The sequence below is a fragment of the Physella acuta genome, unplaced genomic scaffold (genome assembly GCF_028476545.2).
Source record: "Physella acuta isolate Inbredline_101_S28 unplaced genomic scaffold, ASM2847654v3 ptg001169l, whole genome shotgun sequence".
NCBI classification, from domain to species: domain Eukaryota; kingdom Metazoa; phylum Mollusca; class Gastropoda; family Physidae; genus Physella; species Physella acuta.
Window position 1 is genome coordinate 91,576 of NW_026732686.1, and position 144,179 is coordinate 235,754.

At 37.6% G+C, this 144,179-nt stretch overlaps 8 protein-coding genes across 12 annotated transcripts in view; 2 read left to right on the forward strand and 6 right to left on the reverse strand.

The window, feature by feature from the left end:
* Positions 1–3,826, reverse strand: part of LOC131956677 (macrophage mannose receptor 1-like) — a 21,983-nt gene extending 18,157 nt beyond the window's left edge. The window contains exon 1 of the mRNA XM_059321221.1: positions 3,692–3,826. Within this exon, the coding sequence (XP_059177204.1) occupies positions 3,692–3,749 (58 nt within the window). The 5' untranslated portion in view covers positions 3,750–3,826. The remainder of the gene's footprint in view (positions 1–3,691) is intronic.
* A 12,084-nt stretch (positions 3,827–15,910) lies between these two features.
* On the reverse strand, positions 15,911–24,279 carry LOC131956678 (uncharacterized). Its single transcript, XM_059321222.1, has 5 exons — positions 24,134–24,279; positions 22,220–22,322; positions 21,681–21,805; positions 16,132–16,232; positions 15,911–15,941 (listed from the first exon to the last, which is right to left on the reverse strand). Exons 1-5 carry the CDS (start codon positions 24,272–24,274, stop codon positions 15,911–15,913), a joined length of 501 nt encoding a protein of 166 aa, XP_059177205.1. The 5' UTR covers positions 24,275–24,279.
* Positions 24,280–32,199: 7,920 nt separating this feature from the next.
* Positions 32,200–41,024, forward strand: LOC131956687 (uncharacterized). The gene is made up of 5 exons (XM_059321237.1): positions 32,200–32,279; positions 36,241–36,343; positions 37,148–37,269; positions 39,283–39,374; positions 40,928–41,024. Exons 2-5 carry the CDS (start codon positions 36,328–36,330, stop codon positions 40,953–40,955), a joined length of 258 nt encoding a protein of 85 aa, XP_059177220.1. The 5' UTR covers positions 32,200–32,279; positions 36,241–36,327; the 3' UTR covers positions 40,956–41,024.
* Positions 41,025–44,022: 2,998 nt separating this feature from the next.
* LOC131956682 (uncharacterized) lies at positions 44,023–54,819 on the reverse strand. Of its 2 annotated transcripts, none has more exons than XM_059321229.1 (6): positions 54,605–54,819; positions 53,568–53,705; positions 51,937–52,039; positions 51,396–51,520; positions 44,821–44,912; positions 44,023–44,068 (listed from the first exon to the last, which is right to left on the reverse strand). In XM_059321229.1, exons 2-6 carry the CDS (start codon positions 53,703–53,705, stop codon positions 44,038–44,040), a joined length of 489 nt encoding a protein of 162 aa, XP_059177212.1. In that variant the 5' UTR covers positions 54,605–54,819; the 3' UTR covers positions 44,023–44,037. The 2 variants fall into 2 exon arrangements, with proteins under 2 accessions (XP_059177212.1, XP_059177211.1); XM_059321228.1 differs by lacking the exons at positions 44,023–44,068; positions 44,821–44,912 and adding exons at positions 49,253–49,398; positions 49,799–49,890 and having other exon boundaries at positions 54,605–54,807.
* Positions 54,820–60,346: 5,527 nt separating this feature from the next.
* Positions 60,347–65,976, reverse strand: LOC131956680 (uncharacterized). 2 transcript variants are annotated; one of them, XM_059321224.1, is made up of 7 exons: positions 65,911–65,943; positions 65,538–65,581; positions 64,893–65,043; positions 63,970–64,072; positions 62,926–63,047; positions 61,875–61,966; positions 60,347–60,477 (listed from the first exon to the last, which is right to left on the reverse strand). In XM_059321224.1, the coding sequence occupies exons 3-7, from the start codon at positions 65,031–65,033 to the stop codon at positions 60,450–60,452; spliced, it is 486 nt and encodes a 161-aa protein (XP_059177207.1). In that variant the 5' UTR covers positions 65,034–65,043; positions 65,538–65,581; positions 65,911–65,943; the 3' UTR covers positions 60,347–60,449. The 2 variants fall into 2 exon arrangements, with proteins under 2 accessions (XP_059177207.1, XP_059177208.1); XM_059321225.1 differs by lacking the exons at positions 65,538–65,581; positions 65,911–65,943 and adding an exon at positions 65,951–65,976.
* A 7,241-nt stretch (positions 65,977–73,217) lies between these two features.
* On the reverse strand, positions 73,218–79,660 carry LOC131956679 (uncharacterized). Its single transcript, XM_059321223.1, has 4 exons — positions 79,528–79,660; positions 78,925–79,075; positions 76,058–76,160; positions 73,218–73,375 (listed from the first exon to the last, which is right to left on the reverse strand). The coding sequence occupies exons 2-4, from the start codon at positions 79,063–79,065 to the stop codon at positions 73,218–73,220; spliced, it is 402 nt and encodes a 133-aa protein (XP_059177206.1). The 5' UTR covers positions 79,066–79,075; positions 79,528–79,660.
* A 9,013-nt stretch (positions 79,661–88,673) lies between these two features.
* On the reverse strand, positions 88,674–105,886 carry LOC131956684 (phosphatidylinositol N-acetylglucosaminyltransferase subunit A-like). The gene is made up of 12 exons (XM_059321233.1): positions 105,807–105,886; positions 98,305–98,461; positions 97,516–97,638; positions 96,487–96,662; positions 95,807–95,922; positions 95,362–95,469; positions 93,220–93,326; positions 92,346–92,428; positions 91,969–92,054; positions 90,475–90,658; positions 89,037–89,136; positions 88,674–88,833 (listed from the first exon to the last, which is right to left on the reverse strand). Exons 1-12 carry the CDS (start codon positions 105,839–105,841, stop codon positions 88,717–88,719), a joined length of 1,392 nt encoding a protein of 463 aa, XP_059177216.1. The 5' UTR covers positions 105,842–105,886; the 3' UTR covers positions 88,674–88,716.
* Positions 105,887–120,939: 15,053 nt separating this feature from the next.
* Positions 120,940–144,179, forward strand: part of LOC131956685 (alkaline phosphatase, tissue-nonspecific isozyme) — a 28,024-nt gene continuing 4,784 nt past the window's right edge. The window contains exons 1-7 of one of the 3 annotated variants that reach the window (XM_059321236.1): positions 120,940–121,111; positions 137,611–137,682; positions 139,923–140,143; positions 141,002–141,182; positions 141,941–142,019; positions 143,144–143,240; positions 143,804–143,899. In XM_059321236.1, the coding sequence (XP_059177219.1) occupies positions 137,616–137,682; positions 139,923–140,143; positions 141,002–141,182; positions 141,941–142,019; positions 143,144–143,240; positions 143,804–143,899 (741 nt within the window). In that variant the 5' untranslated portion in view covers positions 120,940–121,111; positions 137,611–137,615. Of the gene's footprint in view, positions 121,112–124,997; positions 125,129–133,301; positions 133,437–137,610; positions 137,683–139,922; positions 140,144–141,001; positions 141,183–141,940; positions 142,020–143,143; positions 143,241–143,803; positions 143,900–144,179 lie in introns of those variants that run through there. The other 2 variants (XM_059321234.1, XM_059321235.1) reach the window with 2 other exon arrangements.

Genomic DNA, 144,179 nt, shown 5'->3' on the forward strand with positions numbered 1-144,179 from the left:
TAACTTATATGTTTGTACATACAATATACAGTAGACTGTCCTTATAGAGAATGGGATTATAATTTATATTAGCCGGTCTAAATAATAAATCTCGATTGATGTGTTCTTAATCACAGTTGACAATCATTTGCAATCGTCTCTCTCTCCCTCTCTCTCTCTCTCTCTCTCTCTCTCTCTCTCTCTCTCTATATATATATATATATATATATATATATATATATATATATATATATATATATATATATACATATTTATATATATATATATATATATATATATATATATATATATATATATATATATATATATATATATATATATATATATATAAACTGCTGGTTTTTGTAAAATAATATGTGTCTAGGAGCATACTTTAAGTCATATCTTGTTGTAGTGATCAGTGTTAGACATTTAACCAGAATCGGAAAATCCAGATGCGTATAAATAATTTAGTGGAAACTCCCTCATGGTGGTATTTGTGGCACTTTGTTCTATCGTGCATGCAAAAAAAAAAAGCTTTACGGCTAGCCATTGTTCTTATACAATCTGTGCTGCCTTAGTAAGTGGGGGCGGCGTGGTCGGACGAAAGGTAGTAGGCCAAACAACTGCCAACCTGAAATTCTGTAGTTCGAAACCAGGTTTGTGTTTATAGATTGACTGAGTCCACCTAGCACCTGACTCACGTTTGGGAAAGTGCAGGCAGCTTGGCATAGTGCTGACCATATTATTTTCTTACATGCTGAGGTATATGAAACTGACGAACTTGACTTTGTTTACTTTTAACTTTTTACAAAATAAAGGCAACATTCCACGTTTCTGTGTTCTTTTATAAAGTGGTTTTTAAATAATTTTTTTTCTTGACTTAGCGGGATTCTATTTATTTAGTAATAAGGTTAAAAAAAATAACTTTAAAATATTTTATAAATTTTCCAGCAAATTGAAATAAAAGCCTACCGACACGATGTACATTTTTTCCCACAAATATTTTGACTGAATGTTATTCCTAGTAAAACACGATTAGTAATACTGTTTCGAAACATCTGTGCTCCAGCCCATCGTTCCTACATAGTAGTCACCAAGGTTCGTTTTTTTTTTATTGCTTTACATTTTCACCAAACAAAATGGAGTTCAGGCTACCATGGCCCTAATTGTTGGAAAGGGGCTACAATCAGATGGGTCTTTCTACCTACATCATCTCATCTATACTACTGCCCTGATAATACGATATTTGGGATATAAGCTAGATATACCCTTATCATCACCTATATTCTAGTGAGCTTATTGTATATCATATGGTCTATAAGCTAGACAAGCTCATCACATCTATTCTAGTTAGCTTATTGTATATCATATGGTCTATAAACTACACAAGCTCATCACCTATATTCTAGTTAGCTTATTGTATATCATATGGTCTATAAACTACACAAGCTCATCACCTATATTCTAGTTAGCTTATTGTATATCATATGGTCTGTAAACTAGACAAGCTCATCACATCTATCCTAGCGAGCTGATTGTATATCATATGGTCTATTAACTAGACCAGCTTATCGTTGAGATCTTCACTTTTGTACCACAATATCGTGGACAATTTGTGTTTGTCGCAACGGTTTTGTTTACCTTTCAATGTGCTTTGTCTTGACTGCTTGAGTAGATCGATGTATGTTAGGTGAGCTTTGTTCTAACCTACCTCGTCATTATTAAATCATTTCCTTTGTTTCACCCAAATAGTCATAAGTTAGTGTGAGGGTGAAGACGAGGAAGAACCACCAGTTGTAAGGGTGGGGTTTTCATTGTTACATGAATGTGTCTATTTGTATACCGTAATGTATACTGTAATACACATATAGTCAGGGGGATCGAACCGTGTTAACGTTTTCTTAAAAATGGTAGCCTGGCACAGTTTGGAATCAACACAAGTCTAATTCAAGATATACTATAATCAGAGGCGTAGCGAGGGGGGTGGGGCAGGGGGTGCGGACCGCACCGGGTGACACCATTTAGGGGGGTGACACCAAGGCAAAAACAGCAAATTACATAAAGAAAAACTTGAGGGGGGGTGGGGGTGCAAATCGAAAGTTTGAGGGGGGATGCAAATCGAAAATTTGAAAGTTTGTCCGCGGGAAGGGGGGGGGGAAAGGGGTGACACCATTAAGTGCCGCACCGGGTGACACCCGACCTCGCTACGCCACTGACTATAATGGTTTTTTATTTAACACAAATCAATCTCCTACTCCTACCCTAACTACTTCTTAAGTTCTACTGTCTACTACCTCTATCTAACTGCTCCCTAACTCTACATATCTCTGTCCGTTCTCTACTGCTACCTATCACCGTCTGCTGACCCACGCCTCACTGGTCATCTGACCGTCTCACGTGACCTGTCAGCTCCTGTATTTCTATTGGTCTAACTAAGCTATACTCTGTTTCTGCTAACTTCTACTAGACCTATCTTAAGTAAACTTGCGTCATCACGGTTAGTTCTACAAAGTATGTGGGATATAGTTAAGATTGTAACATTCAAATGGTCGGATCGGTAAAGCTCATGGCTACGAACGGAAAAAGTTCCAAGTTCGACCCCCGGGCAGATGAGACGATGTCTGGGGGACAGCAACCCATCTAGGAGAGACAACTCCAAAACCAAAAAACTACCGACTTGGATATTGTTTTAGGTTGGACAAAGGTTATGGAAGCAAATCCAGAAAGAAAAGCTGGTCGAAATTGAAGTCATCAGGACTTATATTGCGCAAAACAGGTTGACATGTAATACTTAATTGAGTTGGTGGAAAATCCCGACCAACATTACAATTTAGCACGAAGTAGAAAAAAAAAATGGTTTAAAATTAAACAAATTTTATAAAAATGTAATAAGATAAATAGTCTAGATAATTTTATATAAGCCTTTGGTATTATCATTATAAATAGAGTTTTCTAATGAAATGGTAAGTAAAACTTTGTTATTTCTATATTTTATTAAATTAAATTAATATATTTCGTAATTTTTGTTAAACAGGTACAGCCTTTAAGCGCACACCAGACCCTCACCCTTTCCCAGTCAGTAAAAAAGCTGGATTGAGTGAATCTATAAATAGAGTAAGAGCAGAGGACTGAATCGCAAAGCAGCATAACTACAGAAGCACAGTACCACTACATCAATACCACACTACATATCAACCGCACTGCAACAACACCAACACACCAACTATATCACATGACAATACTGTTGTAAATCCCAGTGTCGGATTTACGTATTAGCTAGACAAGCAATAGACCCCCGCTTTCCCTCCCCCACCCCTAAATTTAATTTTTAAACATTTATGCATATATATATATATATATATATATATATATATATATATATATATATATATATATATATATATATATATATATATATATATATATATATATATATATATATATATATATATATATATATATATATATATATATATATATATATCGACTCTGATGAAGGCTGTTTTTTTTCCTTACTAAAACACCCATTTTAAAGTAAACTTCTTTTAAAAAAGAATAAATATTTAGCACTGACATAATTTTAATTACTCAACACTACATTACAACACTAAGTTACACAGCATTTTACGAAAATCCAATATCACCATATTACAACACTACAGCAACATAACACTCCGTCAACACTACATTACAACACTGCAACACTTACCTAGGATACAGTCTAGCGCAGACAGTACACCGATGACAAGAAAAACCGTTAAATCCATCTTCCTAGGTGTCTAGAACCAGTGCCCAGATGACTGGACACACAGACACACTTGCATGAGACACCTGACCAATGTGTCGGACACAGCAGATTATCACGTGACGCAACGAAATCTGATAAAAAAAATATCAAACAATTCTGAAATGAGGTTTTTAAAAACCGTTTAAATTAACAATCACTACATGTTTAATAAAAGGACCCCATATTTTTATTTTAAGAATTACTTAATAATACATAAGAATACATTTAAAAATTATCTCCGAAAGAATCATTTTCAAAAGCTGTACACTGAATAAGCTGAAAATCTTACTGTTTTCAAAACTGTATTATAATCATAATACTATACCTTCAAAAAATATCTTCACCAAAATCCCATACTATTTCTACCACGATTTAGTATTATTAGATTATTCATAGTAATACAACACCCACATTTCACTTTATCTGATCTAAACAAAATCATTACGTTTCAAACAGAATTATAATTTTTCGCATTAATGAACAAAAACACAACACAACCACGTCAGAAAACCATCACCGCACCGCTCGCTATATCCCGCTGTTTACTGAAACTTTATGACGAGGTTCTATTTTTATCTCCGCGTGAAGCGGCCCTTAATTTACTGCCAGCGTTTGATCCCCCGTATCGATGGACGCGCTGACCTTAAAGATCTCATCGATCTGATCGGCCCTCGAGCGAACTCTGTCAAGTTTCACTATCGCTGAGATTTCACTTCATGCCTGGTAAAAGCCAGTTTTTTTTTTATTTAGCTGGGATTTCGCTTCATGCCCGATAGAAGCCAGTGTTTTGTTGTAATTTTAACTGAGATTTTACTTCATGCCCGATAAAAGACAGTTTTTATTTATTTAGCTGAGATTTCGCTCCATGCACGCAACAAACCAGTTTTTTGTTTTAATTCTAACTGAGATTTCACTTCATGCCCGAGAAAAGCAAGTTGTTTTATTTAGCTGCGTTTTCACTTTTATGCCTGCTATAAACAGTTGTTTTGTTTTTATTTTAACTGAGATTAAACTTCTTGACTGATAAAAGCCAATTTTTTATTTTAGCTAAAATTTTACTTCATGCCCGAAAAAAGACCTTTTTTTTTGTTATATGAAATTTTATTTTATGCCCGATAAAAGCCAGTATTATTTATTTTAGCCCACTAAAATCCAGTTTTTTTTAACTCATTGAGAGTCCTCGTCATGCCCCATAAAAGCCTTTTTTAATTTAGCTGGAATTTACTTCATGCCTTCATAAGCCATTTTTTCATTATCGCAAACAGTTGTATTTAGGTCTGCTAAAAGCCCATTTTTCACTATTTAATTAAGCTTACGCTAGCTTACAACTGATCTTCACTATCATAATAAGTTCACTTTATCTATAGTGAAGTTAAAAGTTATTTACGCATCGCAGTGAATTCATGTCATCTAAACTATCAGTGTTTCACATCTTCACTGAGATTCTTGGGTACCTAACTTTCATTAGGGAAAATCAGAGTTTCTTCCAGGCATCTCTTCGGGAGGGCGGAGCCCCCCCCCCCCCCTCTTCCCCGAAAAAAGTCTACCGCCTTCCCCCCGAACGAAATGAAATTTATATAATTGATATAGAAAATATACACTTGTAACAGTGTAGATGGTACAGCCTTAAGGGCAGGGGTGAAAATGTTGGTATAAAAATGTTAAATCAGTGCCGTTTTGACCTGATGTTATTTCGGTCCACTCTTTGTTTTATTTTTTCTTAACTTGGCACATTAAGTTATTGTCTCGAATACGAAACTTATTTGATCGCAATATAACCGCAGGCGGGCTATATTTAGGGCCGTCGTTATGGTTAGCGTATAGATTCTAGTAAATACATGTTTTTTAAACGCCTTGAAGAATTTTTTTTTCGCGAACCGAGTTAACCTTAAGATCCCCCCCCCCCGGCCACTCCCCCCCCCCCCCCCCCCCCCCCCAACAAAAGCAAAAGTTTCTTCGTGTTGTGATTGCCAACCTTGGGGCTAGTTTGCACCGGTTATTATAACACCTCTTGTTGTATTCAAGCAAATACTGAACTGTCGTCAGACACACATTGAATTGTCTCTTTACATGAAAAGCAAACAAAAGAAATGTCTCCATTATGACGCCTAGTCAATAGCTTTGTAAGCCGTTTCTGTTTTTTTGTGAAAGATTTTTGTTGTGTACATACAATTTCACAACACTTTTGATGTTTTTTCTTCTTTCTTACTAACATAAAGGGGACTTGGTTTCTTTTTATGTCAGTATTGAACTGGTAATTAAGGTTTTCTTTATAGCCATATCGATCTTGTATCGGGATTAGTTTATTTTGGGATACAGTCTGATGTGGTTAGTAGCATAGGGCATGGGCACTCTCAATATGTATATATATATATATATATATATATATATATATATATATATATATATATATATATATATATATATATATATATATATATATATATATATATATACATATATATACGTATATATGTATATATATATATATATGTATATATATATATATATATATATATATATATATATATATATATATATATATATATATATATATATATATATATATATATATATATATATATATATATATATATATATGTGTGTGTGTGTGTGTGAGTGTGTGTGTGAGAGAGAGATAATGTGTGTAAGTGTGTGTGTGTGTGAGGGAGTGTGCATGTGTGTATGTGTACATCCTATGATTGAGACCCTTAACGCAGACCTCCAGAGACGGAGGGTCCAGGTCCAAGAAATGGGATGTTTACACATCCTACTTTTCATATTTCTAATAAAAAAATTAGGAATATTAGCTGTCGATTACACCAACATTCTTTTTCATATAATTCAAAAACATTTTTTATCAAAACATTCAATCTTTATTTTGTATTTTATTTTTGTATTGCAAGCTGTTAAACAAAAGCTACACATTTATTATATTTTTAGTACAGAAGTTAATGATCAAAAATAGGTGTTTGATCCTGTAGAAAGGTTGTTTCCGTTTTTTTTGGACAGACAGTTTTGCAATTTTGTGAAAACTTTCTCTTAACCAGCAGTAAAGTTTTTAAAACCAACATTAGAAAGATTTGTTTGCGCAATAGGGTAGTTTCTTTTCCCCTGGATATAATTTTTGGTCACTAAAGACATTTTTTCTTGCGTTGTGGTTTGACCCACAATATTTACATCAAACGTGGGGAAAATATATAGAGTTTATAAAACTTGTTTCTGTAAATTTTAATCACGTTTCTAAAAATTGCTTCGGAAAATTTTAACGAAGTTTATAGAACTTGTTTTGGAAAATTTTTACCAAGTTTCTAAAACTTGTTTTGGAAAATTTTAACAGAATTTATAAAAATTATTTTGGAAAATTTTAACCGAGGTTATAAAACTAGTTTTGGAAAATTTTAACAGAATTTATAAAAATTGTTTTGAGAATATTTTAACCGAGCTTATAAAACTAGTTTTGGAAAATTTTAACAGAATTTATAAAAAAAAAATGTTTTGGAAAATTTTAACCGAGGGTATAAAACTAGCTTTGGAAAATTTTTAAACGAGTTTATAAAACTTGTTTTGGAAAATTTTAACTAATTAGCATTAGAATATGAATGTTTCAAAATCTTGTTGTTTTTTTAAATGAAGTAAATAAAACGTATTATAAAAGTAATTACCTGTAAAATAGATATTCAAGCTATTCACCTGTACTGGTGATATTAGTTTCCACTTTGACTGTAGCCAGTGGATTTAAGATCCTGCCCGCGGGACATCCACACATCCACACAATCCACACACACACACGCTTGGAACCAACCCGCCGAGCAGGGACGTGGCGAGCCACACAAAAAATAAAACCCAGAGAATTGGCCAACTCACGGCATTGTGACTGGCTGTACAGGGCTATTTGTGGTAATTTGGTTTGGAGAGTTTGAAATCAATCGGGTTTTGTTTCACCCAAACTGATTGATGGGGGGATGGCAGGTAGATTGGTCTTCAGGTTCCATTGAGGTTTATGTCGAGTTGTTCATTTTTCTAGTTGGTATATGAATGTTGATGGGGGTTTCCGTTTTTTGACGCCAGGCTTTCAAATATGACAGCAACAGAAAAAATATGTTATATTTTTTAAAATTGATCTCTGATAGCCTCACACATTCATTGTAGAAAAAAATTGTTTCATGACGTCATTACATTATCATATTTTACCCTTCCATGGTCAAGACACATTTGTTTCAGCGACCTCAGTCCCATCATAATCATAATTCATGTGGACCCCTCGTGGATCATAGGAACACAACCACATCTCGCCATCGCACTCGGTTCTGGGCGGTTCCTCCAAGTTGAGTCCACGTCATTCCGTCTGTTTTTGCTTCACTGACAGTTTACCTTTACTATATTGCGATATCAGCCTACACAGGGAAAAGGTGACCAATGCTGTACCCAGCTGCCTTTGCTTCTATACTGTGTCAGGTACTCATTAGAGCTGGGCGGACTCAGGAACTAGATTTCGGGTTAGAAGTCGCAAGCTCTTCCATACCTTTTTTCATGACATAAATACATGACAAATCTATATATATATATGTAATTCTCTTCTGGGAGACGTTAGAAAACAAGCTGTAAGCGCGCCTTGCAGTCCCTCTCTTCCTCTCTAGGAAGTCTGGTGAGCTGTGGTTCACGCTAATGTTTACAATCGTAGAGCCGGGTTTAGTGACGGCTATTAGGGGCAGATAATTTAGTTTGAAACGATTTTAAACTTAAGGGAGGTAGCTAAGAGGAGGCTGCTTTTAAGGGGGGGGGGTAGGGGTTGGGCGAAAGGAGGGGGGGTATCGTCCTTAACGACTTAATGATAGTATTTTAAAGCAAATATTTTCAGTGACAGCAGTGGTACTGTCAAATTCACAAATTATGAATTACTGAAAAGAAAATAAAACAACTAAATAGCGGCGTATGATACGCCGCGGGTCGGCTCGTGTGTTATAAAACAGTAAAACGAATCTAAAACAAGATCATTGAAACGTCAGAAAATACAAGACAAATGACAAGACAAATGACACGTTAAAATAATGTAAGACAGCAAGACTGCACAACCGATACGTCAAAAAAAATCTACAACAGCAACACAAGACAACTGATAAAATATTTAAGACAGCAAACACAAGAAAACTAACACGTCAAAAAAATGTAAACAGCAACACAACATATATCTACACAAAACTTCAAAGTTAGCACACAAGACAAAAAAAATAACATGTTACGAAATATTTTTTCACCTGACCTGTAGATCTACACTTGATAAATGATGTGTTACACAATTGTTCCATAATATCAACACATGATAAATGATGTGTTACACAATTGTTCCATGACATCAACACATGATAAATGATGTGTTACACAATTGTTCCATAACATCAACACATGATAAATGATGTTTTACACAATTGTAACATGACATCAACACATGATTAACATACAAAATAGTATTAATAAAAAAAATGTACAACCGACGACGTCAAAAAGACAGGGGAGGGGTGGTCTGTAAGGAGTTCCTCCCCCCCCCCTACCGGAGAGAAGCTTAAAATAAACACAGGGTTTTTTTTTTTAGTGTAAATGTGGAGGATTTGGAAGCAGTCGTTTTTGCTGATAAATTGGACACATTTTTTTTCAGCGCCAAATATAGACACAAAGTAGGTCTATAAAAAGTATAATGTTCAGTTGAATGATTTACATCATTTAAAGTTCGTTTCGAGAAGCAGGTGAAGTAGAGTACACCCACTCCTGGGGACTACTTTAGTTACCAGTTTGTTTTGATTTGCATGTCCTTTTCTTTGAAAGGATCCAAAATTAAAAAATAATAATTAAGTTTAGGCAATTTATGTTATTCAAAAGTCCAAAAGTCTTTGAAAGAATAAAAAAATATGGTTATTGTTTTGAAACAAAAAATGTAAACAATTTGTTTTTTAAATTAGGAGATCTAATAATAATAGATTCTGCAGTTGTTTTAGGATAATAATTATTAAATGTTTATTACATTAAATTATTAAATACCGTGTTTTTTATCGCATTTCCGTTAGATTGTTATTTTTATGTAGCTTTCTTAAAGGTTGCCTCCCATGTTGCATAAGATTGATTTACTTTCTCCTATAGTGAGTAGTGGAGGAAGTATAATAATGGTGCACACAAATTAAATGAAATCTTGATAGTGTTCACCATTTTAACCTCCCTTCTTTGTTGTATACGGAATATAAATAATAAATTGTAATCGTGCAAAAAAAATCGAAATCGAGATGTAGACACATATTATTGTTTAACACCCTATTGAGCTCGAAATACAGTATAATAATGACTTTCTACCTCTCTCTCTTTCTCTCTTTATCAGTCTCACTCTCTCTCTCTCTCTCTCTCTCTCTCTCTCTCTCTCTCTCTCTCTCTCTCTCTCTCTCTCTCTCTCTCTCTCTATGCGCGCGAGCCTAAAACCTGAGTACCGTTTAATGTTTCCGGTAACCGGAAAACTTACTTTACTCTATTTCCGAGGGTATCCGACCACCATAAAACTGTTTCAGCTAGATTTACGAGATCTTATTCTTGGATTGCTCTCAAATTTTGAGTGACTTCCAATATCCGAAAGTGGTACTTTATTTATTTCCGATTTCTAAAATACCGATAGCATAAATGCCGTTTCATGTAGGAGGAAGATATTTCATACATAAGTATAAGACCTCATTCGCTTGATTCTTTAAAATGTTAAATGATTTTTAGTGACAATGGTTGTCTGTGGTCAAAACTTGTAAAATGATTTTGATCAATTTTACATTTTGCTAAATTTTTTAGCGTAATTTCCATACTGGACAATTGCGATTATTAACTCGTCATTTCTGGATGTGTGTCCGCAGCTTTAAATCGTATCCTCCGAAACGAAGCAATATCGAGGACTAGTTCCAAAAGCAAATATGTTAAGCAAGTTCCGAGGATGATTGTAGGCCAAAAAAATTCCCGGTATTTCTTCCTGGATTTCCCGGAAAAGCCAAAAAACCTCGGTAAAAATGCAGTTTTTTGCCCATATCTCGGCAACCAGACCACTTAGCGACTTCAAACATTTACCAATCTATTCCTGCTATAATTTAGAACAATATTGCCGAAGAAAGTTTTCAAAAATATCCTTTCGTTCGGTCACAAAAATTTTTTTTTAAATTACACAAACACCTACAAACCGATCGTTCTCCTAGCTTGAACGCACCCCAGCATTATACGTCTTTGTGATCACTATCTATTTTTAGATAACATAAGGAAATTGTGCTTAAATTGTCACTAGACTTTTTATTAACTTGTTTTTAATGTTGACTAGGACTGTATCTTCAATGGTTTTAAGCACTAAATTCTAATATGTTTCTTCATTGGCTTAATATTAATTTAGCTCTTATATTATAGTCCGCTTGTTGCTATGCGAGGTATATACAAAATTTGTTCCATGTCGGCTTTAACACGGAAAGACTTTTCAGCCGGGTATGCTATCAAATACTGAGGTATGCTAGCAAATATTGGGGTATGCTAACAAAGATTGGGGTATGCTAACAAAGATTGGGGTATGCTAACAAAGATTGGGGTATGCTAGCAAATATTAGAGTATGCTAGCAAGAAACTTGGTATGCTAGCAAATACTGGGGTACGCTAGCAAGAAACGGGTATGCTAGCAAGAAATGGGGTATGCTAGCAAGAAACGGGGTATGATAGCAAGAAACGGGGTATGCTAGCAAATACTAGGGTATGCTAGCAAGAAACGGGGTATGCTAGCAAGAAACGGGGTATGCTAGCAAATACTAGGGTATGCTAGCAAGAAACGGGGTATGCTAGCAAGAAACGGGGTATGCTAGCAAGAAACGGGGTATGCTAGCAAGAAATGGGGTATGCTAGCAAGAAACGGGGTATGCTAGCAAGAAACGGGGTATGCTAGCAAGAAACGGGGTATGCTAGCAAGAAATGGGGTTTGCTAGCAATAAACTGGGTATACTAGCAAGAAACGGGGTATGCTAGCAAATACTGGGGTATGATAGCAAGAAACGGGGTATGCTAGCAAGAAATGGGGTATGCTAGCAAGAAACGGGGTATGCTAGCAAGAAATGGGGTATGATAGCAAGAAACGGGGTATGCTAGCAAATACTAGGGTATGCTAGCAAGAAACGGGGTATGCTAGCAAGAAACGGGGTATGCTAGCAAGAAACGGGGTATGCTAGCAAATACTAGGGTATGCTAGCAAGAAACGGGGTATGCTAGCAAGAAACGGGGTATGCTAGCAAGAAACGGGGTATGCTAGCAAGAAATGGGGTATGCTAGCAAGAAACGGGGTATGCTAGCAAGAAACGGGGTATGCTAGCAAGAAACGGGGTATGCTAGCAAGAAACGGGGTATGCTAGCAAGAAACGGGGTATGCTAGCAAGAAACGGGTATGCTAGCAAGAAACGGGGTATTCTAGCAAGACCTGTACTATGGTAGCCAGAACCGTATCTCGCTAGTTAAAGCCGGCGTATGTTGGCAAAATGGGTATTTTACTAAATGTGTTTTTCTAATATCAAACCCTGATGTCGCATAGCAACAAGCTGACTGTAATAACAGAGCTAAATTAATAGTAAGTAAATTAAGAAGATTGCAGATTAGATTTTAGAGCTTAAATTCACTGGAATTGACACTCATTTTCAACGTTTTAAAAAAAATCCCTGTTAAACTGGCCAAAATGGATTTACAAACTTTGACCACAAACAACCATTGTGCCTTCAAAACAACTTTCAGTGCAGATTAACTGAAAACTACAGGGGACGGGTGAGGCGTGGAGTGCGTCATTGTTAGTGTTACATTGAGAATAATTGGTGTGGATTAAAACACAATCTGCATTTTCACTTTGAAATCTTTAATCGATATTGTTCTTTTTTTTTAAATTATATTGATTATCGACCTAATCTCCGCATTGGAATAATTTTTACTTTATGGCTTATCGTTGTTGGAAATAAAAATCAGTTTGGTTTTGATTTATGCTTGAAAATATTCGATAACATTTGTGTTGGTGAAACTGGATTTAGACAAGTATTGAAGTGGTTTTTTTTTTAATCTCAAATAGCGAGATTGTGTTTACAAGTAGCTGGTTTTTAATGCTTTAGTAGAAGATATAAACGTTATAAAGCAATGCATATTTTCTGTGTAATGGGATATATTGTACTGTATAATACTGGTAGATGTGTAGTTGCAGCTCTTTGCTCCCCATGGGCCACAAAGGAATGATGATGATGATGATGATGATGATGATGATGATGATGATGATGATGATGATACTAGTATATAAACGTGCAGTACAAGCAGAGTTTATCTGTTTACCTGACACTGTGAAATATACAGCAGATGGCGTTTTTTTATGTATTTCCTCAACTTATGCTAGGTATTTATTTGAGCTGAGTAGACTTGAAGCAGAATGAAATATTACATAAAGATCAAACTATTTTTGAATCTTAGTCATGTGTTTTGAAATCTTATGGAATCTCAGGATCGTTTGTCTTCTTTACTGTAGCCTACAAGAGACAAAAGTAAAGGTGAGAAGTTTAGAGGAAGGTAAATTTTACTCCCTACACTCCCCCCCCCCACCCCCCTTTCACATCAGACACAGCGGTGAGTTGTCTCAGACTTCCTTTAAGTTCGATCCTAGAATCTAATTATTTGTATTAACAATCTCGCGCGCTATCGCTCGGCCACACAATTCAGTCTCTTACACTGGATTTTAAGGGGAAATAATAAAAACTTTCAGTATTGTCAGCATGACTACTTTGTTGCTATTATCTGCTTATATCGATAATCTTCACACTGACCCTAAACCTAATCAAACCCCGTCCATAACCCTAGCCAGGCACGGTTGCTTCCAGATATTTTTCTCCCGGGGGGGGGGGGGGGTGGGGGGCACTTAAAATTTTCGGGGGAGGGCAGACAAGGTTAAAAGTATATATTTTCTATATAAATTCCATTTCGTTCGTTCCCCCTCCCCCCCCCCCCCTCCCCCCAAAGAGGTGACTGAAAGAATTTATGTAGCCTTGATCCATGATACTAACCATAACACTAGCCTTGACCGTGACCCTAAAAACAGTTCCGGTATAAAAATAACCTCGATAAAGTGCTCAAGTATCCTGTCGTAGTTTTTCAAAACCCAGAAACTGCTACAACTAACACAAGGGGGCGATGTCGCAACGATCAACTATAAATTCGTCTCATGTCAACGGTTCTCACTTAATGATACACTAAACCACAGCAAGTATCGACTTGACTGGCTCGATTCAATGGCGTAGCTAGGGGAGGGCTGATGGGGCGGTCGCCCCGGACAAAAGGGGTAAAAACATTAATTAAAAAGCTCATTTTATTAAGCTAAAGTATTTAATTATACGAGTCAAAGTTGCGAAAATAAAATCTTATCGGCTTTACATACTGATTTAACTGTTTGCTTAATCAATTTTGAGGCAACGAAATAGAAAGTGTTACGGAATAGTAACTGTTAAGAAGCGCCACTAACTTTTTCAATGTGGTGGAAAGGGGCGCTTTTTCACATACAGGAATAACTATATATAAAAATGATAGGGAGGGGCGCAAAATTGATAGTCCGCCCCGGGCGCCTTAATGGGTCGCTATGCCTCTGGCTTGATAACTTTGCACAGAAAAAATTAAACAATTAATTATTGTATTCCACTGCTTGACTTCGGGTTTTTTTTTAAGGTATTGTTATAAAAGCTTAATGGCATATTATTAACAAAACAGCCTGTACACCAAAATATAAGAATCCTAGACTAGCTCTAATTTGAGCACAAAACAAAACAATCAAGGTGCTAAGCAGGGTTTGGGAAATACAATCGATTTTTTTCTGCGTCTTCTGTTCTGATCTGATTTTTAAAAATCCTTGACACTCCGGATCACGTGGTTCGTCACGTGAACGTTAGTCGCCGCAGACATTGAAATCTGGCCACCTCGGCTACTACATCACGGTTTGCCGGAAGTCGTTCCATGTTTTTAAGCACGGCACGAACGATACATTTGCCAGTTTAAACCTAGCTACAAAAGATGTTATTGATTTTTTTAAACAAATTTTTTAACTTAAAATTGAACAGATTTTTTTTTTTTTTAAATTAAACAGAGTCAGACGATATAAAAATCGCTTTAAAATTGAAGCATTACGAATTTGAGATTATAAACGAGAAAAATTTGCCATTCGTTTTTTTTTCAAACTTGACGGCCTCAGGGGCAAGTGAAGTAGAGTTCACCTGTTTCTTGAGTTCGACAAATGAAGTCTAATCTCAGTCCTACTATACATAGCGAGAAGTTTAATTTCAGTCATATGACATCTTGTAGAGTAAAGAATTATCTTTTGAACTAGCGATCCATCAGACAAATGAAGTAGAGTTTATGTTTCTTGTTCTCGGCATACGAAAAGACAATGTAGTCAGCACTAAGCCCAGCCACTTTTGCTTTCCCTAACGTGAGTTAGGTACCCTGAAGAGCTGGGTTGACTCAGGGACGTTCTACTGACCACCTGGATTTGAACTCGAGACTTACGGGTTAGCAACCTAGCGCTCTACCGCTATCTGTTACTAATGTATGGTGCTATGTCCTTCAGGAAACCTGCTACGTGGTCTCCTGGAACTCTCCAGAACGATTCCTTGCATGCTCAGATTTCACTGACCCCTAAAGCCTAAATATGAATCTCATATTAAATAAATTGTAATGACGGTATACGAATAAGTAGATACGATGAATATAAATATAAAACCACTCATAGCTACCAAAACATCAAAACTCCACAAATTAAGATTGAAGATTTTATTGCTCTTATTTAAGCCCTTATAGTTACAAAGTAATAAATAGAGAAATATGTAATCAAAATATTCGCAGATTTATAAAGTTTGTAAAGATAACTAAGCTATTATTTTTTAAAACCTTTATTCATTTAAGAAGACATATTGAGACATGTAATTAAATAGAATCAAGAAATATAATTTAATTTTGGATACCCTAACAATCGTTTATTGTAGAGAGATTAATATTATAAAGTAAGTAAGTTGGGTTTTTTTTTTATTTCGATAGTAGTATATACTGTAGACGAGTCGCTGAACTTCTGACGTGTGACGTCATATTTTAGAAAGGCTTTTGTCCAACAAAGTTGCCGCTGAAAAAAAAAGTTGTATACAGATGAAGCGTAATTGTGGAGGGGAGGGGGGAGTTTATATGCACGTAGGTAAGTAAAAAAAAAAGTATTCCATTAAAAATGATCGATAATAGATAACTTAAATCATATTCAATTTATGTATTCACATTATTCAATAACGGTAACACCAGTAGGCAGTGTATGTACGTACCGTGGAAAATATTCGCAGACGACCATGTTTGGCCAAGCTTTGGTCTCCGTGGGGCAGTGGATGATGGCACATCCGACTTGTAAAGATTTACCCCACACAACCTGTCACATGGGGGAAGGGAGATAAGGTAGAAAGTTAATACATCAGTGCGGTCATACGAGTGGCAGAGGTGATAGTATAAAAATATGTGAGCGAAAATTCCTCAAACAGAACATCGTCATTTTCGTGGATTCTTTTTTACTTTCTCGTATATACGAAGTATAGAGAAAGTATTGTAATCGTGCACAAAAATAACGAAATTTTGACAGTTTTCACCGTTTTACACCTCAGTCATTCATCACATCCGGAGTATAGAGGACTTATTTTAATCAGGCAAAAATTATAAATACAAATATATCAACGTTTTGGCGTTTTATGCGTTATCGATTCGTAAAAACTGGACTTTGCAATTCTGTCCGTATGTCTGTGTGTCTGTGTGTCTGTCTGTGTGTAAACACGATAGCTTGAGTACCGTTACAGCTAGGTTGATGAAATTTCATATATAAGTATTTTATCAAAATCGTAGATCCGTATCAACTTTTGAGTGATTTCCGATAAGCGGAAGTGGTACTTTTTCTACTTTGAATTTTTCAAAAGCCTATAAGTTGCGTACTATTTTAGATAGATACATGAAATTTCACACGTAAGTAAAAGATCTAATTCTCTACCTTCTGTCAAATTTTGAGTAATTTCCGTTGACCGGAAGTACTAATTTACGCTATTTTCGAGTTCGAATCTGAGTTCAAGTCAGTAGACCGTCCCTGAGTCCACCCAACTCTGATGGGTACCTAACTCCTGTTAGGGAAAGTAAAGGCGGCTGGGCATAGTGCTGACCACACTATCTCTTCATATGCCGAGGTCACAAAAACAAGTGAACTCTACTTTACTAGCCCCATAGACCGTCAGGTTTGAAAGGGAAACTTTTCACTTGGTGTGCAATTCTTTTTTTTACGAGATTCTATTCTATTATAAAAAAGTTTAAGTAATTAAAAATGGTAACAAATATTGTCTATGTCCTGAGTTGCCATCCCTCGTAATTTTATATTAGAATATTCGAGAAAGTTTAGGGGAGATCACTCCCGGTTTATTTTTTCCTAGTATCTTTAGGCAACTGCACCTTTCCAAAATGACTGGGATTTGAGCAATTCTCCTAAGGTCGGTCCATGAGATTCCGGCCGCTTCTTTAACTTTGTCAACTGAATTCTACACGTGCTGCTGACAAGGTAGGGGGGGGTTGTGTGGGTGTTGGTGGGGGTGGGGGTGAGGGTTGATGGGGATGTTGGTGGGAGTGAGGGTTGATTGGAGTGTTGGTGTGGTTGATGGGGGTGGGGGTTGATGTAGGTGGGGGTTTATATGAGGTGGGGGGTGATGGAGTGGGGGGTTGATGGGGGTGTTGGTAGGGTGGAAGAGCCCAATCTAAACAGGCGATTCTATTTTCTGGTTTGAGCAAGGTGTTTAATGTGTGTAGGACACTTACAGCCAATCAGCTATTACTTGCTGTTACTTCCAGATCAATTATCCCCTTGCAATTAATGCCTGTAAATTACCTACCCGCTACCTGTAAATTCCCCCCTCACTTATTAGGTTACATATTATTTGTAAATTTAGAGAGAAAAAAGTTAAGCTATAGGTATTTAGGGTGGACGTCATATAGAAACATGTATCTTAGATGATGCATGTAACTAAAACAGGGGAAACAACTTTCAATCAGAAACTTTAAATCAATTAAACGAAAACAAATGTATTTATTGTGACAGACAGATGGATAATTACTTAATCAATAAAAGAATAAATAAGAACTTATAATTAAAAATAAGTATTTATTTTATAATGTTTAATAATCTTCTTAATTGAATTGCAGCTGCCACCAAATAATTTTTCAATACTTTAATATTAATTTAACATTTGTTGATACAATACCAACTGCTAGACAAGCAATTATAACAAGCAAATATTTGAACAACGCTTCTATTTTTGACTCCCTCGAATCTTAGGGACAATCAGAATGTTAAAACTATGACCTAAGTCAGGGGTCGGCAACCTTTTGAGACGGAAGAGCCAAAAGTAACAATTTACAAAATTTTCCAGGTTTTAAAGAGCCACGAACATTTTTATTTTTATATTTGGTATTTGATTAGGATTAGGTAAATAAGTTTAATTTTTGTATTTAAAATAAATAGATATAAATATTAAATAATATTTATTCATATAAAAACATACAAATGTTTCGCACAAAACATATTAAATTATTTTAGCTAGCTCTGCTATGATAAACTTAGTTATCAATTAATATAATTATAGGACTATCCCAATCCACTTTTGAAGCTCTTAACTTTTTTTTTTCTTTACTGACATCACCGGCTCAGGAGGTGTCTCCCATTAGCCAGGCAGGCCTCAAAACGGCAAACTCCGACTAACTGGCTTGAATATCGGTTTGATTACCGTGAATCGGTCGCTTCTGTCCTTTGGTGCTCACCAGGCTTATCTTCCACCCCACATAACGGAAAAAAAGTCACAGGAAAAAAAAACACAGAAAAAAAGTCACAGTTTTTGCTAGGAAAAAAAGTCACAGAAAAAAGTCACAGTGGAAAAATTTTATCGGAAAAAAAGTCACAGAAATAAAGTCACAGAAAAAAAGTCACAAAAATCTTTTTAGAAATGTTTTTATTAATTTGTTAAGAATTGTAAAATTTTGTAAGTTTATTGTTGTGGGTTCTATTTTTTGATAGCATGAATTATTTATAGACGTTAAAAGCATTATGATATATAACAATTGTAAGTAAAAAATACTCTAAGATAATTTACACAACAATCTCAACTTTTGTTATGTATTTAGTTAAATACGCGGTAGAAAAGTTAATTATAAAAGAAATGTAGGTAAATTTTGCCGAAGGCTATTCTCTGGTCGGCCTCTCCTCGGTAGGCATTGTCCGAACATATTTTGTGTTGCTGACGTTACGCGTCAATGACAGCCTTTGAACCTTGTCGGCTTTCTGTTTTGATCCCAAGTTTTGTTATGTAATGAGCGTGATAAGTGTGCGCAGTAAAGGTGGTTGAACTAAACATGACTATTGTTGCCATGAGTTGAGGGCAGCAAGTCAGATGAACTTACCATTTCACGGTAATTTAATATTGGTATTAAAAAAAAACACGATGAAAACCGTGGACTTTAGAGCATTATATTATATGCTACTAATCTTAAGTTTAACAAAATTACAATCTACATACTTCATAATAAATATTTTTAGATGAATTATAAAAATTCCTATGCGTATACAGCCTACACACATTACATTACATTACATTTAATTAATCCTAAGTTAATTTGCACTCTCTAAATATTTAATACATAAAAGTATTAACAAATATCATGCAAATATATATTTGTGACTTTTTTTCCTGTGACTTTTTTTCCTGTGACTTTTTTTCCTGTGACTTTTTTTCCTGTGACTTTTTTTCTGTGTTTTTTTTTCCTGTGTTTTTTTTTCCTGTGACTTTTTTTCCTACAATCAGGGTAAACTCGTACCCCACAGTCCAGTACCTAGCTCAACCGTAGGAAGCTAACAACAAAAACACTACGTCACTCAGGTCATATTAATGATTACTGACAGATAGGGAAATGCATTCTGAATAAAATAACATTCCCCACTTAAAGATATTCGAAAAAGTCGGCACTCGGGAAGTGACAGTATTGCACTGCTGTGGGGCTGGGCTTGGTGCCCAAGCGGCTGTCATCTGTCCGAATACTCTCTACTCCACCTATTCTCATTGTTCGCTGATTAGAGTTTTTATTATGTTTAAACTTGTGTTTCTTTACAGTATATAATTTGTCATGGGTTTTGAAAATAAAATGATACAATAATTTCTAACATTTGTGCATGGAACTTGAGAGCCGCCACTTGACATCAAAAGAGCCGCATGCGGCTCGCGAGCCGCAGGTTGCCGACCCCTGACCTAAGTTCTGTCTGTCAAAACACGATGCTCTGGGAACATTCATTGCTCAACACTACAATACAACATAGCGGTTGGAGGAGGGGGAATATACATGGGGGGGGGGGGGGGGTTATTGACAGGATGTCTAGGGTTAACAATAACCTGAAGTTTGCCTACATCAGTGCTAGTTCTTCTGTCGGAAGTAATACAAATTACTATTTGGACAAATTAGGCACTTGAGTGGAAGGCGAAAGAGAGGGCGTCCTAGACAGACCTGGAGGCGGAGACTTCCTGAAGAACTGAAGACAGCAGGGATGTCTTGGGAGGCTGCTAAATCAATATCCGAGATCAAAAAATTGGATGCTTATGGTACAGGCTCTATGTTCCACTAGAGGTAAAGAAGATTAAGTCATTTCGACGAGTGGAGAAAGTTGAGGGTTCGAAACCCGTCCTTTTATTTTATTCTATACGAGCCGACCCGCGGCGTATCACATGCCGCTATTTAGTTGTTTTATTTTCTACTTTTCAGTAATTCATAATTTGTAAATTCGACAGTACCAATGCTGCCACTGAATATATTTGCTTTAAAACACTATCAGTAGCTCGTTAAGGACGATACCCCCCCCCCTCCTTTCCCCAACCCCTACCCCCCACCCGTGAAAGCAGCCTCCTCTTAGTTACCTCCCCTAAATTTAAAATCGTTTCAAACTAAATTATCTGCCCCCTAATAGCCGTCACTAAACCCGGCTCTACGATTGTAAACCTTTACCGTGAACCACAGCTCACCAGACCATGTGGGGATGGGGTAGGTAGGGATATGCCTAGAGCGGAAGAGAGGGGGCTGCTAGGCGCGCTTACAGCTTGGTGTTTTCTATGGTCTCCATGAAGAGAATTATATATATAGATAGATACTGCGTAACCATACCCCCTAGCAGATTCCCGTTGGGAATTCCCACCATACACTACTATGTGTATACGGTTTAGAATAGTAGAGAATTATCCTGGGGGTTTGCTTGCTAATTTTTTTAAAATTGAAGCAATAGAGTTTCTTGTCTGATTGTGGATCCCATCAAGTTATTCTACTCAAATTGTTTTTCTAGTAACTATTAGTTTATTTAGTTTGGGCGTGGAAATTCCATTACATATCTGATACTGTTATAAAGTAGACTATCCCAATATACATTACCTTGCAAGAAAATTTCCCAAATAGACAAACAATTTTGTTTTTTCTCTAATTCAAACATGGCTTGGCAAGATAATGTTTTAAAATTATAGACTAACGCATTGCTTTTTCTACCGCCCAAAGAATATATATATATATATATATATATATATATATATATATATATATATATATATATATATATATATATATATATATATATATATATATATATATATATATATATATATATATATATATATATATATATATATATTTATATATATATATATATATATATATATATATAGGATAGACGGATAGATTCTCTAGTCACTCTTAATAGTTGCGATCTGTATAATGGATTAGCAACTAACGTAACCTTTGCCTTAGGGCAGCAATACAAACATCTGACCTGAGAATAGTGACCACAGGTCGGCGATGACGTAATGCAGGACCAATCAGGTGTCTGTACGGATTTCTCTGCTATCCATTGCTTGACCGCTTTCCCGGCTATGGTGGGGTGGTCAGTGTTTGCAGCTAAATGAGTCAGGGAAAGGCATTGTTAAACTATGAGCTAGACAGGAAGGGCATTGTTATAATATGAGCTAGGCAGGAAGGGCATTGTTAAACTATGAACTAGATATGGGGCCCTTTATAATAGATATAACGGGCACTGTTGAAATCTTCTTCTATGTAGCTTCTAATTGAAATGAGAAAATCGAGAAAAAAAACAAGACGACACAAAGACGTGTAGACATGAGGACAACAGGACACAGAATTATAATACTGGCACACGAAGACAAACACGGACACGGACAAAAACGGACACACGAAGACACGCGGAGACATACGGAGACACACACATACACACTAAGACACACACAGACACACGGAGACACACACTGACACACTAAGACACACGAATACACACGAAGACACACGAAGACCTACGCATAGAAGCGTACAAGTTCTCCCCATACGGCCCACCGCTGTGTTTAAAAACACAGTTACCGATAAAGGCTTGGGCGAATTCTGCCAAAGTGTCGTTCCAAGCCTGGCGATAAAAAAAAATACTGTTTTTAATTTAGATATAAAAACATTGGTTTCAATTTAGACATAGAAACAGTGGTTTCACTTTATTGTTTCAATTGTGAGGCGTGGAGCTAATGGGAGCGCGTGATCGGGAGTGAGCATGAACTATTCCTAGCGTGATAGTCATGAGTTTCGAGCCCACACTCGGGTCCGTATTTAAGTTCACCTAGGTGTGACGGGTACAGGACTTAGGGTACAGAATAGACCACAGTACCTCCTCCATATTTTGAGTTTTAACTGGCCTGATACATAGGCAACATTTGGTGCTTCTCAACTAGCTGCCAGGCTTTGCGCCATATATATATATATATATATATATATATATATATATATATATATATATATATATATATATATATATATATATATATATATATATATATATATATATATATATATATATATAATCAAACCTTTGATATTATTGCAATCCCAGATTTAACTTCTGATAAAGAAAAAAATCTCATATAACGTACATCGCCTTCCTCTAAAACCCACTTGTGTGCTAAATTTAGGCACCATCACTGACAAATTTCTCTCTAAGAAAGAAAACCTATCAACAACGTTAGGCAAAACATTTAATTATAGCTACATGCCCTAGCCTTGCCCTACGCTGGCTGTTAGACGGGTCGCGACATGCGTGTTGGGACGTAAAGCGGCGACTGTGCCCGAATCAAACACGGTTGCGGACGTTCCTGCGAACCAGGCGGTACGATGTACCAAAGGAGGATGGAAGGTCTGGTTCAAACTTTTTAGGTCCAAATTTGGTCGAGCCGAGTACTGGACGGTGGGGTACGAGTTTACCCTGCGTTTAGTGGGGTTAAAAATAAGCCAAGTGAGAACCAAAGGACAGAAGCGACCGATACACGGTAATCAAACCGATATCCAAGCCAGTTAGTCGGAGTTTGCCGTGTTGAAACCTGTCTGAGTAATGGGAGACACCTCCTGAGCCGGTGATGTCCGTAAAGAATATATATATATATATATATATATATATATATATATATATATATATATATATATATATATATATATATATATATAATTCTCTTCTTGGAGACGTTAGAAAACAAGCTGTAAGCGCGCCTTGCAGTCCCATCTCTTCCTCTCTAGGAAATATGGTGAGCTGTGGTTCACGCTAAATGTTTACAATCGCAGAGTCGGGTTTACTGACGGCTATTAGATTGAAACGATTTTAAACTTAGGGGAGGTAGCTAAGAGGAGGCTGCTTTCACGGGGAGGGGGGGGGGTTAGGGGTTGGGGGAAAGGAGGGGGGGGGGTTATCGTCATTAACGACTTACTAATAGTGTTTTAAAGCAAATATTTTCAGTGGCAGCAGTGGTACTGTCGAATTCACAAATTATGAATTACTGAAAAGTAGAAAATAAAACGACTAAATAGATATGATACGCCGCGGGTCGGCTCGTTAAAGATAAAACAAAACGAGCACCCCACACAGATTTTTAAAAGTAAAGTTTTCCTTTCAAACCTGACGGTCTATGGGGCAAGTGAAGTAGAGTTCACTTGTTTCTGTGACCTCGGCATATGAAGAGATAGTGTGGTCAGCACTATGTCCAGCCTCCTTTGCTTTCCCTAACGTGAGTTAGGTACCCATCAGAGTTGTGTGGACTCGTTGATGGTCTACTGATTTGAACCCGGATTCGAACTCGAGACTTAGGGGTTAGCAATCCAGCTCTCTACCGCTAGACCACTCCGTCCCCAAACACAGAATTTTACCCCACGTAAAATATTTATACGACGTAACCAACTCACCAATGCGGCAATTCCAGCAGTTGCACGCTCAGCGTTATGAGCGTCAAGAAACGCTCCGATATCCGCCTGCGTCAGACTGACGGCGTCGTATCCTTGCGAGACTGCGAGCATTGCCGCTACGATCATCACATTGTACCACATCGTTAAGGGCTGGTAGAACAGAGAAATATTAAAGCACTAAACAGAGAGATCTGTTTTTATATACCTTTCGTAGGGCTTAGTTCTGGTACGGTAAAGTACCGTGTATATCACATTTCTAAGCTCAGTGGATTATTGGATTTAAAATGTGCAATTCAAAATTTTAAATCTCGGTATTAGTCTTACTTAAACTTAAAACACCTTGTTACACATCTCAACACGAAGCTGGTTATAAAAAAAAGCTTACGTTGTTTCAATGTACGGATAAATAATTAATACATTACTAAACCAACTACGTATTGTGCAGTGGATCAGCCTGGCGCAGAGGCGTAGCGAAGGGGGGGGGGGGCGCGGGGGAGGTACATATGTCCCCGGGCGCCGACCCTAGGAGCGCCAAAATAAGCTCATTTTTAGCTGCTATTTTGAATTATAAATATAAAAAAAATATATGGGGAGGGGGCGCCAAATTGAAAGTTTATGGCTGGCACATACCTCAGGGTAACCATTAGTAAAGAAAAATTAGCCCCTTTTGCATAATCAAAATATTAAATAAGTGTTAAAATATTATATTAGCATTAATGACAAGCTTTTAAAGTAAGAATTTAAAATTATCTTTCTTCTTCTTCGTTCTTAATTTTTTAGTGTTGGAAGAAATTCCTCTTAACGCTATAAAGTCTTAGGTGTCAATTAGTTAAGCACCATTGAGGCCATTGACCCCGATTTCAGCTTGCTTTTCTTTTTGGATTTGCTTCCATAGCCTTTGTCCACCCAAGAACAAACTACAAGGCAACGGTTGTTTGTTTACCGACTAGACCACACCGACCCTTTTGAAATTATCAATTCTTAAATGTAATAGTAAAAATAAAAGCGTCAGTCGTTGTATAATAGTTATTTATACTTGTATGTAAGTATGACTTTTATTTTCCAATGTGTTAGTGAATATTAGTTTAATTATTCTATAGGAGCTTATTAAATATTGAATTAAACTTTACAAATATTCTTGAGACTTCTTCTGAAATACTTATAAGTTTCCCATTAACAATGATAAAAAGCAGTGTTTTTAAAATAATGAGGTAAAAACAAAAAATAATAATTCTGCCCTAATTCCCCATCTTGAGCTCCACCACTAGGCACGCCTCTGGTTATCACTTTCTATTGCATAAAAGTGCATGCTTGTTCGTTTATTTATTTTTCTGATCGATTGGATTAGACGCGCCCGCCATTGAGAGTGAATACTTCACGCGCAAAAGCTTAGCAATAACTGTAATTTTAGTCGTAAGAGTATATTAGTCCCATTGGGGAATAACAGTGATTATAAAAGGGAGGGTTGGGGAAAATAATTAAAATAAGGAAAACATAGATAATGATTTCGAGCAATTGTATCGTATTAGTTCGAGAAGAGGCGGTCCTATTAGGGATGAAGTGATATTATTTTGGGGATTGTTTTCGTTACTGTAAATACTTTTTCTGATACGGGTATTATTTATTTGGTAATATTGTGAATGGAAGATTTATCGTGTCTTATAATTTTTAAAACTGTTATCATATAGTGCATGACATCAGAAAATTTATCAGACTAAATGTATCAGACAAAATATCAAAGACAAAATATACAGCAGGACAAAATATATCAGACAAAATAAAATGAGACAAAATATCAAAGACAAAATATACAGCAGGACAAAATATATCAGACAAAATAAAATGAGACAAAATATCAAAGACAAAATATACAGCAGGACAAAATATATCAGACAAAATAAAATGAGACAAAATATCAAAGACAAAATATACAGCAGGACAAAATATATCAGACAAAATAAAATGAGACAAAATATCAAAGACAAAATATACAGCAGGACAAAATATATCAGATAAAATATAGCAGACAAAATATCTCAGACAAACCATATTAGACAATAGAACTTAGATAAAATATCTCACACAAAATATATTAGACAAAATACATTATGACAAAATATCTCAGACAAAGTATATCAGACAAAATATCTCAGACAAAATATCTCATACAAACCATATTAGACAACAGATCTTAGATAAAATATCTAACACAAAATATATCAGATAGTATTTTTCAGACAAGATCTCAGACAAATTATCCGAGAGAGAAGAAAAATATCTTTGGCAGCATCAAATCTTCAATAGAGATCTCCAACTAAATATCCCAATATATATATATATATATATATATATATATATATATATATATATATATATATATATATATATATATATATATAATACATTTAACTTAAAGAATGCACATAACAAATATTAAGCTTGAGTAGCCTACCTTTATGAAGAAACAGAAGACACAAACGTCAATTCAATTTGGAGCTGCTTGCTAAGTAGCAAAAGGGAAATAACCCACCTCAATTTATACTAATGTCTGTTTACCCAGATTTTTTATTGCTGTATCTTGTTGCAAGCGGTGATGATATTTAATGACTAATTACACCTGTAAAAATACGCAATACGCATCGTGCAATTAAATGATTGTAGGGCTCTAGAGATCCATAACACTGCATCTGGATTACTTGTACATTGTAAACAATACGTTGATGGCAGTAGTGAAGGGGTTGAGTAGGTAGCCTCTAATTACCGTTAATTCTCGAAACGAGTTTTACCTTTGTAAACCTAAACAATTAACCAGGTGAATAGGTTAGATATGGATATAGGGTATGTGTTTAAAAAATAAACTATTTTCATTTTTAGAAGGTGTTCGGCACATATTGTTTTAAAAAAAATTTCAGACTTATCTTTTAATCCAAATCGGCTACCCCATTATACATTCATATCTAAAATATTATTTAGTTTTTACTTGCTTAAAAATCAACAGATCTGTACCAGCTGTTATACCAGCGAGTAAAGAAAGATACTAGACAAAACGTTAAGTGTACTATCTCGGATACTTTAAAAAGTACAGTGTACCGTCTCGGCCATATTAGAAAGGACAGTGACACAGATCAAATAATTTCAAACAATTTCAAATGAATTTTTTAGGTTTTTTTTTTTGTTGTTGTTGGGGGGGGGGGGGGGGGGCGGGGGAATTAATGTGAGGTTAAATGTCAGTTCCCTGGTTCGAATAAGGAAATATTATTGCCCTTGGTCCAAAAAAAATTAATGCCCTTGGTTCAAATAAGAAAATATTAGATGTATCAGATGGTGTGACGTCACACTTTTGCAATATAAAAAAAGAACAATGTTAAAAAAAAATATGTTAGCCGTTGTTTCGCGTTTTAGAAAACTGTTTTAATAAATAATAATAGAAATTGATAAAAATAGTTTAGGTTCTGACAAGATTTTGGAAAAATATCGATGTTTTAAGAAAAATTCAATTACAATTTGAGGGTGATGTAGGCTTTAAGGGGGGGGGGGGGGGGGGGGGGGGGGGAGTCTGGCTTTTTGTGACGTTGTGTTACAGAGGGGAGAGGGAGTAAAAATCGTCCAAAAAAGCGTGACGTCATTTATGGATGCCCCCAGCCCCCCCCCCCCCCCCCCCCCCCCCCCCCCCATCTCCCTCTGTTTTCAGTCTTTAGTTAATGAGTCGGTGATATAATTAAATATATATAGGCCTAATTATGTCTTAGTATTTCTGAATATAATACATCACGTACCTAATAAGCAATCAACATCCACGCAAATTATACCAATTCCGCTTAATGTGTCATTACCGTGGTTGGTTTTATGTCATTGTAAAAACGTAACTCATCAAAGAGAGATAAGCGTATCATGCAGGTGACAGTTTAATTAATTGGATTGTTTACCTTTATATGTAGTCTTCAATTAATTAAGGCGGACCAGCATCAGATAAAAAGTCTATAAGGGTTGTTACATATGTTGCAATAACATCGTGCCAATGAAGAGTGAATGTGCATTTGTAAAGGCTGAGATTTGTTAAAAAAACAGATAACCTGGTAAAGCTGTATTTTTTTTATTTATGTGTTGTATATCCAAGTGGATTTATGAATGAATTATAGTTGTGATATTTAAAATCAGTACTATTTTTAAATTGTAGGCAGTCGATTCTTAGCTGATAATAAAGAGTTTTATATATATATATATATATATATATATATATATATATATATATATATATATATATATATATATATATATATATATATATATATATATATATAACTCTTTTTTATGTATGAACAATGTATTTGAAGTTAGATGGGAAGCTACCTATGAAATATTTAGAACAAAGTTCAACACAAAAGTTATCTCTTCATAGGTCGCTAAAAAATGAATAAAAAGAAAACATGAAATATAATTAGGAAATCATACATTTAACTTATTTTCAAAAATTCTTCTTTCACGTTGTTTTTTTTTTTGTTATAGTTTATTTCTTTAGATTTTTAAAATTAAAATATTACTAGTATGTTTTAAAATATGTTCAATATATTACTTGTATGTTCTAAAGTATGTTCTATGTATTACTAGTACATTCTAAGTTTGTTCTAAATACTACTAGTATGTTCTAAAGTATGTTCTATGTATTACTAGTATGTTCTAAAGTTTGTTCTGTGTATGACTAGTATGTTCCAAAGTGTCTTCCTAATTGCACAGGTCGTATGGAGGGCCACGAAACGGGTTGGGTGTGCAGTCACCCACTGCAATGGTTGGATGGAGAACCTGGTTGTCTGTGAATACGATCCACCGTAAGTAGAGACAGGTTCATTAGCACAACCGGTAACAGGAAAGATGCGCAAAGAAAAACTGTGCAACGGAAAACTGCGTATCGGTACACTTCGCACAAAAAATCGAACATTTTTAGACATTAACAAAGAATGAATACGTGTACATTGTAGCATAATAAATTTTATTGCTATAAAAATATGAAAAAATTAGTCTATTAGATTAATTAGTTTGTATTTACATCTTTTTCTGTTTGCAGAGTATTCCGTTGCGCAGTTTTCCGATTGCGCATTCTCGTGGGAACAAGCACTACCAATAATTAAAAATGTTTTGCATAAATTATGAAGAAATAACGCTGTTTACAAACTATGGAATCCTTCATGACTGTTCATTTTATTCTGCAGAAAATAAATTTAGTTTTCAGAATTTGATTTTTCTGAATATGAACTGTACCTACGGTTTATTACTTTAAATATTTGATATTTAGAATTTGTTTACCTTAATAAGATCAATGCATATTTATCAATAATTTAAATATTAAAAACAAATAGAATAGAATATTGGAATAACAAATAAATACGTTATTTGAGAATATATTTGAAAATACATTAAATGTATGTTCTTCTTCTAAAATATATTTCATAATGAAATGGTTTCTTTTTATTCAATGTTTAGTGGTAATTACGAAGGAGAACAACCTTATTAAACTGCCTCCGCTACGTCACAACAAGGTGTCGTCACATCACGGCTACGTCAGAACACGACGCCACGACAGCTTTTCTGTTTTTTTCTTTAAATTAAATATAATTTGACAACTTTACGGTTCTTAGTGTATCGTTTCTTTTCGATTTTTTCCATTGTAAACGTCACTGTTCCTAAAGCTTCCACCCCCTTTTTATTCTCTCGTAGACAGAAGTAATGATAAGGGAACGAGGAAAAGAGGGGAAGGGGGTGCGGATACATATTGTTAGTAAGTAACAGCCGTCCTAGGAGGGGTGTGGGGGGGGGGGGGGGTTTCCACACCTTCCCTTATATGCCGAGGTCATATGAACTCTACTTCATCTGCCCAATGAATCACTGGGTCTACATAGGATTCTTTACATTTTTTACAGACAATATATAGGCTAATTTAACCAGTATCCCCTCTTCCCAATTCAACCCCCCCCCCCCCTCGATGAAACACTGACTGATTCACTTGTTTATGTTTTCATTATGATGTATCTAGGATCTACTTGTGTAAGTTAAACAACTAATGTCATGATAGCGTCTACACCATGTAAGACACCATCACGTCTATGTAAGACACCATCACGTCTATGTAAGACACCATCACGTCTATGTAAGACACCATCACGTCTATGTAAGACACCATCACGTCTATGTAAGACACCATCACGTCTATGTAAGACACCATCACGTCTATGTAAGACACCATCACGTCTATGTAAGACACCATCACGTCTATGTAAGACACCATCACGTCTATGTAAGACACCATCACGTAGAGAGCTGGTTTTGAATTGACTAAAAAAACATTACAAAATCGTCACCTATTGCTTTGTTTTTTCGTTGTGAATGTGATTCACCTGCGCTATGAATCGCTTAGGCTACTTTTAAACCGTCACGTTACAAAACATCTTGGTTTAGTTTTCGTTTGACGGTATAGTAAAAAATTAATTTGGCAAGTGAGTTAGGTAGCCCACCGCAATAAAACGGTTAAAAGCGAATGTTAGGGTAAGGTTTGGGTTAGGCATCGCTATCTACAACCTATGATTTTCGAAATATCTGACTACGTATTTATCTGAATCAAACTCTAGTAAAACATACAATAAAAATCGATGTTAGCATGAAATGTATGTGAATGTAAAACCTTAATTGTTTGACCTGGATATAACAGAACAGAAACTCAAACAAGCAGAAGTTCGCCTTATGGGATCAAATTACATGCTGCCATCGACTGGACCTTCTAAATTAACATTCCTACAAAAAAAAGTCGGAATTTAAAAAATATTTAAAAATAAATAACTAAAATCAATATTGACATATTTACGTGTTTACTGTTCATTAGTAAACGCTAATGGGACATATTTATATTTCAGAACGTTTCTTTGGAACCGCAATGTGTTGAAAAACTGTATTACAGGTAGGCCTGTATTTGGATTTAACCCTTAATAACGTACTCAACAAGTATAAATGGTAACACTGCATATATATATATATATATATATATATATATATATATATATATATATATATATATATATATATATATATATATTCGTTTTTATGTGGTATGCTATAAATGTGCCAGTTAACCCGAACTTAAAAATAAACCGGGAGTAATCTCCGCTAACTTTCTCGAATATTCTTATATAACACTACGGTTGATGCAACTCGGGATATAGACTTGATTTTTAAGCCATTTTTTAAATTACTTAAACTTTTTAAAATAGAATAGAATCTCGTAGCAAACAAGACTTTCTCTATACTTCGTATATACGAGAAAGTAAAAAGAACGCCAAACAATCTATGTATAATAGTGTGAAATATTATTATTTTTTAAATTCACATGCGTTTTTTGAGAAATCGGAAATAGCGTAAATTAGTAGGCCTACTTCCCGTCAACGGAAATTACTCAAAATTTGACAGAAGGCGGTAGAGAATTAGATCTTTTACTTACATGTGAAATTTCATTTATCTATTTGAAACAGCAAACAAGTTATAGGCTTTTGAAAAATTAAAAGTAAAATAAGTGCCCCTTCCTGTTACCGGAAATCGCGGAAAAGTTGAAACAGAACTACAAATTTGATATAATACTTATACATGAAATTTCATCAACCTAGCTGAAAAGGTACTCAAGTTGTCGTGTTCACAGATACACATACACATACACATACACATACACATACACTACACGCACAGATTTACACACACATACACACAGACATACGGACATGATTGTAAAACTATGTTTTTCCGACTCAGGGAACTGTAAAACGTCGAGACTTGCAAAAATCTCCATTTTTTTTGCACGATTACAATACATTCTCTATAGGCCTACTATGTATACGTGAAAGTAAGAATAATAACATTTTTTGTTTCGATTTATTTCTTTGATCTTTTATCGCTTGCATACAGCTTTTGTTATAATTCGCCAGGAAAATTAACCGTGTGTTCTGTTTCTATGTTTAGGACTTCCGTCATGCGCTGTTGTCTTCCAATTGCCATTGCGTTACTTCCTCTCTTCGTCAGCGGTCAGCTGGTCAAATTAACTGATGACGTCAAAAACGCATTCATAAAAGCCCACAATGATGCGCGTGCGAAAGTCGGAGCCAAACCGTTGGTAGGTTGATTGGAGCCGGGTATGTCTTAACTCACTAGAATCACACATTGTCATGTCACAATACGTCACACATCGTCATGTCACAATACGTCACACATCGTCAAGTCACAATACGTCACACATCGTCATGTCACAATACGTCACACATCGTCAAGTCACAATACGTCACACATCGTCAAGTCACAATACGTCACACATCGTCATGTCACAATACGTCACACATCGTCAAGTCACAATACGTCACACATCGTCAAGTCACAATACGTCACACATCGTCAAGTCACAATACGTCACACATCGCCTTGTCACAATACGTCACACATTTGATATCATAACATATTCACACATCATGATGTTAAAACTCATTGAATTAACACGATGTTTTAACATTAGTATTATATTTACTTACTTACTGTGGAGTATAAGGCAACAACAAATCTCCGCCATTCCACCCTGTCCTGGGCGAGCCACTTTAGTTCATGCCAGGTTTTGCCAGTAGCCTGTACTTCTTCTTCCATCTCCCTCCTCCATGTTCCCAGTGGTCTTCCTCTACTTCTCTTTCCGGGTGGGTTCCACTTCAGCGCCATGTTGGGGAGTCTTTTTTTGCTCATGCATAGGACATGGCCCAGCCATCTCCATCTCCTCGTTCTAACTTCTGAGACAATGTCGTTTAATCCTGTCCTTCGCCATATTTCCTTGTTCGGGACTTTGTCGTCCCACTTTATCCTGAGGATGCGTTGGAGGGATCTTCTTTCAAAGCCTCTGAGTCGGCTGTCTACTTTCTTGTTTAGTTTCCATGACTCTGCAGCATAGAGGAGTACAGAACGTACATTAGACTTATAGATCCTTATTTTAGTTCTCTGCTGCAGTGAGGATGATTTCCAGATCTTAGCGAGTCTGTTAAAAGCTTGTGCTGCCATTGCTATTCTGGTGGCAATTTCTTTCTCCATGCTGCCATTTGCTGATATATAGCTGCCGAGGTACTTAAAGTCTTCGACCTCTTCTAGCTCTGCTCCATTCGCAAAGGTCTTGAGAGCACTTTTGGTTTTTATTTTCATTAGCTTGGTTTTTCCGGAGTTTATCTTTAGCCCAACGCTTTTGGCAATTTGCTCTATTCTTGTGGTTTTCGCTTGGATGTCTTTTTGGGCATGTGAAAGTAAAGCCAAGTCATCAGCAAAGTCACAGTCCTCTAGGTGGTTGGTAAGTTCCCAAACAATTCCTCTTGGCTTATCCTCAGTGGCTCTTCTCATAATCCAGTCTATTACCACCAAAAAGATGACAGGTGAGATGACACAGCCCTGTCTGACTCCTGTTTTTACCTTGAACCATTCACTTTGCTGATTTTCGTGTCGCACACAGCATTGGTTATCATAGTACATGTCCTTAAGTATGTTTATGACTTTTCCTGGAAAGCCATATAGCTCTAGTATCTTCCATAATGATGGATGGTGGATGCTATCAAATGCTTTCTCGAAATCTATGTAGTTGATGTAGAGAGACGAATTCCACTCCAGGGACTGTTCCACTATAGTGCGCAAGACAAATATTTGGTCGTTACATGACCTGTTGGCCCTGAAGCCAGCTTGTTCTTCACGAAGAATCCCATCAATTCCTTTCCTCATTCTTTGTAATAGGACTCTGCAGAAGACTTTCCCTGGTACTGACAGAAGATTAATGCCTCTCCAGTTCTCACAAACTTTAAGGTCGCCCTTTTTGGGTAATTTGATAATGATTCCCCGTTTCCAAGAATCTGGGACTTTTTCTTCATTCCATACTTTGTTGAAGATCCCTAATAGAGTTTCTGCACCTATTTTTGGGTCTGCCTTTAGCATCTCCGCAGTGATTCTGTCCTCTCCTGGAGCCCTATTGCTTTTTGTTTTTTGGATAGCTTCTATTATTTCTTGTTCTAGGATGGGTCCTCTATGCATTTCAAAATGTATGTTCATGTTAGTGAAGTCAGCAGTTTCTTCTGGGTCTGGTCTGTTTAGGGTCTCTTCGAAGTATTCAGCCCATCTTTTCAATTGATGTTTCTCCGTTGTAAGAACTTTCCCGTTTTTGTCCTTGATAGTAGATGATCTATTTGCTATTCCTCCTGTTAGAGTCCTGATAATCTTGTAGACTGTTCTGCTATCTCCCTTATCAGCTGCAGCCTGTGCTTCTGTGGCCATTGTGTCTACATAGTTCCTTTTATCCTTCCTAGCATTCCTTTTTACCTCTTTTTGCAGTCTTCTATATTCTACATCGTTCCGTACCCTGCTTTCCATGGTTCCAGATAGTGTTTTGATTTTGGCTTCTCTTCTCTTTTCAATGAGATTCCAAGTATCGTTTGAGATCCATTCCTTCCTTTGTTTGTTCCTGTGTCCTAGTATGCATTGGCTTGTTTTCGTGTATACATCCAGGATCTTCTCGCATTGAGTATTGGTGTCCTCTTCTGGTAGGTTCTCGAGTAGACTAAATCTATTTTTTAGTTCAATTGCGAAGTTTGCCTTAATGGTGGGATCTTTTAGTTTAGCTGAGTCAAATAGCTGGTGGTTTACTTTCCTGTCAACTCTCTTAAGCCTGAGTTGTAGTTTGCACAAGACTAGATTATGGTCGCTACCCACGTCAGCTCCTCTTATCGCCTTTACATCCCTCATGGATCTTCTCCACTTTTTATTTATAGCAATGTGATCGATTTGATTGCTGGTTCGCTTATCTGGGGATATCCAAGTGGATTTGTGCATTTCTTTGTGCTGAAATAAGCTGCCACCTATAACCAGACCATTTTCTAGGCAAATCTCTCTAAATCTTTGGCCGTTGTTATTTGCCTCTCCCAGCCCCTCCTTACCCATGCAGATCTCGTATCCTTCATTACTGGCCCCTATTTTTGCATTCATGTCTCCCATGACCACAAGAATGTCATGTTGTGGATTCCTGTCGATTTGATCTTGTATGGTGTGGTAGAACATGTCTTTGTCTTCATCCTTTGCTTGTTCTGTCGGGGCGTAGCACTGTATTACGGTAATCTTTACATGTCTTGAGTAGAATCTGGCTCTAAGCATGCGAGAATTGATTGGTTCCCACCCTATTAGGCTTTTCCTTGATATTTTATCCATGATAATACCAACTCCTTCCTGGTGTTGGTTATCAGATCTCCCAGAATAGATTATAGTTTCTCCTGATCCGAGTGTAGTCAGGCCTGAGTCTGTCCATCTCATTTCGCTGATACATACTCATTTCAACATGTTGATCCTGTATCTTGACATTTCCTTGAACACTTGAGCTGTTTTGCTAGTTTCGTACATGGTACGCACATTCCAAGCTCCTATTCGTGTAATAATTTTGGGGGCTACTAAGGACTGTTTCAGAGTAGAGACTTCCTTGCGGCTTTCATCTAGACTCGTCATATCAGGCAAAGCTGCCTTGGTCCTCGGTTGCTCTCCCATGATGGTTTGATTTAGATCTGTTGCCGTTTCTGTAGCGTTTTTGTTTTTACATGGTGGGTTGCTAGCCCAAACCCAAAACCCTTCTCCTTTCCCATTCTGGACTTGGGACCAGACAATGGCGGAGTTAGTATTATATTTACCCTATTATATTGTTTTATAAACGTAAAATAAAGTGAATATTGTACTAAAACAACTCAAGTTTAATAAAAAAAAAAGAAACTTAAATTCGTCGAAACTGTTAAATTAGGTCTTCTTACAAACTAATTAGGTACTTTTAGAGTTAAAAATACATTGTCAAAAAAGACAACATATATGTTGTTTTTTAAACAAGACAAAAATTTACATGCAAATATGTATTGAAACTGATGATTAATACTGTCCCTTCATGTGCGAAAGTCAAGGAAACAGGTAAACTCTAATTCACCTGTCCCGTGGACCTTAAGGCTTGAACGGGTACTTTACTGTCTTTTTTATAACAACCCACCTTACCACTAAACATCTTATAGTTACTTGTATATTCTTTGTGCCAAACTTAGACGTGGCACAAAAACGCCGAAGACTATGCCAAAAATCACATCGCGAAGTGTCTCTTTGAACACAGCTACACACCGTATGGAGAAAATATGTATGCATCATCAGGTGAGCCGACATACATACGTATATTTTCTAAAGTTTTTGAACCGATATACATAAGTATATTTTCTATAGTTTTTTTAACCGATATACACACGTATATTTTCTAAAGTTTTTGAACCGATATACATACGTTTATTTTCTAAAGTTTTCGAACCGATATACATACGTATATTTACTAAAGTTTTTTTGAACCGATATACATACGTATATTTTCTAAAGTTTTTTTTTTGCTACCAGAGGCGTAGCCAGAGGGGTGTGGGAGCAGGGCTGGCGCCCCACCCGCTCAAAACACAACTAAAATTTTAAGCACATTTTTAATTCATTTATTTCCACACATTTCAACATCCCAGGTACTCGCACTCCGTAACACACACACACACACATGCATTTATATTCAGAAAAACAAACCGGTCTATTTTTGAAAATATTTAAAACATCCTTTGCTCTATTTTATTGGCTGACACTTTTATTTTTATCATGTTAAACGTCTTTCTTTGTGAAACATTTTCGCCCTCTTCTGATAACCTGTTGTCTCTCTTACCAGAAAGTAGTATTTTCGTTTTACTTGCATAATAAATTTCAGTAGACTTCAAATTTTGATTAATTAAAATTTTACATTTACCCAGTACATATAAAGATATTTTTCCGATATATTGAAGAAGTTTACCTACATAAACACTGAACAATAAAAAAAAACTCAACAAAAACCATGTTTTACCTGTATTTCTATTAACCTGTAAAAACAATCATCTGTATAAGAGCCTAGCTATACGCCGGCTCATTTTAAGTTCACTCTGCTTCACCTAGGCAAACCTTCCAAACCCGCCTTAGACGCCGCCGCGGCAGTCAAGACCTGGGTGGACGAGAAGAAATTCTCCAACCCGCCCAGTTGGACGTGCATGAGAGACAAATGTGGTCATTACACTCAGGTAAGGGCAAATATGGTCATTACACTCAAGTAAGGGCAAATGTGGTCATTACACTCAGGTAAGGGCGTGTGGTCATTACACTCAGATCAAGGCAAATGTGGTCATTACACTCAAGTAAGGGCAAATGTGGTCATTACACTCAGGTAAGGGCAAATGTGGTCATTACACTCAGGTAAGGACGTGTGGTCATTACACTCAGTTAAGGCCAGTGTGGTCATTACACTCAAGTAAGGGCAAATGTGGTCATTACACTCAGGTAAGGGCAAATGTGGTCATTACACTCAGGTAAGGACGTGTGGTCATTACACTCAGTTAAGGCCAGTGTGGTCATTACACTCAAGTAAGGGCAAATGTGGTCATTACACTCAGGTAAGGGCATGTGGTCATAACACTCAGGTAAGGGCAAATGTGGTCATTACACTCAGGCAAGGGCGTGTGGTCATTACACTCAGGTAAGGGCGTGTGGTCATTACACTCAGGTAAGGGCGTCTGGTCATTACACTCAGGTAAGGGCGTGTGGTCATTTCATTCAGGTAAGGGCGTGTGGTACTTACACTCAGGTAAGGGCGTGTGGTCTTTACACTCAGGTAAGGGCGTGTGGTAATTACACTCAGGTAAGGGCGTGTGATCATTATACTCAGGTAAAGGCAAAGGTGGTCATTACACTCAGGTAAGGGCGTGTGGTAATTACACCCAGGTATGGGCGTGTGGTACTTACACTCAGGTAAGGGCGTGTGGTCATTACACTCAGGTAAGGGCGTGTGGTCATTACATTCAAGTAAGGGCAAAGGTGGTCATTACACTCAGGTAAGAGCGTGTGGTCATTACACTCAGGTAAGCGCGTGTGGTCATTACACTCAGGTAAGGGCGTGTAGTCATTACACTCAGGTAAGGGCACGTCGGCATTACATTCAGGTAAGGGCGTGTGGTCATTACACTCAGGTAAGGGCGTGTGGTCATTACACTCAGGTAAGGGAAGTGTCATTACATCCAGGTAAGGATTTGTAGTGTTACTCTTTGGTCATCACAATGGGACATTATCCCTGGTCTATTACCCCTCGGAAATTCACAGATAAATACAGAAAAGGATAGGTTAAGGATATATGAGGGATAGAGTTACGATTAGGGTTAAGGATTGGGGTTATGTGACAAACGTTCAAAAGACTCTTGCCTGATGGAGTTTTCCCCAAACGATTAAACATGATTTCAAGAAAACAGGACAAACTCCGATTCGTGAAAACGTGCGTCTATCGAGATAGAGATAAGGATAGGATTTAGGATAAGGTTAAGAAAAGGGCTAGGGGGGGAATGGAAACTGGATATAAAGATGGATATTGATTAGTATAGAAATACTAGGCATTCTTAAGATTTGGGATAATTAACCGGGGGGAGGGTATAGTTGTCTGAGAGGTTAGGTCCTACACCCCATGTCTATCACCTAAGTATCCGCTCCGGGTGTGCTCATTACTGATTACACATAGGTAGCCATTTCAGCCACAGATCTTGCTAGCACAAACACAGAAGGGTTTGTGAACGCAACTAGCAGATAAAAAGGTATACTAAAAATCCATTTGTTTTTATCTGTTTATCTCAAGATCTTCTTCAAAATTGTTGTTGGTAGGAAGTTGCAAGCATTTTAAATACACGTGAAGCGCCATGAATACATTTCTCGCGACTTCACCATATTGATTCGTTAACCACCTAACTCTAATCTGCACAGACGAAGTAGAGTTCATCTGGGTTTTTTCATACCTCGGCGTATAAAGAATAGTTAGGTCCTGCCGAATTTGCTTTCTCCATGTCAGGTTGGGTACTCATTAACGCTGGGTAGACTCAATGAATTTTTCAGACTAGAACGAAAAAAAACTGAGCTCACTTTTCTTTGGATATCAATCATGTGCTCAGCTACCAGACCACACTGTTCTATATATATATTAAAATTATAAATTGTTATAAAGAAACATACAACGTATAATATTTATTAAGATGACTGAATACCTTTTTTATGTACAGGTCATATGGAGGGGAACAAAATACCTTGGCTGCGCCATCAGTAGCTGTCCGGGCAAGCATAGTACCATGATCGCCTGTGAATACTACCCACCGTAAGTATACAACAAGTTCTGTGAATACTACCCACCGTAAGTATACAACAAGTTCTGTAAATACTACCCACCGTAAGTATTCAACAAGTTCTGTGAATACTACCCACCGTAAGTATTCAACAAGTTCTGTGAATACTACCCACCGTAAGTATTCAACAAGTTCTGTGAATACTACCCACCGTAAGTATACAACAAGTTCTGTGTATACTACCCACCGTAAGTATACAACAAGTTCTGTAAATACTACCCACCGTAAGTATTCAACAAGTTCTGTGAATACTACCCACCGTAAGTATACAACAAGTTCTGTGAATACTACCCACCGTAAGTATACAACAAGTTCTGTAAATACTACCCACCGTAAGTATTCAACAAGTTCTGTGAATACTACCCACCGTAAGTATACAACAAGTTCTGTAAATACTACCCACCGTAAGTATACAACAAGCTCTGTGAATACTACCCACCGTAAGTATACAACAAGTTCTGTGAATACTACCCACCGTAAGTATACAACAAGCTCTGTGAATACTACCCACCGTAAGTATACAACAAGTTCTGTGAATACTTCCCACCGTAAGTATACAAGTCCTGTGAATACTTCCCACCGTAAGTATACAAGTTCTGTGAATACTACCCACCGTAAGTATACAACACGTTCTGTGAATACTACCCACCGTAAGAATACAACAAGTTCTGTGAATACTACCCACCGTAAGCATACAAGTTCTGTGAATACTACCCACCGTAAGCATACAACAACTTCTGTGAATATTACCCACCGTAAGTATACAACAAGTTCTGTGAATACTACCCACCGTAAGTATACAACAAGTTCTGTGAATACTACCCACCGTAAGCATACACCAACTTCTGTGAATATTACCCACCGTAAGTATACAACAAGTTCTGTGAATACTACCCACCGTAAGTATACAACAAGTTCTGTAAATACTACCCGCCGTAAGCATACAACAAGTTCTGTGAATACTACCCACCGTAAGTATACAACAAGTTCTGTGAATACTACCCACCGTAAGTATACAACAAGTTCTGTGAATACTACCCACCGTAAGTATACAACAAGTTCTGTAAATACTACCCACTGTAAGTATATAACAAGTTCTGTGAATACTACCCACCGTAAGTATACAACAAGTTCTGTGAATACTACCCACCGTAAGTATACAACAAGTGAAAATAGACTTTTCCCTAGGTAGCATAGGACTGAAATTAGACTTCTCCCTAGGTAGCGTAGAGTCGAGTATATTGGGCCTACACCACCAGACATTAACAGATATCCCCTTCACTTCGATTCTTGATATTGTTTTTTTTTCTCCACATAACCAGATTCATTAAGTTTGTATGGTTAAATAATTTCTAACTAGTGTCGTGTTCCTGCTTTCTTATTAGCACGATTGAGTTTGCGCGTGTGTTTATGTGTTTGCGTGTGATGCGTGTGTTTGTATAGTGTGTGTATTTAAACAGTTAATGCTCATACTGTTGCTAATCACGTGTGACGTGGAACACATTGTATTTTTTGTTTGTTCCAGAGGTAACTACATTGGTAAAGCACCGTGAATGAGGTCACCCCGAGACACGCATAACATCCTGTGACTAATCACGTGACCTCCAGTATTTCTTCCAGACTTTTTTCTCCGGGGGAGGGGGGGGGACACTTGAAATTTTCAGGGGGGGACGGTCAACATTATTCGGGGGGGGGGGGGGGGGGAACACTAGTAAAAATGTATAATTACTATATAAAATCCATCTCGTTCGGAGGGGGGGGGGGGGCGTTAGACTCCCCCCCCCCCCCCCCCCCCCTCCGAAGAGATGCCTGGAGGAAACTCTGGTGACCTCCATTTCAGAAATCTTTCAAAATGTGATGTGTGAAAAATAAAAGTATTGATAGCAGCGTGTTATTTTAAATTTTAAGGTGTGTACAATGTGTTTAAATTGTGTGTAAAAATCTGCTACCAACGAATTTTGTTTTTTTACTCAGATCTACTTAAAAATGAAAGATTACACTAGGCTGTGTACTTAAGTGTAGGATAATTGATTTAGACCGAACTCAATAAGAACTTTAATTTTCTTTTAACATCTGACATACGCCAGATTTATTCATTATCTAACAAGCATTGAAGATTAAAAATAGCAGGTCAATTAAGAATACCATTATTCTGCTAAGTCTGTTGTAAACGACTTATTGACCAGGACATAATTACTCAGGAAGCCATCGAACAGCTTAACGTGTGGGTTGTCATTGATTCTACCTGATGTGCTTAACCTCATTTTGTTTAAGTCAATGGTCAAACGGAACTAATTTGTCTTATGCGAAAGAGTAAAAACTGTGCCAACTATACGAAAATTTTAAGTCGTTATGTAAATAAACCCTTTTCCATTACTTATAATAATACTATTGGATGCAAGTAAAATGCACGGCCTGTGTTGTTGTATACTTTAATGGTTCTAGAACCTATAGCGAAGACTGACGGACGGACGAAATTACTGATATACACTCCATTACTTATAATAAGACAATTCGATACAAGAAAATTCACGGCCTGTGTTGTTGTATACTTTTATGGTTCTAGAACCTATAGCAAAGACTGACTGGCGGACGTATATATATATATATATATATATATATATATATATATATATATATATATATATATATATATATATATATATATATATATATATATAATAGGCCTTTATCAATAAAGAAACAAATCCAATCAAGATATATATATATATATATATATATATATATATATATATATATATATATATATATATATATATATATATATATATATATATATATATATATATATATATATATATATATATTCATATATATGTGTGTGTATGTGTGTGTGTGTGTGAATGTATATATATATATATATATATATATATATATATATATATATATATATATATATATATATATATATATATATATATATATATACTTCCGAATTATATTATGAGAATATTGTTTATAGAACAAGAAGAATTCTCCATCTTATTTTTTTTTTGCGTTCGTGTCCAAGACACACAGGGCAGATGAAGTAGAGTTCATATGTTACAAAGACCACGTACAACAGGGGGATAATGTGGTCAGTACTACCCTCAGCCGACTTTGCTTCCCTAACGTGAGTCAGGTACCATTCAGAGCTGCGTGAACTCTAGTTGCATAATGGAGCCTATGATTCGAACTCATGACCCTCGGATTAGCATACGGGAGGTTTACCCACCCGACCACGCTATCCCCATATTACCTATTGACACTTAATTGGATAGATAAAGGATCGCTAGTTTCACAGGCATCAGCATATTATGAAGAATCCTCAGGTATAAAAACCCAGCGACTATATTTTCCCTAACTTAGGCTGGGTACCTACCAATACTGGATGGTCTTCGTGAAGTTCTAGGAATTAAGTTCTAGCCTGTTAGGAGCCATCATGTTATCAATAATCCATCGAACACTCTAAATATCCTTTTCATACAATTCACATAATTTTTCTCCGTCTTGTTATAACTGAGAGGCTAGCGTGAAGAAAATTATTGTACAAAATCTAAACAGGTATAAATCTACTTCAATTGGGACGACGTTGCATAGTGCTAGAGAGCGAGACTGCTAACCCAAAAGTCTCGAGTTCGAATCCTGGTTCTATGCAGTAGTTCATATGGTATATGGGTAAAACTACTCACACTTCATATGTAGTATGTGGCTGAAACCACATATACCTCAAGTAGCATGTGGTTGACATAACACATCAATTATAAACAAACACAATATATATATATATATATATATATATATATATATATATATATATATATATATATATATATATATATATATATATATATATAACGTTAACTCTGAGCTTTTTTAATCAGTTTTAAAATGTAATTGAAGATAGATGGGAAGCAACCTATGACATTTTTAGAACAAACTTTATCACAGTTATTTCTTCCTAGGCCTAACGATCTATATAAATTCTATCTAGGATGCCTTAAAGAAACTCTAGTAAAGCAATAAATAACAACCCAGCCGATCCAATCGTGTTCCATCTTGAAGACAGCCGATTAGACCCTGGTTACACTACAGGTCGTAGGGTCGGTGGTGAGGTATAGGGCTAGTAAGTAGGTCACCAACCAGTTATACGGATCAATAAAACCTGCATGAGCCGTAGAACTGTTTATTGACCTACTTACCAGCCCGATAAGCTCCATGTCAGAGCGCTTGTCATTAAACCATATGAGTAGATTTATCGAAAACCATATTGTCTAGGGCTCTTTAGTTAGCAGCTTTCATTAATAAACCCGTCCAAATAATGGGTCAAATTTTATGAACAAATTTCAAATCATCAACAAACAACTGAAACTACTTACTAAAATATGTATCCACCCCTCTCCCCTTCCCCTGTTCCCTTCTCATTACTTATGTCTACGAGAGAATACAAAGGGGGTGGAAGCTTTAGGGACAGTGACGTTTACAATGAAACAAATCTAAAAGAAACGATACACTAAGAACCGTAAAGTTGTCAAATTATATTTAATTTTTTTAAAAAAAGCCAAGCTGTCGTGACGTAGTGTTTTGACGTAGCTGTGATGTGACGACACCTTGTTGTGACGTAGCGGGGGCAGTTTAATAAGGTTGTTGACCTATGTAATTGCCACTAAAAATTAAATAAAAAGAAAACATTTCATTTTGAAATATATTTAAGAAGAAAAACACATTTAATGTATTTTTAAATATATTCTTCTTTAACGTATTTATTTGTTATTCTAATATTCTATTCTATTTGCTTTAAATATTTAAAATATTGAACAATTTTTGAACATTTTTGATTATTGTTTGTGCTAGTTCCCATAAAAATGCGCAATCGAAAAAATACGCAATCGAAAAACTGCGCAATCGAAAAAATACGCCATCAAAAAACTGCGCAGCTGAATACTGTGCATACAGGAAAAGGAGTAAATACAAATTAATTAATCTAATAGACTCTTCTTCTTCTTCTCCTTCGTTCTTAATTTTTAGTGTTGGAAGCGATCCCCTCCAACACAATTATGTATACATGTCAGGTTTCGACTCTGATTTCAGCCTATTTTCTTTTTTGGATTTGTCTAACCAAGAACAAACTACAAGGCAGCAGTTGTTTGATTTTGGAGTTGTCTCTCCTAGAAGAGTGGCTGTCCCCAACAAACGAGCCTCATCTGCCCGAGGGTTAAAACTCGAGACTTTTCGGTTTAGCAAACATGAGGTTTACTGACTCTACCACGATGACCCCTCTATGCCACAGTGTACACGTATTTATTCTTTGTTACTGTCTAAAAATGATTGCTTCTTTGTGCGCAGTATTCCGATGCGCAGTTTTCCGATGCGCATCTTTCCTGTTACCGGTTCTGTTAATGACCTGTCTCTACTTACGGTGGATCGTATTTACAGACAACCAGGTTCTCCATCCAACCATTGCAGTGGGTGACTGCACAGCCAACCCGTTTGGTGGCCCTCCATACAACCTATGTAACATAGAAAATATAGAACACATTTTAGAACATGCTTGTCATACAAAGAACACACTTTAGAACTAACTAGTCATACACAGAACACAATCTAGAACATACTTGATACAAAGAACATAATTTAGAACACACTAGATATATATAGAACACAGTTAACAAACGTACCAAATGCATCAAATACTCTTTAGTACATACTTAATACAAACAACACACTTTAGAACCTTTAAGTCAAGAATATAAGTTTAACAAGAGCATTTTTTATGTAAACCTTCTAGGTAAATGCAATTGTTAATATTTGCACGTATTTATAGCAATTATTGTAAATATTGTCCGTGACTTCTGCTGACTATAGCTCTCCAGAGTTCTCTGTCCTGCTGGAGAAAGAGGCCGCCAACTAAAGTTCTCCAGTTCTCTGTCCTGCTGGAGTATGGGCCGCCAACTACAGCTCTATGGAGTTCTCTGTCCTGCTGGAGTATGGGTCACCAACTACAGCTCTCCAGAGTTCTCTGTCCTGCTGGAGTATGGGCCGCCAACTACAGCTCTCCAGTTCTCTGTCCTACTGGAGTATGGGCCACAAACTACAGCTCTCCTGAGTTCTCTGTACTGCTGGAATATGGGCCACCAACTACAGCTCTCTAGAGTTCTCTGTCCTGCTGGAGTATGGGCCACCAACTACAGCTCTCTAGAGTTCTGTGTCCTGCTGGAGTATGGGCCACCAACTACAGTTCTCCAGAGTTCTCTGTCCTGCTGGAGTATGGGCCACCACCTACAGCTCTCCAGAGTTCTCTGTCCTGCTGGAGTATGGGCCACCAACTACAGCTCTCCAGAGTTCTCTGTCCTGCTGCAGTATGGGCCCCCAACTACAGCTGTCCTCCTGGAGTATGGGCCACCAGAGTTCTCTGTCCTGCTGGAGTATGGGCCACCAACTACAGTTCTCCAGTTCTCTGTCCTGCTGGAGTATGGGCCACCAACTACAGCTCTCCAGAGTTCTTTGTCCTGCTGGAGTATGGGCCACCAACTACAGCTGTCCTCCTGGAGTATGGGCCACCAGAGTTCTCTGTCCTTCTGGAGTATGGGCCACCAACTACAGTTCTCCAGTTCTCTGTCCTGCTGGAGTATGGGCCACCAACTACAGCTCTCCAGAGTTCTCTGCCCTGCTGGAGTATGGGCCACCAACTACAGCTCTCCAGAGTTCTCTGTCCTGATGGAGAAAGAGGCCGCCAACTAAAGTTCTCCAGTTCTCTGTCCTGCTGGAGTAAGGGCCCCCAACTACAGCTCTCCAGAGTTCTCTGTCCTGCTGGAGTATGGGCCACCAACTACAGCTCTCCAGAGTTCTCTGTCCTGCTGGAGTATGGGCCACCAACTACAGCTCTCCAGAGTTCTCTGTCCTGCTGGAGTATGGGCCACCAACTACAGCTGTCCTCCTGGAGTATGGGCCACCAGAGTTCTCTGTCCTGCTGGAGTATGGGCCACCAACTACAGTTCTCCAGTTCTCTGTCCTGCTGGAGTATGGGCCACCAACTACAGCTCTCCAGAGTTCTCTGCCCTGCTGGAGTATTGGCCACCAACTACAGCTCCCCAGAGTTCTCTGCCCTGCTGGAGTATTGGCCACCAACTACAGCTCTCCAGAGTTCTCTGTCCTGCTGGAAATGGGCCGCCAACTACAGCTGTCCTGCTGGAATATGGGCCGCCAACTACAGCTGTCCTGCTGGAGTATGGGCCACCAACTACAGCTCTCTAGAGTTCTCTGTCCTGATGGAGTATGGTTCCCCCCCCCCTTTCGACAACGACGTAGTTAAGACATGTATATCCAAAGTATCACCAAGTAATAAACAAATACTTATTGATGATGTATTTACTTATAAACTTATAATATTGCTTGAAACAGAGTTTCTTGCAAGCTATTCTAACTGTTCAGATGAAGCAATGGTATGCTTGTTTTATAGTGAAGCTGCTCTTAAGTAATTAGTCATAATTAAGAAAGCTTGTAACTAATCGGGATTCTTTTTCAACAATTTTGTGTTATGCTATACATTCAACTGCAATTTGTGCAATTCATTAAATAGTCCAACGACTCACGTCAAGAAAGTGAGCCTTAAATCAAGGACAAGCATTTGATGGAAGTATTTGATAAACGTGTATATTTGCAATGCTTAAAGTACTACTTCCGGTAACCGGCAACTACTCACAATTTCTCAGAAAACAAAGAATTAGGTCTTCTGATTATATGTGAAATTCTTTCTATATTTTTTAGCCCAATTGTGAGCCCCTTTACTGTTAAATAAGAATATTCGAGAAAGCTTGGGAAAGATCACTACCGCTTTTTTTTCTCTACTACGAATGACGTTCAAATATGCTTATCTTTTCCGACGACTACTGTTTATTTTCCTTTGGTTTTACTTCCACACCATAACTAATACGAACGCATACACTTACATCCAAGTGTACATATATAAACGTACATTTAAACGTATTCGTATAAGTAAACGATAACTGGTACTACACCCCCATCCTCACTCCCAACCACATCCACGTCCACACCCAAGCCAACACCCACACCTACAACATACACCTACATCTACACCTGCATCTGCAATTACATTTACACCGACACCGACGTCGACATCGACATCGACATTACATCTTCGCCTACGACTATGCCTACACCTACGTCTACATCTACATTTACTTCCACACCAACTACCCGCCCACACGCACACGTACAGGCACACGTACACGCACACGAACACGCACACGTTCACACACATTTCCACGCACCGGTACACGCACATGTAAACGCACACATCTGTGAAACTTTCAAGGACACGCAAGTAACTTTATCAAACAAATTAGTGTTCTAAAATATTGCATTACAGAAAATAACGATGACTAATTGCTGTCAACCTCGTCCTTTTAGCTTTATCGCATTTCTTTCGATTTTCCTGTAAAACATAATGCTATTGTAGGCTAACTAATCCATCGAGTACTGGAGTGAAATTTTTGTGTTTCACACTCAGTATTAAGAGCATTGCAAGAATAAATGTGATGTAGGAAAGCCAAAATTACTTTACCTATCTCTAGCTAAAACAAAGAAACATGGGGCAGATGAAGTAAAAGTTCAACTGGTTCGAGCAAACACTTCGTATGAAGGGATAGCGTAGTCAGCACAATGCCCAGCAGTATTTGTTTCCCTAAAGTGAGTTAGGTACTCATTAGAGTCGGTGGACTTGTGGACGTTCGACAGATATGAACCCGGATTCGTACTCGAGACTCTCGGGTTAGTAGTCTAGCACTCTACCGCTAAGCCAGGCCGTCCTACAATTATTTTTTTTAAATGCTCAGGACTTAAGAAAATACAAACTAGCTTTTTTTCTAGTAAAAACATTTTTTACACATGTTGGGGAATAATTCTTTTCAACTTTCATATATTATGAGACAGCGGGTCGAATGGTAGAGCATACGGCCTCTAACCCGAAAGTTCGAATCCAGGTTCAAATCTATAGAACGTCCCCGAGTCAAACAAGCTCTGATGGGTACCTGACTCTTGTTAAGGAAAGTAAGTACGGCTGGGCATAGAGCTGACCACATAATCTCTTCAAATGCCGAGGTATCTGAAGCAGTTGAACTCTACTTCATCTGCCCCGTGTGTCTTGGGCACGAACGGGAGTGATATCACAGGAATAGGTAAGCTCTACTTCATTAATTGCACCAGTGACTGTCAGATTAGAAAGAAAAACTTTACTTAGCTGACTTTAGTAATTTAATATAGCTTGCGATATAATGCAATCATCATTCACGATGATGGTAAAAACTAGACAAGTCCAAAAGCTGAAATGTAACAATTAGAAATTTATCACAGTTTAATTCTCCTTTCGGACATTATCATCGAAAGCAGTGTAGAGTTAATTGTTGTGGTTTTTTTTTTTACAACGAGATATGAAGTGATGATGTGGTCAGCACTATGCCCAGTCTCGATTTTTTTTACGTCAACCAGGTACCCATCAGAGCTGAGTGGACTCAGGGGCGTCCTAGAGAATCAAATCTGAGATCCGAACCCGAAATTTCAGGTTAGCAGTCGAGTGCTCTACTTACTTCAACCACGTCGTTACAATACATTAAGTACAGAATACACTCATACATTGAAAAATACACCTTATAAACGTCATATATATTGAGATAACTGTGTTTGACTTTGTTCTAAACATTCTATAGGTTGCTTCCCTTCTTTTTTCAAATGGATTTTTCACACGCATAAGAAACCATTTGGAAGCTTCGTGGACAGTGACGTTATACAATGGAACAAATCTAAAAACAAAACATACACTAGGAAACAGTAATGTTGTCAAATGGTATTTAATTTTTTTTTAAAAACATATAGAAAAGCTTTTGTGACGTAGTGTTGTGACGTAGCTGTGATGTGACACGTTGTTGTGACGTAGCGTGGTGGGCAGTTTAGTAAGGTTGCTGACCTATATAATTGCCGCTAAAAAGAAAAGAAAAAAGAAAACATTATTATAAAATATAGTTGAGTAGAAAAACATATATTTATTGAACTATAAACACTTTTCTTTCTCGTTATTACTTGCTATTCTAAATGTCTATTGTTTTTGTTGTTTTTTCTCTCTTTTTTTAATAAATAAAATATTGAACGATAGGCAAAAAGAGAGGAAATCAAATTCTGAATATCAAATATTTAAAATAGTAAACCCTAGACACACAGATCATATTCAGGAAAAACAAATTCTGAAAATCAAGTTTATGTTTTAAATAATACAATTAAAAGTCATGATGAATTTTCATAAATTATAAAATTCATTATTTCTTAATTAATTATGCAACACATTTATAAGATTAGTTGTGCTAATGGCCCTGTCTCTACTTACGGTGGATCGTATTCACAGACAACCAGGTTCTCCATCCAACCATTGCAGTGGGTGACTGCACAGCCAACCCGTTTGGTGGCCCTCCATACGACCTGTGCAAAATAGAACATAATAGTAATACATAGAACACACTTCAGAACATAGCAGACAAACATAGAACACACTTTAAAACATACTAGTCATACATAGAACACACTTTAGAGCATACTAGCCATACATAGAACAAACTTTAGAACATACTAGTCATACATAGAACACACTTTAGAGCATACTAGTCATACATAGAACAAACTTTAGAACATACTAGTCATACATAGAACACACTTTAGAGCATACTAGCCATACATAGAACAAACTTTAGAACATACTAGTCATACATAGAACACACTTTAGAGCATACTAGTCATACATAGAACAAACTTTAGAACATACTAGTCATACATAGAACACACTTTAGAGCATACTAGTCATACATAGAACAAACTTTAGAACATACTGGTCATACATAGAATAAACTTTAGAACATACTAGTCATACATAGAACAAACTTTAGAACATACTAGTCATACATAGAACAAACTTTAGAACATACTAGTCAAGCATAGAACATACTTTAGAACGAAAAAGAAATGCTTGTATTATGGGGTTTGTTAAGAATAATTAAAGTTAACTAAAAGCGCAGATTACGGACATCTTTCGACATTTGAAGGCAAATTCAGGGCATCTGCTGCTATACAGAAGACACTTAAGAAATTACTTTTAAATAAACCGGGAGTAATCTCCCTTAAACTTTCTCGAATATTCTTATATAACACTACGGGGGATGGCTACTCGGGATAGACATGATTTTTAACCTATTTTTAAAATACTTAAACTTTTTAAAATAGATAAGAATCTCGTAGAAAAAAGAATTGCGCACCAGGTGAACAACAAACAATATGTGTATAATAGTGCGAAATATTATTAGTATTTCATAAATTCATATGCGTTTTTTGAGAAATCGGAAATAGCGTAAATTACTACTTCCGGTCAACCAAAATTACTTAAAATTTGATAGAAGGTAGAGAATTAGATCTTTTACTTGTGAAATTTCATTAATCTATCTGAAACAGTACTTAAGTTACAGGCTTTTGAAAAACTAAATGTAGAATAAGTTCCACTTCCGATTATCGGAAATCGCTGAAACGTTGACACAGAACTACAAATTTGATATAGTACCTATATATGAAATTTCATCAACGTAGCTGTAACGGTACTAAACTTATCTTTTTCACAGACACACACACACACACACACACACACACACACACAAACACAGACATACGAACAAAATTGCAAAACTATGTTTTTCCGACTCAGGGAGGTGTAAAACATCGAGATCTGTGAATATCTCTTTTTTTTTTTTTTTTTGCACGATTACAATACTTCCTCTATAGGCCTACTTCGTATACGAGAAAGTAAAAATCGAAATTTGGACTTCAAGGAAATTTTCTTCGCTCATTGTGTATCTACATATGCTTTGTTTGCCTTTAGAGATGCATGTGTTACTTTAAATATTGCCGTCACCTACCTATTAACTGCCAAGCTTTGAACTTACTTGAGTGTAGTGGCCGCACGAGAGGTCAGCGAGACACGGCCAGGCAGGGTCAAGCGTGGTGGGTTCCTCATTGAGCCAGCCGGTCAGTGAGGCGAGGGCCAGGGCGGTGTTGTTGTGGTTGATAGCTGAGGGTAGGGGTTAGACACGTCATTGTAGGGGAGGGGTGGACGGGGGGGGGGTGTAAGATCGCATGTCGTTGGGTTCGATATTTTTGGATATGGTGGATATGTTATATTAGCGGTTACAGGTTATTGATAACATTGTTAATGCGGTTAGATATGACATGCTTTTGATGATATGTTAACAGAGGATAGATACTACGAACTTCTGGGGTAGATATGACGTCACTGAGGTTGCCATCGTGTCACTGGGGTATATCACTGAGGTAGCTATAATGTCACTGGGGTAGTTATAACGTCACTGAGGTAGCTATCACTGAGGAAACTATGTGTTACTGAGATAGCTGTTATGTCACTGAGATAGCTGTCATGAAACTGAGCAAAGTAAGTCTCCACGTGCATGCTGTAAGAATTGTACTCACGATAAGAAGCGTAAATATTTTCTCCGTGCGACATGGTGCTGTGTTGGAAGACGCACCTCATGGCGTGCAACCCCGCATCTCTAGCAAGAGCCGGACTCCATTTCTGATAAGTGAAAACACCCGTGGTGTACGTGATAGTATATACAAAAATTTGACTAAAAAAATAATCTTCAGCAGGGTTTCTTTCAGACTTTTTTCTCCGGGGGACTTTGGAGTTAAAAGAGCACCGGGTCGGCGTTGTCAAGTCGGTAAAGCTCATGGTTGCTAAACAGAAAAGCCTCGAGTTCGAACCCTCGGGCAGATGAGGCTCGTTAGCTGGGGACAGCTACTCCTCTAGGAGAGACAACTCCAAAATCAAACAACTGTTGACTTGTTGTTTGTTCTTGGTTGGACAAAGGCTATGGAAGCAAATCCAAAAAGAAAAGCAGGCTGAAGTCGGAGTCAATGGCCTCAATCGCGCATAACCAATTGACACGTATATTTAACTGTGTTGGAGGCGTGATCGATTCGGCAAAGCTCATGGGTGTAATTTCGAAAAAGTCTCGAGTTCAAATCCTCTGGCAGATAAGGCTCGATCCCTTCCAACACTAAAAATTAAGAACGAAGAAGAAGAAGATCTCAAGCAGAAAAATACGGCAGAACTACGGTTGGGCCTACGACCTGGTATTAGCAGTCTGCTACTAGTAAAACAAGTAAGGTCTGTGTGTGTGCAGGGTATTGTATGGTCGGTGTAACGCCCAGTTACTGACACTGTTCACTGGAAGTGTCACTAACCCATTACAGTTTTCTTTTTAAAACATGGATTCCACTCTAAAATGAAAAAAATAAATTCCATTCTAAAATTAAAAAATAAATTCCATTCTAAAATTAAAAATTAAATTCCTTTATAAAATTAAAACATCGATTCCAATCTAAAATTAAAACATGAATTCCATTCTAAAATAAAAACATAGATTCCATTCTAAAATAAAAACATGGATTCCATTCTAAAATACTTACTGAGTACTGTCAATAAAATTCCGAAACCTTCTCTTACCCCCCCCCCCTACAAAGGGCCCGACACAGTTTATGGGGTATCCCTAAGAAGACTTTCAGTTTTACGATTATGTACTCCACTATTTGACCATACCGTCAAAAAATTACTCGAGGCTATGATTCGTACAACCGTCTAAACTTGAGCAAAGATTTCAGACTAACGACTAGGTGTCTTCAGCAAGTCGTAAGTGTTGATTACACATCTCCTTACCAAGTAAGGTAAGTGTTGATTACACATGTCCTTACCAATGTAGGTAAGTGATGATTACATATCTCCTTACCAAGTCAGGTAAGTGTTGATTACACATGTCCTTACCAAGTCAGGCAAGTCGTGATTACACATGTCCTTACCAAGTCAGGTAAATGTTGATTACATATCTCCTTACCAAGTCAGGTAAATGTTGATTACATATCTCCTTACCAAGTTAGGTAAGTGTTGATTACATATCTCCTTACCAAGTCAGGTAAGTGTTGATTACATATCTCCTTACCAAGTCAGGTAAATGTTGATTACATATCTCCTTACCAAGTCAGGTAAGTGTTGATTACACATCTCCTTACCAAGTCAGGTAAGTGTTGATTACATATCTCCTTACCAAGTCCGGCACCTTAAGCTCTCGACGTGCCTTGTTGTGGTACTCAAGAAACGCTTGTCTGCCGGAGGGGCCCAAGTTGACTGGCATGGCGGCGTCTGAGAACTGGGTCAGTCCCACGATCAAAACAATCAACAACATCTGTATGCATTAAATATACAGACAAACAATGAACGTGGTGCTTTGTATTCTAGATCAACAATAGGAATAAAGAATTAAAAAATTGCATCTGGAATTGAGTTTTTGGATCGGTATTTCTAAATCTTCAAATATTTTTTTCAATGGGTAGATAACTGCAGAATTACAATTTATAATGCCCCTGTCCCTCTCTCGCTTCTCCCCCCCCCCCCCTCCTCCCGCTGTCCAACATCCAACAGTTAACCTACAACACCCAAATGCAGAAGCGTAGCGAAGGGGGGGGGGGCAGTGGGGTACATATGTCCCCGGGCGCCGACCTTAGGGGGCGCCAAAATGGGTTGGAAGAACACATTAAAATCTCATTTTAGGTGCAGTTTTGCATTATAAATATAAAAAAAAAATATGGGGGGGTGCAAATGGAAAGTTTGAGGAAGAGGGGGTGCAAATGGAAAGTTTGAGGAGGGGGGGGGTGCAAATCGATTGTTTGATGGGTGGTGCGAATTGAAAATTGAAGGTTTGTTCCCGAGGGAACGCCAAATTGAAAGTTTGTCCCCGGGCGCCGGGAAGGGTCGCTACGCCTCTGCCCAAATGAAAACGAACCAACAGCTCCAGAATGAAAATAAACCTATCACTCCAAGCTGTAAACAAACCTGGTCTTACCTACAGCTAAGTCTAATACACGCCTGTACATATAGGCTGTAATTAAACCTGCAATTAAGTCTAATATAAACATGTACCTACAGGCTGTAAGCATACCTGTAGCTAAGTCTTACACAAACCTGTAGCCGCAGGATGTAAACACACCTACAGCTAAAAAATTAAATGTCTTACACAAATTTGAAGCTAGATTATGTAAACAAACCTGTAGCTAAATCTTATACAAGTTCTGTACGAATTCTTACCTCTACGCTTGACACAACTCCACAGATCTAAAGAATCCAAGTTTAACAAAGACACTTGAGAAATATTGTCACCTTTCTGCAAATATTGGCACCTGTCTGCAACTGTCTCCTCAACCTCAGCTATGATCTCGCTACAAAATCTGGATCTGGCCCCCAACTCAGAAACCCCGGGCAGGTAACCTAACCGTAAACAGGATCTAATGACGGCTTCTAATTGCTTTTTCTTGTCTAATGACGTTGTCACCACCCCTGTGCCATGTCTGATCTGTTTTATTGACACTTAACACGTCGCCGTTTTGACTTAATGAGATCGTTGGCATAATGCTTACCACATTATCCTCTTATGGGCCGAGGTCAATGAAACAGATGAACTCTACTTCATCTGCCAGATGTGTCTTGGGCACAAACGGGAAAAAATGGATATGGATATAATAGTTGAATATAATTTTACATCAAGCTTTGATAACTTAAGGAGGCTAAAGAGAGGGTGGGGGTTACAGAAAACTCATGGTATTATGCAAATTTATGATTAATTCTAAGCCTAGTGACTTATTTTATCATGACGTGCAGACACGAGCAATAATTTATGGTTCCACCCCGTAACCCCCCCCCCCCCCCCCCTATTTCTATGGAATCATATGCCAGTAATTAACTACCAATTTATTTGAGTTCTTTTTTTTTGTCACAATCATATTGATATTAAGCGCGGATGAATGACTGGATTTTCTGGACAAGAAAAATATGTTTTGCATTGAACAAAAAATTAGAAAATAAGAACCATCATTTTATTCTGAATTTAAAATAAGAAACAATGTAAAAAGTCAATACATTGGTAGCATTCGGTAATTCACACAAAACATCTTTCAAACATTTATAAAAACTAGAAGTCATGTGACTTGTTACAGGATGTGATGCAGCGTGTCTGGATGACGTCATTTTGGCTTTTTTACAATTGACGCTGTCTCTGAAATAAAACACATATTCAAACACTGCCATATATACAATGCTACACGGGGTCAAGACACTACGAACAAAAAGTGTTTGTATGCACATTATACAAACACACAAACCCGCGCCAACGAGAAAACATAGTACACGCATAGCCAGCAATGTTTAATATTGTTTGGATTTGTATTGGTGTATGTGTGATATGTTATGACAACCACATACCACTACATATGAAGTGTGTAATTTTACCCATATATCCTATGTTATGATCAAGCAGAGACCTCGGCATATTAACTACTGTATTCAACCAGGATTCGAACTCGAGACTTTCGGGTTAGCAGTCTCGCTCTCTACCCGCTAGGCCACGCCGTACCACCGATGAATCAAATGAAGTAGATTTATACCTGTTTAGATTTTGTACAATAATTTTCTTCACGCTAGCCGCTCAGTTATAATAAGACGGAGAAAAAAAAATGTGTGAATTGTATGAAAAGGATATTTAGTATTTAGAGTGCTCGATGGATTATTGATAACATGATAGCTCTGAACAGGCTAGAACTTAATTCCTAGAACTTCATGAAGACCTACCAGCATTGGAAGGTACCCAGCCTAAGTTAGGGAAAATATAGTCGCTGGGTTTTTATACCTGACGATTCTTCATATCCTGAGGCCTGTGAGACAAGAGTAGTATATCAGGTCCCTTTTGCGCCGCAGGAGCAGGAGCAGGAGTCGGAGGGACAATGAGATATAGAAAAATACTCCGGAGGATGGGGATGGGGATGGGGAGGAGGAGCAGGTGGGTGAAGTGGGAGTAGGTGGGTGAAGAGGGAGCAGGAGTAGGAGTAAAGAATATATAGTAAAATACTCCACCACCTGGGTGAGGTGGGTGAGGAGGTGGATGTTAATTTTTATTTTATTTTATTTTATTTTTTTTATTTTTCATCATCTGTTAACTTTAAGGTTCTCTAACTCTATATATTTAAATACATTTTTTATTCAACCGAGTTAACTTTCCCTAACGTAAGTACATATAAAGGGTATTAATTAGTTTACATTTTTGCAGCTGGGTTTATTTTAACTGCTCCCCGTGCGCTCTTGTTTACATTTTAAAAGTCGTGTCGCGTGTCTTCCCTAATAGAGAAACGAGAGGAAAGACAACTGTTCTAAAATTAGAACAGCCTTGTTTACAGACACGAGTAACGTCCTTTGTGAAGAAAAAATTCTCGCCAGAATGCTTAACTAAACATTCAATTTCTTTAACAAGTTAAAAAATAATTTGACAACATTAAGACGCCTCCCTTTTTGTTTTCTGTGACGACAAGGCACAATACACTTTTGTATTTTATGTCTCAAGTAGAGGGGTGGGATACTTTTTTCTTTGTAAGCGTGTTGTAAACAAAGGGTAGAGGAGACATTTTGAAAACATACTGATGTTTAACTATGATTACAGACCTCAACCAAAAAAGTCAACCTCTCTACATGAGTTTAAAATGTCTACATTAAATTTCACCAAAATAATGACGTAAAAACTAAATATGATATGACGTTAGCTTACATATCATTCAATCAAATCACTCTAAAGTACAAATCAATTTTAAAAAATCAATAAAAATTAAAAAGTTAAAAATTAAACTAATTATAAAATTAAAATTTATAAAATTTAAAACAAATAAACAAACTCATTAAAAACAAACAAATAAAAAAATAAACAAACAAAATATAAACAAAATAATTAAATTAAAATTAAAGATAAAATCAAATTAATTAAAATCAAACTAATAAAAATCAAATTAATTAAAATCAAACTAATTAAAATCAAACTAATTAAAAACTCATTAAAAACAAACAAACTCATTAAAAACAAATAAACAAATTACGTAACTAGGTCACCGGTGGTGATTACGTAACTAGGTCATCGGTGGTGCATACGTCACAAGGTCACCCCTCACCTGACCTACTGACCTACTGACCTACTTCTCCTCCCCATCCCCCTGCTCCTGCGCCTCCCCCTCCCCACCCCATCCCCATCCTCCTCCGGAGTATTTTACTATATCTCATTGTCCCTCCGGCTCCTGCTCCTGCTCCTGTGGCTCAAAAGGGACCTGATATTCTACTGACAAGCGATCCTTTATCTATCCAATTAAGTGTCAAACACGTAATATGGGGATAGCATGGTCAGATGGGTAGAGCTTCCGTATACTAATCAGGGGGTCATGAGTTCGGATCCCAGGCTCGAGTCTGTAGCTGAGTCCACCGAGCTCTGATTGGTACCTGACTCATGTCATCTGCCCTGTGTATCTTGGACACGAACGAGAAAAAGAAATAATAAGATGGTAATTACAGCTTTATATCAGAGCAGATAATAAGCTTGTTTTATAAACAATATCCTCATTAGATAACTCGGAAAATATATATATATATATATATATATATATATATATATATATATATATATATATATATATATATATAGAATCAATCCCAACCCACACGTTAAGCTGTCCGATGACAACCTGAGTAATTATGTCCTGGTCAATAAGTTGTTTACAACAGACTCAGCAGAATAATGGTATTCTTAATTGATCTGCTATTTTAATGTTCACTATAATGTTGGATAATGGATAAATCAGGCGTATGTCATTAATGTTAAAAGAAAACTATAATTATTAATTTTCAAATCAATTATCTAAATCAATTATACCACACTAAAGTACACTACCCAATGTTGTTCTGTTAAGTAGAGCTGAGTAATAAAAAATTTGGATTACTTTTTACTTTCTCGTATATACGAAGTATAGAGAAAGTCTTGTAATCGTGCAAAAAAAATCGAGATTTTTACAAATCTCGACGTTTTACACCTCACTGATACGGAAAAATGTAATTTTGCAATCTTGTCTGTATGTCTGTGTGTCTGTCTGTGTGTCTGTCTGTGTGTCTGTCTGTCTGTCCGTGTGTAAACACGATAACTTGAGTACCGTTACAGCTAGGTTGATGAAATTTCATATATAATTATTTTATCAAAATCGTAGATCCGTATCAACTTTTGAGCGATTTCCGATAACCGGAAGTGGTACTTTTTCTACTTTGAATTTTTCAAAAGCCTATAACTTGAGTACTATTTCAGATAGATAAATGAAATTTCACATGTAATTAAAAGATCTAATTCTCTACCTTCTGTAAAATTTTGAGTAATTTCCGTTGACTGGAAGTAGTACTTTTCGCTACTTCCGATTTCTCAAAAAACTAATGTAAATTTTAAAAGTACTAATAATATTGCGCACTATTATGCGCTTTTTTATTTAGCGTTCACTTGGTGTGCAATTAATTTGTCTACGAGATTTTATTCTATTTTTAAAACTTTAAGTATTTAAAATGGATTAAAAATCATGTCTATAGCCCGAGTTCCCATCCCCTGTTATTTTATATAAGAATATTCGAGAAAGTTTAGGGGAGATCACTCCCGGTTTATTTTTTCACACAATTTACACACAATTTACAGACTTTAAAATTTAAAATAACACGCTGTTATCAATGAAAAACGTGGGGTGCCGAAGTAAAAATTATATTACTATTGATTAGATAATACTATTGACTTTTATTAGGGAGCTTGTAGAGAGTCAACAGTATTAGAAAACTGTAAGAAAATCACGGCGCCCCACATTTTTGATCGCTTATAGTAGAGTGATCGCTTGCATTATTGTGATGTATAACATTTATTTTCTACTTTTTAGTTCAATCAGAAAACGTGGGTTTTTTTTAAACTTTTTTAATGATTATTATTTTCTACTTTTTAGTCTTTGTCTGTTTGTTTGCATTAAAATCTTGCTATCGATTTTATCTTTTCACTTTTTTTTGGGTAAACGAAGACAACTCGTAAAAAGACAACTAGTAAAAAGACAACACGTAAAAAACACGTTATGTGAATACGTTACTGACTAGAACACATACATTTGAACCCGTGTCGAGTGGGATAGCAATCGTGTGTCCAACCACTCGACCATATCGTCTCCCCCATACTGGCCACCAGTTGTTACGGTTGTTTGTACACAGATTACAGTTACTGGGTTATGTCCCTTTTTCCCCACGTTTTTACTACAACGAGCCGACCCGCGGCGTATCATACGCCGCTTTTTAGTTGATTTATTTTCTACTTTCAGTAATTCATAATTTGTGAATTCGACAGTACCAATGCTGCCACTGAAAATATTTGCTTTAAAACACTAACCCCCCTCCTTTCCCCTAACCCCGACCCTACACCCCCCCCCCCGTGAAAGCAGCCTCCTCTTAGTTACCTCCTGTAAGTTTAAAGTCGGTTCAAACTTAATTATCTGCCCCTATAGGCCGTCACTAAACCTGGCTGTACGGTTTGTAAACATTAACGTGACCACAGCTCAGCAGACCATGTGGGGGTGGGGTAGGGTGGTAGTGAAAGTGATAGAGAGAAAGAGAGGGGACTGTAAGGAGGCGCTTGCAGCTTGTTTTCTAACGGCTCGCAGAGGAGAATTATATATATAGATTATATAGCGGTCTAAAATGCTCAATAAAATGTTTCCATGGATCATATTAGTAATAATAACAATTGAATATTCTATTGTCATCCAAAACAAAGCTTCCCTGAAAATTTCAGCGCGCTAGCTAACTGGGAAGTGCCAGAAATTTCGATCGCAAGATTTGATTGGAAAGACAGAGACGAAAGCAAGTTAAAGAAAACGTGGGGAAAAAAAAGTCTCGAGTTCAAACCCTCTGGCAGATAAGGCTCGATCCCTTCCAACACTAACAATTACGAACGAAGAAGAAGAAGAAGAACTCTATTTTATTTTCACACATCACATTTTGAAAGATTTCTGATATGGTGGTCACGTGACTGCATGTGATGTGTGTGTCTGGGTGACGTCATTCACGGTTCTTGACCAATGACGTTGCCTCTGGAACAAACAAAAAACACAATGTGTTTAAATTCCACCATATAAGGTCTACACGTTACACATAATTAAGCAACATTAGGAGCATAAACTGTTTTAATACACACACTATTCAAAACACACACATCGCACACACACACACATAAACATAAACACACGCGCAAACACAATCGTGCTAATAAGAAAACAGGCAACACAACACTAGTTAGAAATAATTTAACCATACAAACTTAATGAATCTGGTTATGTGGAGAAAAAAACAATATCAAGAATCAAGGTGAAGGGGGTATCAGTTACTGTCTGGTGGTGTAGGCCCAATATACTCGACTCTATGCTACCTAGGGAGAAGTCTAATTTCACTTGTTGTATACTTACGGTGGGTAGTATTCACAGAACTTGTATACTTACAGTGGGTAGTATTCACAGAACTTGTATACTTACAGTGGGTAGTATTCACAGAACTTGTATACTTACAGTGGGTAGTATTCACAGAACTTGTTGTATACTTACGGTAGGTAGTATTCACAGAACTTGTTGTATACTTACGGTGGGTAGTATTCACAGAACTTGTATACTTACAGTGGGTAGTATTCACAGAACTTGTTGTATACTTACGGTAGGTAGTATTCACAGAACTTGTTGTATACTTACGGTGGGTAGTATTTACAGAATTTGTTGTATACTTACGGTGGGTAGTATACACAGAACTTGTTGTATACTTACGGTGGGTAGTATTTACAGAACTTGTATACTTACGGTGGGTAGTATACACAGAACTTGTTGTATACTAACGGTGGGTAGTATTTACAGAACTTGTTGTATACTTACGGTGGGTAGTATTTACAGAACTTGTTGTATACTTACGGTGTGTAGTATTACAGAACTTGTTGTATACTTACGGTGGGTAGTATTCACAGAACTTGTATACTTACGGTGGGAAGTATTCACAGAACTTGTTGTATACTTACGATGGGTAGTATTCACAGAACTTGTTGTATACTTACGGTGGGTAGTATTCACAGAACTTGTTGTATACTTACGGTGGGTAGTATTCACAGAACTTGTTGTATACTTACGGTGGGTAGTATTCACAGAACTTGTTGTATACTTACGGTGGGTAGTATTCACAGAACTTGTTGTATACTTACGGTGGGTAGTATTTACAGAACTTGTTGTATACTTACGGTGGGTAGTATTCACAGTACTTGTTGTATACTTACGGTGGGTAGTATTCACAGAACTTGTTGTATACTTACGGTAGGTAGTATTTACAGAACTTGTTGTATACTTACGGTGGGTAGAATTCACAGAACTTGTTGTATACTTACGGTGGGTAGTATTTACAGAACTTGTTGTATACTTACGGTGGGTAGTATTCACAGAACTTGTTGTATACTTACGGTGGGTAGTATTCACAGGCGATCATGGTACGATGCTTGCCCTTACAGCTACTGATGGCGCAGCCAACGTATTTTGTTTTCTTCCATATGACCTATACATAAAGTAGATATTCAGTCATCTTAATAAACAATTATACGTTGCGTTTATCTTTGGTTTAATTACCTTCATATCTCAAGAATGCCAAGTATTTCTGTACTAATCCATATCCCTCTTTATATCCAGCTTCCTAGCGACCTCTAGCCATATTCTTAACCTTGTCCTAAATCCTATCCTGATCCCTATCTCTATAGACGTAATTTTTACGAATCGGAGTTTGTCCTGTTTTCTCGAAATCATGTTTGATCGTTTGGGAAAAACTCCTTCGGGCAAGAGTCTTTTGAACGTTTGTCACATAAACCCCAATCCTTAACCCTAATTGTAACGCCATCCCTCATATAACCTTAACCTATACTTTTCTGTATTTATCTCTGAATTTCCGAGGGGTAATAGACCAGGGATAATGTCCCATTGCTTTATGGGGCGGTGTTGAAAGACGTCTAGGTTATTGACCGGTGGTGTAAAGAGCATTGAGGGGTAATACCCCAAGACACGCCCAAACCTGGGTGTAATGACGATGGAGGGGTGATGCCCAAGGGTAACACTACAAATCCTTACCCAGGTGTAATGACCACACTTCCATTAACTGCGTGTAATGACCACACGCCCTTACCTGAGTGTATTGACCACACATTCCCTTACCTGGGTGTAATGACCATGCGCCCTTACCTGAGTGTAATGACCACACATTCCCTTACCTGGGTGTATAGACCACAAGCCCTTACCTGAGTGTAATGACCACACATTCCCTTACCTCCATTCTCTGAGTGTAATGACCACACGCCCTTACCTGAGTGTAATGACCACACGCCCTTACCTGAGTGTAATGACCACACGCCCTTACCTGAGTGTAATGACCACACGCCCTTACCTGAGTGTAATGACCACACGCCCTTACCTGAGTGTAATGACCACACGCCCTTACCTGAGTGTAATGACCACACATTCCCTCACCTGGGTGTAATGACCACATTTGTCTCTCATGCACTTCCATTTGGGCGGGTCGGCGAATTTCTTCTCGTCCACCCAGCCCTTGACTGCCGCGGCTGCGTCACTTAAGAGGTTGCCGGGTTTGGCTAGGTGAAGCAGAGTGAACTTAAAATGAGCCGGTGTATAGCTAGGCTCTGATACAGATGACTGTTTTACAGGTGAATTGAAATACAGGTAAAACATGGTTTTGGTTTTGAAATACAGGTAAAACATGGTTTTTGTTTTGAAATACAGGTAAAACATTGTTTTTTGTTTTGAAATACTAGTAAAACATGGTTTTTGTTGAGTTTTTTTTTTTTATTTGTTCAGTGTTTATTTAGGTAAATTTCTTCAATATATCGGAAAAATATCTTTATTTGTGCTGGGTAAATGTAAAATTTTAATCAATCAAAATTTGAAGACTACTGAAATTTATTTTGCAACTAAAACGAAAATTTTACTTTCTGGCAAGAGAGACAACAGGTTATCAGAAGAGGGCGAAAATGTTTCACAAAGAAAGACGTTTAGCATGATAAAAATAAAAGTGTTGAGTCAGCCAATAAAATAGAGCAAAGGATGTTTTAAATATTTTCAAAAATAGACCGGTTTGTTTTTCTGAATATAAATGTATGCGTGTGTGTTTCTGAATATAAATGCATGTGTGTGTGTGTGTGTTTTACGCAGTGCGAGTACCTGGGTTGTTGAAATGTGTAGAAATAAATAAATAAAAATTTGCTTTAATATTAATAGTGTTATAGAGCGGGTGGGGCGCCCTGCTCCCCTCCTGGCTATGCCTCTGGTAGCAAAAAATAATATTTAAAAATATACGTATGTATATCGGTTCAAAAGCCTTTAGAAAATCTACGTATGTATATCGGTTCAAAAACTTTACAAAATATTCGTATGTATATGGGTTCAAAAACTTAAGAAAATATACGCATGTATATCGGCTCAAAAAACTTTAGAAAATATACATATGTATATCGGCTCAAAAAACTTTAGAAAATATACATATGTATGTCCGCTCACCTGATGATGCATACATATTTTCTCCGTACTTTGTTTTGCTGTGTTCGAAGAGACACTTGGCGATGTGATTTTTGGCATAGTCTTCGGCGTTTTTGTGCCATTTCTAAGTTTGGCACAAAGAATATACAAGTAACTATAAGATGTTTAGTGGTAAGGTGGGTTGTTATAAAAAGAAAGTAAAGTACCCGTTCAAGCCTTAAGGTCCATGGGACAGGTGAATTAGAGTTTACCTGTTTCATTGACCTTCGCATATGAAGGGATTGTATTAATATTCTGTTTCAATACATATTTGTATGTAACTTTTGTCTTGTTTAAAAAACAACATATTATTAATATACGTTGACTTTTTTGACAATGTATTTTTAACACTAAAAGTACCTAATTAGTTTGTGATAAGACCTAATTTAACGGTTTTGACGAATTTTAGTTTTTTATTATTTAACTTTAGTTATTTTAGTACACTATTCAATTTATTTTACGTTTGTAAAATAGTATAAGTTAAAATATAATACTAATGTTAGAGTATCGTGTTAATTAAATGTGTTTTAACATCATGATGTGTGAATATGTTATGATATCAAATGTGTGTCGTATTATGGCAATGTGTGACGTAGTATGACATGACAATGTGTGACGTATTGCGGCATGGCGATGTGTGACGTATTGTGACATGACAATGTGTGACGTAGTATGACATGACAATGTGTGACGTAGTATGACATGACAATGTGTGACGTAGTATGACATGACAATGTGTGACGTATTGTGACATGACAATGTGTGACGTATTGTGACATGACGATGCATGACGTATTGTAACATGGCGATGTGTGACGTATTGTGACATGATGATGTGTGACGTATTGTGACATGACAATGTGTGATTCTAGTGAGTTAAGACGACCAGGCTCCATTCAACCTACCAACGGTTTGGCTCCGGCTTTAGCACGCGCATCATTGTGGGCTTTTACGAATGCGTTTTTGACGTCATCAGTTAATTTGAGCAGCTCAGCACTGACGTAGAGGGGAAGTAAGGCTAAGGCAATCGGAAGATAACAACGCATGATGGAAGGCCTAGAAATAGAAAAAGAACACATGGTTAATCTTCCTGGTGAAATATAACTAAAGCTGTAGGCAAGCCATATGTAAGTCACTGTTATATTTACTTTGGGGATCTCTCTGTTAAATGATACGATAATTTATTGGAGGTCACATTTTTCAAGTGGTCTAATGGTAGAGCTAAGCTTTACGAGCCGGGCCGGGCCGACGGAAATATTGTTCTGGCCACTTCATATTATTCAAAACACACATTTTGGTTGGAGCCTGCTTCTGACAACAGTAAACAGTAACGATGAATCGATATAAGATCTAATAATAGATCTAATAAATAAATAATAAATCGAAACGAAAAATGGTATTATTTTTTAATTCGGGTTAACTGGCACATTTATAGTAGACAACTTAAAAACGTATATATATATATATATATATATATATATATATATATGCAATGTTACATTCATACTTATTGAATACGTTACTAGGTTTAAATCCACAAATAGGCCTACCTGTAATACAGTTTTTCACTACACTGCTATCCCAAAGAAACGTTCATAAATATAAAGTTGTCCCATTAGCGTTTACCAATGAACAGTAAACACGTAAATATGTCAATATTGATTTTAGTTTTTTTTTTTTTTTTAATTCCGACATCTTTTTCTCAAGTCAATGTCAGCATGTAATTTGATTGTTTGAGTTTCTGTTCATGTGCTATAAACCACTTATATCCAGGTCAACCAATTAAGGTTTTTAATTCACATACATTTCATGCTAACATCGATTTTTATAGTATGTTTAACAAGAGTCGGAATCAGATAAATATGTAGTCAGATATTTCGAAAATCGTAGGTTGTAGATAAAGATGCCTAACCCAAACCTTACCCTAACATTCGCACTAAACAGTTTTATTGCTGTGGGTTACCTCTGACACTTGCCAGATTAATTTTTTCCTATAAAACCAAACCAAGATGTTTTGTAACGTGACGGTTTAAAAGTAGCCCAAGCGATTCATTGAACTTGCTAGATCTGTTGCATTGTGTGCAGGCAAATCTCAACTAAAAAACAAAAACAATAGGCGACTTTTTTTTTCTCGTCAATTCAAAACCATCGCTCTACCCCGCTTGATCGTGTCTTACATGGTGTGGATGCTGTTTAACATACACAAGTAGATCCTAGATTCATCATAATGAAAACATAAACAAGTGAATCAGTGTTTCATAGAGAGGTAGGGGGTCTAGTGGGGGTGGGGGTAAATTTGGAAGTGGGGGGGGGGGGGCTTAAAGTAGTCCTCTTTAGACCTAGCAATCCTTATACACTTGTAAGCATGAGTATGCGCGTGTTTATGTATCTAAATATGTTTTTGAAGCTACGCATATTTGGGCTGAACTTCATCCTCTTTTTTTTAATGTATAGGAAAATGAGTAACATAGCGACCAGAGCTTAATGACGTTTTTTTCTATATTTATTTTTCTACTTTTTGCATTGGTGTCATCCCAGTAAATGGCGTCACCCGATGCGGCCCACACCCCTCGCCCCCCCCCTCGCTACGCTACTGCCTACCACACACACACACACACACACACTGAACTTTGCTAATTACACCCCCTCCCCCATGGTCAGTCACGTAGTTTACAGCCGACACATATGACACATGTGGTAATAAAACTAAATACTTAAACAAGGATGTTGTTTGAAGCAGGTGACATGTTTAATTAGCGCTTGATTAAAACACAACAGATGCAAGCTATTTAGTTTTGGACGGCGTGGCATAGCGGTAGAGCACTAGACTGCTAAGCCGAAAGTCTCGAGTTCGAATCCCGGTCCAAGTCAGTAGAGCTTTCCTGAGTCCACCCAGCTCTGAAGGGTACCTAACACACGTTACGGGAAGTAAAAGCGGCTGGGCATAGTGCTGACCACACTATCCTTTCATAGGCCGAGGTCACTGTAACAAATGAACTCTACTTCATATGACCCACGGACAGCTATGTTCGCAAAGGGTAAATAGGGGGTCATCCATAAATGACGTTACGCTTTTTTTTTACGATTTTTACCTCCCCCTCCCCTCCGTCACACGTCGTCACAAAAATGCAGGCCCCCCCCCCTAAAATGACGTCACACCTCAGCCTACAACCCTCTTTCCCCCCCCCCCCTCAAAATTGCAGTTGATTTTTTTTTTTAAACATGGATATTTTTCTAAAATCTTGTTTGAACTCTGTCAAAATAGAGTATTTTAATCAATTCCCAAAATTACGGTCCCCCCTCCCCCTACGAGTGAGACATCATTTATGGACGACCCCTTGGAAACTGTTAATTAAAATTTTATGTTCATGTTACCTTCAGTTTTATTCTACAGCGGTGTCCTACGTGACGATTAGTTGCTGTTAGGGTTTTTGATAACTCACCCTTAATCAGAGGTGTAACGACCCTTCCCGGCGCCCGGGAACAAGGTTTCGATTTGCACCCCCCCCCCCTCAAACTTTCGATTTGCACCCCCCCCCTCGAACTTTTGATTTACACACCCCCCTCAAACTTTCAATTTGTTTTTCCAACCCATTTTGGCGCACCCCTAAGGACATATGCCCCCCCCCCCCCTCGCTACGCCTCTGCTCTTAATCTCAGCCCTAACCGTTACCAAGACATTATTTGAAACTTTGACAACGATAATCAGCGATTCAGGCTGTAGCCCGTTTTTCGAGGCAAATGGATTTGAGTGTATTTGAAAAATGAAGACAAGATTTCGGTTTGATATTAAACGCAGTCCATTACTATTTTTTTACCGTTAATTGGTTAACTTTAAATATTAAAAATGAACCTTATGAAACATAGATACAATGATGGTTGGTTTTACTTTTAACTGACACCATTTACTAAAAAATTACCGTTACAAACATTATTATCAAGGGCATAATCTATCTATATATATAATTCGCTAGAAAATAAGCTGTAAACGCGCTCCCTACCACCCCCACCCCTACATGGTCTTAGTGAGCTGTGGTTCGCGCTATGTTTACCTTCGTGGAGTCGGGTTTAGTGACGGCTATTAGGGGCAGATAATTTAGTTTGAAACGATTTTAAACGTTGGGGGGGGGGGGGAGAAAAGGGGGGGGGTATGGTTCTTAACGAGCTACTTATAGTGTTTTAAAGAAATATTTTCAGTGTCAGCGTTGATACTGTCGAATTCACAAATTATGAATTACTGAAAAGTAGAAAAAACAACTTCTAAATAGCGGCGTATGTTATGCCGCGGGCCGGCTCGTACATATAATTCTCTTCATGGGGACTATGCGAGACACCACGTAAACGCACGCCGTTACTCCATCCTCTCTAGGCATATAGCTACCACCCCCACCCTCACTAGTCAGTCTGGTGAGCTGTGTTTCACGTCGGATATTTACAATCGCTATTAGGGGCTGATAATTTAGTTTTTTTTTAACGATTTGAAACTAAGGGGAGGTAATAACACATTCTGCTTGATCTTTTCATTGTCGTCAGTAAACTGTCGTCAAAGACGGCTACTTTCAAGGGGCGGAGGAGGGGAGAGGGGAGTGGTTAGGGGAGGGGCGGGGGGGGTGAGGGTGAGCATAATCGTCCTTCTCCAGCTACTGACAGTGTTTTAAAGCAAAATATTTTCAGTCGAATTCACAGATTATAAATTGCTGAAAAGTAGAAAATAAAACAACTAAATAGCGGCGTATGCTTACGGCGCGGGTCAGCTCGTAGTTAATAATAGTCTTGTGCTTGTCTCAAATAACCCATGTTAAACAAAACTAGCCGAACTCCTTCAAAATTGTTACACCCCCTTCCCTTTTTGTGTAATTTTTTTAGTCTGAAGTTAGTCCATGGGGATTGATGAATTACAATTCCCCCGTTTCTGTGACCTAAGCATATGAAAGGATAGTGTTACCGGCATTATTCCCATCCGCCTTTAAAAAGTTAAAGTTCCCTTTCAAACCTGACGGTCTATAGGGTAACTGAAGTAGAGATAGTGTGGTCATCACTATGCCCAGCCGCCTTTACTTTCCCTAACGTGAGTTAGGTACCCATCAGAGTTGGGTGGACTCAGGGACGGTCTACTGCCTTGAACCCGGATTCGAACTCGAGACTTACGGGTTAGCAGTCCAGCTCTATACCGCTAGATCACTCCGTCCCCCTCATCCGCCTTTACTTTCCTTTAATTACGCTGGGTACGTCATACAGCTGGGTAGACTCTGGGACGTAGTACGTAAACCCAATGTTCTCTTTCTTTTTAGCGCAATTTCCATTCTGGAGAATTGCGTTTATTAACCCGTCATTTCTGGATGTATGAATGAATGGATGGATGGATGGATGGATGGATGTGTGTCCGCAGCTTTAAGTCGCATCTCCTCCTCAACGAAGCAATATCGATGACTAGTTCCAAAAGCAATTATGTTAAGCAAGTTACGAGGATGAACATAGGCTATAAAAATTCCGGGTTTCTTTCATGGATTTCCCGGAAAAGCCAAAAAACCTCGAAAAAAAGCAGTTTTTTGCCCATATCTCGGCAACCAGACCACTTAGCGACTTGAAACATGTACCAATCGATTCCTGCCATAATTTAGAACAATATTGCCGAAGAAAGTTTTCAAAAATATCCTTTCGTTCGGTCACAAAAATTTTTTTGAATTAATTAAAATTTGGACCGAATTAGTAGGCATTTTTTCCAACCACACCACACGCGTCATCACGTTCAATAGCTGCACCATCACGTTCTATGGCTTCGTCATCACGTTCAGTAGCTAGGCGCGCAATGGTTTTTAGTCATGTAACTCTATTGTAAATAAAACATGTAAAATACTGAAATTTTTTTTTAATAAAAAACGTTTTAATAACTAACCAATGGTTTTACTAACCCTGCTCTTGATTTACGCTACGACAGAGCTATTTTTAAATAACATAAGGAAATTGCGCTAAAATTGTCACTAGACTTTTTAATTAACTTGTTTTAATATAAATTGTATTGGTTACAGATTTTTACACGCAATTTACACACACGTTACACACCTTATTATTCTGTGTTTTTAAATTTAAAATTACACGCTGCTATCAATAATTTAGTTTTATTTTCACACATCACATTTTGAAAGATTTCTTAAATGGAGGTCACGTGACTCGTTGCAGCATGGGATGTGTGTGTCGGGGTGACGTCATCTAAGGTTGTCTACCAATGACGTTGCCTCTGAAACAAAATACCATGGTATAAGGCATAAGGCATAAGGGCAAGCAACATTAAAAGCATAAACTGTTTTAATACACAATATACACAAACGTGTTTCTTTCAGATATTTTTCTCGGAGGTGGGGAGCATTTAAAACATTTGTGGGGAAGGTCTAGAATTTAGGGAGAGTGCGGACACCGGTGAAAGCATTTGTTTTGGCTGTAGACTTATCTAGGGAGGGGGGGGTCAGTACCTTCTGAAGAGTCGCCTGGAAGAAATTCTCACACATATAAATACGGCCAGACACATACACACGCACACACACACACACATACACCCACAAACATGCTAGTAAGAAAGCAGGCAACACAAGCAATTACTTAGCAGACTAACTTAACGAATTTGGCTCTGTGTGTGTGTGGGGGGGGGGGGGGGAATCAAGAATCGAAGTGAAGGGAATATCGATCACTGTCTGGTTGTGTAGTACTCGACTCTGATACCTAGGTAAAAGTCTCATTTCAGTCGTATTTTACATAGCGAGAAGTCTCATTTCAGTCGTATTTTACATAGCGAGAAGTCTCATTTCAGTCGTATTTTACATAGCGAGAAGTCTTTCCAGCACTACGCTACAGAGGCGTAGCGAAGGGGGGGGTGCGGACCGCACCGGGTGACACCATTTAGGGGGGGGGGGTGACACCAAGGCAAAAAATAGTAAAATATATAGAGAAAAACTTGAGGGGGGTGCACATAGAAAATTTGAGGGGAGGGGGTGCAAATCGAAAATTTGACAGTTTGTCCCCGGGAAGGGTCGCTACGCCTCTATGGTGACACCCGACCTCGCTACGCCGCTGCTACGCTACCAAGGTAAAAGTCTAGTTTCAGTCCTATTTTACATAGCGAGAAGTCTAATTTCAGTCCTACACTATCTAGGCAAAATTTGGCCTTGGTCGTATACTATTTAGAATGAAACGTGATCCGAACCGTATTCTACATAATAAGCGTGAAATAATTGATCTCTTTTAGAACTTGTTGTATACTTACGTCTAGTATTCACAGAACTTGTTGTATACTTAAGGTGCGTAGTATTCACATAACTTGTTGTATACTTACGGGGGGTAGTATTCACAGAACTTGTTGTATACTTACGGTGGGTAGTATTCACAGAACTTGTTGTATACTTACGGTGGGTAGTATTTACAGAACTTGTTGTATACTTTCGGTGGGTAGTATTCAAAGAACTTGTTGTATACTTAAGGTGCGTAGTATTCACATAACTTGTTGTATACTTACGGTGGGTAGTATTCACAGAACTTGTTGTATACTTACGGTGGGTAGTATTTACAGAACTTGTTGTATACTTACGGTGGGTAGTATTCACAGAACTTGTAGTATACTTACGGTGGGTAGTATTCACAGAACGTGTTGTATACTTACGGTGGGTAGTATTCACAGAACTTGTTGTATACTTACGGTGGGTAGTATTCACAGAACTTGTAGTATACTTACGGTGGGAAGTATTCACAGAACTTGTAGTATACTTACGGTGGGTAGTATTCACAGAACTTGTTGTATACTTACGGTGGGTAGTATTGACGGAACTTGTTGTATACTTATGGTGGGTAGTATTCACAGAACTTGTTGTATACTTACGGTGGGTAGTATTCACAGAACTTGTTGTATACTTAGGGTGGGTAGTATTCACAGAACTTGTTGTATACTTACGGTGGGTAGTATTTACAGAACTTGTTGTATACTTACGGTGGTTAGTATTCACAGAACTTGTTGTATACTTACGGTGGGTAGTATTCACAGAACTTGTTGTATACTTAGGGTGGGTAGTATTCACAGAACTTGTTGTATACTTACGGTGGGTAGTATTTACAGAACTTGTTGTATACTTACGGTGGGTAGTATTCACAGAACTTGTTGTATACTTACGGTGGGTAGTATTCACAGAACTTGTTGTATACTTAGGGTGGGTAGTATTCACAGAACTTGTTGTATACTTACGGTGGGTAGTATTCACATAACTTGTTGTATACTTACGGTGGGTAGTATTCACAGAACTTGTTGTATACTTACGGTGGGTAGTATTTACAGAACTTGTTGTATACTTACGGTGGGTAGTAATTACAGGAGATCATGGTACTGAACTTGCCCGGACAGCTACTGATGGCACAGCCCAAGTAATTTGTGGCCTTCCAGATGACCTATGAAGGTATTCAATCATTTTAATGAATACAATTTTACTTGGTTTTTCTATTGTGCCCGTGTCTGTGTGAGTGTGTTGGTGTGTGTCTCTGTGTGTGTTTCTGTGTCTCTCTGTATGTGTGTCTCTGGGGGTCCGTGTCTGTGTATGTGTGTGACTGTGTCTGTGAACAAGATTACTTGAGTGACATTTCATTTTGGTTGAGGAAATTTCATATATAAGTATTATATCTAACGAGCCGACCCGCGGCGAATCATACGCCGCTATTTAGTTGTTTTATTTTCTACTTTTCAGTAATTCATAATTTGAATGCTACCACTGAAAATATTTGCTTTAAAACACTAAACCCCCCTCCCCCCCCCCCCCCCCCCCGTGAAAGCAGTCTCCACTTAGTTACCTCCCCTAAGTTTAAAATCATTTCAAACTAAATTATCTGCCCCTAATAGCCGTCACTTAACCCGGCTCTACAATTGTAAACATTTAGCGTGAACCACAGCTCACCAGACCATGTTGGGGTGGGCGTGGTAGCGATATGCCTAGAGAGGAAGAGCGGGGGCTGCTAGGAGGCGCGCTTACAGCTTGGTGTTTTCTATGGTCTCCAAGAAGAGAATTATATATATAGATTTGTGGTCCTGTATTAATGTTTGAGCATTTTTTTCCAAACGCCAACAGCTAGAGCACCGTTTAAGTTACGTAAAAATAAGTAGTGTATTGTATGCACAGCTTTTTAGCAGCTTTTGAACGATTTCCAGTATCCGGAAGTGGTACTTACTCAACTTCCGCGTGAAGCATATAAAAATAGTACTATCTATCGGTTATGCTGACCAGGTGTCCCCTTACCTGGGTGTAGTGTCCACATTTGCCTGTCATGCACGACCAGACCGGTGGGTCGGCGTACTTCTGCTCGTCCACCCACGCCTCGACTGCGTCTGCTGCCAGTGCTGGAATGTTGCTGGGTTTGACTGGGGGAAGTAGAGGAAACGACGGATGAGCCGGTGTATTGGTATAGGTGAACGTTTGTACAGGTAAGGGGAAATTCGGGAGCTGGACATTACCCCACCCCCTCCCTTGTCAATTACCACCTCCCCCGTACATTTACCACCGTCATTACCCCCCGGCGCATATTATCACCCTTTCAATTACCCTCTGTTAATTAGCACCTTACCTCCGTCCAGTTAGGGATAAGTTAGGGTTAGGATTAGGGTCAAAGTTAGTCAGGGTTAAGGTTAGGGTTAGGGTCGGGTTAGGGATTGCTATGGTTATGTGTTTTTGGGGTTAGGGTCAGGGTTCTTCAGCAAGGTGGGGGGGGGGAATAAACCAGGGGGGTAAATGACGGGGGGTATTGGCAGTGGGTATTGACTCCGGGGGGGGGGAGTAATGTCGTGGGTAAGTCCATGGAGGGTGGTGATGTCGGGTGGAGGGGGGGGGGGCATAGTGTCCTAGACCAGGTAAAATACATTGCTTAGTAGTCGAATGCTCTACCACTCGACAACGCTTTCCCATTGATTCCGAGGTCACAGAAAAAGGCGAACTAGACTTCACTTTCCCAATAGACCGTCAAAAGCTTCAAAAGATAAACTTTACTTTAAAATACATTTGTCTGTTGCTTAGTCATGTTTTTATGTGATTTTCTTAAACATTTAGTTTTCTAAGTAGTTTAGCTTTATCTAATACGCTGATGTAACAGTTTAGTCAAAACTTGCTTACCAGACGAAGAATAAAACTGAACTTAATTTTTTTTTATGTAAAACAAAAATACGAAGTGGCTTGCAAGAGAATAGCCAAGTTCTCAGAAAAGGACGAAATAATATCGTTGAGAAAGGTGTTTAGCACCATAAATGTGTTAAGTCAGTCATGAGAATACTGCAAAGACTGTTTAATTTTTTTTTTCAGACTGGACTAATTACCGAAAAGACGCCGCTTTTCGTAAATAAAGACTGGTGAGGAAGGGGGGTTTAATGGAGTGAATGGGGTGTATTTGTAAAGGCATGATGGTTTCGGATTTATGGGAAAATTATGTCAAAACAAATAAAGTTAAAAAGCAAGGGCTTTAATGTTACGGTGTGTGAAATTAAAGGGGTTATTGTCCCTGCTCTCCTGCCGGTAGCAGGATATAAGAAAAAATAATCATTAAAAAAGTTTTAAAAAACCCACGTTTTCTGATTGAACTAAAAAGTAGAAAATAAATACTATACATCACAATAATGCAAGCGATCACTCTACTATAAGCGATGGAAAACGTGGGGCGCCGAAGTAAAAGTTATATTACTACTGATTAGATAATACTATTGACTTTTATTAGGGAGTCAACAGTATTAGAAACTTTAAGAAAATCACGGCGCCCCACGTTTTTGATCGCTTATAGTAGAGTGATCGCTTGCATTATTGTGATGTATAGTATTTATTTTCTACTTTTTAGTTCAATCAGAAAACGTGGGTTTTTTTTAACTTTTTTAATGATTATTATTTTCTACTTTTTAGTCTTTGTCTGTTTGTTTGCATTGAAATCTTGCTATCGATTTTATCTTTTCACTTTTTTTTTTGGTAAACGAAGACAACTCGTAAAAAGACAACTCGTAAAAAACGAGAGACCCTTTCTTCTTCGGTCTCAATCGCAAGTGAATGATTGTCAGAGGTTAGTTGAAAGCGGTTAGGACGAGGGCTGGTTACTGGCTAGAACACATAGATTTGAACCCGTGTCGAGTGGGATAGCAATCGTGTGCCCAACCACTCGACCATATCGTCTCCCCCAAACTGGCCACCAGTGGTAATAGTTACCTCCTGTAAGTTTAAAGTCGGTTAAAACTAAATTATCTGCCCCTAAGCCTGTCGCGAAGTGGGATCGTTCGCTTCACTGCGCGCAGCAAGAGAGAAGCTAGCTACGCGTCGCTGGTTTTTTTTCTAATGGCTCGCAGAGGAGAATTATATATATAGATTATATAGCGGTCTAAAATGCTCAATAAAATGTTTCCATTGATCAATTTAGTAATAATAACAATTGAATATTCTATGGTCATCCAAAAGAAAGCTTCCCTGAAAATTTCAGCGCGCTAGCTAACTGGGAAGTGCCAGAAATTTCGATCGCAAGATTTGATTGGAAAGACAAACAAACAGAGAAAGCAAGTTAAAGAAAACGTGGGAAAAATCCGAATGTATGTGTGATGAAACAAGGTTGCGTCGGAGAGGTCAGGTAGATAGCAGAAACAGGGTGTAGCGAGTGGGTCAGAGAGACCAATAAAAATACGGGAACTGACCAGTCACGTGGTACGGTCAGCTGACCACTGAAGCGTGGGCTGCTGTTAAGCCAGCAGTTGATAGGTAGCTAGCGAAGAGTTGAGAAGGTGTTAGGAAGCGGTCAGAGACAGTCGACATATGTAGGGCTAGGTAACAGTTTATAATTAGTGAAGAGAGCGGTCAGATCTAGGAAAAGGCAGATAGTAGTAGTAGTAGAGAGTATAGAATAGGCTAGTTAGTTAGGTAGAACTTGATTTTATAATTTCAATAAAGAACATTTTATATTTGAACTTGAACTTGTGTTATTGGATTCGTTCCGCCTTCGTAAAAATCCCCACCCTCACAACTAGTGTGACAAGAAGAACTCAAACCATTCACACGTACCATCACAGTATGTTATGTCGACTCACCTGTAGTCGCGTACAAGTTTTCTCCGTACGCCGTCGTGCTGTGTTGGAAGACACACTTAGAAATGTGGTTCCTGGCAACATTCTCGGCATTCCGGTGCCATTTCTAAATGTGTAATAAAGAAAACATTAGTATAAAAACATGAGAGAAAACATGTTTAAAAGCTCGGTCGTAGAGTTGGGTTTCATTCCATATCGGTTCAAATAAATTTACCTGTTGTTTAGTTAATTTGACCTTGTTAAAAATTTACAGAGAATCTTCGCGGGGGGGGGGGGTCCCCATCCCCAATACGTTCACCGTAATATATATATATATATATATATATATATATATATATATATATATATATATATATATATATATATATATATATATATATATATATATATATATATATATATATATATATATATATATATATATATATATATATATATATATATAAATTTAAAAATCCGTATAAAAAAGATATACTTTAACAAGTCCCCCCACTCCCCCCCCCCCCCCGGGAGAAACATGTAACCCAAAAAATGTATCTTTAACTAAAATAAATTACATGTGTCCCTTATATAAAAACATCAACTAGTATAAATGTTTTTTAAATTAATTTTCCGTGAATTTTGTTTAGTAGATTTCTATGAAAGAGTACAGTAAGGTAAAGAATATATAAATTTGATAAAAAAACTAAGATGTGTGAATATATCTTGCCATCAGGTTGTGTTATTGTGCCATAACATCATGATGTGTGAACGTGTTTTAACATCATGATGTGTGAACGTGTGATGACATCATAATGTGTGAACGTGTTTTAACATCATGATGTGTGAACGTGTTCTGACATCATGAGAGTGTCTGAACGTGTTCTGACATCATGATGTGTGAACGTGTTATGACATCTTGATGTGTGAACGTGCCATGACATCATGATGTGTGAAAGTGTGAAGACATCATGATGTGTGAAAGTGTTTTAACATCATGATGTGTGAACGTGTGATGACATCATGATGTTTGAACGTGTTATGACATCATGATGTGTGAACGTGTTCTGACATCATGATGTGTGAACGTGTTATGACATCATGAGAGTGTCTGAACGTGTTCTGACATCATGATGTGTGAACGTGTTATGACATCTTGATGTGTGAATGTGCCATGACATCATGATATGTGAATGTGCCATGACATCATGATATGTGAATGTGCCATGGCATCATGATGTGTGAACGTGCCATGACATCATGATGTGTGAATGTGCCATGACATCATGATGTGTGAACGTGTGATGACATCATGATGTGTGAACGTGTTTTTACATCATGATGTGTGAACGTGCCATGACATCATGATGTGTGAGCGTGTAATGACATCATGATGTGTGAACGTGTTCTGACATCATGAGAGTGTCTGAACGTGTTCTGGCATCATGATGTGTGAACGTGTTATGACATCTTGATGTGTGAACGTGCCATGACATCATGATGTGTGAAAGTGTGAAGACATCATGATGTGTGAAAGTGTTTTAACATCATGATGTGTGAACGTGTGATGACATCATGATGTGTGAACGTGTTATGACATCATGATGTGTGAACGTGTTCTGACATCATGAGAGTGTCTGAACGTGTTCTGACATCATGATGTGTGAACGTGTTATGACATCTTGATGTGTGAACGTGCCATGACATCATAATGTGTGAAAGTGTTTTAACATCATGATGTGTGAACGTGTTATGACATCTTGATGAGTGAACGTGTTATGACATCTTGATGTGTGAACGTGCCATGACATCATGATGTGTGAACGTGTGATGACATGACGATGTGTGAACGTGTTTTAACATCATGATGTGTGAACGTGTGCTGACATCATGAGAGTGTCTGAACGTGTTCTGACATCATGATGTGTGAACGTGTTATGACATCTTGATGTGTGAACGTGCCATGACATCATGATGTGTGAAAGTGTGATGACATCATGATGTGTGAAAGTGTTTTAACATCATGATGTGCGAACGTGTGATGACATCATGATGTGTGAACGTGTTATGACATCATGATGTGTGAACGTGTTCTGACATCATGATGTGTGAACGTGTTCTGACATCTTGATGTGTGAACGTGTTCTGACATCATGAGTGTGTCTGAACGTGTTCTGACATCATGATGTGTGAACGTGTTATGACATCTTGATGTGTGAACGTGCCATGACATCATGATGTGTGAAAGTGTTTTAACATTATGATGTGTGAAAGTGTTTTAACATCATGATGTGTGAACGTGATCTGACATCATGAGAGTGTCTGAACGTGTTCTGACATCATGATGTGTGAACGTGTTTTAACATCATGATGTGTGAACGTGTTCTGACATCATGAGAGTGTCTGAACGTGTTCTGACATCATGATGTGTGAACGTGTTCTGACATCATGATGTGTGAACGTGCCATGACATCATGATGTGTGAACGTGTGATGACATCATGATGAGTGAACGTGTTTTAACATCATGATGTGTGAACGTGTTCTGACATCATGAGAGTGTCTGAACGTGTTCTGACATCATGATGTGTGAACGTGTGATGACATCTTGATGTGTGAACGTGCCATGACATCATGATGTGTGAACGTGCCATGACATCATGATATGTGAATGTGCCATGACATAATAATGTGTGAATGTGCCATGACATCATGATGTGTGAACGTGCCATGACATCATGATGTGTGAACGTGCCATGACATCATGATGTGTGAAAGTGTGAAGACATCATGATGTGTGAACGTGTTATGACATCACGATGTGTGAATGTGCCATGACATCATGATGTGTGCTTGTTGTGAGTTATGACGACTAAGATCTAATCAACCTACCAAGGGTTTGGCGCCGGTTTTCGCGCGTGCATCATTGTGGGCTTTCAGGAATGCGTTTCTAGCATCATCATTTAAACTGACCAGCTGACCGCTGATAAACAGGGGAAGTAACGCTAGGGCAATCGGAAGATAACACCACATGTTGGATGTTCTAGAGATATAACGAAAACATAGTTAATTTTTAATTTTTAGTTAAATAACTACAAGCTTATGCAAGTACATTAATATCTATGTTTCTATAGTATGAGTTTTAAAAAGATAAAAAGTTTTAAAAAAAACACCGTGAAAAAAACATAAACTTGGCACTAATTGCTTCAACAAGGGACTTAATTAGCCAGGAGCAAAAAAAGAAAAGATAATAGTACTAATGCGATTGGTCCCTCTATATGCCTACTGAACACCAGTAATCGAGAAAGGACAAAACCAATAAATAGTAATATTTTGGTTCACATGCTAATCTATAGTTAACAACAACAACAAAATCTTTAACTATATATATATATATATATATATATATATATATATATATATATATATATATATATATATATATATATATATATATAAAACTTTCACGCTTGTTGAAATACGTTAACTACTTACCTGCGCTAGAGTTTCTCAAAAATACAATGCATCTTACACGCACTCTGAAGTTTTAAGTCTGTCCGATCAGCGTTAATTTATGCACAGTGACCTCGTAAATATTTGAACAGTGATCTTTGTTTTTAAGAAAACATGGACACCAGTAGCGTACGCAGGGGGGGAGCAGGGGGAGCGGCCGCTCCCCCTCTGGCCATTTTCAGCAAAGTGGCGCCTTTTTGGAAACTTTTTAAACTCAAAGTTTTAAACAATGATATTTGTTAAAAAATTATTTTTGGCCGGCACATCTATGTAAATCACAAGATTTCTTTTCATGCAGCAATTAAGCGTTATTGTACTAGTCTAGTAAAAAACCTCTGCGGGTAGTACCACTTGGCAAGAGGGGTGTTAAGTTTAAGGCAACTGTATAATGTATTTGCTTACGAATAATTGAATTAGAAAATGTTATACATAAAACTTCACAAATATTTACTTTATATATACAGTTTGAATCGTGCGATTAATTTTTAAAAAAAATTACAATACAGAAACAAATACAACTGATGTGGCACCTCTATTTAAATTTACTTATGAGCAAACTGCGTAGTGGTGGGGAAATTTTGACAAGGTCAACAAAGTCATATATATATTTGTGTAATATATATTTCTGTAATATATATGTATGTTTAGAACAGTCATCTAAAAACTGACGCTATGTTCACTATGAGTTGGTTATCTCCCCCCCCCCCCACACACCACACCACCACAATTGTGTAGAGCGACATTAATGTCACACCTAGGTAAAGGGCTGGTAAGTAGGTCACCAACCAGTTCTATGGCTCATGCACGTTTTATTGAGCAGTAGAACTGGTTGGTAACCTACTTACCAGCCCTATACACTGGGTTGGATAATTGACCTAAAGTGACCGGACAGTGGTGAATGAAGTTGAACCCCCCCCCCCCCCCCCCCACCCCCCACCCCAACCCACCCCGAACTGATCTGTTAAGTACATGTAGAAAAACGCGTAATGATGTACCAAAGTACCATGCCGCCAAAAAAATTAGCTTTTTAAACGTAAAACTCTGTGAATATTGTTTTTGCAATTACCAGTAAAAATGTGTGTGACCAATACAGTGATCTCACCCATATATATCACTATGTAAAAAAAATGATCTTTAAAGAACACTAAGAAGCAGTAGTTGATTAAAAGTATAATGATCTGAACTAAAAATACCGTTCTTTAGTTAAATGTAGGCTGTTATTCCGAATGTTTTCAATTCATTCGAAAAGCGTGGTTTTATACCAACTCTGATTTTAAAAACTTTCATTATGCTAGAATACTTTAGCATTTATGATGACGGTATATTAAATTATGATTATTGACAAAAACATTTGTAAACACGAATAGTGTTAAACAATTTTATTATATTCTAAAGTAGTTATTTATTTGTTTTGACATTTTATATAGTTAAATGTGTAGATATATACATATTTATATTAAGAGAGTGATTATTTCCCATATTTCACTTGTCTTAAATAATTTCCCAGGAATTATTTATAAGAAATTTTCTTACAAGAATTACAAAACAGATTGTGTTACGTTCATTATTTTTGGTTGTAGTGTGTGTATATTTTTTTTAGCGCAATTTCCATTCTGGAGAATTGCGTTTATTAACTCGTCATTTCTGGGAATGGATGGATGGATGGATGAATGTGTGTCCGGGCTTTAAGTCGTATCTCCTCCTCAACGAAGCAATATCGATGAATAGTTCCAAAAGCAATTATGTTAAGCAAGTTACGAGAATGAGCATAGGCCATAAAAATTCCGGGTTTCTTTCATGTATTTCCCGGAAAAGCCAAAAAACCTCGAAAAAATTCAGTTTTTGGCCCATATCTCGGCAACCAGACCACTTAGCGACTTGAAACATGTACCAATCGATTCCTGTCATAATTTAGAACAATATTGCCGAAGAAAGTTTTCAAAAATATTCTCTCGTTCGGTCACAAATTTTAAAATTACATAAACACCTACAAACCGATTGTTCTTCTAGCTTGAACGCACCCCAACATTATACGTCAGAGCTATTTTTAGATAACATAAGGAAATTGCGCACAAATGTCACTAGACTTTTTTAATTAACTTGTTTTTAGATTGATACAATTTTTGTTTTGTCGGCCTACATGGTGTTTTTTTTTCTTATTTCTTCAGAGTGCTACTTTCAATTTATTTTACATCATAGCGAAGTAATGACATACAGCTAGTAATTATATATATATATATATATATATATATATATATATATATATATATATATATATATATATATATATATATATATATATAGAACGTGTTAAAAATTCGGCGCCTTTTTTTGCTGTTTTCGCTCCCCCTACAACGAAAACCTGGATACGCCTCTGATGGACACCTTTTGCGTAGGTGTCTTGTTGCATAAATTTTAACTTACAAATTCAAATAAACATCAGCATGTAAATTTATGTTCAGACGAAATGTCGAGTTGTTTTTTTAATGCCTGTTGGCGTAATCTATATCACCTGTGTCACGTTCATCAAACAATGTTTTAAATCATTTGCATTTAAACCTATAATATATTTAATTTAAAGTTATTTTTAAACTCCGAAAACAGAAAAAAAGTTAGATATAGTTAGAGATAGTTTGAATGTGTAGAGTGCCATTAACGACACATAACACAAACGTGACCCCATAATTCGCACTAAACTACTAAACTGTTTCTCTGTTTTGGATTTACCTACGACAATTAAGATTTATTTTTTACTATACCGTCAGACTAAACTAACCAAGATGTTTTGTAACTTGAGGCTTATAAGTAGCCTAGAACAGTCGATTGAATCTTAATTAATTTTAGATCAATTGTGTCCGGGCTTAATTAAAAACCCACGATTTACGTCCTGACTAATCAACTCATTATGTAGACCCTAACACTGCCCACGCTGGTTCATCCACAAAAATAGATACAGATCCTAGATTAGTCATAATGAAAATATAAACAAGTGAATCTATCTTCCGTGTTGGTTCGGTCTTTGTCTAGGGGTGGGGGCTATTGCATGTATAGTGTCATCCCGCTTACTGTTATAGAAGAGTATACGAGAAAGTTTATGGGAGTACTCCGACTTTATTTAAATCACAGCCTAATTAACTAATTATGCCATATTTATTTTATATTTCCTGTCCCGAAGAGGCCGGGGAAAGTTTTAAAGAGCTCCCTCCTCTCCCCCCCCCCCCCCCCACCTCACCCAAACCCTAGATTGCAATTTTTATTGTGTATTTTTCTCCATTAAAGCGTCTTGGTATGAAGAAATTGTAAAATGCCAATTATTTACAATACTAGTAACCCCCTTTCCCCCCCCCCCCCCTCCCGAAGAGTTGCCTGGAAGAAACTGACTGTTTCGTTGGCTGTATATTTTCACATGTTATTAAATGACCACCCATCCCCCTCCCCCCCCCACCCCCACACACACACACATAATGTGCATCATGTCATTTACGGCTGGTACTTATAGATCAAAAACTAATTACTGGAACAAGAATGTTTCTTAAGTTATGTTTCGAGCGTAAAGAACGATTGATTATATGTGTTTAGTTTATGTTTAGTGTAGGAATTGTTTGTTGTTTAAACACCCAGTCAGGTTGGCGGAGAGACGAGCCTCGGTGAGCCTCCGGTGTGCTAGGCGGGACAAGGCGCGGTGTGTGGCGCGTGATCTGGTGTGTGAGGCAGACCTATCAGCGAAAGGCCTACAGCGAACACCCCTTGACCCACAAAGAGGGCTACTGGACACCCGCTACACAGGTGTGTGGAGGCGGGCAACAGCACGAGAGCCAGTGGGGCAAGGCGGTTGCGTCACCACCTGGCCCAACCAAGCGGACGCTCCCTACCAACAAAAGGCCTATGACGTCAATTCCTTGACCCACAAAGAGGGCTACTGGACACCCGCCCCACAGGTGTGTCGAGTCGGACACACGATCATTGGAGGCGGGCAACAGCACGAGAGCCAGTGGGGCAAGGCGGTTGCGTCACCACCTGGCCCAACCAAGCGGACGCTCCCTACCAACGAGAGGCCTATGACGTCAATTCCTTGACCCACAAAGAGGGCTACTGGACACCCGCCCCACAGGTGTGTCGAAGCGGAGGCACGATCGTTGGGGGCCGGTAACAGTCGGAGAGCCAGTGGTGAAAGGCGGTTGCGTCATCTCCGGACCGACCAAGTGGACGCTCCACTGGTGTGCCTACGGTGACGCAAGACCAGAATGCGTGTACAGATGAGACGTTGCCACGGCGTGTGTTTAGGGGACGCAAGGTGTGATACGGACAGCCGTCCAGCGGACATTGCTTTACGAGCAAGTCGGGGCACCTGTGCCTCGCCCCACCGGTTGTCTAGATGTTCAGCAAGGCGCTAGCTTCACCATCACCCAGATGGTGAGGCTACTCTATTTGAAAAGAGTGGGGGACCATCTTTGTTACTCCCTGATGTATATTTTTTTGTATATTTATTTGAATGTCTTACAGGGACTGTAAGTTTTTAAAAAGGGGTGAATGTGAGCGGGTGAATGGATTATTTATTTTGTATTAATTTATTTGGTGCGAATCTGTGAGTGCATGGTGGTCCGATGGGGAACGGCCACGGGGTCCCCTTCCGTCCGAAGCGGTCAGTATAAATTGACCGCTCGGAGGATTTTCTTCCTTTTGACCCGAGGCAAGATTTAGATAGGGTCGGTTTCTGTGTGGGCGCGTGGCGCACCTCACGCGTGGAGTGAGGTTGCTTGTGCGACTTGGCTGGGTGTTTTGTTATATATGAATTGTTTTGTTTTGTGTAAAAAGTTTGTTTTGTATATATTGTTTTGTACGTAATTTTTCTACGTAATGTATTGTACGTATTGGTTGTACGTTATGTTTTGTTTGGTGTGGACTTTTGGATGTCGAGAATGGATGAAGGGAGGTTTCTGTGTGTCAGGGCCTGGACCATCCTAGACATCATAAGTCGGCGCAACACCATCAAATGGTCAAACGTAATGTTTTGTTTGGTTTTGTCTGTTTTGTGTCAGTAGTTTTTATCTATTCTTTTTTTGTGATTTTCCATTGGTTCCATATTTTTAAATAAATTTTATTAATTGTTAAAAGTTTTTTTGTTTTTAATTTAGACTAAGGTTAGGTTATTAACCAGTCTGGGTTTATCCGGGCTTGCACTGACCGGACAGTAGTTAGTTAGATAAGCCTAGGGAAGGGTATAGTAGATTTTAGGTATCCCCCCCCCTAGCAGGGCTTACACTAATAACCAGTGTTTCTTCCAGACTTTCTTCTCCGGGGTGGGGGGGGGGGGGCACTTGAAATTTTCGGGGGTGGGGGAGACATTGTTAAAAGTATATATTTTCTATTTAAATTCCATTTCGTTCGGGGGGCGGTAGACTTTCTTCGCCCCCCCTCCACCCCCCTCCGTAGAGATGCCTGGAAGAAACTCTGCTAATAACTAGTCCCTTTCTCTCCCCCCCCCCCCCCCCCCGAGACATGCCTGAAAGAAACTCGTTGAGCGACAGCCCCCCCCCCCCCTCCCCCCTCCTTTGCGAGGATATCGGTCTGGGAAATCAACACTATCTACTATTTTTAGAAAAAAGTTTATGAGTCACAGACAAACAGAACCTGACATTGGCAGGCTGGGAAAAAAAACATGGCCGACCTTAAATCGTATAAATCACAGCCCTGTTGAAACAGGAACTGGTGACAGGGCACCGAGTGAGGTAAACAAAACACAACTCAGTCACGTGACGCTATAAATAGCCTGAGACATCGTGCGTGTTGTTATTTCACTTGGAGACCTTGAAGACATTCCCCATACATCAGACTAACTGAACGACTGTAATAATAAATCTAGGAAATCCATGTTAAATGAACACCACGCACAATTGTATGCGCGATGTAAAATAAGTTTTGTTTGCCTTTTAAAAATGGACTTCAATTTTTCATCAAATGTAGAATGTAGAGTCAGAGGCGTAGCTAGGGGGGGGGGGGGCGGGGGGGGCGGACCGCACCGGGTGACACCATTTAGGGGGGTGACACCAAGGCAAAAAATAGTAAAATATATAGAGAAAAATTTGAGGAGGAGGGGGGGTGCAAATCGAAAGTTTGATGGGGGGGTTGCAAATCGAAAGTTCAAGGGGGGGGGGGTGATGCAAATCGAAAGTTCGAGGGGGGGGGGGCAAATCGAAAATTGAAATTTTGTCCTCGGGAAGAGTCGCTAAGCCTCTGGGGGTGACACCATTAAGTGCCGCACCGGGTGACACCTGACCTCGCTACGCCACTGTGTAGAGTATCACTGAAAAGCAACTATAACTCAGCGGTTCTTGTGGATTTTATACTTTTTATAGACAAGTTAATTCACAATGTATTTAACAAAATGTTTTGTTTCTTTAAAATTTAACAGTTTATTTTTTTAATAATAGGCCTAGATAAACCGCCTAGTTTGGAGTTCAAATCCCGAGAATCCCCATCCTCTTTCCAAATCAACCTGGCTCAACTAGCTTCTTTTAAACGGCTTTTATTTAGCGTGTTCAATTGGTTTGTGTGTGGCTCTGCAGCTCAGGGAACCATAGACTTAGTACACCTTGGTTACATGGGTGTCACGCCACTTCATGTTGGGTTGGTTGTCTTTAAATATAGAAAACCCGGGTAGTTATCCAGTAAAAGATAAATAATTTCCAAAATTTCACTATAATTAGATGATGTAGCCAGTGGCGTCTCTAGGTTGGATGTCACCCCCAAGAGACAAAGTATTTAGTTTATATATATATATATATATATATATATATATATATATATATATATATATATATATATATATATATATATATATATATATATATATATATATATATATATATATAATCTTCGATTTGTAATTAAAAGACTATTTAAATTTAATAAAAAGCATTTTTCCTATGTACATTTTGCAATTTTTTGCCTTGGTGTCACCCGGTGCAGACCACACCCCCCGTCCCGCCCTCGCTACGCCTCTGAATGTAGCATTTATAGAGCTATATTTCAGAGCTCTGTAATGTGAGATTGAAGCTTTTTCTCTCATTGGTTTTTGTATGCCTGATATTTCACTAGCGTTTTATTTTGTCCACCATAGCACATGGTCATTGACAGCCCTAGACCTGTGACTGACATAAGAAGTTTAAAAAAAACTTTGCACTAGCTTTTGGAAGTAGGCAGAGTAGGCTTCTCTGTGTACTGCAATATTTTGGACAGACTAAGCAAAAATTGGATCTGCTTTTGTTGATAAGTTGCATCTACAATAAACTATTTTAAGTTTAATCAGCTATTTTACTTTTACCTGCTAGACCTATCTTCTTTAAAGCTGAGCCTGAAGTATGCATTATGAAGTGGTTTTATAACTTTTACCTAGACTAAAATATGTTGCACTTCTCATCATTTATGTCACGGAAAATTGGATGTTGTTTAAACAAATCATGTCAAAACTGTGACATTTAAAACTGGCATTTCCTTCTACCAATCAGCACTAAAATGGTGACAAGATAAATGTTTTTGGAAAATCTTCAAAGTATTTTTGATGCCTGCTTGACAAGGACCAACTCTGAGTATGAGTTAAGGTGCTTGAGTGTATATTATGTACATGGGTACCTTAAGACACTTCAACATCTGGTTGTGTTGTTCTCAAAATTTAAGGTGTGTCCCCTGAAAAATATGTCTACAGTTTTGGCATATGTAGATGTTTGGTGGCGATCTGAAATATACTTCAGTGTCTTCCTCTCCCACCCTGAATATTTCTTCTTTAGGGTTTTACTTCCATTTAATAATCTCTAAACTAGCTGATTCTAACTACCGCCGTTGTTTAGTTTGATTACCTTTGGATAATTGCCAACAAGTCAAACCCAATCCAAAGAACATTGTAAAGATTATTTTAGAATACCAATAATTTGTGTCAACTTAGAGACACCACATAAATGGTTTAATGATTTAGCAAATACAAATATGTATGTTTAAATGTTTTAGTAAAATGTTTTCAAAACGATGCCACTTTACAAAAAAATGGCCACAGGGGAGTAATGGCTTTCCTCCCCCCCCCCCCCCACCGTGTAGGCTACTGCTTTCCACCTCCAATACAGTATTTTCTTACAGCTAATCTTATTACATAAAGACTTGCATCAGGAAATAAATAAACAACAAACAAGGATAATTATAAAATTTCACTATTAAGTTCAGTTCCATTGACAATGAAAAAGAATAAAAAACCAACTTTGCAAATACCCATTAAAAAAAACAATAACATCAGTACCCAGTTATAAAAAACTTTAAACAATATTTACATTAGACCTCTTTGGCAAAGTTGAAAAATTTAAATAAAAAAATAAAAACCAAATGCACATATTTGGTCGATAAAATTATGAAAAAAGTATGTAAACAAAGAAATTATTCTCTTAAAATGAGAATAATGAACTAATTGTTACTTAAATAATGCTGAATATAAGTATAAGCAGAATTCTCCAACAAGGTGGTAAGAAACTACTTCATCCATGTCCTTAAACTTTTATTTTTTTTTTTATAATCATTCTTTCAAATATATTAATTAGCAATACATTTTAAACAACTTATTTAAATATAGACACTAATTAGCTATTTGCTTGTCAACATTCTATTTGCTATGACATGCAGGACCTAGAAAACATGTAACTAAAACATCCCAAGTAAACTTTTCTTTTCCCCAACTCATGCTAGGTACTCATTACAGCACAGCTGGGTGGACTCTGAGATGCCCAACAATTATTTAAGCTTAACTACATTCAAATGGTCTCTGTTTACTCAACAACTTGAAACACACCAACCCAAAACTATCCAGTCCTAGATTTCGCCTGCACGTTCAGCTGTTAATCTGGCAAAATGATTTCTATTTTACTTTACCACTATTATAAAAAAACGACCTGCATGTTGTTTTTACATCACAGTTAATATTTGTACGCTATTAAAAGCTGCCATATTTGGTCTGCCTGCAGATCAAATTCTAAAATCCAGTCAACAAATTGAAAAAAAAAATTCAACAAAAAAAATATTTTGATTACATAGCTTGTGGTTTGTTGCATTTTGTTTTGTTTCTTTACATTTGTATTTTAACTCATGTAGCTTATAAAACTTACACAATCTGTATCACAGTAACTGAGAGCATCACTTCTGTTTCCTTCTTCTGTTGAAGGGCTTTGGTGTGACATTGCTCTGTGAGGTTTGTGGTTCTTGACAGTGAAACTTCTGGGGCACTTTTAAATTCTCAGCTTTTTCTATACTCTGGTAAAAGCAATCAACAAAAACTGATTTAATAAAAATAATAATTGGACACTATTCTCTGTTGGGTCTACTGTAATTCAACTCCTAAACTGGATATAAAATTCACCACATCAAAACAGAAAAGAATGGAAGATGTTCAGCTGTAACACAAAACTACCAGTCAAAGAAAACATACAGCTGACAAATGTGAAGGGAAACCTCACCTGGTCTGGCCATATACACTGTAGGACCCATAGGACAATCATATTGAGAACCATGGTCAGAATGAAGAGTTTTCCACTGACTGGACCACAGTTATAGAACCTGAAATCACAGTTATAGAACCTGAAATCACAGTTATAGAACCTGGAATCACAGTTATAGAACCTGAAATCACAGTTATAGAACCTGAAATCACAAAGTTGTAGAACCTGAAACCATACAGTTATAGAACCTGAAACCACAGTTATAGAACCTGAAATCACAGTTATAGAACCTGAAATCACAGTTATAGAACCTGAAATCACAGTTATAGAACCTGAAATCACAGTTATAGAACCTGAAATCACAGTTATAGAACCTGAAATCACAGTTATAGAACCTGAAATCACAGTTATAGAACCTGAAATCACAGTTCCAGAACCCTAAAATCACATAGTTATAGAATCTGAAACCATACACAGTTGTAGAACCTGAAATCACATTCAGTTATAGAGCCTGGTTAATGGGAGACACCTGAGCTGGTGATGTCTGTAAAGAAAAAACCACATGGAATTAAAAAGATTTAAATTTCTGTTTCCTAATGTTGGGTTGAAACATTCTTACTAATAAGTGTTAAGGGCCACCCAACTCAAGTTCATGATCTTCTGTTTAAGTTAACTCTATAGAACACCATTTAACTAGTAACATACACAGCAACTATTTTATTTTATATTTTAAACCTTTTATGTAAACAACTTATGAGGACATCTAATTTGTATACTAAATCCAATTTAGTACTCAACAATTGAGTACACCATTATATAAAATTAACCCTTTGAAACACATACTTCATAAGGCTACTTGATAGACCTTTCTGTACACAACAATTTAGTACATCATTACATTGAGTAAACCGTTTGAAACCATTACTTCATAGTCCTAGTTGCTGTGTCAGTTATGAGAGTATCCAGGACAGTTGATATGACCTTTCTGTACATAACACTTTAGTACATCATTACATTGAATTAAACCCTTGAAATCCATATTTCATTACCCTAACAGTTTAGAACACTATTAAATTGAATTAACCCTTTATGGGTTGGAGTGGTCTAGCGGTAGAGAGCTGGACTGCTAACCCGTAAGTCTCAAGTTCGAATCCGGGTTCAAGTCAGTAGACCGTCCCTGAGTCCACCCAACTCTGATGGGCACCTAACTCATGTTAGGGAAAATAAAGGTGGCTGAGCATAGTGCTGACCACAGAAACAAGTGAACTCTACTTCACTTGCCCCATAGACCGTAAGGTTTGAAAGGGGAACTTTACTTTAACCCTTTGAAACCCATATTTCATGACCCTAACAGTAAAGTACACCATTACACTGAATTAACCCTTAGAAACCCATATTTCATAAACCTAACAGTTAAGTACACCATTACACTGAATTAACCCTTAGAAGTCCATACTTCATAATCCTAGTAGCTGTGTCAGGTATGGGGGTGTCCAGAACTGTGGTGTAGACCTTCTCTGTTCTGCTGGCTACATTACGCCATGAGTACAGCATCCTGATTTGGTTGTGTAACTCATAAGGATCCATAGCTCTGTTGTGTATTCTGTCTTCAATGGCTTTTTCTAGTTCTTTGGTTAAAGCTGTATGGGGAATAAAAATAAAGTTAGACCAATTGTCTTGTTTTCTGTGGCATAGACTACATTAATTTTTTCCAAAGTAAAGATGATTTTCATTTCTCATCGTATTTTTTTTTAACCACAAGGGTGGTAAGTTTGTGAAGTAGATTTTATCCATTCCAGCAGTGTCTGGAGATAAGAAGTTTAAGACAGTGCTCAATTTAGCCAATGACCTGATGAAACAGATTGTACCTAGTTGTTTGGTGGATTTCACCTTGACAGACTTAGGTCTGGTACCCATTACAGCTGGGTATACTCAGACATGTTTAACCAGATAACCATATAAGCATTACTTGACCTACAGATCTGCAACTGTACACTTCACTCTGCTTCTCATATTCAGTGAGCTGCGTAGCACAAAGGAACAGTGTGGTAGGGTGGTAGAGAGCAGGACTGCTAACCCTGGTCTCAAGTTCACATCTCAGGTTCAAGTGAAAGAAGGTAAAGGCTAATTGGGGATAGAACTGACGACATTATCCCTTTATACACCTAAGTCACTAACATGGGTAAACACTACATCACCGGCTCAATTGACCATCATGTGTGCAGCATAAAATCTGCAATAACTTATTAGAATTAATCAAAGAAGAGGATAACATAGGGGTTAGAAATTAGACTATGGGGACATCAAGGCCTAGTGGTAGGGCACTAGAGTACTAACCCAAAAGTCTTGGTTTAAAAATCTAGGTTCAAGTCAGTAGAACATCCCACAGTCCACCTAGTTAGGGAAAGTAAAGGCAGCTGGATATAGTGTTGACCATACTATCCCTTCATATGCCACAGTCACGGAAACCGATAAACACTACTTCACCTGCGCAATCAACTATGAGGTGTGCGCATTAAAATCCGCAACATCTTATCAGGATTAACCAAATAAGAGGATAACATGGGAGTCAGACATTAGACCAGGCCAGGCCACCCGTTGATTGGCTACACTATCCCCTATATGATGCGGTCTCAGAAACAGGTAAACTCTACTTCACCTGCCATATCACCAAACAAGAGTATAACACAGGAGTCATAAATTGGATTAGGATAACACGGGAGTCAGACATTAGGCCAGGCCTCCTGTTGATTGACCTACCTTGTACAATAGCATCAGCTAAATAAATCAGCCCAGATGGGAGAACCTAAGGGATACCCCCAACTTTGGTGCTGACCACCTGTAGATTGACCTACCTTGTACATTAGCATCAGCTAAATAAATCAGCCCAGGTGGGAGAACCTCAGGGATACCCCCAACTTTGGTGCTGACCACCTGTAGATTGACCTACCTTGTACATTAGCATCAGCTAAATAAATCAGCCCAGGTGGGAGAACCTCAGGGATACCCCCAACTTTGGTGCTGACCACCTGTAAACTGCAAGAATAAGATCAAAGCTAATAAGTTATTTAAGTTGTTTTTATTTAATTAAATAAGTTTTAATAATAGGCTTATTAAATTTAGTGAAAGTAAAGACAGCAGGACATAATGCTGACCACAATATCCCTTCAAACCCTTAGGTCAGTGAAACAGCTTAACTCTACTTCCTGCCCTCCGTGGACCACCAGGTCCCAGAGGACAATTTTTTCTTGTCCAAACATACTAGTCACATGACTGATATACAACATGATTAAACACAAGTCTGGTGTGTGATTAAAGGGAGCTTACCCACAACATGCAGCTTCTACAATAGCAATACAAAAGGCTTCTGTTAGTGATGTGTTGAGCATTATGTCCCCTTTCACCAGTACCTGCAAGTTAAGAAGATAAAAAAAGAAGTAAATATATCGTCTCATAGCTCAGGGACTACTAAAATCATAATAGAAATATGACATCAGGGCTAATAGCCAGGCTAAAGCACTAGGAAACCTCAAGTAAAGTTTTCAGTGTAAGCAAAAGAATCAAACAGACAGAATTACAGATAGTCTAGACAGACTTACATCTCTAATCATGTACTACAGTTAGGATCAGACAGGCGTCTGTGACTTAAACAGACAGACTTACATCTCTGATCTTGTAATATAGTCTAGAACAGCCACAGACAGACTTACAGACAGTCTAGACAGACTTACAGAGTCTAGACATACTTACAGACAGTCTAGACATACTTACAGACAGTCTAGACAGACTTACATCTCTGATCTTGTAATATAGTCTAGAGCAGCCACAGATAGACTTACAGACAGTCTAGACATACTTACAGACAGTCTAGACAGACTTACATCTCTGATCTTGTAATATAGTCTAGAGCAGCCACAGATAGACTTACAGACAGTCTAGACAGACTTACAGAGTCTAGACAGACTTACAGACAGTCTAGACAGACTTACATCTCTGATCTTGTCATGTATTCTAGAGCAGCCAGAGACAGATTTACAGACAGTCTAAGACTTACATCTCTGATCTTGTCCTACAGTTAGGGTCAGACAGTCATCTAACTTCAATCAAACAGACAGACTTACAGAGCTTCTAGACAGACTTACATCTCTGATCTTGTCATGTATTCTAGAGCAGCCACTGACAGACTTACAGACAGACTTACATCTCTGATCTTGTCATGCTGTAGTGAACCTAGCATGACCACCCTGTCCAATAGTTGCAGCTGTTCCCTCACCTCCTCCAGGATGATGCGTTTAGGCCCATCCCCACCTGTAAAGGCAATACCACATTCAGTCTATTTCACTAGCTCTATTCAAATATCATTTAAATATAGACAATTGTGAATTTAAAAATTTAATAAACTAATCCTACTTTGCTAAAAAGAAACTGAAAATTCGCCCAATTTTTATTTTTACAAGCTTTTATTTAACTCACTGTCTCTGTCGGTCTGTCTAGATCAGTGGTTCCCAACCTTTTTCGAGTGGCGACCCCCTTTTATAAAAAGTAAGTGACCCGCGACCCCCATAGAATTAAAAAGCCGAAATTAGTATGGAAATTAATAAGAACTAAAATAAGATTTTCTAGTAGACTTTCAATATTAACTACTCTTGATAACTATTTTAATAGCATGAGTAAAATTGCATACTATTCACTAAACCTTCGTGGTTAAGTTTTTAATTAAAACAATTTTTTGTTAACGCCAACCTATGTCATTATAATTATCTTAATTTTATTTATAATCGAAGAATAGTGTTGAAAATATATTCTCGAAAAGTCAATCAATTTTACGTTTGGTTATGAATGGTGAATACTACACCAAAATTGTGTCTGCAGTTTTTCATCTTACTCGGAATCATTCTGCAAATCAAAGAATTCATCTTGTAATTCATCGGGAATGCTGGTAACATCAAGGGAAGAAGAGAATGGGTAATGTGTAAATGCAGATTCTTCTTTAGCTCAGAGAAATAGCGATGCAGTTCGTTTTCAAGAGATTCAAGATGCCCAGAAATTGCTTCTTTCAAAATTTTAATTATCTCACAATCAGATTCATCTACCACACCGCAGAGTTTCTCAAATTTACAATATTTCCAAGATTTATTTTCTTAACTGATTTTGCAGTTTTGATAAAAATGCCCCGAGATTATCATGGAAAGTTATAATATTCGTTCATTTTCCCCGAAGCTTCAGGTTAAGCTTATCTTGATGTTTGAATATTTCTGCTAGGTATGATACTCTCTCCAACCACTCTATGTCGTTTTAAGTATACCAAAAAGTCTTGTTTCCTTTGCACTTCCAAGAACAATTTGATTTCAGATATCAATTCAAAAACACAATTTACAACATTTCGTTTGACAGCCAGCGTACTGTAGTGTAGAAGAGCAGAACCTCGTGATCTATATTAATGTTTTTGCTCAGTTCTTTGAAGGCTCCAGATTTTATATAATTTACGACTTATACTAGCAATGGACTCTTGATGTCGATTGGTTAGAGCAGTGGTTAGGGAGCTAAATCTTTTCTGTTTTCTGAAAGCCCGATTATGAGCTAAATATAGATGGCGCACCATCCGTACAAACCCCCACAGCTGTTCTAACCCATTTTAATCATCCAGTTTCAAAAAAAGGTATTTATTTTCTCCATGCTATCTTCACAAAAGAGCAACTCTTCTTTGCTATTATCCGCATGAATATAGACACAGACCAGCAACTGCGAACACGAACTCACGTCTGTTGATTTATCAACTTGAAAAGCAAACAATGGTGAAAGCTTAATTTCGATAAAAAATGTGGTATTTAACATTTACGTACATGCAGCGTTTGATGAGATTTTCTCCTAATGTTTTTTTTTTTTTTTTTTTTTTTTGCTTGGCATTTTCTATCGCGACTTCATTTGATGTTTGCACTAATGCTGGTGAAAACTTCCTGTTCGATCAAGTCTCTGGCGTTTGCAACTAGCTTCTTACCGACGAAAGAACTCCATATAGTTTTTGGTGTGTTCCGAATGACTCGTCTCAAATGGCGTTTTAGTTTTGAAGATTTCATAGATTCGCGACTGAGAACAACTTTGTACAGTGCGCTTTGTTTCTTCTCTATTACATTTCCAGTGATGTTAATGAAGCCGAATTTCAAAAATTCTTTTAAATATTTATGTTTTGTTTCAAATTACTAAGGTTTAGTATACCAGTTGGCGACCCCCCAGAAAGACCTTTGCGACCCCCAGGGGTCCACCCCTAGGTTGGGAACCCGTGGTCTAGATCAAAACGCCTGAGTGAAATTTCAGGCACTTCTAACTTAAGAGTGTGACTCACCTATAATGAACTGGACTTGAGGATATTTCCTAGTTATAGGGGGAATAATCCCAGCTAAAAGGTCCATGCCCTTTCTATACACAAGACGACTGATCACCACTATAGTAACTGCAACAGCAGAAATAAAACAGATCAATATTAATAATTCAATAAACATAAAATAAACAAGAAAAGTATTCTTTTATCACACTCTTTTGACTCATGAATAAAATAATTTTTAAAAAAAGGAAAATCGACAAATAAAATAAATTGGCAGTGATGATATTACAAAAGTTTTATTACAGAAAACAATATACGTCAAAGGAGATTTTAACACAAATATTTTACACATATATAGCAGTTAGTATTCACAAAGACAGACTGCAATCACACAATTACATAGAACTTTATAAAATAAAAATTACAACGGCACAGAAAAAAATGTAATAAAATACTAAAAACAAACTTTTTTGGTCGTCTCTTTTTGTTGGGTCTGGTAGAAAAACAGTTGGATCGACAGCGTTTGGGATGACAGACACAGCCGAGGGTTGCATGTTGGCTCGAAGTACTGTGTTTTCTTTGCTACAACAAAAAGCAAATGGGGAAATTTTAAACATTCAAAAACAAAATCTGTTTGATTAGAGCAAACAATATACATGACTCAATTTTTGTAATTATAATATAATCTGAATAATAATTAATAAATATTTTTTTTAATAATATATTTTTCATAAAATCATTTAATTAGGATAGAATATTAGAAGATGCTAACAGAACAAAATTAATAAAAACAAATGTTCACATTTTTTGTTTAATGTTTAATGTGACTCTCAGCTACACAAATTTTGCTACTTTGCATTGTAAGCTATTCTAAACTGGAACCAAATTATAATCAAGAATAAGGATTTTAAGATTTCAATTATCAATTAAGTTTATATTCCTGTACAAATTTGCGGTGGAAGTTTTTTGTTTTTTAAATTGAATTTCAAAATATTAATCAAAGTGTTTTAAAATTATCAAACTAACATGCTTAATATAAAGATGACAGATAGTAAAATTGAAATTGCTCAGAACCACATTGTCGATATAGTTAACAGTAAAACTATCATTACTCAGAGACTAATTAAACAGTATAGCGAGATTTACCATGTGTGTGAGACACAAATTGTGTGGGTACAGTCAGCCAATGAAAAGTTGAGTATCTTGTTGGTCAGTATAGAGCTGGCATCAGCAAACCCAAACAGACTGTGGTCTGTGAAAACTGTTCGGAGCCCCATGGTACGGGCGTGAAACATGGCTTCATGGCCCAGCGTTGAGAAGGCCTAGAAAAGTAAAAACTAGATGGCCTATAAAAGTCAAAAGTACAAAACTAGATGGCCTACAAAAGTCAAAAGTACAAAACTAGATGGCCTACAAAAGTCAAAAGTACAAAACTAGATGGCCTACAAAAGTCACAAGTATAAAACTAGATGGCCTACAAAAGTCAAAAGTACAAAACTAGATGGCCTACAAAAGTCACAAGTATAAAACTAGATGGCCTACAAAAGTCAAAAGTACAAAACTAGATGGCCTACAAAAGTCACAAGTATAAAACTAGATGGCCTACAAAAGTCACAAGTACAAAACTAGAAGAATAGGCCTACAACAGTCAATAGCACAAAGCTAGATGGCCAATCACAAGTCCAAAACTAAAAGCCTTCAACAATCACAGAACTAGATGGCCCACTAAAGTCACAAGTAAAAACTAAGTCTGTAGTTTAATTTTCCAAGTGTAAACAGTGCAAACTGTAAACATACAGAAATTCTAATTAACCATTCAGAACTGGGCAGTTCACAAGGCTATTACATAATTTAAATATTCTCTTTCACAAGAAAACTAATTAACAATTCAACTAGACAATGGACTACTGACTTATAATCAATATCTTTATGATATGGCAGGAGCATCAAGTACTTAAGATATACAACTGTAACTTATCTTAAATATGATTATCCTACAAAGTAATTTTTTTTAAACTTAGCTGTAATTTACTGTAAGACCAAATAAAATAAACTAAATAAAACATTTTTTTAAAATAACTATAACCTTGGACTATTGTAAAACTAAAAAAACAATTAAAACATGACTTAATCATACAAAAAAAAAAAAGTAAAAATACCAAAATTGTGACTTACTGAATGTCCATGAACAATCTGAATATTTTCTCTCAGAAAAACATTCCTCAACAAGGGAAATGATGGAAAAATTGTAGGAAGAACACACTGATTGTAGAATGGTGGGAATGGGAGATAATACACCTAGAAAAATATGGTGTCAATTAATTTCCATTCTAATTTTTATAAAGTGCAGCTATTTAAGTGAAAAAAACAAGAAAGAAAACAAAGTATCATTACAGATTTGACAGTGCATGTAGCAGATCAAGTAAAGTTCGTCTGTGTGGATTTTGTGGTCAGCACTACGCCAGTCATCCTTACTTTCTCCAAATTTGAGCCTGATACACATCAGAGTTATGTGGATTTGAGCAAGGGAACTTCTTCTTTCTTATTTAATTTTAACATTGAAGGGGCTTTGCTTCAATATAATTAAGTATCAACAAGTTATGGCTGTTGACGCTGACTTCAGACATTTTTTTTTCTGGATGTGTTTCCATTGCCTTTGTCCAACCAAGTAGGGTTTATAACCTGTGGCAGCAGTTGTTTGATTTTGGAGTTTTCTCTCCTAGATTTTGCTCATCTGACAGGAGATCTAAGCTCAGGACTTTTGATAAGCAATCATGTTCTCTCCAGCCCAATTTTGCCGAACCTAGCAATTGAATGTCCCTAAGACTTTAAACTTTTGCATTTTCTAGAAACATCAGAAATCATGAAATTATTCTATAGCATCAATAACAAAGGCTGGGACATTAGGTTCAACTTGTAGAAAACTAACAAAAATACAACAAACTAAAAACGAAAGCAACTTACTTTAATGCCATTTGCTAAATACCGGACTCCCTGACGGTCACCGTAGCAATGTGTGACTACGACCACCTTATGTCCCCTCTCTATCAAGCAGGAAGACAGCTGATAGATGTGACTCTCCACCCCACCCATGTTAGGGTAAAAAAAGTCTGAGACCATACTGCAGATAAAAATTGTGAGGGATAATATGAATATCTTTGTATTAGGAGTGTTCTTTTATATTAATGATATTAATTTCAAACTACACGGTTAGATACCTTTTAACTTGTTGATTTTACCTGCACATTTAGTAACAAATTGACTGTAGTTAACATGATCTGCGTTTCAATTAGAAATTTTAATATTTATTTATTAGTAGGCTACTTCAAGTAAGTAGCCCACTCATTATATTCCACTTTTTTTCAGAGATCATATTGATGGGTGTTATTTTATCATAGGTCTTATAATCTGGAGACTATTTAAAGAAATGTAATGCAATGGTGACAAATTAACATCAGTAGAATTGACGGTAGTGCAATTGTTGGACAGACAATTATGTCAGACTGTTAAGAACAAATTTGACTGGGATGGCATAAAATTGGATAGAAATAAAGTTTAAACTATAGCATTCTCAAATCTCCACCCATGATGCACGGACAACTGAAGCACAAGTTAATAGGGAATTAAGGTACCAGTAAATAAAAACTTGTACATGCATACAAAGAAAACAAGCACAGTTGCATGAGAAATAAATGTGTCAATTACAATTTTTTAACCTTTCATGGTGCTGTTGTTTATAATTTGACCATAAAGTTAGACGTAGATAGTTGGCTCAACAGTTTTCAAATTTTTTCATGGACACAACACTATTTTAAAGGTAATTATCTACTGTACCATAGCAACCAACAATGGTAAATGTTGTAATATGTGTCTTCTAGTATGTCGGAACATTTGGTATTAACCACGCCTGTTCAAACGACAGCTCGTTGGATAAGGCGACTTGTGTTTCCGAGTGCTCGGAACATTAGACTGTGATGTGTAGGCTTGGTGAAAAATTGCACTAACTTTAACGGAAAGCCTTGTTTCAATCTGCGCACAGAATGCTCTAACCATAAGTGGACGTCAAAATTTGAAAGTTTTTTTTATTGAAATAATTCATAAATCATACGAAAAAACAGCATCACTTACACCATGACCTGACCTGATAGTTCATGACAAAATGTTAAAGAATTAACTAATACATCATTTTATGCATACATTTATATCTAGAAACAAAAGATGCATTGACATTGAAAATTTAAATTGTTCATAACCCTAAGCAGAAAATAATAAGAAAAGCAAAATAATGAAGAAAATAAACCTAAAAATATAAGCCAATATCAAATTCTAAGCCTGCTATTAAAACCGCTAAATCTTAACCTATACTGAAATTGAACACACTAAAAAAATAAGCCCCAGCAATATGTGCACTCTATCCAAAACTAGCATTAAAATATACACATATTTACTTTACTACAAAAATTTTTTTTTTTAATTTAAGAGAAGACTGCTTCGTATTTCTAAATGGCAAATAATTTATACTGATTTAGAAGAAAAAAGTGTAAGCTCTATGATTTAACTTCTTCATCAAACAATTCTTTTTATTACATATTCATCATATCATTCTAGATAGCAGGAATTTAGCAAAAAAAAACTAAACAAATAAGAAAATAAAAGGCATCATTATCTACCACCAGATCTAATTCAAATGTGGTTGACAAGGTACATATCCCATGTAACCCAATATTAAAGCTTTAAAAAAAAACCTTCAAAATATTGTGTACAAAAACACATAGGTCTACATGGTAATTGAATGTTTAATTCCACAGACCTACACCTAAAAATAAGACTTCATTAATATAAGCCCCTAAGGCTAAACTAAATTGTAATTGTTTATTTTTAAAATGTAATTGCAGTTCATTAATTATGTCTATTAGTATGGTCTTCATTTAATTACTCCCTCTGTAAGGTAGGGAGGCAGATGGTAAAGACAATTTGATTTAGTCTGTAACATTAATAAACATCATTTACTTTTTCCAAATGTTATTTTATTTATATAGGAATAGTGTTGCCACAAATCTGAGAATTATTTTTCCCCTTTTTTTAGAAGCAACATTTGATCTCAAAAATTTCAGTAAAGTGGGTAAGTCCTATGGTGTAATTAAAAGACTTACCATGTAGTTACCTTGTACTGTAAAGCATGCAAGAAATAAAAGACGAAACATTTTTTAAGTTTGGGGGGGGGGGGGGGGGGGCGCTGGAGGAATTGTAGGCACATGCCACATGTTGAGAATATGCCAAAAAATCAGTTACAATGCTAAAGAGTTAAGTAATAGCAAAATTAAGTAGGCCTATCTAGTAACTAAAAATATTAACTATGAGATAAATGGCTCGTTGAGGGAGAAATACAACAGGCGCTAGGTTGATAGTGTTTTCTTTTTCTCTTTTTTTTTTTTAATCCAGAATCGGCACGTAGTTACTGCATATTCATACTCAATATAGTAGTAGTCATATACTTTTACCAGGGTCCGCCCCAATCCCCGAAAATCCTTCCATCATACCGGCCATAAAAATAATAAAAAATTAAAAACCTAAGCATAAAAATAATTAAGAAATTTAATAATGTTAGAATCAATGTTATAATCACTGCAAATCCAGAGAACTTGAAAATAATTTTTTGAGTTTAAGGCTACATTTCTATTTATTTTCATCAAGCATTGATTGGATGTACAGGAACTGTGATCGATAGTTATTTGTTTGCAAAGCTTTGCAGATAAAGCTTTTAAATAACACAATGCTATTTGAAACCACATTACCTAGTTCTGCCATTTTTAAAATTATTTTGTATAATAAAATTTATGCTAGCCTATCAAACAGCACGATGTCTTTGTTTATGTTGCCATTACCAAGTGAAAACCAGATTGCTTTAGCCTTTTTTTAAAATTCTCTTTAATTATCGAAAATACTAAAACGTCAAATAAATACATTCTTTTTTTAAGTCCGAAATAACTAAACACTCAGGATTTTATATCCATAAATATTCAATTTTTTTAATTAGGCCCTACACCAAAAGTGATTTTTTAAATATTTAATGGACCTCTGGAATACCTCTGAGGCTATTCTTGCTTGGGTCCATTAATTAGATCTAGATCTAGTTAGCTGCTAGGCCTAGTAAAAAATGATTACGAAAATAGTAAAAATGACTAGATCTAGAACAATGATCAGTAGCAGAAATATTTAGCAGAAAAATTTTAAAATAATTAGTAATTAATTAGCAATACAAAATTATTAGTAAAGCAGCATTTAACATGCAATAAAATTTTAAATGTTCTGTATTAAAAGTAAAAGATGGTGCAAAAAAAAACTAAAAAGTATTAAGTAAGGAATCCAGAACTGTGTGACAGGCTTTGCCATTGGGTAATCTATCGTTTTAGGTACGTAAAATCGCCTGCGACTAGTAATGTGAAAAACAGGTGACTTCTTAAATGCTAATAACTATTTCACATTTTGAGGAGGATTTATGTTTTAAAAAATACAAAAATGTTTCCTTGTTTCATTTAGGTACCTGTTTTTAAAAAATTGAATTTAAACTTTTCAATAATAAATGAAGACTAGCGATGTTTCCAACAGATGCAACTATGCTCATTTACTATAGCAGCCATCTTGTTTAAGTTTGTTTTTATGTAAACTTATAGCGCAAGATTAAGGGGAAGCCACTCTGTTACAAATGGCTGCTGTTTATATAGCAAATCTTACTCGCAAACAATGCTGTTTAAAGTTAATTTCTGGCCTATATTGATATATTAAATATTTAGCCATTGATTTAGATTTATTATTCATTTATCTATAATATTTGACACAAATATATCACAATATACTTCTATTAAAGCCTTGACAATGAGGTAACTTTTTCGTACATTACTAGCCGTGGGCGATTTTACTTACCTAAAACGATAGATTACCTGCCATTGCTGGTAATCTATCGTTTTGGGTACGTAAAATTGCCCGCGACTAGTAATGTGAGAAACAGGTGACTCCTTAAATTTTAATAATTATTTCACATTTTGAGGAGGATTTATGTTTTGAAAAATACAAAAATGTTTCCTTGTTTCATTTATGTACCTGTTTTTAAACAATTGAATTTAAACTTTTCAGTAATAAATGAAGACTAGCGATGTTTCCAACAGATGCAACCATGCTCATTTACTATAGCAGCCATCTTGTTTAAGTTTTTTTTTTTTTGTAAACTTATAGCGGAGATTGCGCGAAATTCAGGGGGAAGCCACTCTATTTTACAAAAAGCTACTGGGATGATTATAGATACAAGTGTCCGATAATGGAATCTTCTTTAAAAAAGGGGTGTTGGGTTGTTAGTAGTATTGTAATCTCGACTAATTTTATGGTTAGAAATTAATTAGGGTTGGGCGTATGGTTGGACCAGGGTTGGGGTTAGGGTTAGCATTGACATTAGCCAGCCATGTGTGTATTTAGTTAACTACCAGTAACCTAACACCCCTTTTTTAAGAAGATTCCATTATCAGACACTGGTGTAAACATTCTCCCGGCTACTGTTTATATAGCAAATCTTGCTCGCAAACACTGCTGTTTAAAGTTAATTTCTAGCTTATATTGATATATTTAGCCATTGATTTAGGTTTATTATTCATTTATCTATAATATTTGACACAAATATATCACAATATACCTCTATTAAAGCCTTGACAATGAGGTAACGTTTTCGTACATTAATAGCCGCGGGCGATTTTACATACCCAAAACCATAGATTACCCCATTGTTTTACTACTGTTTATTATTTAAATATTATGCTACCACTTCGTAATAATTGTTTCAATGTTTCATCTATGTACCTGTTTTTAAACAATTGAATTAAAACTTTTCAATAATAAATAATAATTTAATAGACTAGCACCGTCACTAGCGAATGCGATGTTTCCATCAGATCATCAGACTCAGATGCAACCAAACCAAACAACGGTAATCTCTCGTTTTGGGTACGTAAAATCGCCCGCGGCTATTTATGTACGAAAACGTTACCTCGTTGTCAAGGCTTTAATAGAAGTATATTGTCATACTTTTGTGTCAAATATTATAGATAAATGAATAATAAACCTAAATCAATGGCTAAATATATCGATATAGGCCAGAAATTAACTTTAAACAGCAGTGTCTGAGAGCAAGATTTGCTATATATATACAGCAGCCATTTGTAAAATAGAGTGGCTTCCCCCTGAATCTGGCGCTAAAAGCTTATAAAAATAAAACTTAGACAAGATGGCTGCTATAGTAAATGAGCATGGTTGCATCTGTTGGAAACATCGCTAGTCTTCATTTATTACGGAAAAGTTTTAATTCAATTGTTTAAAAACAGGTACATAAATGAATCAAGGAAACATTTTTGAATTTTTAAAAACATAAATCCTCCTCAAAATGTGAAATAATTATTAAAATTTAAGGAGTCACCTGTTTTTCACATTACAAATCGCGGGCGATTTTACGTACCCAAAACGATAGATTATAGCGAGGCTCACTAACTTGAAAGCGTCTCTGGTTGCTAACAACAACATGGCGTCCTAAACCGGACGCTTAGTTTCGGACATTTTTCTTGTCTGCCCAAGTGACTTTCTAGGAATTCGTTTTTAAAATGTTTACCTCGTGAAAAATGGCGGTTTTTTCACATAATGTAAACAAACTATAAATGGCAGTGCTAAATATGCCAGAGAAACGCTATAAATTGCTTTGGATAATGAAGACCGAAGCTCAAAAAGTGGTGCCGACAAACATTCGTAGATCTTTTTAAATATTAGCTACTACGATGTAGATCGGAAACCGAAAGTACATCAATATTAGATTTAGCAGTCTGTGTAAAAATAAATCGAATATTACATGCGCTAATTTTTTAAAAAATTCTCCAAAACGGTCACCACCAAAAGTAAAAATTCCATAACCCACGTGACCGCTATTGGGCGGGAGACGTTTGCCTAGGTGGCTCTATCGACTCTTTACTACGTTTGTGTTGTTATTTATGTTGACAAGCGTTAAGTGAATATTTTCCAATTTTGATTTTTACATTGCTGGACAAATTAATTAAGTATTTCGATCTGAACATGGGAAGATAGGAATTAGTTGGTATTTCTGTAAAAGCCCGTAAACCGGTGATCTCGTGGTGAAACGCGATCTCGATACGTCTAGTAAAGTCTAGGTGCTAAATTATTTACTTGATTTTATTATTACTAATTACGACTTGATCGAATTATAGTTAATATTATTTTCATTTGCTTTCATTTTTTATATAATTGATTATTATGATTTAGATCCAGAAGGACTAGGCTAATAAATTATAATAATCATATTAGAGGACAGCCTGCATAAACAAAAGTTGATCTAGATCTAGTTGACACAGTACTTGGACTTGCGCGCACGCTCGCGTGACGAAAGAACGCAAGCGGGCTCGTGACGAATTTGCATAATTTTTCACTCACAAGTGATCAACGTTAATGTGATAGGCGTAGCCTAACAATCTTTAAATAGATCTAGACACCAGCTCTAGATACAAATTTAAGTATTAAAACTCCGCCTGGATATGTCTAGCTTCGGACGGGCGATGTTTCTCTCGTTGACAAAACAACGCGAGCGAGCCGTCACTACGCACAGCCTATGAGTGGCGATGTTTGGAATGCATTTCTCGCTCACATGTGATGAAATTTAATGCAACGACAGTTTTAAAAATAAAAACAGATATTTTATTATGTCTATATAGATCTACTTTTTTTTAATATTTAAAACTCAGCCTGGACAAAGCTTCCATGCTGGATAAGGGAGGAGGGTTAGATTCCGCCGTTAACTCAATCTATTATTATTAGGCCTAATTGTCCTAATTAAACATTCCTATTTACACTGATTAATCAAGACTGAATAAAAGTGAAAATGAATACCTTTAAAAAGTTTAGATCTATATATTTTTAAACATTTATACGTGATTTTTTTGGTTCATTCCTTTGGCGTTTACTAGAAATACAGTAAATAGATTACATAACCAAGTTACGAGTATCCTTTCGATTTCGTTTTATTGCAGCATACCTCCACTTCCCCCTCCCCACACATGATCCTTACGAACCTCCTTGGTCGTTTTCAGGTCAACTTTAGGAACCAGATCTTTGAATGGTTGTCATGGAAAAATCTTTCCCAGCTAAGCTGTATGGCACCAATAATTAAAATCATGTATTTTAGTTCATAATGAGCTAAAATCATCAAATGTAGTGCCTGGTTAGTTAGAGAAATATCTCTAGCTTTTATTGGTATTGGTTAAAAAAATAAATAATTAAAATTAAGATTTAGTGAGCCTCGCTAATAGTAATAGATTACCCAAACAACAAACAATGAATATTGAATATGTTCCATGCGCCGCCGGGTGTAAATTTCAAGCATTTACTAAAATTTACTTCACTTTTTTATAAATATGTCTCACCATATATTGTAACATTGTATGTCAACATCTTTCATTCTGTTTATAAAATGCTTCTCGTTAAAGTATTTAAAAGGTAAATTGAATAAGTCTAGATCTGTTGTTTATTTTTCTTGTCTGCTAGCATTTAACATTTTATTTGTAACGTAAACAAACTGCTTGGGTCATACTAATAGTCGGAAACTGATTTTTAAAAAATCATCATAAGAGGTTGATCTTAATCTAGAATCTAGTGGTAAATTTAAATGTTCAAGAATAAGGAATGCATTTGTGACCAGATTCAATGGGATTTTTTAAAAACTCAATATAATATTTTATTTGTTTTTCGGTTCTCGAATATTAGTAGGCCTATAGATTATATGTATATATATATATATATATATATATATATATATATATATATATATATATATATATATATATATATATATATATATATATATATATATATATTATATATATATATATATATATATATATATATATATATATATAGGCCTATAGATTATATGTAGGCCTATAGATTATATGTATATATATATATATATATATATATATATATATATATATATATATATATATATATATATATATATATATATATATATATATATATATATTATATATATATATTATTATATATAGAACACGTTGCATTTCTGCTTTATTCGCTACTTTTACAAGTCTTGAAAACCTAGCAATAGGAACAAAAAGATCTCCTTCAATTTACAGTTGTTAAGAAATTTTGTTTTTACACACTGTGTTGATAGGTTGATGCGTGTCGTTAGCTGTAAACCTGTTTATCTTGTACACCTACCCTGATTAGCCAAAAATTAGGTACGTTATGGTGTTTAGCACCATTTTTTTTGATAAAGCATGGTTAACGCCGGTTGTTCCCCTTTGTTATTTGCCTCTTCGTTTCTATCCACTACACTTTTTATTTTTATTTTATATATAGATTTTATATATATTTTTTTTATAATACAACACCAAACTTTAGGTAAAATGGTAAAATGATGTGAATTTTTGTTTTAAATCCAGAATATAACAGCTATTGGATAAGGTGTGTTTATGTGACTTAGTAAACAGTTTCTAGACATGAATTCTACTTTTAAGCTGGTAATTGCCTATTACCTTGCAGTGTTTCTTCCTGACTTTTTTCTTCCGGGGGGTGGGGGGGGGGAGGGGGGGGGGGCGAAGAGATGCCTGGAAACAATTCTGTTACCTGTACCGAAATCTCAGACACTTCGACCCACCACTAGCAAGGATAATCACTGTTCTAATCAAAGGACTGATACAGGAACCGACGATATTAAGGAGTATAGAGAACATACTGCTTCGTCTTGTCCCATCCGTGTCTGCACGGTGAGGGGAACACTGTAACCAAATACCTACAGCCCTACCTGACGGTCCACTGGACAAGTGAAGTAGAGTTCACCTGTTTCTATGACCTCGGTATCAGCGCCCCCCCCCCCCCCGAAGAATGTCTACCCCCCCCCCCCCCCCCCCAACGAGATGGATTTTATATAGTAAACATACACTGTTACTAGTGTCCGCCCCCCCCCCCCAGAAAAATGTTGACCGCCCCCCCCCCCCCCGGAAAATTTCAAGTGCCCCCCCCCCCCCCCCCGGAGAAAAAAGTCTGGAAGAAACACTGCTCGGTATAGGAATAGATAATGTGGTCAGCACTCTGTCCAGCTGCATTTACTTTTTCTAACTTGAGTTAGGTACCCATCAGTTGGGTGGCCTCATAGAAGGTCTACTGACTTGAACCCAGATTCAAACTCGAGATTTTCGGGTTAGCAGTCGAATGCTCTAGCGTCAAACCACGCCGCTCCTCTGCTGCGTAAACCAGCCACAAAATCTGGGCTGTCCAACCTTTCGACACTAACCCGTCCCTTTTGTCAGGCAAAATGTCGAAGGGCAAAACGCTACGGGTAAGACTCATTTACTTTAATGTCATGCTGCGTAGTGTTCCATTTATCTAACTATAACAGTAATGATTAAAAGCACCATACATTGTGGTCTATTTACAAGTTGGCAACTACGTTTTTCAAATATTGCACTTTAAAGATCAAAAGTTTTGTATGGGAATTACACAAATACGTCATTTAGTATAGAAATTAAGGGAAGTAACTAGCTTGGTTTAAAAAGACAAAATTTGGGTTATTGTAGTAACTGAGTCGGTGTGGTCGGATGGATGAGTGTACGATTGATAACCCGAAAGTCTCGAGTTTGGATCCCTGGCTTGAGCCCGTAGATACGTTCCTTTCCCTGTGTTTACCTAGCTTTGAGGGGCACCCGACTCCCAACAGGGTAAATAAAGGTGGCTGGGCATAGTGCCGAGTTCACAGCTACATGGACCGTCACGCTCGAGAGGGGGTAATGTTACTTTTTTACTAGACTCGTCCACCGTATTGTATCGTGTCTGGGATACTCAAAATGTTTCGTTGCTGATTGACATGCTACAAGTTAAAATTCATCAGTATTCATTATTAACATCTACGGCGGTCCTCGTACCGCTCATTCACTATAGTACAACTAGGGGTGACACCCCCACCTAGTGACGCCCCTGTATTTTCTCACCCTTATAGTACGTGTCACCTATCTAACGCGGCAGCAAATCTAGCCAATTAAAGGTTGTAACTAATGGGATGACAGTGGAGACAACCATCCGCTCAGGGGGTGGGACAAGCAGAACAGCAGAGCAGATGTGACCAGGGGTGGACTGGTTGTATCCAGTGTTTCTTTCAGACATTTTTTCTCCGGAAGGGGGGGGGCACTAAAATTTCCAGGGGGGTGGGGTGGACTTGGTTAAAAGTATATATTTTCTATATAAACTCCATTCTCTGGCTGTATCCAAGATCCCCGGGAACATTTAATAGGGACCCACAATGTCAGATTAAAATTTTCATTGTCATTTTTATTTTCCTTATCAAAGTCTGACGAGCATCTTCAGCGTGATGGTAATTCATGGAACAATTTTTTAATCAAAGCACTTAAAGGTTTAGGGGTCGTCCATAAATGACGTCACACTCGTAGGGGGGAGGGGGGGGTTCGTAATTTTGTGACGGAGTGTGATGAGGGGGGAGGGGGGGGATGTCAGATGTAGAGACGTCACATTTTTGCATTATAAAAAAAGCAATGTTAGAAAACAAATTTTAGCCGTTATTTCGCGTTTCAGAAATACTGATTTAATAAATTGTAATAGGAATTGATTTAAAATACTCTATGTTGAGAGAGTTCAGACAAGATTTTGGAAAAAATATCGATGTTTTAAGAAAAATTCAACAGCAATTTTGAGGGGGAGGGGGGTTGTAGGCTGAGGTGTGACGTCATTTTAGGGGGGGGTGTCTGGCTTATTGTGACGATGTGTGACGGAGGGGAGGGGGGAGGTAAAAATCGTCAAAAAAAGCGTGACGTCATTTATGGATGACCCCCTTAGTACAGCACCATACTGAGGGCCAACTAGTATTTTTCCAGTAGACCGGCGGGCCAGTCCAATATTGGACGTGACTCGAATAAATTTAATAAAGCTTTGCATTGTGAACTCTGAACTCTGGAAACTGCTAATAAATAGGTTAAAATGGCGGTCAAGCTTGCCCAGAGAAGGATAATACATTAACATTGTTAAATTTTTTGGCGAGTCCTTATGTTGAGAGAGATAGTGTAAACACTAAAGACGGTATGTATGTAGTATGTAGGCGTAACTTTTTATTCCTATTTGCTTCTGATTTTGCTTAGTGATTTTGATTTTCTTTCGCATTTTTTTCTATGGTTAGTTGCGTTAAACGTTATTAGCTATTTCTAATGATGGGAAGGGGGGGGGGGGGGAATTAGGGAATATTTATATTTTAAAAAATGTATTAATTCTGCAATGTAGGTGTTACACATTGGCTTGAATTGGCCTCGTTTGGTGTATTCAGTTTGCCTTCTGCACTCACAAAATGATAATAAAAATTAATTTTAAAAATAATTTTAAAAAACCGGTGAGAAGGATGTTTTCTTAAAACCAATAGCTAGATAGACAAGATATATTTTTGGAAGAAAGGATCTGTTATAAAATCAACACAAAAACTCTTTCTCTTCAATCTACTTATTCTAAATATTTGAAGTTCCTATCCACGTCACATGTGTTTGTAAACACACAGGCGAAATAAATTTGCTGCGCGAATTGGATTCCGTTCGTTTTCAGAGGAGCATATATGGGATACCAGTATCCACTGGGTTTAGCTTAGTGAAGGGAGGTGGATGGTGGATAAGCAAGCTGCGGTGGTGGATAAATGACATTTGGTCCTTCATTTCTCCGAGAAATTACGTTTGTGGAGTGAGGTTTTAATGACTGGCAACTTTGTCGCATTTTTGTGTGTGTGCGAAAGTCTTGAAGAACTAGAAGAACTGTATTAGTTGACTTGATGTTGGACTAGCGCTACAGTTAGTACATAGCATCTTTAGTGACGTGCTGCAATATAAATGGACGAAGTTAGAATATGTCACAGGTAGTACCTGCAGTACCTGGCACAGTTTGTACCTGACATAATAATCACCTGCTACAGTTAGTTCCAGCAGCATTTACTTGCTACAATTAGTACCTGGCACAGTTCGTATTTAGCACAATTGGAGTACCTGGCACTGTTTAGACCTGGTACAGTTTGTACCTGGTACAGTTTGTACCTAGTACAGTTTGTACCTAGTACAGTTTGTACCTGGCACAGTTTGTACCTGTCACAGTTTGTATGAGGCACAGTTTGTATGAGGCACAGTTTGTATGAGGCACAGTTTGTATGAGGCACATTTGGAGTACCTGGCACAGCCAATATCTGGCACAGCTAGGCTAATACCACTCAGAGTTAGAAATCCAAAATTGATCCGGAAAACTAGCCATGAAACTTTTTAAATCTGACGTCAGTGTGCTAAGCTGTAACGAACGCCACAAAAGGACGTACTTTGACGTCCTGTTCTGTGTTCTTGAACTTTCATCTTATATGTATATGGCGCGTACCGTATTTACATATTTAATCATAAAAGCTAATATATAGTGGCAAAAGGTAGAGAATATGGAGGAGGGGCGGCCAGGGCATCAATGTGAAACTTAACGAAGGTCAGGGCTGTGTGTTATCTTTGTAAACTGCACGCATAAATTTTGCGTACATATTTAGTACGGACATAAATTATATTTTAGAAGCCACTTGAATCTCCCCATCGTTTTTGCATTTAATCTTGCGGTAAGTAGTAGGACTTAATTTTAATTAATTAATTACAAATATTAATTAGGCATTAAATCAATTTAAATTTGATGTCAGGTTGTATTGTTATCAGGTTTTGACCCACGTGCCGAGTTTGAAACCAATCGTTCAGTTAGAAGTGCTCGAAATTTCGATCGTCAGTTTCGATCCATGTAGACAGACGGAAAGATAGAAAGACAGATACACAGACAGGCAGACAGAGGAAGCAAGTTAAATAAAAGCTTGTAAAAAACAAATAAAATTGCGTATGTATAAGCAGCCAAGCTTTTTATCTCCGTAGTTTACACGCCGACTTGTTCCACATAGACGTGACCCTTTTCTCACCCCCCCTCCCAACCCTCCCTCCCACCCTCACCTCCCCTGTCCCTCGTCTGTTTTTGACAAGGTCCCTGTTGACAGTTTCGTCTACCGCTACAAATGGGTTTTGTCATGTAATGTCATGTCGACAACCAACGTGTAACTTAACGCGAAGAGGTGGTGTAAAGCCTTGTGAAGAAGACCAGTCTATTGTTGTCATAGAATGGCCTTCCTAGCTTATTGAGATGGCCAGTCTATTGTTGTGATAGAATGGCCTTCTTAGCTTATGGAGTTGACTGTCTGTTATTTCCTAATTTCGGCCTTCCTAAGTTATGAAGATGGCCAGTTTATTGTTGTGTTATGTTGGCATCCTAGAGTATGGAGAAAGCTAGTCTATTGTGATATGTTGGCATCCTAAAGTATGGAGAAAGCTAGTCTATTGTGATATGTTGACATCCTAAAGTATGGAGAAAGCTAGTCTATTGTGATATGTTGACATCCTAAAGTATGGAGAAAGCCAGTCTATTGTGATATGTTGGCCTTCCTAAACTATGAAGATGGCAAGTCTATTGTTGTGATATGATAAACATAGTTTGAAGGCCACTTTACATACAATAAAAACGTTTTATCACAACACCATCATGCCTGCGTTATATGTTTACTGATATTTTAAATTACCTTACGTTCAGGTTTAGGATTAAGGTTAGGTTCATAGATTTGTGATATATTGTTCCTTGTCTATAATTTCGTTCATTTGTATAAAAACGTATTAATTTTTTTTTTCTACAAAAATTCACCTAGATTATATAGAATTGTATTGATGATTATACAAGAAAACAATACATGAAAACAATGTGTTCAGGGTAACACGTATATCAAGTATAACAAATATATGTCAAATATAAACTTTAACAAATCTTATATCAAGTGTAACACATCTTATATCAAGTGCAACAAATCATATATCAAACGTGACAAATCTTATATCACGTATAATAAATCATATATCTAGCGTATCCCTGGTACAATTTCTCCCCTCACATCACCCACTGCTAACTCATGTATACCACTACCATAGCAACAAACAACATATTCAAGTCACGTAACTCCTAATGACCGTAAACATCGTTTAACTGCAGAGTGTCATGATGTTTTTTATAACAGCGAAGGTGTGGTGTCGGTGTAAAGAGGTTACCGTCTGTTATCGTGGGGTCATTAGCCGAAACGTTTACGCTGATGGTTAAACCATTACCCAGACTGCAGTGCATTGAACTGGAACTGTTCAACGGCGCATGCGCGGGGTACTTAGAGTGTCACGTGAGACGATATGGCGAAAAGATGAAAAGTTTTCAATTTCTGTCAGTTTCACGGAAATCGTAAAGTGATTTTAGGGTTGGTTGTTTGAAAACAAATTGGGTAGAGGTGGGGGATGTGGCGTGGGGAGGTGAAGAGGGTGTCAGGGGAGGAGCAACGACTTAGAAAGAAGGAAGGGGAGATTATTAGTGAGGTCAACTAAAAAGAGAGATTTAATGTGTTCATTTTAAAAGAGAGATTTAATAATGTGGTCAACTAAAAAGAGAGATTTAATAATGTGGTCAGCTAAAAAGAGAGATTTAATAAAGTGGTCAACTAAAAAGAGAGATTTAATAATGAGGTAAAGTAAAAATAGAAATGTAATAATGTGGTCAAGTAAAAAGAGAGATTTAATAATGTGGTCAACTAAAAAGATAGATTTAATAATGAGGTAGAGTAAAAATAGAAATGTAGTAATGTGGTCAAGTAAAAAGATAAGACACAATTTGTCTCTGTTTACTGAGGACATAGACTGGTAAAATATATAAGTGATAAATAACCATAAAGCTGACATTATTTTAAGTCTTCAGTAGAAACAAAACTTGTCTTGATAGCTCCTCTGGCATGGGTGAGTCTACGTTGGCTCTAACTTGGATCTTCACGGGTTGGCTAATAGAAAAGTTAATTTAATTATTAGATAAATGAAGAAAAAAATGAGATTTGTAAAATGTGTATGGATATTGTCTTCCTATCAGCTAGCACACAGTGTAGATAATACCTTTAACCTTGATTGAATTAAAATGATTTTTTTTATATTTGTATTTTTTTTTTTTTTTTTGGAAAATCAAAACAACCGAAGACGGAAGTAACAGTTATAAAAACGATGAATGAAATAGTAGACATGTATCACTATGCTATTCTTTTTATAAAATTGTTATGACCACATTTATGATTTAACTAGCACGTTATCCAATGGTTGATAGAGTGATGGAGTGGCTTCCCCTATTTGAGAGAATACTATCCCCTCACCCCCTCGGTATGCGTTTTGGGAGATATCTATTTAATTATAGAATACACGTAACTGACTACACCATACCTCCACCCCCCCCCTTCGCCCCCTCAACACCACAATCTGAGGTTAAAAGACTATACAGTCTATATAAATGTCAGATTATCTTACCTCTTAGTCAGCCTACCTATGTGATAAGAAAAGATAAATGGATTCATAAACTCAAGGTGCTTGGCTAAATTTGCTAGGTGGTCTGGTTGGGGTAGTAAAGAAAATAGGGGGGGGGGGTGGAGCTTAAGGAACATGTACGGATAAACTAAAACATGAAATGTTTAAATTTATGTTTTCTTTTATAATACTCGACAAGTCGTATAACGCTGAATACGTGAATAAGCAGGGCATAAACTTAAACATATGACATCTGTAAATTTATGTTTTCTTTTATAATACTCGACAACTCGAATCACACTGAAAATGTGAATAAGCTTGGCGTAACTAGGTCACTGGGTTTTAAAAAGTAGAACTGTTATTTAAAGATTTTAGCGGCCACGTTTTAAATACTAATTGCAAAAAGCTTTACTACAAAGTGGTTTTTTTTTTTTTGGAAATTTATCACGGATTCATTATAATTTATACAGGCAATCAATATTTGTCTTACGAAAGTAAACATTTGGCTCACCATTTAAGCTTGATGAAAATAGATAGAATTATAGTCTTAAACGCAAAACAAAACGTTATTTTCTGCATTGACAATTTTTATAACATTGATTTTTAACATATTTCATGTCTGAATTTTTATTTTATTTTTGATTGAAGGAAAAATATGACAAAATCTTTTTATCCATTTCAACAATAATGACTGAAGGCATTTCTTCTAACTTGTTGGTGTCTATTAAGACATTTAATTGTTTGAGCTTTTGTGTTCTATTGTACAAAAATATGGGCTAAAGCTTTTAGACCACGGGTTCCCAACCTGGGGGTCGCGACCCCCCTGGGGGTCGCGAAGGGCTTTCTGGGGGGTCGCCAAATGGTATACTAAACCTTAGTAATTTGAAACAAAACATAAATATTTAGAAGAATTTTTGAAATTCGGCTTTACTAACATCACTGGAAGAAGCAAAGCGTACTGTACAAAGTTGTTCTCAGTCACGAGTTTATGAAATCTTCAAAACTAAAACGTCATTTGACATGAGTCATTCGAAACACACCAAAAAACATGTGGAGTTCTTTCGTCGGTATGAAGCTAGTTTCAAACGTCAGAGACTTGATCGAACAGGAAGTTTTCACCAAGGAAACACAGCATTAGTGCAAGCATCACATGAAGTCGCGACAGAAAATGCCAAGCAAAACAAAAAACACGATAGGAGAAAATCTCATCCAAGCTGCATGTTGAAGATGGTGAAGTTAATTCTTACATGTCCGTATATGTTAAATAACACATTTTCATTGAAATTAAGCTTTCACCATTGTTTGCTTTTCAAGTTGATAAATCAACAGACGCGAATTCGTGTTCGCAGTTGCTAGTCTTTGTCTATATTTATTCAGATGATAGCAAAGAAGAGTTGCTCTTTTGTGAAGATAGCATGGAGAAAATAAAAACATTTTATTTTTAATTGGATTATTAAAATGGGTTAAAACGGCTGTGAGGGTTTGTACGGATGGTGCACCATCTATGTTTAGGTCAAAATCGGGCTTTCAGAAAGCAGAAAAGATTTAGCTCCCTAACCACTGCCCTCACCAATCGCCATCAAGACTCCATTGCTAGTATAAGTCGTAAATTATATAAAATCTGGAGCCTTCAAAGAACTGAGCAAAAACATTAATAAAGATCACGAGGTTCTGCTCTTCTACAATTGTTGTGAATCGTGTTTTTGCATTGAAATCTGAAATCAAATTGTTCTTGGAAATGCAAAGGAAACAAGACCTTTTGGTACACTTAAAACGACATAGATTGGTTGGAGAGAGTATCATACCTAGCAGATGTGTTCGAACAATAACATAAGCATAACCGAAAGCTTCAGGGAAAATGAACGAATATTATAACTTTCCATGATTATCTCGGGATATTTTTATCAAAGCTGCAAAATCGGTAAAGAAAATAAATCTTGGAAATATTGTAAATTTGAGAAACTCTGCGGTGTGGTAGATGAATCTAATTGTGAGATAATTAAAATTTTGAAAGAAGACATTTCTGGGCATCTTGAATCTATTGAAAACGAACTGCAGCGCTATTTCTCTGAGCTGAAAAAAAAAATCTGCAGTGACGCATTATCCATTCTCTTCTTCCCTTGATGTTGCCAGCATTCCCGATGAATTACAAGATGAATTCTTTGATTTGCAGAATGATTTCGAGTAAGATGAAAAACTTCAGACACAATTTTGGTGTAGTATTCACCATTTATATCCAAACGTAAAATTGATTGACTTTTCGAGAATATAATTTTATTTTGAAAACTATTTTTTTTTATTAAAAGCACAATTAAGATAATAATAATGACATAGGTTGGCGTTAACAAAAAAATACTTTAAAAAAATTAACCGCGAATGTTTAGTGAATAGTATGCAATTTTACTCATGCTATTAAAACAGTTATCAAGAGTAGTTCATATTTAAAGTCTACTAGAAAATCTTATTTTTGTGCTTATTAGTTTCCATACTAATTTCGGCTTTTTAATTTTATGGGGGTCGCGGGTCACTTAATTTTTATAAAAGGGGGCCGCCACTCGAAAAAGGTTGGGAACCACTGTTTTAGACCATGTTTGACTGTTGCGAGAGTTTTTTGAGTTTAGACTGTTCAACGTTGATTTTAGCTGCAGATTTTAAAAATCTATATATATATATATATATATATATATATATATATATATTTATATGTGTGTGTGTGTGTGTGTGTGTACCTATATGATTAGAATGGTTGAATATAGCTGAGTTGAGTAGACTATCTGTACATTAATCTGGATGCATAAGACTGTGCGCGGTAATTGGATATGGCTGGATACAGCTGAATGGAGGCGACTATGGCTACTACACGTTATCTACAGCTACGGGTCACACAAATTGGATCATAGCGGTACATATGTATATAGGTAACTATGACTAAAAACGGCCAGCGCATCAACAGCAACTTAGGCCCTACCTTAAGGGCCGCTATCCTTGATGTACTGAAGAAGACACGACGCATGCTAACGAGGCGACAGCTGTCGCTCATTAATTAAACAAAGGCCATACAGACACACAACACGGGCTCAACCCAGATAGAAAAGAAAACTCCACCTGAAATAAACACATGCAGAAGTCGCATAAAGAACCATCCGTTTGGCAAACTTTGACGACGTAATGTTTTTTTTAAATATAGGCAAATAAAGCGGGAGTGATATCGCTTAAACTTTCTCGAATATTCTTATATAACACTAAGAGGGATAGCAACTCGAGATATAGACATAATTTTGTATCAATATTTAAATACCTAAACTTTTTAAATTAGAATAGAATCTCGTAGAAAAAAGAATTGCGCGCCAAGTGAACAGGAGACAATGTTTTTATTAATGCGTTGTTGTTGTTGGTTTTTGTTTTTTTTTTTTTGTGTTGAGAAATCGGAAATAGCGTAAAAAACTACTTCCGTTAAACGGAATTGACTCAACAGTTGATAGAAGGCAGAAAACTAGGTCTTCTACTAATATGTAAAATTTCGTCAATCTGTCTGAAATAGTACTCAAGTTATAGGCTTTTGAAAAACCAAAAGTAGAATAAGTTTCCCTTCCGGTTATCGGAAATCGCTGAAAAGTTGAAACAGAACTACATATTTGATATAGCGTAATACTTATATATGAAACACATCAACATAACGGTAACGGTACTCAAGTTATCCACACAACCACACACAGACATACGGACAAAATAGTAAAGCCCAGTTTTTCCGACTAGATGACGCAAAAGACGCCGAGATTTTGATAAATCTGGATTTATAATTTTTGCCCGATTAAAATAAGTCCCTTATATTCCGTATATGATGAAGTACTGAGAAATAAAACTGAAAACTGTCAAAATTTCACGTGATTATTGTGCACAATTCAGAGGCGTCCCCTGGCGCCGACCCTAGAGGGCGCCAAAATAGGTTGAAAAAAAATTAAAAGCTCATTTTAGTTGTAGTTTTGCATTATAAATATAAAAAAATATATGGGGGGGGGGGGCATATTGAAAGTATGAAATTTTTCCCCGGGGGAGGGGCGCCAAATTGAAAGTGTGTCCCCGGGAAGGGTCGCTACGCCTCTGGCACGATCAGTGGCGTAGCGAGGTCGGGTGTCACCCGGTGCGGCACTTAATGGTGTCACCCCCCAGAGGCGTAGCGACCCTTCCCGGGGACAAACTTTCAAGTTTTCGATTTGCACCCCCCCCCCCCCTCAAACTTTCGATTTGCACCCCCCCCCAAGTTTTTCTCTATATATTTTGCTATTTTTTGCCTTGGTGTCACCCCCCTAAATGGTGTCACCCGGTGCGGTCCGCACCCCCCCGCCCCCCCCCCCCCCCCTCGCTACGCCCCTGGGCACGATTACAATACTTCCTCTATACTCTGTATACGAGAAAGTAAAAAGGATATGGAATAGCTTGTCTGAACAATATAATAGTAATAGATATTGTAATGGGATATGGGTTTATGTTTATGTGTGTAATGGTGGAGGGGGGGGGGGGGAGTGATAGAGTTTAGGTACGGATTTCGTGTTGTGTATCGCTTTGTAACTTACAGTAAATGTTAAATACGTTTTTTTTTTAAATGGACATCTACAGGAGTAAAATATTACACAACTTTATCATTGGGGCTAAACTAGTGTTTCATTCAGGCATCTGTCCGGGAGGGGGGGGGGAGGGGTCACTGTAACCCGTAAAAAGCCCACCCCCCTCTCCCCAGGGACGAAATACATACACAATTTAATTTTAATATACATACTTTAACTATTCATCCCCCCCACACACACATACACACACACACTCATCTCCACACCACCCCTTTACCCGTCTGGAAGTTTCTCGCCCACCACCCAGAGAAAAATGTCTGAAAGAAACACTGTCTGAAAGTGTCCAACCCCAATGATTGATGAAGACAATGATCCACCATTGTTGCTGACTGTAAACACTTCAATAACCAAGCTGGTGTCTTGGTGTGTCTATTGAGACATGTTGATTGTATTCTAGTGCGTAGCCGTGCACAGCGGTGTAGTGTATTAATTGACCAGGATCGATCTAATGCTAGACGGAGTTGAGGTTAGGTTGGATGTTAGCAGAGTTTCCTCCAGGCATCTCTCCCCCCCCCCCCCCCCCCGGCCCGAACGAAATGAAATTTATATAATTTATATAGAAAATATATACTTATAACTGTGTCCGCCCCCCCCCCCCGAAGAAAGTCTACCCCCCCCCCCCCCCCGAAAATTTCAATTGCCCCCCCCCCCCCCCCGGAGAAAAAAGTCTGGAAGAAACACTGGATGTTAGTTTTAGGTTTGATTTTATCCTACTTGATTTGCGTGTTTTTTTTTTAAATATAATATCGCTCCCTTTTTACAATCACACTGGAGTGACCACTATCCTGATCGGTATCCTAACTGTAACCCTAGCCCTAACTACAAAAATAATCCTTAGTGTTGGCTATCACAGAAGTAGCAGACTGCTAGTCTTACATGGGCCGCCTTGCCGGTGCGCGGACCTTTGACCACAGGTGCTTTGACCATAGGGGGTTTGACCATAGGTGGTTTGACCACAGGTGCTTTGACCATAGGGGGTTTGACCATAGGGGGTTTGACCATAGGTGGTTTGACCACAGGTGCTTTGACCATAGGGGGTTTGACCATAGGTGGTTTGACCACAGAGGGGCTTTGACCATAACTGGGCTTTGACCATAGGAGCTTTGACCATAGGGACTTTGACCACAGGGGTTTTCTCAGCAGAGGGTCTTTGATCACATGTGGTTTGTCAACGGGTGTTTGATCACACGCACTGTGTCTGGCTTTGACCACAGGTGTTTTGTCCATGTAGGGTCTTTGACCACAGGTGGTTTGTTCAATGTTGGCGTTTGATAACAAGCGCTTTGTCCATACATTGTAAGGATTAATTTTAAAAGTTGTGTCATTATATTTTAAATTGTGGCAGGATGTAATAATATGTTTATTCATCATGTATAAAAACAAGTCATCTAAACCATACAAGTATTACTTTTTTGACTATATTGGCATGGTTTTTTTTATCCTTTGTTATTCTTTATATGCTATGTATTTTCAAGTACATCTCACCACATTATTTATTCGTGAAACTTGTTAAACGTCGCATTGTTTGTGTTTATATTTAAAATAAATTATTATGAGGCCTAGCACCAGCCTTTATGTGGAGACTAAAATATAGTTCTTGACTTTTTTTTTTGTATATGTTAATTTCAATTAATGGACTCATGAAACATGTATAAAATCGTATTAATTGTATCATAAATTAAAATCAAATAACAGTTTATAATTTATATTTTAAAATCTATATATTATGGTTAACCCCCCCCCCCCCATCTGTGGTCAAAGCCCCGCTGTGGTCAACCCCCCTGTGGTCAAAACCGATCTGCGGTCAAAGCCCCGCTGTGGACAAAGCCAATCTGTGGTCAAAGCCCCGCTGTGGACAAAGCCCCTATGGTCAAACCCCTATGGTCAAAGCACCTGTGGTCAAAGCACCTAGGACCGCCTTGCCGGCTATCATAAAAGTACCATACTTATAGCTGACCGCATTTCCGGCTATCTTAAAAGTACCATAAATTAAGCTAATACTGGCCGCCTTTTCGGCTATCTTAAAAGTACCATACTTCTAGCTAACACCGGCCGTAGTGCCGGCTGTCAGTACCACACCTCTACTACCACTGACCGGACACACAAACAGAACTACGGCACGTACGCACAATAGACGGCCACCACAATGCACATCATCAAACTACTTAGCTCCGCTCCACCGTAGCCTATAGGCCGTATAGGAATAACTACAAGTCAACACATGTGTACTCTCCCTCCCGCACCCATCTCGTCGCCCCCACCCCTCCCCCACCGCAGGTACGGAACTAAATAACGGAACACAACCACGTGTGTTGGCGTGTTAAGAAGACAGCGATAAACTAGCCACGAGGGGGAAGAAATTATGTTAATTTTCTTTTTCCCTGTCCGGAGTTTATTAAAAAAAAACAACGGTGTGAATAGAATATAGGTAACGGATAGGATTTAATTTTTAGTTTTAACAAGCGTCGTGGTTGCGGTGTGGTTAGAGTTTAGGTTAATGCAGACACGACTGGTGGTTCGTGTTTGTTGTGTGTTGTGGGTAGTTGATGTCGAGTGAGCGGTGCATATCGTGCTGTGACTTTTGATGTAGGTGAGTCGATGAACTAGACTACACGTGTGTGTGAGGCGTGCACTATCGGTTCGAGTGTCGTGGATTATTTATTGATAACGGTGAGTACATTATATAAAGGGGTGTTGACTGTTTTGTTTTTTTTTATTTATTTATTTAATTTTTTTTTTTTATTATGAACTCGTCTGAAATTAAGAGTGGTAGGTTGATGGTGTAATTAGTGGTAACACTACTACCATAAAATTACTACAAAACTAACCAAAATACCTACACACACAAATCATTTTCATAGGCCTCATCACCCCCCCCCCCCCCCCCCCCCAGTTTTAGGAGAATCAGTTTTAGGATAGTATAAAAATCATCTCCTTTTATTTTTGAGAGTTTTGAATTTTTTTTTTTTTTTTGTTTTTTTTTTTTTTTTGTAAAATGATGATATCCTAACTTTCTCCAGAACATTGAATCACAATTTTTAAAATCATTAACTTTGAGGTTTAAGAAAAATATTAAAATTATAAATGTAAACCAAGAAAGAAGTATTACTATTGTACATCTGCACCAGTCATCACGAGCCTTAAATGAAAACTATAATACTAAAGCGAACATGCAAGGCAAACTGACGCTGTAAATTACATGTATGAGACACACACAAAAATGTAAAAAATAAAAAAAATGTTTTTGTATTATCAAAAGTAATTTGCCTTATCGACTATACAAATATCGATCGGAATGTTAGCCGCTGTTAGGGTGGGAGCCTTGAAGTGGTGAGGGCGTGGGGTTGATGCGGGACGGGCCATTCATGTGAACACGACGACCTCTACACTTACAATATTTGATGCAGAGGCGTAGCGAGGGGGTGCGGGGGTGCGGACCGCACCGGGTGCAGAGGCGTAGCGACCCCTCCCGGCGCCCGGGGCGATCTTTCAGTTTGGCGCCCCCCCCTATATATATATGTATATATATATGTATGTATATATATATATATATATATATATATATATATATATATATATATATATATATATATATATATATATATATATATATATATATATATATATATATATATTTGTGCGACAGTCTGGAAAAAAATTAACAATTACGCTGATTGTCGTTCCCTAAAACTTCACTGGACGCAAATCAAATTCCCATTAAGATGTCGAAACGAATAAAAAGTAGAAAATCAAAAGAGCTTAGAACAGTGGGCTCCATCGAACCCGATAGGTTCGGTAATTCAGTCTCAGGGCTTCCGCGGAGGTCAAGACACACACCCGACTCATATGATTCACGATCGGATTTTGTCATTGTGGACGATACAACTATTAAGGAGGGTTCGGTGATTGCGCATATGAAACTGGTGGGGTTCGGTACTCCAAAAATTTAAGAACCACTGCTTTAGAGTGTATTTTGTAGAAGGTGCAAGCCTTGTTTGGTCTACTTTTGGTCGTGTCTTTAGAACAATTTCGATAATAGTAGGCCAATATTGCAATTTTGAATTATCAGTTAGGTTGAACAAAGTAATAATCAGTACAATATACTAATGTTCTTCTCTCTTAAAATTTTGGCAAAGACTGTTGCTTCCCATCCACCCGCTCCGTCAGTCTGCTATTTTACTGATAGGATAGCAATACAAGAATCCGTTATATTTATTTCTCTTTAATGCAGTGATCCAGGCAAGATGAAATGCAATCAAGTAAAGTATCTGATCCATCACGATCAAGTTGAGAGAATCGTAAAAATCGTACAAAGAACTAGTCGCGTTATTACTTAGCAAAAGTGGCTAGTGAAATCGTACATTAGGTGTTAATACAATTTATTTCTTTTCTAAGTGTTAAAAGAGTTATCTAGTAACCAATCCAGTACAAATCCTGCGATTATTGTTGGTGAAAAAGCACACTACCATCTTGGACAAAAATGGTAGAGCGGATTTTAAACGCCACTAACTCTTTTTATGTTACACAATCGTAAAATACGCTTTAGTTCAATGGGTGTTTTTTTTCTGAGTGATATCGGCTATTTATTCCTTAATCCGGTGTGAATTTTTCCGATTTTAGTCTTCGAAAAAGCGCCCCCCCCCCCCCTCTCCATATAGGAAAGCTGGAAAGCGGTTTTTCCAGTCACTGTTTCTTAAAGATATGTTTTACAGTTACACAATCAAGGTAGAAAACAGTTAAATCAGTATGCAAAGGCTCTCAGCCGTTAAATTTCTTTACTTTGACTGTTTATAATTCAAAACTGCAGCTTAAAATGAGCTTTTAATTTTTTTTTTCTACCCCTTTTGGCGCCCCCTTAGGGTCGGCGCCCGGGGCGGCCGCCCTCCCCGCCCTCCCCTAGCTACGCCTCTGACCGGGTGACACCATTTAGGGGGGAGGTGGCACCAAGGCAAAAAATAGTAAAATATATTGAGAAAAACTTGAGGGGGGGAGTGCAAGTCGAAAGTTTGAGGGGGGGGGTGCAAATCAAAAGTTTGAGGGGGGGGTGCAAATCGAAAGTTTGTGGGGGGGGGGGGGGTGGAAATCGAAAATTTGAAAGTTTATCCCCGGGAAGGGTCGCTACGCCTCCGGGGAGGTGACACCATTAAGTGCCGCACCGGGTGACACCCGACTTCGCTATGCCACTGATTTGATGTCGTACTAATTTAAAATAAACAAAACATTTTTTTTAGAAATAATTCACCCATTTTTATAGTTAAACTTCGCCATAAGAGCCTTTACTCCCATCCCTTTCATTAAAATTAAAGCGCCACTCCGCCCACCCCCTACCACTCACTCTACGTAAACCCAATACAACCCTCAGGTATATTTACACACATTTTCCAAATATGCTAATTCTACTAATACTATAAGTAGTTGTCGGGATTACGTCCCTTCATACAATACGTGACTGTCGTAACACATCGTCAAAAACATCACTGGAGTTTGTCGACGTTAGCAAGTCAAATGGCTGACCGATTTTTTCAAGTCAAGACTACAAACATCAGGGCCTCTATAAACGTGACAGATATTGTAAGCATGTCCAGAAGTGGCGCTCAATCTCAGCATTCATGGGCGTAGTTAAGGAGGGTGAGAGAGGAGGGCCGCTATTCCTGCACAATGTTTAAAAACTATAATATGGATAATATGCGGGATAATTTTATATATATATATATATATATATATATATATATATATATATATATATATATATATATATATATATATATATATATATATATATATATATATATATATATACCCACCCGTGTGTGCATGTGTATTGAAAGTTGATCATAGAAATCATCTATATATATATAATTCTCTTCTGGGAGACGTTAGAAAACAAGCTGCAAGCGCGCCTTGCAGTCCCCTCCCTTCCTCTCTATCACTACCACCCCCCCCCCCCACCCCCCACGTGGTCTGGTGAGCGGTGTTCACTCTAAATGTTTACATTCGTAGAGCCGGGTTTAGTGACGGCTTTTAGGTGCAGATAATTTAGTTTGAAACGATTTTAAACTTAGAGGAGGTAACTAAGAGGAGGCTGCTTTCACGGGCGGGGGGGGGGGGGATATAGGGTAGGGGTTGAGTGAAAGGGGGGGGGGGTAGTGTTTTAAAACAAATATTTTCAGTGGCAGTATTGATACTGTCGAATTCGCAAATTATGAATTACTGAAAAGTAGAAAATAAAACCACTAAACAGCGGCGTATGATACGCCGCGGGTCGGCTCGTTATTTATAAAAGACTACCTAGTTTATAAAACCGGAAGTGTATTAGCCCTAGGTATTTTTCTCATGCGTATATGTGGCTGTCATTCATGACACTACAGTTGTCTCAGACACCACGTGTGGCGTGAATGGAGAAACTAGGGCCCAGCCAAAGAAAAGTGCGAAAGACACCGTCTGTAAATAAATAGGAAAAGTGTAACGCCGGTGAACTTGTGAGGTGGAGGTGTTGGGGTTCACGTCTCGACAACACCCGTACTGTTTCAACAAATCAATTGCGTATTAGAACTCCCGCGGTAGTCGGTTGGTGAACAATATTATGGCGATGTTTAGTGTAGCTTCGCTGACATCCTGTGTCACTTTTACAACACTCGGATAAATCCTGAACGAGTTCGCTAGGTCTAGGTTTTGTAGAGTTGAGTGGTGAGTAATGCATTGTGTTTATCCAACCACTTGTTTAGTTATTCAGATTTCACTTATGTTGTATTTTTAAAACTTTCACAGATAAATCTTAACCAACATTGATTTAAACTTTAAAGTTTATCGTAAAAATCTCATTCTATGTAAAAAAAAAAAAAAAAAAAAATTAGTCGAAATCCGAAGCATACGACGAAAACCGAGACAATTTTTTCATGAAGGAAAACTGACGAAAACCGTAACCGACACCGAGTCATAGAAACGTGAGAGTTTACTTTTTTTTATAGAACAACGGTGACACATATCAGAGCCAACACATGTGTTTATGCCCTTTAAAGCATTGACCAGTGAACCGACGAACCGTTACAGCATTGCTTAGCTCGCCGTGATAGTATTTTGTAAACACCGTCACAACACGTGATGTTACTATTTATGTATCCAAAGTAGGTTAAATGCCTCGTTTTTACAAGAGGTGTTTATAAATACGTGTTCACACAAAGGTATAACGTTAACAAACACGTTTTAGTTATCAGAATGCAGAATGTATTGTTTGTTCATTAGGGACTTAGTGTCCTTTGTTCTAGATTCTAGAAAAGTTACAAAATTTATTAAAAACAAAAAGGTGTCACTACAGTTAGGCCTGCATTAAAACTAGGCTTGGTGACACGGAATTACTTTTGAACAGGGGTGGGGGGGGGGAGAGAATTTTTTTTGGCAAGTAAACTTCAAACAAATACAGCATTGGCTTAGCTGGTCATAAGATTATTTTGGCAACATCGCCGTGACAAGGGATGTTACTATTTATATATCCAATCATGGGTTAAATATAACTCGTTCACGCAAGTGGTTAACTACCTTGTTCTATGAAAAGGTTAAATACATCGCTTACATAACAGGTTAAATACATCGTTCACACAACATGTTAAATACATCGTTCACACAACAATACATCGTTCACACAACAGTTTAAATACATAATTCAGACAACAGGTTAAATACATCGTTCACACAAGAGGTTAAATACATCGTTCACACAACATGTTAAATACATCGTTCACATTACAGGTTAAATACATCGTTCACACAACATTTTAAATACATCGTTCACACAACATGTTAAATGCATCGTTCACACAAGAGATTTGTTTTTTCGAGTTATCTCTCGTGTGTATTAAACGTTAAAAATCAAACGTTATAATTAAACGTGTTGTTTGTTTGTCTAGAGCGAATGTTCTAGAATATTATTAACATACATATTGGCTATGGAGTTGTTAAAAAACTTTAATTGGGGCACATGTGTGTCAAAACCTCTGTGTTATTTGCATGGATCTTGTATTACCGGATTGTATTTTCTTGTATGTAGCAAAACAGAAGTGACAGCTTTGATATATTGCGCAATGTTCTCATACAAAGGTCACATTAACACGTATTTAAAAGAACATAATAAAAAATGTCTGAACATTGTTAGCTATAATGTGTTAGGGATGACACGAATGTCTTCAGTGAGTCGTTCAGGATGGGTTTGTTTAAGCTTTGGTGGGTTTTTTTAGACTGAAGTATTGAATCCAACACTCTTTTAACTAATTTTATTAATCAGCCCCTCCCCCTCTCACACACCTACATTATCCTGAGTTATTACCATTACAGCTATTGTGTAGGTGTAATCCATGAATTTAGCTTATAGCATTCGGGTAAACCTTGAGATCAGTGGCGGAATTAAGGAGAGGCTAACAGGGCAGCAGCCTAGGGCCACAATTTTTTTTTTGTTCGCCCTCAAACTAAAAAAAAGTGGTTGTTTTCCTTGGTGTTCTATATCAACAACGTCTTGCATAGTAGGAGTGGGTGGGTATAACTGTTAACAAAGTTGACAAGATTCACTGTGACGGTATTTAAAATACCGGTCTGGTTTGTTTTTTATGTGACCCCCGTATGGCGGTAGAGGGATCAGAATCTTCTTACAACAGCTGACGTTATTTATAGTCGACACACAGTCCTACACAGCAAGCATCAATGTTAATTTACTTGATTTTACTTGACTCACTCACTCTGATAAGAGTTTCTTTCATGTATGTTTTTTGCCCCCCCCCCCAACCCTCAAGCAAATCTACCACCCCATCCCCAGAAACGAAATAGAATTTATATAGAAAATATATACTTTTACCAGTATTCGCCCCCCCCCCCCCCTCCCACCCCTGGAAAATGTAGTCACCCCCGTAAAGAAACACTGACTGTGACTAATCGCGACAAAACAGCCTTCACGTTATTTAGTCAGTGTGACTATTTTAGACGAAATAACTTGTTGATATGCACGTAACTTCACAATATTTAGTCACCGTGACGTAGATAGGTGACCTATCGTGATCTTTTGGTACCTTTAGTGACCTGCCGAGGTGGGTAACCTGTTAATTCATGGTGACCTGTCGAACTGAGGTGACCTGTGATGATAGTGATAAATCTGTATCTTGCTGGTGATCTATATGTATGTTAGTGGTGATAAATCTGAATGGTGGTAGTGATATATCTGAATGTTGGGGGCGGTATATGAATGTTAGTGGTAATTTATCTGTATATAGGGGCGGTATACATGTGATACATATACATGGTGATATACATGATGAATCGTAAAGTAAAGGTCCCTTTGAAACCCGACGGTCTATAGGGCGAGTGAAGTAGAGTTCACCTGTTTTTGTGACCTCGGCATATGAAGGGATGATGTGGTCAGCACTATGGCCCAGCCGCCTTTACTTTCCCTGACGTGAGTTAGGTGGACTCGGGGACGGTCTACTGACTTGAACCCGGATTCGAACTCGAGACTAACGGGTTAGCAGTCCAGCTCTCTACCGCTAGACCACTCCGTCCCCTGAATCGTGGTGGTTATATATCTGAGTTTACACTATGAGGCAGTTAATCACTCTACTCCCCCTACCTCAGTATACCCGCTGTAAAGATCAACAAAAGCTTTACAAACAGAATTAACAATAATTTTAAAATGAAATTAATATACACTTAAACCTAAACCTTAATCTCAAACAAGCTCCATACTATTTTAAATTCCGGTCATACTACAAACAACTCACAATCACTTGATGTATAGCATCATATATTATAGTCTCAAAGCATACAATTGATACTTAGAGCAAGACGTTTTTATGACAATAAAACAGGGTGATAAATAAAACCAAGAGAGGCCCACACCAATGAAGCATGCAATATATAAGTTATAGTAGAACTCGCTCAATGTTACAACATTAGTGTACTTCACGCAAGATATAATACCGTCAGACCAACAATGTAGAATTGTTTAAATTTTAATATGATACAACACGCAAAATATATCTCGAGTAGAAAAAATATGCAGAACAGCAAATACCTCATTTTCTATACTCACACTCTCACCCTCCCCCACCGACCACCCTCACTCCAATGTTAAATCCATTTCAAACGCTCATATGTAGAATAAATATATTTTTTAAACATATCACCTTAAATTGGCTATCTATGCCTGCATAGATAGCTGTACATTTATAAATTTTTATCCTCGCTAAAATATAACTTTGCTAGGCTTAAAACAGAAAAGTTGTCTGTGTCTATTTTGTCTGCTTCTCTGCGCATGTCAAATAACATCGACCTGTGTGGTATCGGATGACCTTCACAGGGCGACATCTGCAGGCGAAACCTGAGTAGTTGCCACTTCCGTTTCTGTTGTTAAACATTAAACAATGTTAATATTGCGAAATTATAATGAGGTAAATTCACTCCCGCAGTTGACTTTTATTGTCTTTGCGAAAATGGGGCTGGTAAGTAGGTCACCAACCAGTTCTACGGCTCAATAAAACCTGCATGAGCCATAGAACTGGTTAGTGACCTAATTACCAGCCCTATTGATGTTAAGTTTCCATTTGGAAAACCAGTCACACTTTGCTTTTCTCTCTAATTAAACAATCTACGAAATGGTGCGCATACTAATTAAAACAAGACATAAAATTTAACTTTTACACATTTTAAAAACAAAACCAAAAAACAACTTTAAAATCAAAGGCGCATGTTTCGGAAAATTAAAAAACAATTGAAACAAGTGGTAATTAACTTTTAAAAATCAGCTAAAATGGATGCAGAAATCTTGTATGTGCTTTACTGTTGATTTTGTGTGTGTATGAGTATGTGGTGTGTGTATGTATCTGTGTGTGTGTGTTGATATTTAATAACAAAGGTAACACCGCACAATTTAAAAATAAACATAAATTTAATAACGTTTGAGACAAAAATACCAACAAAACAATCCAACCATCAAAGCCCCACTTCTGGAAACCTTGTCTTACATTTAAAATTTGAATTATCATGTGGTAGTAGACGTTAAAATGTGAATTATCATGTGGGTAGACCTAAAAATATGAATTATTATGTGGGTTGATGTTAAAATGTGAATTACTATGTGCATATTCTTTAAAATGTTGATTACAATGTTAGCATACGTCAAAAATTTGGATTACAATGTTAGCATACGTCAAAAATGCGGATTAGAATGTTAGACTAGCAGACGAGAAAAAAAGTGGAACACAAAGTGAGGAAACAATTGTTGACGTGTTATTTCAACAATGCCAACGTGGTTTACTTAAAAACTAGGGTAGCTCACGGCCATGAGGAATCGACTACTGTGAAAAGCTCTTATAATTCATGAAATTTAGCCAGAGAAAAATATGGTATCGATGCTATAATGTATACGATATCGCCAGGATTGTTTTTTACTGGGTTTTTTTGTTTTCCATTCATGAAAAAAAAAATTTCTAGTGTGCCAATTTTTTTTTCTCGTACGAGTTTGTTCAAATGTAGATTTCTAGGTCAAATTCGTGCGAACGCGGGTAAAAATAGTACGAAAATAGGTTTATTTACCGGCATCTCGTGCCTGATAGTGCAGTGGTTCTCAGAACCTGGTTTGAGGGGCGTGAGGGGGGGGGATGCCAATGAAGGTAGCCGAGTTTGACTAGATGAGTTCGATCATTATTGTTGACAATGGATACAGAGCGTGTTTTTGTTTTCAATTTTGCCATCAAAGCGGCCGTAAAAAATTATATTGAAAAGTTAAGCCGGAAATTAATTTGAAATTTTATATTTTTAGAAACAATGCTCTTAAATTTTTTGCGTGTAAGGCTACATTTCTTTTTTTTTTCACCAAGCACTAATTATAATCTGAAGTTTCAGTCACTTTCGTTAGACAAACATTGATTATCTGTCCAGGATTTCTGTGATCATCTTTTGTAAACCTCACATCACGATTTAGAGTCAAAACTTTGCCGGAAATTTTTTCAAAATATGTTTTGAACAATGTGACATAGTTATGACATTTATTCACATTTTCAGTGTTCCTTTTTTTTAATTACCGAGAATACTAAAAACAACAAATACATTCCTTCCTTTGTTAAGCTCGACGAAAACAGCGCTATAAAAATTTCTATAACCACATGTATTTAAATAACATCGCACCGCATTTTTAAAATTTCTCAATAAACCTTTCGAGACCAGAATTTCTTCCAGGCATCTCTTCGGGGGGGGGGGGGGGCTTTGTCCTTCCGAATAATTTTACCGCCCCCCGAACGAAATGAAATTTCTATAATTTATATAGAAAATATATACTTTCAACAGTGTCCGCCCCACCCCCCCCCCCCCCCCCCGAAGTAAGTTTACCGCCCCCCCCCCCCCCCGAAAATTTCAAGTGTCCCCCCCCCCCCCCCCCGGAGAAAAAAGTCTGGAAGAAACACTGTTCGAGACTATTCTCGGCTGCGTACATTGTTGGTCACAAAAAGCTATATAAATATATTATCTACAGCCTACTTTATAAAAATCTGTCATCTTTCTTCCATTGGTGGTTTGGGTGGGGTGGCGGTGATACTTAGCAACACCTCTGCTTTAGATGACTTTTATATTACTCATAACACGCCCGTGAACTAAGATGTTGTGCGATAAGATTCGTCATTAACGTCTGAAACTTGACTTCCATTTATCAAAATTTTTCCTTTTGACTCTCTGGCAATTTTCTCACGAGATAACAATCCCACATCAAAATAACATAAGGATACTCCTTGTGTATGTCTTGTTAATCCGACGATTTATAACCATTGTATTACGGTCCATGTTTAAGATATTAAATTTCAAGGCGCTCGGGGTAATGCTGGACGCTGCGGGTAACTTCACGGGTTTCCATGACGGCCATTCTTCCCCCAACAGCGAGCCGTTGTTGCCAGGGCGACACCCGCCGAGGCGTGGTGAGCCAATCAAAAAACTGGTAACTATAGATCAATGAGATACGAAACAAACCTTCACACGAAGCGATCTTCATGTTATAGAAATATTTTTTATCAACACTTGAGTGGATTAAAGCTGATGTGTTTAAACGCGTTAAATAAACGCTATTGTCAATACTGAAATTTAATGCATTAAACGAACGCTATTGTAAATCTTTTAAAGATGTTGGTTGGCTGTCGCTCTGATTTTTTGACAGGGTATTACAACTGGGGCTTATGATAAACATCATCTTTGTTGTGATGTGTATAGCATCATCGCTGATTATTCTGCTCTGGTTAACATAAAATTCGGTTATCTTTAACATCTTATTGGGCAATAGGTTACTTTGAAGAAGATTGGCTTAGTCAATGTGGCAGACTTGACAGTTACATAATAATTGGGTTGAATGACCTTCTCAGTCCAAGTGGTTCTTGTGACATAACAATGTTATTAACACCTCTACCGGCTAGTTTTGTTACATTTCTGTCTGCTAGTTTTGTTACATCTCTGTCTGCTAGTTTTGTTACATCTCTGTCTGCTAGTTTTGTTACATCTCTGTCTGCTAGTTTTGTTACATCTCTGTCTGCTAGTTTTGTTACATCTCTGTCTGTTAGTTTTGTTACATCTCTGTCTGCTAGTTTTGTTACATCTCTGTCTGCTAGTTTTGTTACATCTCTGTCTGCTAGTTTTGTTACATCTCTGTCTGTTAGTTTTGTTACATCTCTGTCTGCTAGTTTTGTTACATTTCTGTCTGCTAGTTTTGTTACATCTCTGTCTGCTAGTTGTGTTACATCTCTGTCTGCTAGTTTTGTTACATCTCTGTCTGCTAGTTTTGTTACATCTCTGCCGGCTAATTTTGTTACATAACATCTGAGCCGGCACGTTTTGTCGGGAGTCCATTTGTCGGGAGCCAAAATGTCGGGGCACTTTTGATGGGGTTATTTTGACTGGGTCGTTTTGACGGGGGTCTATTTTTTGGGGTCATATTGACGGGGCCGTTTTTACGGGGCCGTTTCGTCCCGGGCCGTTTTGACGGTGCACCCTATAGTTTATATAATATAATCTAGGTTATTAATTATTACGTACTTTTTAATAATAGCTATTGCAAATATTTGCCTCCCCCCATCCCCTATAGATAGCGCCCTAGGTAACCGGCTAGTTCGCCTTATAGCGCAAGCCCTGGATATTATTTAAGAATATTACATTAGCATTTTCTGGCAAAGGCCTGTTTGTATCTCGTCTGTTTGACGGGGCCAAAACTAGTTTTACACCTGAAGAGTGAACTATACTCAATCAACAGGCTGTCATTATATTCATACACATGTAAAACCAAAGCCAATGAAAGTCATTCAACAATAGTTTATTGAGTTTACCTCTTTTATGACCAGAGCTATTAAATTTACATATTGTATATTGTATTTTTTTTTCTAACAACAGTGTTGGTTAGCAGCACATAGCTACTAGATCTATTTGAATGTTCTACAAATCTATATGCCTTAAATGTCGTTATGACATGTAACACTTATATTAATAAACGATGCATTCGTGGAATGGAATAATAACGATCGCGTATGACAATTCTAAGAAATTATATATATATAAATATATATAAATATATATATATATATATATATATATATATATATATATATATATATATATATATATATATATATATATATATATATATATATATATATATATATATATATATATATATATTTATATATATTCCGCATACCTTTACCGCGGACAGTTGACTGACAGCTGCATTCTTTTATTGTGGAACTTGCTGTTTTTTCCCCTTACAACCTACAGGCCATGTGGTGGTGTTGCAGGCATGGGGGGGGGGGGGGGGGAGACAGGTTGGGGGTGGGGTGTACGGTTCTTATAGTGGCGCGGTGTTATCTATGGCGGTTATATAAATACTGCTGCTAGGAAGTTGTATCCGTCGTAACTGCACCTGGGCTGCCAGTTTAATGAAATGTTCTAGTTAATTACGTTTGTTGTAAACTTGGATTGGATTTTAAAGCAGGTAAAGATTTATTTTATAGTTTGTCGGTTTATTGAAACATTGTATTTAATCACGTTTGTTGTAAACTTAGTTTGAGTTTTTAAGCAGGTAATATTTTAGATGTATTTTATACTTTGTCTAATGTTTTCTTAAACGACTTTTAAAATATATTTTTTCCTGAAGATCAAAACCAACTTTGGATACCTCGTTTGTTATTTTAAATCCTTATTTATTAGAACCCCATTTTGGAAATGTATAGCTTCACTTCTAAAACCCATTCCAATGATGTACCGTGAAGCATTTACCTGTTGTGTTCAAGACTGGTGTTTAGATGTAAGATTTTCTTTACAAAGGTGGGATGGTGTCTAGTAGAGTTTCTTCCAGACATCTCTTCGAGGTGGGGGGGGGGGGGGTTGCCCCCCCCCTCCCCCCGATTGACATGGAATTTATATAGTAAACATGCTTTTAGCAGTGTCCGCCCCCCACCCGTAAAATGTTGACCGCCTCCTCCTCCGAAAATATCAAATGCCCCCCCCCCCCCCCGGAGAAAAAAGTCTGGAAGAAACACTGGTGTCTAGACGCTGATGTCTAGACGCTATATCTGTAGACGTGTCTAGACGCTATATCTGTAGACTAATGTCTAGACGCTATATCTGTAGACTGGTGTCTAGACGCTATATCTGTAGACGCTGATGTCTAGACGCTATATCTGTAGACTGGTGTCTAGACGCTATATCTGTAGACGCTGATGTCTAGACGCTATATCTGTAGACTGGTGTCTAGACGCTATATCTGTAGACGCTGATGTCTAGACGCTATATCTGTAGACTGATGTCTAGACGCTATATCTGTAGACTGATGTCTAGACGCTATATCTGTAGGCTGGTGTCTAGACGCTATATCTGTAGACTGGTGTCTAGACGCTATATCTGTAGACTGGTGTCTAGACGCTATATCTGTAGACTTATGTCTAGACGCTATATCTGTAGACTGGTGTCTAGGCACTATATCTGTAGACTGGTGTCTAGTCGCTATATCTGTAGACTTGTGTCTAGACGCTATATCTGTAGACTTGTGTTTAGACGCTATATCTGTAGACTTATGTCTAGACGCTATATCTGTAGTCTGGTGTCTAGACTCTATATCTGTAGACTGGTGTCTAGACGCTATATCTGTAGACTGGTGTCTAGACGCTATATCTGTAGACTGATGTCTAGACGCTATATCTGTAGACTGGTTTCTAGACGCTATATCTGTAGACTGATGTCTAGACGCTATATCTGTAGACTGGTGTCTAGGCACTATATCTGTAGACTGGTGTCTAGTCGCTATATCTGTAGACTTGTGTCTAGACGCTATATCTGTAGACTTGTGTTTAGACGCTATATCTGTAGACTGATGTCTAGACGCTATATCTGTAGACTGGTGTCTAGACGCTATATCTTTAGACTGGTGTCTAGACGCTATATCTGTAGACTGATGTCTAGACGCTATATCTGTAGACTGATGTCTAGACGCTATATCTGTAGACTTGTGTCTAGACGCTATATCTGTAGACTGATGTCTAGACGCTATATCTGTAGACTGGTGTCTAGACGCTATATCTGTAGACTGGTGTCTAGACGCTGATGTCCAGATTCTATATACGGATGAGGTACTACTGTTGCGTTTGTGTGTGTGAATGCGTGTGTGCGCGCGCGCTGTGTGTGTCTGGAGACATTTTTCGGGCACTGACAAATCTTAATTCATTTATAATGCTGTTAAACCGAAAAGTCCCGAGTTCGAGCCTGAGTCCTGGTAGATGAGCCTCGATAGATGAGGACAACAATTCTTCCAAAATCAAACAACTGCTGCCGTGTATTTTGTTCTTAGTTGGACAAATGCCGTGGAAGCTAACCCAAAAAGAAAAGCAGGCTGAAATCTGAGTCAACTATATGGCGCATAAACGGTAGACACGGAATACTTAATTGATAATTGTGTTGAATGAAATAACGTTTAATATTTCAATTAAGAACGAAGAAGAAGAAATATTTTTTTTTCCTCAATGGAAATATAATCATCGACCGTTTGGATTCGAGTTTAGTTTTGGTTTTATAGAAATAAGTATTATTGTATATGATGAATTTTATTACGTTTTTTTTTGTTTATGATTTTGATAAGCGAGACGAAATTAATCAAAGTGTGAATAAACGATCAAATCCACCACTCACTTGTCAAGCAGTAGGTGATGGGGGGAGGTGGGAGGTCAGGGGGTAGAGCAAACGATCAAACGTGCAATATTTTGTGTTTGTTTTTTCAGCTGTATTTTAAAAAAAAAAAACACTTCCCGCTTTTAAAATGTATTCCTATTTATCACGTGAAGCTAAAAATATCCCTACTAAAGCCATTCATTAACACACATTACAGCTTTTACCGGCAAGACGTATGGCAATGGTAAAACATTCCAGTGCTAATTTAATTTAAAGGAGATAATTTGTCTTCGCTCTAACCACAGCGATTAAGTAGAGAAGCAACAGGAAGTGACCTGCGTTAATGGTTTCACTAAACTAATTACCGGAATGTCTACACGAAGAAAAAAAACACCGAAGTAGGTCTGTTTTAAAGCGATTTATTAAGCGCATTCGCAGTTTGAAATTTTGTTTCTGTTGGGAGTAATTATTCGAATATTTTTAATCAACTCATTACTAAAATTTTCTGGCATATAGAGTTTTATTAAGAAGCTATTCGAATAAAAGCACTAGAAGAATCAACGGTTTCATAATATTATCTAGATCTAAATTAAATTTCTGTTAAACTTTTGATTTTTTCGTACTAATCTTTTTACTCTTTATTTCGTTTTGCTTTAGTTCGACTATATCTTAGAAACTCGTGTTTTTTTTTCTTTTTTTTTTTTTTGTTTTTTTTTCTTTTTTTTTTTTTATTTTTATTTTTTTTTATTAAAGCGTAAATATTTGTTGAAATGCTCGATTAATTTCTGTTCGTCTAATTCTGAAAGCTAGATTTTATGCCTAGAGTTTGTGTTCACGTTTAGGGCAATGGTTATGGTTAGTTTAGGATTAAAATAGAAAAACCTCAAATTATCAACAACAAGAGTAAGGCGGTGGTCGCTTAGATGAGAACCACTTGATAGGTTTAGACAAGAACTGGAGGGCTATTTACAGTCTGTTCAAGCACCAGATCGCGTTAAATACTGCTTTTTGTTACTATAAGATGGGAGACAACAAAACAAAGCCATAAACTGGAGTGTTTATTCCTTAGCTGATATATTACGGGTGTCTTTACAGTAAACCGTTAAACAACACCACAAATTTACCCTCCGCACATACGGAAACATAATGTAACCCACCCCATGCACCCACCTCACACCGTTAACCACACCACAGTCTTTAAGCCCCCACCGCACACCTTAAATACTCGACGGTCTTTAGTAAGCCGCCACTATACACATTTAACCACACCCCGGCCTTAAGCAAGCCCCCACCACACACCTTTAACCACACCCCTGCCTTAAGCAAGCCCCCACCACACACCTTTAACCACACCCCTGCCTTAAGCAAGCCCCCACCGCACACCTTTAATCACACCCCTGCCTTAAGCAAGTCCCCACCACACACCTTTAACCACACCCCTGCCTTAAGCAAGCCCCCACCTCACACCTTTAACCACACCCCGGCCTTAAGCAAGCCCCCACCACACACCTTTAACCACACCCCTGCCTTAAGCAAGCCCCCACCACACACATTTAACCACACCCCTGCCTTAAGCAAGCCCCCACCACACACCTTTAACCACACCCCGGCCTTAAGCAAGTCCCACCCACACACCATTAACCACACCAGGAACTCAGTAACCCTCCCTCACCCCACCCCTCCCTCACGATAACCCTCCCTCACCCCACCCCTCCCTCACGATAACCCTCCCTCACCCCACCCCTCCCTCACGATAACCCTCCCTCACCCCACCCCTCCCTCACGATAACCCTCCCTCACCCCACCCCTCCCTCACGATAACCCTCCCTCACCCCACCCCTCCCTCACGATAACCCTCCCTCACCCCACCCCTCCCTCACGATTTACAATACACAATCTTCCCATACAGTCTGTATTGCATTCATTATTTATTTAAATGACCGCGGTTAATGACATAATTACTTGACCGCTTAATTAACCAGGTGTGTTTCTTGTTGCCCCCACAGTGATCATGAAGTGCGGGCTGGGTTTGATCCTGGGACTGCTGGTTTCATTCAGCCGTGCAGATGAAAACGAAGGTGAGTATACACAAAAAACTCTTTGAACTGGCAAAATTAGATCTAATACTTGTAAAAAATTGTAACCCTCTGGGTAGGCTATTTCACATATATGTAAATAATTAATTAATTAATTAACTAAATAGAGATGTGTAGGCACGGGTTAGTAGATTGTTCAAATATCGTCTTCTCCCCCCCCCCCCCTTAGTTTTATTGTGTTGGTTGTTTTGGTCTCGCTGTGGGATGTGCCGTATATAGGCTTCTTGTTAAATGGGCCGATGTCTTTCTTTTTGGTCTATTAAGGCCCAGGGGTAAAGGACATTACCCCCCCCCCTCCCCCCTGTTAGTTACAACCGGTCATCATCCCCTCCCTACCACCACAACCAAGCATTACTTTGTTTCTAGCTTTGCCAGGAACTTTTATAACTTGTATTCTCGAGAGTCGGGGTAATAACCAGAGGGGGGGGGGGAAAGGGGGGTTAGTATACAAGGGGTAATTTATTAGAGGGGTAATGACCGGGGAATAACGTGGGGGGTAACGTCCTAAACCCTAACTCATCCGCGGTCTTTGGACTTTGTAGGACTATGGGCCTATTTCTTTTATACCCTACGCTCCATATTTACTAAATACCACGAGCGCACAGCAACCAAATTCTGAACTTTGACCTCTAATTAATCATCATCTAAGTGCATCTCTGCTACCCATCCCCTCCTCCATCCCACCATTCCCTTACTTCCAGAAGCGTAGCGACGGGGGGGGGGGGCAGAGGCGTAGCGACCCCTCCCGGCGCCCGGGGACAAACTTTCGATTTGCACCCCCCCCCCCCTCGAACTTTTCATTTGCACCCCCCTCAAACTTTCAATTTGGCGCCCCCCCCCTAAGGTCGGCGCCCGGGGACATATGTCCCCCCCCCGCCCCCCCCCCCTCGCTACGCCTCTGGGGGGAGCTACATATGTCCCCGGGCGCCGACCCTAGGGGCGCCAAAATAAGCTCATTTTAGCTGCTATTTTGAATTATAAATATAAAAAAATATATGGGGGCGCCAAATTAAAGTTTGCGCCGGGAGGGGTCGCTACGCCTCTGATTACTTCCATGCTGACAATGATAAAACCCACAAAGAGTGACACGATTGAAACACTCCAAGCTATCTCTTCGTCCATAAATAAGTGATCTTTAAAGACGGCCCCTGTTGTAAAAGTCCCCCATTGTTATTTTATTGCTTTAACTCATTATTTACGGTTTTATTGCTCGCAAATAAACATGTTGCCTTCAAGACAGTTGTCGGTAAATCAAACGGTTTATAAGACATTAATTGTCAGTAAATAACATGTTTTAAATCAACCTGAGGTTCAAACTTTCTGGGGGGTGAATATCGTGTAGAACTTGTATCTTGGGCCCTTTTTTTTTAGTATGTAGCGGCACATATAGCCACACCATCACTTCACATACCGAGGTCATGAAACATATAAAACTCTTTAAAAAGCAACATCTCAAACACCAATGCGCATCTCTTATTTGTTTTTCCATCACTATATTAAATAGAAGCCATATTATTGTTTATCTACATCGACGCTAGTACACCCTCCCCCATACACACAAACATCAACCCTAACCCTACCCACACTCTCCACGTCCCCCCCCCCCGTCACACACACATCAACCCTAACCCGACCCACACTCTCCACGTCCCCCCCCCCCCCGTCACACACACATCAACCCTAACCCGACCCACACTCTCCATCCCCCCCATACACACACATCAACCCTAACCCGCCCCACACTCTCCAGGTCCCCCCCCCCCCCGTCACACACACATCAACCCTAACCCGACCCACACTCTCCATCCCCCCCATACACACACATCAACCCTAACCCGCCCCACACTCTCCAGGTCCCCCCCCCCGTCACACACACATCAACCCTAACCCGACCCACACTCTCCATCCCCCCCATACACACACATCAACCCTAACCCGCCCCACATTCTCTATCCCCTCCCCATCACACACATCAACCCTAACCCGACCCACACTCTCCATTCCCCACCCCCATCACACATTTCAACCCTGACCCGACCCACACTCTCCACCCCCCCCCCCACCCTCACACACACACACACACATCAACCCTAATCCGACCCACACTCTCCAGGTCCCCCCCCTCCCCATCACACACATCAACCCTAACCCGCCCCACATTCTCTATCCCCCTCCCCATCACACACATCAACCCTAATCCGACCCACACTCTCCACCCCCAGGACCCGACCACTGGAGACAAGATGCCAAGTCCGAGTTTGAGAAAGTCTGGAAGCTCCAGCCCAACTACAAGAAGGCCAAGAACGTCATTCTGATGGTGGGGGACGGGATGGGCGTGTCCACCATCACCGCGGCCAGGATCTACAAAGGTCAGACCCTCGGACTGAAAGGGGAGGAATTTAAGCTGAGCTTCGAGAAGTTTCCGTACCATGCCCTCTCAAAGGTCTGTTTTCATTTGTTTTTACTGAGCAGGTTTTTTTTTTATTGACATCAAGTTGTTGGTGTTCGGTTAAAGTTTACATTAAGATTTTAATTTAGAAGGTTTACTGTTGGTAAGGGCAATAGTTTGGTTAAAGGTACTGTTCGGTGTAGAAGTAAGATATTGGGTACCATTTGGTTTTGGTTTTGTATGGTTACTTCTATGGTTACTTCTATGATTACTTCTATGGTTACTTCTTTGGTTTCGTTAAAGCTTAGGCTCTGTATTAGAATCATGGTTAGATCCTGCTTTGGTTTGGGTTTAGTGTTTTTAGAGTAAAAATTAGTGTTTGATGTAAGATTAATTTAGTGTTTAAGTTTGATTAAGTGATATATTTGGTTATGGGCTTGCCTGAGGTGCACGTGTAGTATTTTACAGTTAGTATTATAATCACAGTCAAAATGGGTCTCATGATCTGACCAACAGAATGTCTTACATGCATCTGCTGACGCACGTCCACCGCCTTCCCTCCCTCTGTCCCTCTCCGGATGAAATTAAAAAAAAGTATCGAATTTGTATTGAAAATATATACTTAAACCAGTGTTCGTCCCTCTCCCCAAGCGAAAATTTTAAGTGCACCCACCTAAATTTGCACATGTCCTTAACCCCTCACCCACACCCTCCTCCAGAAAAAAAATGTTTGAATTAAACCCTGGTGACTGAAGGGATATATCTATTTTGATGCCAACAAAACCAACAGAATTTTAATGCCAAATATTTACCCGGAATGTCATACTATTTTAGCTGTTCATAATCCACAGAATCTATTGATTAAAAATTAAAATTGTAACTTATCGGGCTCCAACCTTGACCTTTTTGCAGACGTATAACCTAGACTACCAAGTCCCTGACAGCGCGGGGACCGCCGTTGCCATGACGACTGGGATCAAGGTCAACTTCGGCACCCTGGGGGTAACCGGGGAGGTGAAGTTCGGCACCGACTGCTCGAAAGTCTCCGAGAGCACCAAGCTAAAGACAATCCTCCACCACGCCCAGGAGGAAGGTATATATCAGCAATGCTTCTTCTTCGTTCTTAATTATAATGCATACCGGATTTCTTCCAACACAATGAAGTGTAACTTGTAAACTCTGATTTTTTTCTAATTTTTATTTATTTATTATTTTTTTATTTATTTTTTATTTTTTTATTTATTTTTTTTTTTTTGCAATCCATAACCTGTATCTAAGAATAATTTACAAGGCAGCAATGTTTTAATTTTGGAGTTGTCTATATAGAGACTCATCTGTCATGGGGTTCGAACTCGAAACCTTGACAGTGTAGCAGCCTTGAGCTTTACCGACCCGACCACGCCGACACCTCTAAGCAAATAATAATGTGCTCAATATTATATTGTGGGACGGCGTGGTCGAATGGTAGGGCATAATACTGCTAAACCCCACTTTTCTTGTCAAAACCCCACTTTTCTTGTCAAAACCCCACTTTTCTTGTCAAAACCCCACTTTTCTTATCGAAACCCCACTTTCCATGTCAAAACCCCACTTTTCTTATCAAAACCCCACTTTTCTTGTCAAAATCACCACTTTTCTTATCAAAACCCCACTTTTCTTATCAAAACCCCACTGTTCTTATCAAAACCCCACTTTTCTTATCAAAACCCCACTTTTCTTGTCAAAATCCCACTTTTCTTGTAAAAACCCCACTTTTCTGATCAAAATCCTACTTTTCTTATCAAAATCCCACTCCTCTTGCCCTGTAATAAACACTGTTTACATCAACCCCACATTTCCTACCTTGACCAGGCATGTCTGTTGGAGTTGTTACCACAACGACCGTAACTCACGCCACGCCAGCTGCTACCTACGCACGTGTGCCTCACAGGTGAGTAGCAGTAAATTAAAGGGGGGGGGGGGGATTTGAACCAGGTACGGAAATACGGTCATAGTCTGGTGCTGATATAAAGAGGGGGGGGGGCGAAATTTGAACCAGGTACGGAAATACGGTCATAGTCTGGTGCTGATATAAGGAAGGGGGGGGGGGGATTTGAACCAGGTACTGAAATACGGTCATAGTCTGGTGCTGATACAAGGAGGGGGGAATTTGAACCAGGTACGGAAATACGGTCATAGTCTGGTGCTGATATAAGGAGGGGGGAATTTGAACCAGGTACGGAAATACGGTCATAGTCTGGTGCTGATATAAGGAGGGCGGGGGGGGGGCGAAATTTGAACCTGGTACGGAAATACGGTCATAGTCTGGTGCTGATATAAGGAGGGCGGGGGGGGGGGCGAAATTTGAACCTGGTACGGAAATACGGTCATAGTCTGGTGCTGATATAAGGAGGGCGGGGGGAGGGCGAAATTTGAACCTGGTACGGAAATACGGTCATAGTCTGGTGCTGATATAAGGAGGGGGGGGGGGGCGAAATTTGAACCTGGTATCGAAATACGGTTTAATGCTTAGTTAATGGAAGGGGGGGGGGGCTGGTAAAATGCAGAAATACAGTTATAGCATCAACAGATTCTAAACTATTCCAGGAGGTATAATGTATAAGGCTTGCAGTGCACAGGGCACACAGGAGATATGGCAAACATTGCATAGGACATACAGAACCTAGAGCATACAGTACATAAGGCATACAGAACATGGAGTATTAAGTTCATAAGACAACCAGAACATAGGGCATAAATAAACGGAGTTTGGATATATTTTATAAGGCATGCAGTGCCCTTGGCAAAACACAACATAGGGTATACAGGAGGGTATACATCATTTACATAATACATACATGTTTTGTACAGATTCATATATATATATATATATATATATATATATATATATATATATATATATATATATATATATATATATATATATATATATATATATATATACACGATAATAGAGCATTTAACTTATAAGGCTTACACATTTCTTGATCATATCGATCTGGCGTCATACTCTATCTGACGTATTCTTTTGTCTATCTGACGTGATCCTTTCAGAGACTGGGAGTGTGACGAGCCAATGAAAGCCTTGACAGGATGCGATCACGTCAAGGATATAGCGTACCAGCTGATCAAGGATAATCCCAACATCAATGCAAGTATAATCATGTGATTTTTGCCATCAAATTTATACAAGTTTGACTTGTAATTTTTAGTTTAGATCGATGCTAAGTAAAGCAAATATTTCCCAATCCAGTCACTGAAAAGAAACGGAATGTTCTGTTTATTTCCATTAAAGTTCTGTAGGAATGTTTTCGCTAGTTACCTTTAATAACGTGCGTTAGTGGTTTTTTTTAATAACTTTTTAGTTATTTGTTTTTGTAATACCGCTTTTAGTCCATAGTATCCAAATATTTTTTTAAACGCATTTTTTTTTTCAATCAGACACTCCTCACATCCGGGTTGCCAGATTTTATATTTATTTTTTTTATACTCGTTAATAGAATTTTAGATAAAGCTATTTTATAGCAGATAAAATTAATATTAACATTTAATTGTTTCGATTTGTATTTAGTATTATGCAATTATGCTGCTCCATGATGTAATATCGTATAGGTGTAGGCTTAGTGAAGATGCATATTTTATTCTGATATAATAAAAACCATTTAGCTTAAGGGATCTTTAAAAAGTTTAATTTTAGAATTTGATGTTGTTAAGGTCATACTTGGAGGTGGTAGAAGATACTTTCTGAACCAAACAAACAGTGACGGAAGTGAGAGAGGTCAAAGGTTAGATGGGCGAAATCTCATCAACGTAAGTTCATTTGTTATTTCAACTTATTTCAAGCTTTGTTTTAGGTTTGTAACAGTAACGCCTTAATTTGTATTGTAGAGTACAGTACCGTAGAGAGTAGAGGGGTAGTAGTGGTGTAAAGTAGTGTGTCATAGTGATTTTTAATGATTATTCATATTCAATCATCAATGGTTCTAGTTCTAGACTAGTGTGTGTAGTAGAGTAGTAGGCCTACATATTAATTATTTTAAAGTGTGAACAGTAGTATTTTAACATTTAAAGTTTAAAGTGACTTTTAAAG

Coding starts and splice junctions, on each gene's coding strand:
- LOC131956687 (XM_059321237.1), top strand. Junction 37,270..39,282: donor AATGTGGTCATTACACTCAG/GTAAGGGCAAAT, acceptor TTTTATGTACAG/GTCATATGGAGGGGAACAAA. Junction 39,375..40,927: donor GCCTGTGAATACTACCCACC/GTAAGTATACAA, acceptor TGTTTGTTCCAG/AGGTAACTACATTGGTAAAG.
- LOC131956680 (XM_059321225.1), bottom strand. CDS start 65,033: ATGCGTTGTTATCTTCCGATTGCCTTAGCCTTACTTCCCCTCTACGTC. Junction 64,073..64,892: donor AAGCCGGAGCCAAACCGTTG/GTAGGTTGAATG, acceptor TGCCAAACTTAG/AAATGGCACAAAAACGCCGA. Junction 63,048..63,969: donor AAATATGTATGCATCATCAG/GTGAGCGGACAT, acceptor TGCTTCACCTAG/CCAAACCCGGCAACCTCTTA.
- LOC131956684 (XM_059321233.1), bottom strand. CDS start 105,841: ATGAAAGATGTTGACATACAATGTTACAATATATG. Junction 95,923..96,486: donor ATTTGTGTCTCACACACATG/GTAAATCTCGCT, acceptor TTTTTGTTGTAG/CAAAGAAAACACAGTACTTC. Junction 93,327..95,361: donor TCAAGTCCAGTTCATTATAG/GTGAGTCACACT, acceptor TTGCCTTTACAG/GTGGGGATGGGCCTAAACGC.
- LOC131956679 (XM_059321223.1), bottom strand. CDS start 79,065: ATGTGGTGTTATCTTCCGATTGCCCTAGCGTTACTTCCCCTGTTTATC. Junction 76,161..78,924: donor AAACCGGCGCCAAACCCTTG/GTAGGTTGATTA, acceptor TTACACATTTAG/AAATGGCACCGGAATGCCGA. Junction 73,376..76,057: donor AAACTTGTACGCGACTACAG/GTGAGTCGACAT, acceptor TACTTCCCCCAG/TCAAACCCAGCAACATTCCA.
- LOC131956678 (XM_059321222.1), bottom strand. CDS start 24,274: ATGTGGTACAATGTGATGATCGTAGCGGCAATGCTCGCAGTCTCGCAA. Junction 16,233..21,680: donor CCTGTGGTCACTATTCTCAG/GTCAGATGTTTG, acceptor CCCATGTGACAG/GTTGTGTGGGGTAAATCTTT. Junction 15,942..16,131: donor GTCTGCGAATATTTTCCACG/GTACGTACATAC, acceptor TTTTTTTTTCAG/CGGCAACTTTGTTGGACAAA.
- LOC131956682 (XM_059321229.1), bottom strand. CDS start 53,705: ATGTTGTTGATTGTTTTGATCGTGGGACTGACCCAGTTCTCAGACGCC. Junction 52,040..53,567: donor AGCTTAAGGTGCCGGACTTG/GTAAGGAGATAT, acceptor TTCACTTATCAG/AAATGGAGTCCGGCTCTTGC. Junction 44,913..51,395: donor CGTGCGGCCACTACACTCAA/GTAAGTTCAAAG, acceptor TATGTTACATAG/GTTGTATGGAGGGCCACCAA.